This window comes from Numenius arquata, chromosome Z (assembly GCF_964106895.1).
Source record: "Numenius arquata chromosome Z, bNumArq3.hap1.1, whole genome shotgun sequence".
Classification (NCBI taxonomy): domain Eukaryota; kingdom Metazoa; phylum Chordata; class Aves; order Charadriiformes; family Scolopacidae; genus Numenius; species Numenius arquata.
The window spans coordinates 48,535,465-48,679,643 of record NC_133616.1 but is presented as its reverse complement, the minus strand read 5'-3'; the positions used below and the strand labels follow the sequence as shown (position 1 = coordinate 48,679,643).

Here is a 144,179-nt window from a genome sequence, read left to right as displayed (position 1 = left end):
TGCACCTGGGGAGGAACAACAACAGGCACCAGTACATGGTGGGAGCCAGCCAGCTGGTGAGTTTTGCAGCAAAGGACCTAGGAGCTTTGGTGGACATAAAAATGAACATGAGCCAGTAATGTGCCCTTGCAGCAGAGAAGGGTAATGATATCCTGGGTTGCATTAGAATGAGTGTTGCCAGCAGGTTGAAGGAGCTGATTCTTCCCCTCCATTCAGCACAAGTGAGGTCACTGCTGGAGTACGTTCTGAACTCCCTAGTATAAGAGAGAGATGGAGCTACTGGAGAGAGTCCAGTGAAGGGCCACAAAGATGATGAAGGGTCTGAAGCATCTCTCCTGTGAGGAAAGACTGAGAGAGCTGAGACTGTTCAGCTTAGAGTAGAGGAGGCTCAGAGGGGACCTTATCAGTGTATATTAAAACCTGAAGGCAATGTACAAAGAAGACAGAGCCAGGCTCTTTCCAGTGGTGTCCAGTGACAGGACCAGAGGCAATGGGCACAAACTGGAACATGGGGCGTTCCTCCTGAACATCAGGAAACACTTTTTTACAGTGAGCGTCATGGGGCACTGGCAAGAGATTGCTCAGAGAGCTGCTGGGGTCTCCATCCTTGGAGATCTTCCAAAGCCATCTAGACGTGGCCCTGGGCAATGGGCCCTAAGTGGTCATGCTTGAGTGGGGATGCCAGACCAGATGATCTCCAGAAGTCCCTTCCAACCTCAGCCATGCCGTGTGATACTGTGTGAAACAAGGCTGTTAAAACCTTTACTTCAGAATATTGTTACACATAGGATGCGATAGTCATACTGCAAAGAAGGGAGTAAACTCTTCTGTATCCAGTGTGGAGAGAACAAAAATGCTTAAACTTTGTCAAGGGAGCTTTGGGCTAGACCTTAGGAAACAATTCCTACCAGTACCTAATTTAGTTATCTAGAACATTTTAGTAAAAAGTACATCCTGCAGGAATGTTTTGGGTCCAGCTGATCCTGTCTCTGATCATTGATTTCTTTGAGGCCTGCTTTCTGTGGTGGTGTCTGTTTTTTAACTTTTGCCAGTATAGAGCTGTGCAACAAAAGTAATTTTTTTTTCCTCCAGGGTTCTAGAATTACCTTTTAATTTGAATTGTAATACATTTTCTGATTCAAAGTTGGTTTCTGGAATTACTTGGTGGATCCAGGTACTGACTGAAGCTTCTGAACCAAGTCAGAAGTGAATGAAATGACAAATATGTACATTTATTAAAAAGAAAAGCTGTTGACTAGCTCTACCATGCAGTCATGCATCAGCATGTTGAAGGCATGCGTCAAAGCAAATACAAAAGAAGTTTGCCATAGTACAGACTGAAAAGGATTCCACATAGCCTCAGGGGCATAGATCTTTTGGGAGAAACTGAGCTGCTCAGCTGGAAAGCATGCTTCTGCTCAAAGCCCTGTCTGATTAGTTTTTCTTGATGAAACACAAGATAAAATGGCTAAAGCATGAAGAGAATATTCTTGAGTTTCTTGAGTCTTCTGTTTCTGATATGCAGGCGCGTATAATTTTGAGCAGCAGTAATCTGCATTCCCTATGAGAACAGCATGACTGTAGTCAGATGAGCAGATTTAAATCCTCTGTGTAACCTGTTGCTTGTGACCGAGGTCATCCACAGACTTACGTGGGCTATGATAAATATTATGTTGTATTGATGGGCCCATGTGCATCTTACTATTGTATATGCAGAATTCAGGATGTTAAGTTATGGTGGATCAAAATATTTTCTTTGATTTTTGACAAAAGGGAAAGATGCAAAGTTTCCCATTTGTGGTGAGCATAGCAATTTCTGATTATAATTCTTTGCAGCATTTCGTGTTCAGTTCTGTGAGATATTTGAAAAGTTTAGGTTCCACGTACTTACTGCCGTTCTGTTTTCAAACATGTCCTCATAAAACATTAATGTTGGATACTTGAATGCATTTTCCTGAATAGAACAGCAAGGTCACAGTCAAGGAACCTTTTGTACTGTCTTCATGAGTCATAATTATATACATGGTAATTTGTGAATAATTTGAGTGTGAATCACATATTGATGAACTGTTATCCGTGCTTTTATATTTTTAATGTTCCCTATGGAAGCAAGGCTTAAAAAATTGTACTCCCTGTGAGTTCTGATCCTCAATTAGCTGTTGAACCTACTGGCTGGTTTGGTCAAACTTAACAGAGATGTTAATAAGTAAATTATTGCAAGTTTCATGATAATGGGTGGCCAGGTAGAGCAGAAGCACTCTGATGGGGATGACATTATAGTTAAACTCATACCTTACTAGACACCAAAGATTCTATATGAGAAAAAAAAGACTTTATATAAATGCCTCAGTGGCAAATACCCTTCAGCCTTTGATGTGCATGCCTTCTGAGACAGTAAAGCCAGTCACTCACAAACCATGAGTCAGTAGAAAATCAGTTTCACTTAGTTCTGCTATTCAGTGAAGTAACTTTTTATTTGACTGTGATTTTATTTTCTGGCTTTATAGGGTATTTGCCTAGTTTTTCACAATCCCAGTAATCCTCAAAGCATTGATCCTACAGACTCAATCAGGCTACTCATATGTGTAATATTAACAATATTTGTCTTTGCAGACTTGATATTAAAAGTTAGTTTACCTCAATTTAGATACGTATATTTAGATTTATTGCCTTACTTAATTTGAAAAACATTTTCAAAAGCATGGAGTTGTTTGTGTGCTATTTAACCTGCCCTCAGTTAATGAAGAAAATGGATTTTGTTTGTTTTGTTTTTCAGTTCATGCACAAATGTGAACCAGGTCTTGAAGAGACTAAAGAATGATGCTATGTTTTGGTGGTTTAGCTGCCTGTAAATAAGCTAATATAAGTGTTCAAAATAATCTGTCTGAATTACTGAGGATTTTCATCTGAGAGAGGATAAACTGCCTTGAGAAGAAGAGCCAATTACGATGCATGCTCCTTCCAGTACCTGTGCTGGTTCAAGAACTGCATTTTGAAGGCATTCTTGAGTAAATTACTCCCAAGTCATAGACAAGCCCAGTTTGCAGGGTGGGAGTAGAGATATATAATGCAATCCATTTAGATCCTTGCAGAGCTTGGAAGATAGTGTTGATCTGTGTTGTTTCACTGCGATTTAATTCTCGCTAACTTTCTATGGATTTGCCTGTGAAAGGAGTGGTAAAAACCTTGTCTAAAGACTACAGCTCAGATCTGAAAGGGAGCCATACTGAAGTATTCCCACGTTAAACAAAATCAATAATGTTGAATTTAGCAGATGATTTCCATAGCAACCAATGCTCATATAACAAATTCAGGATGATATGGTATAATGACTGGAGAATCAACCATATGAAGGTGCTGTCAAGTGAGGCACTATCTTGCTCAGATTTTTCTTGTAGGCTGTGCAATATGGCAGTATCTCAAAGTGGATCAATGGCAAAAAAATCTGCAGTGAAATCGCAGAGTTCTTCAGTTACTGGATATTTTTGACACAGTGATTAAATAGTTTGACTAAAGGTTTTGTTTAAGGTAAAGGTAATTGTTTAAAATTAATAACTTGTAAATTTTGTACATAGGAGGAAAAGCAAATGTGTGTGAGCTGAAAATACATCTGTTTGCAAGTATTATAGAGCCTTTTAATAGGATCCTATGAAATTTTGTTTGTAGTAGAAGATAATTAAAATGAAATTGAATGGAATCTGAAGAAAACTACATATATACATACAGGTTTTTTTACAGTTATTGTAACAATGTAAGGTTTAAAATAGCCACTGGAGGGCTCACTGATTTCATGTTAAGTGCCAAGCTGGTCTTTGAAAGCCAATACTTACAGTTTTTGGCTAAGCTAGTATTAATTGGTGCACTGACCATTTGAAGAAGACTGGATAATAACAGAATTTTTGGCAGATAATGGCCAGAAAACATTTATATTTTCATCTCAAAGAATAACACTTGTGATTAATACCTCTGTCATGGTGTGGGAACGTTTGCAAAGGTTTGGAAGGTAGGATGATCTAAATGTCACAGAATGAACATGAAGGACCAGAGTTCCCACCCCCTTACCATAAAAATGTAAAAAATTCATCCTGTCAGGTAGCAGGGTTTCCCCACTTTGAGGAGCCACCCACACATCTGACAGATTTTCACCTCCCTTTTCTGTTCTGCGGGTGACACCAAAGCCTTAGCGATGAGGTCAGGACTGTGGCCTTTTTGGACTACTTGGTAGAGCTGGAATCAAATGCAACACATTTAATTGGTGTCAGTTTCTCCTGGTATTTTGAATCAAGTCTTTCTTTGTTAACAGAATTAGTTAAACAGAATTTAGTTTTCAAAAACTTTGGGAACAATGAATTCTGCTTCCATATTCTGATCTTTTTGTCATGAATTTGTCCTTTGTCCTTGGTTTTTTTTTTTTTTTTAATCTTTCTTGGCTATGTAGATTATTGCCCTATCCCTGATACAATATATGCAGATAACTGTTATATTCAGCATTGCCATCTTGCTTGAGTTCACAAGCACTATTTACCACTCTTCTCTGGGATAAACTTGTGTTGAACAAAATACGCTGTTCCTGGAGTGATTTTGCCAGTGTCTATTATTCTTTCTGCTCCTGTGGGTATATATTATCCCAGAACTTCACTAAGTCTGTTGCCTTACTTCATGGAAACTCATCTGATTTGTTGTTCTTTAGTGTTCGTTTTCAGTTCTGCTTATTTCCAAATATTTCCCTTACACTGAGTAGCTATTTGAATTTTTTCTCATCATTTTTAATCCTGCATTTTGCAAGCTAATTCTGTTGTGGTTTTTTTTTAAATCCTTGCTTATATGGCTGAACTTTCATTGTTCCCAGTGACTCCCTTCTTTCTTTATTTTAGATACTAGAAAGGTCATCTCTTGCAGGGGAATACTTGAATCTTACATCATTACATACACGTATATACAGACATATCTTTTAAAAAAAATAAAAAGTTCAGCAAATTTATAGAAGAGAAACACAGGCAAATCGATTCAGCTGGCTTTACAGATATTAAAACTTAATGCTTTTTCTTGTTTTTAGCAGCACATCAGCAGTGTTGTCATGGATACGGAGCTAGGTCCTGTGTTGCCAGCTTGCAGATGTGCTAAAAATGAGATTTTCCATTCCCACCTGTTCACCATTCTTACGGACTTGATTGAGGATCCACTGAAATCAGTGAAGAGTCTTTGGCCATCTCAGCAGATTTTGAACCGGGGTGTAATTGAAAAGTAGAATGCCAGCAAATGTTCTGTTTCATAATAGTCGTTGAGTATATTTTATCTTATTCCACTGTTGAAAATTAGATGCATGTTACGAGCTTTTTCTTGCGCAGGAACACACCAAGCTTCTGCTGCCTTAGTCTGGTAGTGCAGCTCCTGCATTTTATTATTCCTTCCATGGTAAACATATTGTCACTGCAAGAGGGGCATGCAGGCTCAAACTACTGAGCTCAAAAGGCTCTCAGGGCTACCTTTTTGGAAAATCATTGTTTTAAGCTTTTATTTTGAGGCATAATCTTTGCATCAGAGGTCCAAAAAGTGAACTGACAGCAGGTTTGGAAATCATTCTCATATATTGTTGTATCTTCTGATACATTCAGCTCAGTACTAAGTGCCCTGGGAGCATGCTTCCCCTCTGGGTGGAGATGGCTGAGGGGACCAGGGCCAGCACTGAGCCAGTGCAGCTGATGGTGGCCTCTTCCCACTGGTGACAGTGATGGGAAGAGGTTCCCAAGCAGTGTGATGGGGAGGCTGTGCCAGGGTCGACCCCAGCCTGCAGGAGCTGCTTCCAGCTGGGTCCGTCCTGAGCTCCAGCACCCTCTGTATAATAGGCATACCTGTGCCTGGCCAGGAACCCTGGACCTACTGGCTGTGCTGTCACACTGGGCTCTCAGCGCCCCTTCCCTTAAGGAGCTATTGGTCCTTGCTTTCCCCCAGCACTAAAATTTCTCAGCTGTATCTTAAAACTGTCATGTCTGTAATACCTCTTTTTTTTGTCTTTTACTGTAAATTCAAACCCCACCAGTACTATGTGCCAGCTTACAGAGGCAGCTGATGAGATTTCAGTCTCTCCTCTCCTCTCCTCTCCTCTCCTCTCCTCTCCTCTCCTCTCCTCTCCTCTCCTCTCCTCTCCTCTCCTCTCCTCTCCTCTCCTCTCCTCTCCTCTCCTCTCCTCTCCTCTCCTCTCCTCTCCTCTCCTCTCCTCTCCTCTCCTCTCCTCTCCTCTCCTCTCCTCTCCTCTCCTCTCCTCTCCTCTCCTCTCCTCTCCTCTCCTCTCCTCTAAAGCCATTTTCCAGCTCACCCTCTCCTCTGTGATGCTGGAATCACTTGCCTTTGCAGCACAGCACTGCCACGTCTGACCCACTGGCCCTCATCATGCCTGCCGTACAGCACAGAGCTGGAGTCTGTGTGGTAACTCTCCCCACTCTCAAGCCTCAGGCCAGAGGTTGTATGACGCACTGTATCTCAAAATACTGCTGGTAGCTGAGACTTTATGAATTGTCTCTACGTTTTTTTAGGTGAAATTCCCTGAACTTACTCCTGGCCATGCTGAGTTTAATCTTGGATGAAATAGTAAAGGCTATGGAAAACACTAGGTTGATTCTTTGTGAAGACAGTAAATTATTGTTAATTCGTCTCTTTATGTGCATTCTGGAATGGGGTGTTTGGTAACATAACCATTGCAGTGCAAGTATTTGACAGGGGCAGATGTGAGGGTATGTAAGCTTAATTCACATTTTTAACTGAATCTGCACTATGGCACTGTACGTACATCTATGCCCATGGGATGTGCCAGCCAGAATGCATCTTGGGCTCTCCATTCCTCTACTGCACAGACCAAGGACTGGCCAAAATGTGCCACAACTTTTTTTCCTGTGAAAACTTCAGTGAGTGGTGGAGGTGGCTTGCAGCCACATCGTTACTGAACTGTAATTTGTGAGGCACAGTTGCTATACTTATCCAAACCTGGTTAGAGCTTCCCCTTTCAGCCTCCTCAGCTTAGATAACTTGCCTTACAAATTTGTATATTAAGACTATTGCTAGGTCTTTGGTATATATAGCTTTGAAATAGAGTATAACTTTAGTATAAATCCTACAGCTGTCTATAGAAAGAACTGGGATAAATGTTGTCACTGCTCTTGGTTTACAATTGCAGTATGGTAAAGATATAAATCTGGAACAGGAGTGTTTAAAAAAGCCATGAAATGCATAAAACTTTGAGAATGTACTTGGGTTTTAGATTTAAAAATCTGTTTTGGGAAGGTAGGAGAAACAAAACTGGGATTAAGGAGGATGTGTTTCAGGATACCAGGCAAACTAATTGTTGCCTGAGATTGAGTCACAGTTTTTTTTTTGTTCAGCATTACAAAAACTGCTTATAAAAGATAAGACTTGGCAGAAATACACAAGCACAGTATGGATCTAGATGTGTGTTTTTTCTTGTGAGATGAAAGGCTGCATATGGGATGAATGCTCTGGCATGATCGTGCTCTGTTTTCTCCTGCTTGATAGCAGCTACTAATCTGTGGTGCTGCAAGGGAGCCCTCAGTGAAGACAGGGCCAGTTTAAAGGGCACAGGAGCAGTCTAAACTTAGTATAACTGGTCACCTAGATCTTTTTAGTGACAGAGATGGACTTTCGTAAAGACAAAATTAATATGTGCTCTGAATTTTCCTGTAAAAGAATCTTCTGCTAACTAGAGATGAAGCCTAGGCAGATTAACCCGTTCTCCCTCAAAGCAAATCCTCATGCATATCACTTATCTTTTAATGATATTGATCATTGGCATCAGTAGTTGGGCAGTGAAGTTTGGACTTCAAAATTGCTAGTTCATACTTTGAGAGCACTTGAAGTGCATTTTAAACAGCAAGATGTGTTGCATCTGTGAAATACCAAATTGCTTTTCATTAAGGATAGACACATTTTCCCCTGACTGTGTATTGTATTTTTTTAATGTAAAAAATATATAAATAACAAATCTATGAAATCTCCTAAAATAGTATCTCTGGACTGTTTCCTTGACATTATTCTGCATTTTTCTATGTCATAGTTATGCCTGAGGAGTCTGAAAACTTTCTTCAATATGTCTTACAGCATAGCAAGCGTTACCATGGTACCTTGTAACATTTTTCCAATCAGCCGATAGAGCCACAAGAGGAAAAAAAGATTTGAGTGAAGAATTTTGGAGTGGAATAATGCTAAAATAAACTTGTTATAAAAATGTTCCATGTGATTGATGGTAAATTAAATCAAACCATCCTGTAATGTATCATCTGTTAGTTAAACATGCTCTCATTTATCTGATCTGTACATAACCAACCAAAGTCAATTACTGTAAATTAGCAACAGCTAATGACAGCCTTTACTTAACTTGAAGCCATATCCCCTTTTTAAGCCCTCACCTTAATATTTGAAAGGGTGGAAGATATTGACCAATATTTGAAATAGTGGAAAAAATTAACCATCAGGATGTTTAATACGAACTTTCTCAAAAGGTAAAATTAGAATAGAGCCATCGGACTGAATGTGGGAATCAGGAATGTGGTGATTTAGGATTTTCATAGAGTTGTTTTGTCAGGGCATTCAACTCCTTTCTGGTGGTGGGGTGGGATGTGAGAGGGAAAAGATCTTCCTGAAGGATATGAAGTGGTAGCAAGGCTCCTTTCCAATTCATTGAAGACTGATAGAGATGCTTAAAGAAATCCATGGTTTACACAAATTTTTCAAAGCACTTATTCCTAATGACTGCCAGAGTGCATCACTTTGCCCTGTTACAGAGCACCTCACCAAGTTTGGATTTCATGATGTTTCCAGGAGATGATCTAGGTAGTGAGGATTTAAATGTGTTGCTTTTTTAATATGGTCAATCATATGATTGAGCTTTCGTAACTATAACATGCTTCTTGAAGACATACTGCTTTATCGGTATGGAATACTTTGTGTGCTCTGGTTTCAACTTGTCACAGGATAAGGATGTGTTTTGCACCAACTGTTGTTCAAGATGACTTTTTTTTTCAGATGAGAGTATATAAATTGAACTACAGATCATACCATGCAGTAACCAAGTGCTGAACTTAATCTACTCTGGCACTTAAAAGACCAAGAGAAGTTAGGCAGTAAGAGGATCAAATTATTTTTGTCCTTTTGTTTGCTTCACTTTTATGGTGACCAAAATAAAGACATGAGTGAAGAGTCTGAAGCTCAGTCTAGAATCAGCAGTTCTTCAGCCTTGTATTTTGGCTCCATCAGAATTCTTCCTGCTGCATGAAGTAGATTAAAAAGAAGTAGCTGGGTATTTTGCAACACTACAAATGTAACTCACATTTTAACTTTGAGAAATGATAGCTTGCATCTTACTTTCCTTGGTGATTTGCCTTACAGTAGAGTGCCGTTGCATCGACTGTATCTCCGTATACTGTATCTTTTGTGAACGGACATAGAATTTCAGTATTCAGGGTGACGTCTTTGGAATTATTAAATGCGTATACAAGCACTTTTAAATGGCAGAATGTAATTTGAGCCATGAGTTTGACAGTAATTCCTACAAAATTACAATATTTTTCACTGTGCAGAAGGCAAAACTAAATTAAATGGATGTTGTTAGCATCTGGTAAGCATGATGACAGGTGTTTTTGAGGTGGTTGCATGTCATATTTGTGGCACTCTGAGTGAGATCTGTAGCTGTGACTGCTTATGCCTTACCATTCAATTGTTGCATCTCAATCTGCCCCATTTATAATTGGGCACGATGGAGGATGCCTCTTTCTGCAGTTACAAAATATGAGGGGGACGAAGTCAAGTTCCCTTTAGTTGTTCAACCAGGAGTGCTCCAGTGCAACCGTACATGCAACCACATGCTCAAGACAATCTATTAGTTAGGAAAGCAAGTGTCCAGTATTTTCCCAGTGCAAATAATTGCCAGGGACAGAATATATTCCTTGAATTCGATTCTCCTTCTCCATTTAAGATTAGGAAAAACAGCACTTTAGTTCTGTTCCTGCAGCTACTCTGGTCACCTTTTTGCTCCTGTTAATACCTTGTACTGAATATTAACTACTGACTTTGCTGCATCCATGACATAGTAGCACACGTTTCCTAGTGTTGAAAGAAGATTCATGATTTGAGGTGGCATAGGTGTAGGTTATTTGCATAAATTCCTTGCATTCTTCTAGTTCCCCATGAATTTCTATCAGTGGTGCACTAAAGAGGATGTACGCATCATAGGAGTGAATAAGAGTATGTTAATTTCTCAGTCTGTAGGCCAAAATGTGTATTTACTCACTACTTTCTATACATCACAGGTATCCTTTCAGGATGGTGTAGCTCTATGTGAAGCTCCCTGCTCTATGGGATTTTCTCGGGCTGCAAAATTTCTCTTTTTTTTTTTTTTTTTTTGTGTGTGTGTGCTTGCATGCAGTATCTTCTAGAATTGTGTTACGGTCCATGACATATAGTGAAGATTATGATAATTAGAAGGAAGATAATGGTAGCAGGGTCCCAGTTTGGTTTTAAATGAATCTAGAGATTCTGATTTACTGAGTTTAAAACAAGCCTTCTGAAGGAAATGAGAAAGATTCCTGTAATCTTGCATTATTTGTGCATCATTGTTAACTAACGGGCTTCACTGAACTTCACTGGCTCCTCAAAAATGCTATAAATTAGAGAAGCTTGTATTTGCTTACTACTGATCTTTGTCTTAGATATGCTACAAAGAAAATCCTACGCTAGTGAATAGTGACCGATAAACGATTTAATGGGAGAACTGAAATTTCCTTCCACTTTACACTTGCATGAAATGTATTTTTATTCATTAATTTATTCATTTATGTAGTACTTCACTTCTAAAAGGTTTCTTATCTTCTCACAATGTAAGTAAGAAAATATAGTACCTCTTCTGAAATGTTTATAGTGTAGTATCTGTATATATCTGCAATAAATTCCAATAAATGTTGTGGGGCTCTGCACAAGTAAAAAGGTCTGTTGTAAGACTTACTGAGGAGTTGCCTCTCAGATTCCCATAGCATATAATAAAGAAGGAGAAGCTGCATGACTACTTCTTTTTTTTTTTATACTAGTAAAGGCTAGTATATAGCATGTATGACAAATTCTGTAATACACAAAGTAAATACCTGGTGTCTTGTATGTATGGTGTTGGTAGAATGCAGAAACTGCTAACGAGGAAGGCTCTGTAGGTAGGTTTTCTGAGAAGCTATGATGGAATGTAGACCTGAAGCTGTAGGAATGTGGTTTTTGTCCAGGAGATAAGCTTTGTTTCTGAAGCAAATTTTTTAAATAAGTATGTACTGTAAATTAGCAATCAGAAGCTAATTCTGTCTAAAGATTTTTAAAATTCAACTAGGTTTGGATTTATTGGGATTTTTTCACATTTGCTTGCTATTTTTGCAGTTGCACTCCATGCTTTTGCCTTTATTTAGTCAACTATATCTGGCTCGGAAAATATACCGTTACATTATATACACTGACTAGGTAGCTTCCTGTATTCATATTTTTAAATTGTAGAAGGTTGAAAAGGAAAAGACAATAAATACCCTTAATTTTCACATTACCATTTTCTAAGACATGCTGTATCATCCCATAAAATTGTTTAACTGTAGCTGTCAACAAGTTCTTTGTCAGAGATTTTGCTTTTTGGAGTAAAATTGATAAATGATGATACCTTCCCAGGCTTCCTCTTACTAAATAGCATGTGGGACAGAGCAGAGCTTTCAACTGTGAGAATAGAAAGCCCTTCAACAACATTCAAAGTATTTGGGAGTTATGGGCATTTTTAAAGTATGCTAAGCCGTTAAGTGGACAAGCTGCTCACCCACCTGTAATTATCAGAAAAACCCAACTCTGTTGTGCTAGTCTCCTAGAAAATAGATTATTACTTATTTGCCACCTGAGGAAACAGGGAGAGAAAGGAGGAAGAATTATCTCTTTTAAAAGATACTAAATAGAGAAGGAGTAGTGATTAGAAGGGCACTGAGTTGTGTTTCACAGAAACAGCTAATGAGAAGATTGAATTAGGAGAGAGTAGTATGCAGCTCATTTAATGATTAGATGGAATTTGTTTGCTCTGAATGCTATTCAAACATTTGAACTGCTAGTATGCAGATAGCTTCAGCCTGAATTACCAAGCAGGCATTTACTGAGTATAATTCAGCTGTGGTAAAATCTAATCAGCCCTCTACCGCTGACTATCTCTTTCCATAGCCTGTAGAGATAGTTTAGGATTACTGGGTTTCTAATTTAAGCCCCTACACTAAGCACCTAAAATTCGGTGTGTGGAAAATGGACTTAAGGGACATGCCACTCAATGCCAAAACTAGCTTTGAACCTGGAAACTCCCACTTTCAATCTGTATATTAACTTATCAGAAATATGTGCTATGTGTGAATGTGATAAAAACAGTTTTGCTGTTTATAGTCACATTGCATTTCTGCTGAGATGCAATAATTATACTTGAGATGGCTTTCTGTGGCTGTTTTAAACACATTGAATTCTCATTGACAGATTTGAACTTTCCAAGCAAACACTCAGAGACCTTATTTATCACCTTTACTTGTTGCTCTCCAAAGACTTGTTTGTGTTGGTCAGCCTCTTACTCTCTAGGAATTAATTTTTCACAAATACCACAACTGGCAGTCATGAATAAAAGGTACCTGATCTTAGCCAGCTTTTAAAAATTGAAACTATTTATCTTCCTTTTCTTGTCTATGCTACTACATTGAGAGAATATCTTCTTTTCCATAAAATACATGGTCAAAAATCCGGCTTCCAGCAGTGTCAGCAGTGCCCTTTTTTGCAACCCAGTAACCTTTGGGCTAAGGCCTGAAATGAACTTATCATGGACATGACTAGCACTTTATGACCTGGCCATGATAAATGGAGAGTTAGTCTTGCGTTACTTTTCCATTCTAATTAATCATTTTGCAATTTTGGAACAGTAGAGGAAGGTTAATAGTATATTCTTTACTAACATTAGGAAAACTATTTTCTCCTGAGTAATGTCACACAGTTGTTAACGTCACAGAAGTTTGACCTTACCTAGGACCTCAGTAGTCTTGGATCCCAGGATTAATAATGTTTAATTATATAATATTATTTATTACTAATTTGATTAATTTCCTTCAAAATGTAAGGCAAATGTTTTACAACATTGGTAACCATTAGTACTACATCACTGGGACATAGGGCAATTTAATGTTATTTGATTAATTGTATCTCATGTTGTCTTATAGCAATATATTTTTGTACTAGGGATTCAGTGAAGAAGGTGACCAAAAACGAGCACAAAGGACAAACTCTGTCATTTTCCATTTGCTATTTCAAATTCTGTGCAGCACTCCACTTAGCTTTAGTGCAGGTGGAGGAGGAGTGACCTGTTATCCAAACTTTCATGCCGATTCCTAGTTCTGTATCTGATAATAGTGCTTTTGAAAAGACCATTCACGTCTATGAGAGCTTTTTTCACACTGAGTATAGTAGTAGGATATTTGCTTTGTTGCCTTTTATGATTTTTTCCAATAAATTGTTTAATGCTTTGTTGCAGTTTGCAAGCAGGGAACTATTCCTTTTTAAGCAACAAATATTAACGGGGAATATACTGCTTTTTTTTTTTTTTTTTGGCAAACAGTCATTGAGAATATTTTCAAGTCTATGTAAAGAAACTTAGGTGCCCTGTCCAGGGCAAAAAACCTGCTTTTCTTTGAGGACTTTAGTATTTTTAACTTTCCCAATTATTTCTAAATTAAACTTGTCCTATTATAACCATTAATGTATTTCCAAATTTCTGCAGAGTCTTTTGCTAAATTATTCTTTGAGTATGTCTGTAGTCTGGTCTTGGTTTTTTTTTTTCTTCTTGCTTCTGCTTTCATCTTCTTCTTGACTGCCTCTATATGTTTTTTCACTTTTCCTACTTTAATCTGTGTGTGAGCTGACACAGGTAGGATGTAGGGACAACCACAAAACTGTTGGTGAAATGCAAAGAGTAAATTTATTCTCAGTACCTCAAGAACTGGGGTATCTCCAAAGTAGCACCCGGGCAGAGGCACACAAGTGGGAACGCTGGCACCATGGAGCTCAGTCCTTCTTAGAGAGAGTTTTTGCTGGTGAGAGAGTCCTCGCTAGAGAGAGAGAGAGTCCGAACGTGCTGTTCTTGCCTGTATTTCAGGGACCTGTATTTCAGACCTGATTATACCAAGGAATGGTATGCAGAGAGGCCCTTATAATTGTTGCTAGAACAACCAAGGTCAGGTAACTTTGTTAGTTGTCCCACTGGAGGGTCAGAAGTGGAAAAGTGTAGAGGGGTTACACCTGTAGGGAGGAGCGGACTGGACAGGTGACCCAAAACTGACCAATAGGGTATTTCATCCCTTCTGCGTCACGCTCAGTATAAAAGCTGAGGGATCAAAGGGTCAACTTTTTTTCTTCAACTGCTGACGTCTGAGGAGGACACTGTCTGTTCATCTGCCTTTGATCCCGATCCGAGCATTCCTGACTCCAGATCCGGAATCCAGCTCCTGTATGTCACCGAGTCCAGCCTGGGACTTTCCCCTGTGCCTGCTGGTGACGTGATCGTCATCCTAGGAGCTTGATACAGCTTTGTGTATGCTCTATACTTTTTTTTCTTTTTAAAATTTTCTTACTTCATTATTTATTAATATTTTCATTAAAGTAGTGTAATTTTTTTCTGAACTCATAAATCTCTTTATCTCTTCCTCTCCTCTCTTTTTCTTAGAGGGGGGATGGAGGGGCCGTCTGTCGTTCTGATTGGTCAATCTGGTCAAAACCACGACATCTATCAAAGCACAGATGTTCTACTTGTCAAGCACACCGGACTGAACAATGACTAGTGTTATATGTGTCTTTGGACACATCAGCTGCAGGTCACGTGAGTATGTTTACAGTCCTCTTCACCAATCTTCCGTTACATTCCCACATCTGTAAGTGAGGACCTTCATTTTTTTTCTTATGTGCATCCATTTTGTCTTCAGATACAGCATTTTGATACTCTTCCAAGGAAGGATATTTGAATAACAAGATTTGTAGTTTTTCAGTCTCTTTTGGTTCTTTGTTTAGTTTCTTCTTTGGTTTGTGATAAGAAACTAATTAATTTCCCTTATTCCTGTATGCTTTATATCTGCGGATGCTGTTTTTGGATTACTTCTGTCTTTCATGGCAAAATAAAATAAGTTTTTGTTCTGATAACATTTCAAGCACCATTCAAGCCTTCCTACACGACCACTATTTTTCATGACAAATAAGAGTTAAAATCTTCATCAGTTGTGCATATGCTTGGATGTAAGATATCGAGCTGTAACATCTGCTACTAAGAATGATGTAACTGATCTGGTATTTAAAAATGCCAGAGTGAGTAGGTAGTTGTGGGAGATGATACGAACACTTGTAGCAGGTGCCTTACTTTCCAGTAACCATGGACCTTAATACTGGGTTATAGATATATGACTTTTTAGTGTTTATTGGTTGATCTTTTTCACTAGACTCTTGAGTTTCACCTTTTGTATGTGGTATACAAATATTCAAGCAAATAAACAATTACACGTAACAGAGTAGTTAGCAGGCATATGAGGTATCAAGGCAAAGAGAATTTGCAGTGAGTAAACATGGGACAGAAATAGGAATGTGAAGGCGAAGGAATCTATTTCAGAGCAGGGAGTTGTTCTTCTGCTTAAAAAACCCTCAGGAATATAGAACGGGTTTTTTGAGTTTCACAGCTAAGATTGCTTTGCTGTAGATTTAACAACTTTCAGTGTTCACTTTATTAAAATATTTTGTTTCAGAAGTTTTATACCACAGTGGGTGAGCTAGCATAGGCAGGATGCAGTAACAACCACAAAACCATGAATGAAATGCAAAGAGTAATTATTTTTGTTACCTTGCCAACTGGGGAATCCCTGAAGCAGTACCTAGGTAGAGGCACATAAGTGGGGACACAGGCACCATGGAGCTCAGTCCTTGCTGGAGGATTACTGAACCCGCTGTTTTTACCTGTAAATCCGGGATTCCTGCAGGAGTAGTTTACCACTGTACTTTGATCTTTTCCAAAGCAGGGCAAGAATCTCAAGCATGTTCAATAGGGTGCCTCTGGGTCTATCACAGGCCTGTGTTACCTAAACACAGATGTTCTACTTGTCAAGCACACAAGACTAAACAAGGATTAGTGTGATGTATGTGGTTTTTCTACACCCCAGCTGCAAGTCACCTGAGCATGTTTACAGTCCTTCTGTTATTTTCCCACACACAGATAGTAGAATGCATTGCATTTGTTTTGCTATGCAAATTAATGAATACTTTTATTTGTTGTTTGGTTGGTTTGGTTTTTTTCATCTGGAAGTGATCATTAACAACATATGTGGGAGATCTAAGCTGAAGAGAAAGTGAAAAAGTCATTTCACTTTAAGGCTAATATTTGCTATTTTTATTGCACCCAAAGAAAAAAATTCTACAAGAAACAGTATTTTTGTGTCCCTTCAGCATTAGTTATCAGCGCTATAGCATTAACCAAAGGCTGCATGCACACCTACAGTGTAGCATTTTGCTCTTGTGTGCTGATACCATTAGACTCCTCTTTGTACTGTGTTGAATGCAGTTCAGTTCAGCACTGGATGCTGCAGTCTTCTATTGTGGTGCAGGTCACGTAGCAGTGAATGAACAGGATTGCATGAATAATGTGCTTTTTATTCAGTGATTGGATAAAAATTAATGCCCTCAACACCTACATACATCCAATCCCCACCAGTTCCTGTGTGCGTATTCTTCCTGAAGCTTTAATTATTTATCCTTGGAGAGAATTTGATGGTTACAAGTAGTCACGACTCAGCAGGTTAACCCTACAAACACCAGAACCAATTTCTATATCAAGTACACTCAAACATCTCATGGAATTAAGTGTTGATTTTAAAGCAGTATGACTCCCAATTAACAGAAAAAAAATTGCTTTCCTAAATACTACATATTTTTAAATCTAACACTGTGTTTAATGAAATTAAAATTGGTCTAATATTCTTAGTAATTTCAACAGGTGGTCTTTGAAGAGTGTGATGTGTTCTAAATACTGACATTGGCATTCTGCAATGAAAATGCATTTTCAGGAGAGAGTGGTCAATTAATGGGGAAAGCAACATCGGTTAACAAGACAAAATGTGTGCATAGTTGCCCATCAAAAAGTACTGCACAGTGGTGAGAGAGAAAATGAATTATGTAAGATGTCTGCTCATTTTGCTACTTGTTCTTCATAAAATGTGTTCAAATTATAGCAAAACTCTATGCATAATAGGAGTCAGTATATCAATATACATTAAGAGAAAAAGAACCTTAGGAATAAGGTGCTGCTTTAGATTGTTTATAGAGAGAGAAAGGGAGGGAGAGCCTGTGTGTGTATCTGTATATATAGACATTTTGTCTACTTGATCTGAATGGAAGAAGATCATCCAAGAAACAGCAAAAGTATTTTTCATGTCACCATTTTGTTTATTAAAAATATTTGTTTTGTGGCTGCATTTTAGAAGCCACTGCTAGAAAGGACAGTATTGGACTACATTGCTGAAACTTGTTTTTGTTAAGGATGTTGTCTCCCCTGCCCTCCAGTCTCCCTGGCAATTGTGCCCTGCACAGGCTCAGAATTTTTTCATTCGTCTTTTAGGGAGGCCTTCAGTACTTCTGTATCAAAATTAGAAGTAACAGCAGTATATTGTTACTCCTGGGGTCCATAATCAGGATCCAGAATAGCACAGAGAAATTTGTTGCCGTTTTTACGTGTAGATTGTACCCTTGCTCTGTTGAATGATGTTACTGTATTATGTGAGTAGACTGCATGAATCATGGCAGGTAGGGGCAAATCTGCCTGTATCATTAGGCTGCATAATGTAGGAGGATCCCCAGCACTGGTAGATACTAATGGATTGATTTAAACCTTAACAGTTACCTGGAAAATCTACAGCTGCTACAGGCCTTATTTATCTCCCCATGCCAAGAACAGACTCGAAAGTGTAATGTGAGGTGGTTTTGTTTTGTGCTTTTGCTTACAAACAGTAGACATTGGGGTGACTGATTACACTAGCAATTTACCCAGAGTTGTGATAGTCTGTCTGAATTTTTAATCATAGAATCATAGAATGATTAGAGTTGGAACGGAGCTTAAATATCGTTGAGTTCCAACCCCCCAGCCATGGGCAGGGACACCTCCCACTAGACTGGGTTGCTCAAAGCACTAGGTGTTTTCCTTGAAAGTAATACAGTGGTCTAGTGAATAATTAATTCACAGAGATGTTCCCTGTGTTATGCAAAAGATTAGATATTAACAGTGGCTTCTTTTTACTTTTTGTTCTAGGAACTATTAACTGTAAATATTAGAGTTAAGCTTATTTCAAGCCCATTGGTAAATTGCAAATTGCATGGTGTCATATTTAGTGCTATTGAACTGAATGTGCAACTGAACAGCTGGACTAGTGATTGAGATTTGCCAAAATACTGAGGAATCCTAAGTTTTGTATTCTAATTAGCAATGGTAATCATGATTGCAATGAGATGGATCTTTGACAGATGAACTGAACTGGTTCTAGTTGCTTTAGTATATAGAACTTGGGAAACGCAGATTTTAAATTTTTGACTCTTGGCATAAGAGCTATTAACTGAGATAACCATAATAAACACAAGCGTACAGGAGTATAATGATGTGCCGAGGTACTGTCAAGTGATTCTTTTAAGTGTTTATCACAGGTTTATCTCAGCCTGCAGGAACAGAAGGCAAAAGATAGGTTGGCGTATTCTGTGAGACAGACTAAGAGCATATGAGTATCAAGATTTTGGAGAAAGGAGAATATGGTGTGAAGCTTCAAACTTAGGTCAGAAAAGCATTCTTACTCCTAAATGTAAACGCTACTCTGTGGCATAATACAAAGTCTTTTCGCTCCAATACAATGACAGCAAATCAACTTTTGCTAACCGTGTTGATTATATTGCCAATGTCTTTGACATTGTTTGTGAACTTTTGCAATACTGGTAATGTCTCCAATAATATTTAAAGCATGTTTATTAAAAGCATTAGATTTTAATACGGGCTAACAGTACGGTGCCTTCCTGTCTGGAAGCACAGGTAGAATTTCACCCTTTTCCCTGCCTGCTTACTCCATGAATATGTTGTTATTTAACATCTTTGAAACCTCCCCTTCTTTGTAGTTTTTGGCTGAATTTTGACAGTGGTTTCATTAACTGTTGATTGACCGATGATACACAGCTAGAGTTACAAATTTGCTGAGCAGTGACAGAGGTAACCAAGGAAGGGAAACCAGACTGAAGGGTCATGAATTTGATATGTTTATGAGTACAAGACACTTACATGGTAGTTTCCTAGCAACTAATTTTAATCTAGTTTGGCCAAAGTTCTATTTAAACACAAAAAATTAATAATGGTTTAGAAAATAAATAGCTTTCTCAAAAAGGCACTTACCAGCCTGTAAAGAATATTTTCGTATTGGTAAAGTTCCGGAAAATCTCTGGTGATGCCAAATCGATATTCTGCAGTGGTTCAACCAACTGCTTATTTATTAGTAAGATTCTGGGCATCTGGTGTATTGAGAAGTTTCAATTTTTTTTTATCTTGAGGTAAAAATTGATAAAAGGGAAAATTTGTTGTGGGGAATAGAAAAATGCCTCTTAATTTTTGACTGTTACTATCTATTTTGTGAAGAATTTACCTTTTTTTTTTAAGTCATCCATTTGATCTGTTTGCTAGGTCATTGCTACAAGAAAATTTTGTGGACATAATCAAAAATTATAGAAAGGTGAATGATATGATCCTCCCTACACGGCACACACCTCATACTTCTGCTTACTGTGCCTCACCTCTCCTGGCAATACATATCCATAGTTTTCCTTAATTTAAGTGGTAGAAATTTCATTTCTGCTGCAAAGAACCACCTCAAGGCTGAGGAAGATGGTTCATCTATTTGTGACATTTTATAGACTGCTTTGTTTCAAAAGCACGAAAGGCTGAAGCAGCAATTGAAATAGGGTTGTTTGTCCAAGCAGTATGCTTCTGAACAGATGAGACAGGCGGGCAGGACATTGCTGCTCTCTTAAACAGTATTAAACTGTGCTCTTGCTTTCTGATGGTGCACACTCACTTCTTGCTGCCATAACATGGCCTTCCAGGGACTTAGATACAAACTTTTTATTCTCCTTATTCCCTCTTTTAGGTGTGATTTGCAGGCTGGTAATTTCGGTGCCCGTAGATGCTAATGCTCTAGAGAGAGTTTCTAGAGAGAGGAAAAGCTCCTTTCGGCTTGTTTTGTATCTTGGACAGCAGAGGGCAGCTGTTTGTTTCGTGTGACTGCGAAGTTTGTTGTGTGGAATGGCTCTGTGTGTCTACATGATGAAAGTGTCTCCTTGCTAGAAAGAGTTATAAAGATGTAGTATAGAGCACTAAAATATAGCTTATGCGGTTTTGTGCATATAGGAAATTTTTTTAGCAGAGTATTCTTTTGGTTTTTCGTAAAAAAAAGTTTGTTGTGGCCAAAAATGTTAAAGCAATATTAAAATGATATTGGCAAGGTAAGGAAAGAATGTCGGTCCAGGAACATTACCATCTACCTACACATCACTGTACTTAAACCCTTTAATATCTGCCTTTTCTCTCATTTGACTGTCATCATGGTGGTCTGTGATATTTGAGTCACTGCACAGGAGACAGACGTATATTTATTCTGATGCAAAATTTTGTGCAGCAGGCTTATTTTGGCATTAACTTTTGAGACTTTAGTTTAATTGTACTTAAGGATTTTGAAGCCACGGGGCAATCCTAATGCTTGTATCTAAACAACAGATTTCTGCCAGTTTAGATATGCTGGTCAGGTATATGTTGGTCAGGTGCTGTGCAAAAGCAGACTCTAAGTATTTACACAATGTTATTTGCAAAATCATGCTTTTATTGGTATAGTTTCTAGCTATAGCTATTGGTATAGCACTTGGGTAGACTAGCGGCTTTAGCAGGATGAGGCAAAACTCTGCCATTGTTTTGGTAGTCCTAGAGAGAGAAAATGCTGCTAGTCATATTGAAATAAAATTTTAGTTTAAGTGTAATTTCAGTCATGGTGGTCAGTAGTAACAGGACACTAACAGGACACTGTTAGAGGAGAGGCTTCACAGGTTGCTTCAGTAGCACATAGTCATTTCATAACAGTATAGATCCTTACTCTTTCCTATACAGTCAAAGTGAATAGTAACAGCAGACAATCAACATTTGTATAATGCTAACATGTTGACTGTAATAATAGTGTTCAGTTAGTCTCGCAGATGTGCTGTCGCTTAAACTTGTTGAACTACCTGGAGATAGCAGCAACTCTGTTGCCAATAAGTAGTCAGGCTGACTGTTTTCAGTGCCACTTAGGATTTTTCCTTCTGCTTTACTTACTGCTATAACAGGCCTTCTCAGGCTGTGTAGTGGCTTTAACGGCCCTTTTCTCTTTCTCCTTTCTGGAACTGGGAGCTGGAGTCACTGTCTCTGCCAGTGGCATTTTTTCTCCACCTCTTCATTCTGGCACCAGTGCTTTGTTGAAGTCCAGGTCTCAGTGAGCACCATGCAACTCTGGAGTCAGGCTACTGATGCACACATTTCTCAACAGACCCTCATTGTTGACCATTTTCTCCCATTCTGGGATAGCTTCTGTCACCTGGATACCCATCAGATAGCTGTGCTTGGCCAGTGGGCTTCAGTTTCTGGTTGTCTGTTCAAGCTCTGGCCAAGTTTTTGGCTCCAGCCTCTCTGTTTTACGTCATTTATCTTTGTTGTTACCGAAATCTGGCCCAAAGTCCTTTGGAGAACTTCTGACTGTCAGAATACCAGTCACTTCCATCCTTTCTCAACCTTAATTGTACCAGAGCTTCTCAGGGTGTTGTCCTGCTTGAGCAAACAAAACAGATTTTCAGGGGGTAGCTGGAGAAAGTCACTATATACTTCTGTTACGGCAAAGAAATACACAAGTTGCTGTGGATGGCAGTAGAGCAGTACACATATCTTTGTCTCCATTACCCTGCCACTCTGAACAGTTTTTAATCTCGGAGTCCTTTTTAGAGTGAAGGTTGCTTGTCTCCTTTCTGGTCTGCTTCAATGCATGGAGTCTGAGAGAGTTTCTCAGTCTTCCCATCTGCAGCTATTTTACTTCTTGCCTTTCTTCACATTACAAGCGATGGAATTTGTAAACTTCAGTCCAGTTAAGCGATCATTTAAGCAGCTATTTAAATCCTGCCACCTACCCCTGCTTTGCTACCGGGTCTTTTGCAGGTTGGCCACCCTGTTTGCCATACCTTTTGTCATATCTAGTTTGTCCAACTGAAATGTAAGGCAGGCAGGCAACGTAGCCAAGAAGAGAATACATCCTTAGTACATGCATACACATGTGCATGCCTGCACGCGCACACACACATACACGTGTCTGCAGATGCCTCTTCTGCGTGACTGTACCCAGAAAGAAGTTAACAATCACTTCAGGTCAGGTAACAAGCAGCATTACCATAAAAAGGTACAGTGACTCACACCAGCAATTTGTACAAATTATGCAAAAGTACCCCATATTCTGAATTCACCGGGATGAGTACTGCTGTGAATAACCCTCCAGTTGCACTGTTATCCACTGCTGCAGAATTGCCAGAATTCTTTCACTACAAGCACTGATTGGTAATGGCTTTGCTATAAATACAGCATAGCATGTAACTCTTTGTTTGCCAAGAAAATGTGTATGGTTTTGTGGTATGAGCTAGTGGGTTCAGGGTGAAGTTGATGCAAGTGGGTATTTGTCCTGGCCTATACTGTTAATAAATTTCCTCTCCCTCCTCGCAGTCCATGACTGCTTATTCCTACACTTGCTTTGCCTTCAGTTGAATTTGTGTAATGAATCAGATTTGAGAATGGATCTGGTTGAAAAAACAAGCATTTTTTTTCTTTGTTATTCTTCATTTGGATGCTACAGCATGCATTTTATGGCAACACAGCGAAGGTGATACAGTGAGTGACACGAGGGCAAGAGCAGGCGGAACAGCCCTGTTGCTGCCACAAGATCTCTGCACATACTGCCAGAATCTTGGTCTGATGTGCAACATAAGACAAAAATGCCCATTTATACTCTTGGTTGTTTTCTGGTTCTTACTATTTTGAGTATACCCTTTTAATTAGGGGAGGGGTAACATAGGGATTTGGGAAAGTTCAGTATTTTTAATGGACTGCTGTCTGCTCAGACAAGGCACAATTAGCCTTGCCTGATACCAAAAGCTACAAAGGAGAGCATTGTGCATTTCTCCAAATCCAATAAAGAGTTGGTACTGGACTAAACATCTTCTCGTGGTGGTAAAACACATATTTGTATCTATACTGTATATGTAAGAAATAATTTAAAAATGTATTTAAAGGAAAATATCAATAAAACAATTTACAATGTCATAAAAATAAACATACTTTTTCAATGACAACCAATGAAATATTTATTTTAATAACCTATAGGTTTAATAAACCTATTTTAATAACCTAAAATACCTTATAGGTATTTTTTTACATTTTAATCACTTTACCAATGAATTTTTGTATAAAAATTCAGAAATAATTAAAATTCCCAGACTTGCATTAGGATTGGGAAACCTCCAATAAAATTCCACTCCTATTGAAATCAATAGGAAACTCATCAGAACTTCATATACAGTTTTTTTAAAGCAACTTTGCAACCTGTTCCTTGGAAAATAAGATAGATTAAAGAGAAAGTACACAAAAAAAACCCCAACACCAAAAACATCAGAACAGAAATAAACACCTTATTGCAAAGTAGAAAAGAGAACAACTGAATTATTAAAAGCATCTCATGAATGAGAACCAAAAAGACACTGGGTTAGCGAATAAGCAGTTTGCTGTCTCCCCATCAAAGGAAGACATCAAAAAGAGTTCTTGCATAATTTGTCAGTGAGGTAGGTTGCTATTTACTTTTTCCTCCAAATCTCCATTTTTTCTGATTGTTTAAAATAAAAACACTTGGAGACATTTGGACGTCAGTACATATATGCCCAGAAGAACTGTCATTTCCATCAGTATGAGTGCTTCGTAGGAGCAGAGAGGTGGTTATGGGCCTCTTATTACATTATTCTCAATACAGTAGTTTAACAACCACATGATAATGTGTGGACAGAGAACAATTTCTTTGGGAAGCAGATTCCCTGCCTAGGGTGATGCTCCAGCTGGAGTGTGGCTCCTGGTGCAGAGGGCTGTTGGTAGCTTGGGGCAGGGAGAAAGAGGAAGAGCGCCTACAAAGGGCTGTGGCAGGTGCAGGCAGTCACATAGACATGGCTGAGCTTTACATTGTAGGTGCAAAATACAGTCCTGTTACACTGCTGCTACTTCTCTTTCTCACCTCGGGCTGGCTTAGAGAAAGGAATAATTTACTGTATAAATCTGGGGTTTCATAGGAGCAGGTCCCATGTTACAAAGTTGATTTAGCAGTGGTTTGCAAATTGTCATGCACTCTTCTGTCTCATCCTGCCATGCAAAAGCTTAGTGTCATGTTTTGGATTCAGGTGTTATCTCAGACCCATCTTTACTCTGAACTTTGATAGTAAGTTGACTTTTAACGATAGGCCCCCTAGGAACCGCTAATGGAGCAGAAGGAGTTACAAGTTTAATTTTCTTCCAAATATTTCATATTATATTTCACAGGGTGAAAGTGTCTTAAGACAAAATTGTTTCTGTATTTTCAACTAGCAGAAAAAACATCTTCCTTTTTAAGGGTCAGCTTCTGGTTCAAACCCTAAGCATCTGCACAGAAATTTTGTAGGCCTTATATTTCAGACCTTAATTGTACATTCCACTCATATAAATTAAATTGTAAGTTGATCATTAATGATTAGTGATCACTGATTTTGAACTGTAATATTTTCAACAATATGGTTTTCCAGAGAAATAATGTGCAAAGCCTCAGATAATGCTTCCATTTAGTGGTGCAGCCCACTCTTAGCAATAAGGTTGCTATGGAAACAGCAAAACTCTGATTGGGTGAGAGAGAAGGGGTGAGAATGAGAGGAAGATAAGGGCAATTTATAGCAGTCTTTTTATTGAAATAAATCAAATGGAATTTGTTAAAATTTTGTTTAGGGGACAATCATAGCCTTTGCTTGCAGGCCTTGGGGATTTTTTTTGGTGGTGGTTGGGGTTTTTTTTGCATAGGACAGAAAGCTGATGTTTGACTCAAACACCCAGTATGGAAAAAAATCTAACTGTGAGCCCAGTCTATGGGGTTTTTTTCTGCAAAATGTTTTTAATTGGAGGTATATAGTCATGGCTCTTTCTAATGACATTGACAGAAACTTCAGTGCCTTTCAATATTTCTATCAAATGAGTCCCCCTTGAAATCACAGGAGCATGTAGCTGAGCTCTGTGTGCAGGTATATCAGAGAAACAGAGGAAGACAGAATGAGATGTATTAACTATGTACAAACAGAATAAATAAATCAAAATTATTTATAAATATTTTTTAATGAAAATAGCTACACACCTCTTTTTAGCTTGTCTTGATATTATCTTCCTTGTCCCTAAATACATCATCTGAGGTTGTCTCACATAAATGAAGCTAGATTAGACTGATTAATACATGGGTAAGAGATGTCTGGTATGTATCTAACTTGTGCAAAGAAAGCTGGTATTTTCCTTTCTCAATTAACTAATATGAGAAGGAATGTCCCCACAGGATATTAGAAAACTTTACTATTGAAGCACTATCTTTTTATGTGAGGAATAAACTGTTTGTGATATTAAAGATTCTGCAAGATGATTTACTAAGGCAGAGCATTAACACTTGTGTCCATCATATTACAGTGTGAGGAATGGCATACTATTTGCTGATGACTTAATGCTGCATCATAGTAACATTAATTAAAATAATTTTGGGGCTTTTTGTAGAAAGGAATCACAGAATCACAGAATCTTCTTGGTTGGAAGGGACCTTTGAGTTCCTCGAGTCCAACCACAAAAAAAACCCACAAACAAACAAACAAAAAACACCCAAACACCAAAAACAAAACCCACACAAAACAAACACCCACAACCACACACCACACCCACCCACAAACAGACACAAACCAACAATCTCGGGCACTAGAGCATGCCCTGAAGTGCCATGTCTACACGCCTCTTAAAATACCTCCAGGGATGGCGACTCAACCACCTCCCTGGGCAGCTGTTCCAGTGCCTGACCACTCTCTCAGTAAAGGAGTTCTTCCTAATATCTAATCTAAACCTCCCCTGCCGCAACTTTACACCATTTCTTCTGGTCCTGTCATTATTCCCTTGGGAGAAGAGGCCAACACCCACCTCTCTATACCCTCCTTTCAGGTGGTTGTAGAGGGCAATGAGGTCCCCCCTCAGCCTCCTCTTCTCTAAACTAAACATGCCCAATTCCCTCAGCCTCTCCTCATATGACTTGTTCTCTAGACCCCTCACCAGCTTGGTGGCTGTCCTCTGGACACGCTCCAGCAGCTCAATGTCCTTCCTGTAGTGAGTGGCCCAGAACTGAACACAGTACTCGAGGTGAGGCCTCACCAGGGCCGAGTACAGAAGCACGATCACTTCCCTGCTCCTGCTGGCCATACTATTCCTGATACAGGCCAGGATGCTGTTGGCCTTCTTGGCCACCTGGGCACACTGCTGGCTCATGTTAAGCCGGCTGTCCGCCAACACCCCCAGGTCCTTTTCTGCTGGGCAGCTTTCCAGCCACCCTGCCCCAAGCTTGTAGCGTTGCCTGGGGTTGTTGTGACTGAAATGCAGGACCCGGCACTTGGCCTTATTAGACCTCATCTCATTGTCCTTGGCCCATTGATCCAACCTGTCCAGGTCCCTCTGTAGATCCTGCTGACCCTCAAGCAGATCAACACTCCCACCTAGTTTGGTGTCATCTGCAAACTTACTGAGGGTGCACTCAATCCCCTTATCTAGATCATCAATAAAGATATTGAACAAGACTGGCTCCAAAGCTGAGCCCTGAGGGACACCACTGGGTGACCAGCCGCCAACTGGATCTTACCCCATTAATTACAACTCTCTGGGCACAGCCATCCAGCCAGTTTTTTACCCAGTAAAGAGTAGACTTGTCTATACCATGATTTGCCAGCTTCTCCAGGAGAACGCTGTGGGGGACGGTGTCAAAGGCCTTACCAAAGTCCAGGTAGACAACGTCCAGAGCCTTCCCCGCATCAAGAAGGCGGGTCACATGGTCATAGAAAGAGATCAAGTTGGTTAAGCAGGACCTCCCTTTCGTAAACCCATGCTGGCTGGCCCTGATCCCTCGGCTGCCCTGCACTTGCCATGAGAGCTCACTCAAGATGATCCTCTCCATGATCTTTCCTGGGACCGAGGTCAGACTGACTGAATGTCAACTACAATGGCCCTATGGCTACTTTTCGTGTGCTGTAATTAAAACTCATAGCACCATCTATATTTAAGTTTGTCTGACATATTCACTCTTTCTTATAACTTAGCTAGCCCAATTCAGTTTGGATTATTTTTTTTTTCCAAAGTTGGTGTCTTTCTCATGCTCGTTTTTTTTAAATTCAGTTTAGTCCATAAGCATTTTTACAGCCACTGGGCAGAAGCTGTTGAAATGCAAATGGTATTTCAGCAGAAATTCAGTAGTTTCTAACAGTTGTTTGTATAAAGTACATGTTTAACCACAGTGTGTTACTGGATCCAGATACTTTTGCTGATTCTGATTATATGATTAATAGTTCTCTAAATGTGGGTCACTGACAGTCACCTTTTTTCCATTAAGGAGAGTTTCTTACTACAGGTCATGGAACATAGCAATTGTTTTGCTTGCGCTTTCTCTTTGTGGTGATCACACCATCCTACCTGGTTTAGTTTGTGTACTGACAATACCTCCTACCTTTGCATCTGCAGCAATTTAAATGATTTTACACCTCATCCTAACAATGGAAAACAAAATGTAGTTTCTCCCCTTTCCGCCCTCTAATCTTCCCCACCAGTATGTTTTTTTCCCTACTCTTTGCTGTTAATAAAACTTACTTCCTTCTGAAATATAGGCTGTGGAGGTACTTAAGATACAGAAGGAAAAAAAGGTGACAGCTAAGGATGAACCTTTGAGAGCCACTTGAGGGAGAAAAGGAGGAACAGTGACATGAGATATGGACTGCATCAGGGTGAGAGAAGGATCCATGAGAAAACAGAACTGAAAAAACAGCAGAGAAAAAAGTCCAAAAAGATGAAATGATCAGAGATGCCAAAATTACCAGTAATTGATAAGAAGTGCTGTGCTTGGTCAGAGGCAGTGTACACTCCCCTCACTGTGTAGGTATTGCTAGGATTATGTATAATTTTGCATTTATCAACAATTAATTTCTACGTGCCATTTTGTTACTGAGTTAACAATGAACTCATTGTCTGACTCATATCCCTGCAAAAAGACAAGAAAAAGGCTCATTTTCTGCTTGCATCCACTTTACTAACTCACCTAGCATAGGCACAGATAGAGAAATTAGACAGAAATGGTGTTTTGAATGTTTTGGTGTCCATAGTGCTATGATAACAGTAGTAACAAGGTTTAAGTTTAAGGCTGGTTTAAGGCTAGCATGGTGTAGTATGCAAGCTACAGGCGTGTTGTTGGAAACGCCAAAGCTATTATAATATTCTGTCAATAGCTAGAATTAACTAGATCCTAATTTTAATTGTAGTTTATGCCTATTACAAGGTCTCCTAATTTCATTCAATATTTCCTAGAGTTGTATTTGAGCCTGCTGCCTGTAGGGCAAAATTATTACCTTTTCTAGTCCCAAGAACTATAAAAGGGAAGGTTTTAAAATGTTCACTTCTCCCAGTTTAGGGCCAGATTTGTAAAGGAGAGTGGTTCCCAATCAGACACTGAAATAAGTACCAGATTTCAAGTACTGGGTAATTCAGTGGCTTCTACTCCTTTGCAACATCTAATGTCAGAACTCAACATCCATAGGATGTCTTGGTAGCATTTCTGTGTCCAGTGAATCAGCGCCACAAATTAGTCCTTCTGCTAGTGCTCTGGGAAGCTTTTATCCCCTAGCTATCTCTCTGCCTCTCTTTCAGTGGAGTGATGATCATACTGGTTTTTAGTATCTGCCCTGCTAACAGAATCATAGAATCATAGAATGGTTAAGGTTGGAGGGGACCTTAAAGATCATCGAGTTCCAACCCCAACAGCATAAATAAGAATACGCGTTTTTTTTCAAACAGGGTTTTGGGTTTTTTTGTGTGTTTTGTTTTCTTTTTTGCGTCAGAGGTCTCTGAAGGCAAATCTGTAAAATCTGTGAATCTGCTGGCGCACACAGAGAGCAATCAAACATCAAAGGAAATGTGCACATTCATTTTCTCATCCTGAATGTAAATGAACCAGCTGAACGAACACGTCGGGGAGAAACGCAGATCTGACTCCCCAGTTTTCCTCACCTGCCATCCCTGTGGACAACCTATGCATTTCTCCAGAAACACACTCTCTTCTACAGGGGCTTTGCAACCCACCCTCGTCTGCTTAGGCGCTGGCTTCATTTTCTGGTGTTGCTGCAAAAAAGGTGCCGCCTGTGCTTGAAATGGGATCTTCCACTATTTAGCAAGGCTTTGCTGAATGAGTCATCAAAGCCGGCTGGTATTGGCTGGGCTGGTGAGCACCCAAGGGATTGCCTGGCAGAGGCTTCGAGGCCTCTCTTCATTCACAGAAATGTGGGGATGCTAGCCAGCCCTTTCATTCACACTCACAGAATCTCATTCACATTTTGCAGTTTCGCTAGCCGCTTCTAATGAAGAGAGCCTTTTGGGAGCAATAGGGTTTTCTGGGCAGTAGAGACATAAAAATAGGCTATGGTGTGTATATTTGCTGTTGCTATGCTAGGAGGATGAAGAGAGGAATGAATGCTGTGTGGATGCTGTAGCAGGTTCGCAGTGTGGTGATGAAAGGCTATTCCGCAGATCACTAGAAACCTGCTTTTACACTGACTAGGACATTGCCATTACTCATCATTGCTGGGATAAGAGGTGCTGACTTAATTTAATGTCATGAATATACTAATTAGATACCTGTATTTGAGCTGTCTGTTTCACTGTATTTGCACTTTGTATACTGCAGCCTTCAGTCATGGGAGAGGGAAGGAATTCCATAGGATTTTTCCTTTAAATTGTGCTGCAGTTAGTAATTTGTTTAAAAAAGAACTTTGTACTAGGCAACTTCTCAGGTTGGAATTTGTTTATAATGCAGTGTATTGTTCTTCATCCAAAAGATGTTTGGCAAATATCAATTAATGGAAAAGAACAATATGGCTTGTGATGGGCATTGTGTACCACAGTGCTGTACATATATTTTTTTTAAAAATGTAGAAGAAATGAAATATCTGTTTTCTGCATGTTTTGCTAGTTCTCAGATCAAGTGTTTGTGGCTGACATTTATGCTTAATAAGACCTGGTGCATTTCTTTTTTTTTCTCTGCAGGATGTCAGTTTTTTGGTACCTGGACTTTTGAATATTCTTTTAGATGTTTTTGGTTTTTCAGAATTAAGCCAAACATTGCAGTGAATTGAAGATTCTCTTAATGTTTTTCTCCTGAGTGATTATCAGTGGTGAAAGAAAAAAGAGCTGTTAAGCCTGTTGTCGGAAGTCAGAAAAATACTTTTCTTCACACATAGGTACTTTATGTAATTGCTGCATTAAGGTTGTTGTGCCGTAACAGTGGATAAGGATTTCTTTCTCAAGTGGATGTAACAGTTTCTGTGAGAGGCAGCCTTGACACAAAGGTACTTGTAAAGTCTGTTAGGCTGCTTTTGTCAAAGAAAATGTGTGTTCTTTAGTTCTATTGTCTATTTCTAAAATATTTGTGTCCTTAAAGGTATTCTGAAAACCTTTAAGGTGTCTGTGTTTTGCTGGGGCGGTGGGGAAGAAAGGGGAGTATATGTGTGTAAATATTATCCAGATATTTGCTATCTATTTTTGATTTGTTTATAGATTCACAAATATATGAGGTAGAAGAACATTTAAACAGAAAAAGTATGGTGTTTCATAAAGGCTGTTAATTCAGTTTTAAAGGTAAATTGCCTTTGGTACCAAAAGCGGGGGGAAGGGGGAGAGGAATTAAAGGTTAGAAGGAGATACCTGTTTGAGAAGATAGGAAAAGGAAATTTGAGAATTGATTGGTGCTAGTGTGCTGTAAGTGGGTGGATGGTGTTTTTTTTCTTTTTTCTTTTTTCTTTTTTTTTTTTTTTTGCTACAGGAAGTGATTTGCAGTGTTCACTGAGCCTTTTGTTGAAAAGGGTCCTTCTCATTTGTGTGAGTCATGCTTTTGCTGCGAGCGAGTTGGCAGCTCTAAGCAGGACTGGGATCTCTGTCATAGAAAACTATTACTTCACCCAACCTTCAGAGGGAACCATAAGAAATTTCTTAAAAATACATTTTTTTTTTTCTTCCTTATACTCTTTTTTACACCAAAATCTTGTTATCCATCCATCTTGTTATGAATCGCCTGCTATGTTAGCACAGGCATCTCCTGCACTGGCACCAGATTTGCCAGACCATATGCAGGAAACCAGATAGAAGGGCATGCTTCAACGTACCAAGTATAACCGCTTCAGGAATGATTCGGTGACATCAGTTGATGATCTTATTCACAATTTGTCCATGAACAGCAAGGTCTCATCAGTTGCTACGACTTCAACAGCACGTTCATATCTTGTCTCGCCAGAAGTTCTCCACAAAGACCAAGACGATGGACCCACCACCCTGTGTACCCTCATCCATAAAGTGTCCCACTTGAAACTCTCTCACACGAGCAGCCTTTTGGGCATCAAAAACGTCTCTTCTGCAGTAAAGGAACTTGCTGTCTCCAAGTTGCAGGGAAGCTCGAGTGCTTCTAGCTCAGCAGCAGGGGCTTCAGACAACACATGTAACATTGTCTCTGCCACTTCGTCTTCTCAGCAGAACATGAGCAGGATGAGTATGGGAAAAAAAACACGGTCAGAGGAAATGAACGCAGGAGGTGAAGACTGGAATCAAAGTAGCAGCTTTGTCAACAAACCCTCTCGAGGATGGCTGCACTCAAGTGAGAAGATCCTGGGACCTGGTGTGACGTACATTGTGAAGGTTGGTCTGATTTCCTCCATTCTCTGTTTTTATCAGTGAAAAATTCTCTGCTTGGTGACAGGCTAGATAGGTTGAAAGGATCTCTATTTGTATATTCCTTTTTTTTGTGCATAATGCATGGTATGTAAATGCAGGAAGGCATGGTTGGGAAGCTGTGTTAATTTGTTGAATTAGAGCCAACCTGCAAATAAGTTATTTGTCAGATAATGTTCTACAGCTGTGTGAAAATACTATTCCTAAACTAAAAGATGGTTTTCTTACTTTTTGGTTTGGGTTGTTTTTTTTTCATTCTTCTGAATTTAGGTTTTCAGTGTCATATAGCATACTGTATATATCTTGGATACATAGGCTTTCAGTATGTCTAGTGCAATATACAGGAGGAAAGAAAGACTCCTTGATGTGTGAAGAACTATTAATCTTGCGTGATATTTCAGTTTGAAAATACCTCTAAGGACATGTGTGTTTTTAAAGTGAAATTATATTTGAAATCTTAGAGCAGTAAGGCACTGAGTGCAATTCTTATGTTCCATAAATAGAAATACAGTTGTGAGTAGAGCAGGAAAATGCAGCTTGTTTTACATAATGAGAATTCAGCCACATTAAATATTATTGCTGTTTTCAGTTAATTGATACAGCATGTCAAGAGCAGAGAATCCTAAATCTACAGGACAATATTTCCATATGCTTTAAAGGTATTTTGAAATGACCTGTTAAATTAGAGCCTTTGAGAGAAGGATATGTGCAATGTTTTTGTGGTCAGGTAAGATTCTGGTTACACCTTCAAGCACAGTGGGCAGAAAATGTAAAAATAACATTATTGTCAAGAATTCGTTCTTCAGTCACTGTGTTTTATTTGCCAAGTGGCTTTTGTATCTTAAGTGTTAAACTGTTTTGTAACAGCCTATTAATAAGATTACAGGTCTATTTTTAACCTCATTTTATTTTAGGTATAAAAGTCACAGTGTGACTTCGTATCAGGATGCTTTAAAACTGAGTGACAGCCTTGTTGCTTAACTCTGGTTTTTCTCAAGTCTCGTTATCAAAAGCAGAGTGCATATTTAACAGTTGGAGCACTAGGAAGCAGTTTTCATTCCTTTCTGTTACTGGTGATAGTGGGTTTTGCAACTGATGGTAGTTTGAGTAAACTCACCGATTCAGAGGACTGCTGAAATTGTACTGTCTTTTTTACTACTATGAAATTTACTGGAACTACAAAAGAGTCAGTGCTACCTTTCAGAATGCAAACTGCTGCTCTTTTACTGTTTGAGAAGCATCTCAATAAAAATAACCCACTGGTGCTAGATACAGTGGTGTTGAGACCCCATCATTCTTTCTCAAGGACCAATTCTGCTGAACGGAAGGTCATTTACTGTTTTCCCATTAGCTCAGGGAACACAACTATTTTATTTTTTATTTTGCTTAGGATATCATGAGTAGGTAGGTAATGACTCTGAGAATTCACTGCTGCTGTTTGTTTTACCTGAAGTGATCATTACAAAGCAGAACAAACACAGTATTCATTTTCTTAATTTTTTCAGTGGTTGCCATTCTGTATGTTAGAGGAAGCTGATATCCTTGAACTGAAAAGAGAAATTAAGTTATATACAATTGGATTTACATTTAAAGTTAATAATTAACCCATATCTTACACTGATAGTAGAAAAAATATTTTAATTAGTGCAGCTGGTGTCAAATACATGAAAGTGTATTTATACACATTATGTATATTAGAATTTTAAAATTTTCAAAATAAATCATTAGCACCATACAACTTATGTTTTAGGTGTTTATTAATGTCGTTAAAATCTATGGAATTTAGATTATTGTTTTTATTAAAACAGGTAGTATCTTTAACTTCATGCTCTCTGGCATATAGAATCACAGAGCAGTGCTCTAAATTTAAAAAGAAAGGGAAAAATAAATATAAAAGTCAGTGGTTAATGAATGAATCAAAACAAACTGGTCTAGTTAGTTCATAATTTGCCCGTTCATTAAGTATCTCAGAATTTTCCTCAGCAACTGCAGCATTCATATAGATAAGAAAAGAGGTGCAGTTCCTACATCATTAAACATTGTTATTTCCCAGGGCTTTTATGCATTCAGACCATCAAATCAATACAAAGATAATGTACACTGAAGGGAAACATTCCTTGGCGATCTCATGGCTATATTTACTATCTGGGGACTTGTGCCATGTTTAATTAGCACCATATGCCTTGCAGAAAATTCCATATGGCATTAGTTAAATGAGATAAAAATTAGATTTGTTGTTAACTAGCAATGCTTTTATAATTTTTTGTATATATGTGTACTGAGTTAGTATTTTCTCATTAAACATGAAAATTATGTATGGCACAGGATAAATTCTAAGTACTGGGCAGTTTGATAACTCACATTGGAATCTTCTGAAGTAAGAGACACAAAGTTCCTATGTGCAATGTATGACAAATCTGTAACTTTACTGCTGTCTCCATGTTTTCACATATTACCAATTTTTCAAATGGGCAGTGTAACTCTAATGCTTAAAAATGGATGTAGGATTATGGTAAACAACCATATTTTTATCTTCATGGTCTACTGCAATGGAATTATTTTGAGCCATAAAAATACTGGCACTTTCTATATTTTTTTTCTCCCTGTGGATTGCATGTTGCATTTTTATATATTATTTTTTAATGGGAAAATTTGCACAAAAACAAAAAAAAATTTTTGTAACAATAAAGTGGTGAGGTACCAATATTTTAATTAACACTACTGCTGAACAGTTTATCAAATTATGGATTAATTTAAAAAGATTTAAAAAGAAAGAAAAAGAAAAAAAGAAATAGTTTGCTATATTGGAAGTCATTGAAGAGCTCGGTGTTTTCCCCATAGAGAGACTGATAACTATAGGGAGTGATTATAAATGTTCATGTTGTCAGAAAACCAAATACATATAATTAAAAAGTGGAATACTGTTTAATGTAACAGTAGTTAAATGTTTCAATGAAATCTCTTTGTTTCCAATGATAAATGTCTATTGATGAGTTTAGTTGGGTAATGGCATAGTCATTTTGGGTTTTGTTACATTTAACTAAGGGCACAATAACAGTCGAGAGGGAAATGTCTGTCTGTCTTTAGGTTTGTGTTTTGGTTTTATAGCAAGTGTTGATGAACTTAAAATGCAGTTTCTCACCTGTCAAAACTAAAGAAATGCAAAACACTATAGCATAATTTTATAATCCTATATACAGTGTACAGCTAAAAGAGCGAATGAACTGTAAAACCAAGACAGTGGTATAGAACAGACCTGGGTAAATCTAGTGTTAAAAAATACAAAGGTAGTATCTGAGAGATGGAAAGGAAAGAGGAGTTCATCTAAAAGAAGCACTGCAAGCCAGCCAAATAATATTTCAGTGAAAATCTTATTAAATTATTAATACTATAGCAAAGTATCTAAAGAGTATAATCCTAACTACTCTTATTTCTTTAACATTTTAACACTTTCATGTCTTGGCAGGGAATAACAGCAATTTACATCTGATTAGGAAAATAGACATCTTTTGTGAAGCTGTTTAAACACACCACCAAGTGAAGGCTTCGGTTCTGCAAACATTTCTGCATGACACTGTTTACGGGAATATTCTCACTGAAATAATTGAAGCTACTCCAATATGCTGCAAATTAAATATGTGATTAAGGATGAACTGAATTGCTGTGTTGCATGTTCTTATTGCATCCTTTTATTCTATACTATAGTATTCCCTTCAGCGTATATGCAGGGCAGCTGTGATTTTAGCAGATCTCTGCAAGTAGACACAGAATTCACAAAATTACTTTTCTCTTTAGCAGCTAACCCAGACTACGAGTAACAGCCTTAATGGAGCTAACATCATGAAAACTGCAACATATGTGGCTTTCGCCTAGAAGACTTCAGGGTTTCTTGGAAGAATGTTTTCCTTTTTTTCTTTCTATTCTAACCAGAATTCATTTGCTGTGGGTTTGAAGTAAGAGAAAGATACCAATGATTCATGGCTTTGTGGTGGTGCTCTTTGCCCACCTGTTTGAAAGGTATCCAGCGTAGCTAGACGTTTTAGTTTTAATTTTTGGTTGATTTATCTTCTTTCCATAGAGAAAAAAATGTGCAAGGGTTTTTTTTTGTTTGTTTGTTTGAAAAAAAAATTCAAATTTAAATTCTGCTTCAATCAGTCAAGCTAACAGTTTAAAGACTAAAAAAAGCCCTTTGAAATTAGACAGGAAAGACAAGCAAAAAGATAAAAGGTAAAAATAAACAGGGCATAGGGAGACACAGAGAAAACAATGTGAGGTAAACAGAAGAAGCTGTCTAGGCCTGTTTTCCACACCACCATCACATTATATTTGCTGATACAGGGATTTTTGTCTTTTTGTTATCTCAGAACACATACTGAAATTAGAGACAGAAGTTGACCAAATACTTTAAATAGTAAGGACAAGACTGAAAGAGAGATATTTTACCTTAAGATATTATCTTAACTTGTTCAGCACCATTTCAATCCTTCTGGATATGTTGTTGTACTCACATACCTTTATTCCCGTTTTTGGCTCTTACTAGCATAGGAATTATACAAGGGAATGTATTTCTCATTGGACACCATCATCCTCACAGACATTTGACACTGCAAACCTCTGATGAAGTAATTATCAGAAACAGGATTATTTCTTTTCTTATACACAAGCTGTTTTAATTAATCACAGGACATTTTAAAGGCACCCTTAGCTTCCTGAGAAATTAGAATGTTTCAGAAACACCGCCTTTGCCACCAAATGTAGGGGCCGTATTTTGTCACCACATGTTGAGTGCAGATGCTACAGTTTTACTTAATTTTTTTCTCAAGTCTGAGCAGGAATGAAAAGAAAAGGCCGGGTGGTTAGACTGTGCAAAGTCTCCTTTTGAAAGTAAATGATTAAGTGTGAAACTGCACTGCAAACAGCACAATAAACTGTTAAAAACATATCAGCCAAGTTTTTTGAATCTACGCAAAACTTTTTCTTGGGTCAGAGACAGAAACTACGAAGACAGGCCTCAGTATGGTCCTGTTCCTAGGTGACTATTATCCTTAACACCACTCAGGCCTGATAAAAATCTTCAGAATTAATGAGCTTTACAAGGTATGAAACCAAGCTGTGCTGACAGATTGCTGACAGCTTGCTGTGCTGTGCTGACATTGAACCTGTCTCCCTTACAGCACTTCAGCAGCATTAAGAACTCAGTGAAGTCTGACTCACTCTACCACAGGTTTAATAATAATAATGATAATGATAATAATAATAATGATGATGATACCATGTAGCTCTTATGGAACACTTACTGTTGATAGATCCTCATGGTCTACAAAGCAATGTTTGTTTACAAGCTTTAGTAAGTACTGTTTAATGCAAAGTATCCAGCTTTTGATTTTACTGGGGATAAAATAAAGATATAGAGGATTTAAGTCATTTGTTTGAGGGTGTCCCGGAAATTATTGACAGAGGTGAGACTTACCTCTGTCAATAATGAAAATGAAAACACCTAAGTGCAGTGCTCTTCCGCCAGACCCAGCTGCTCTGTAAAGTTGCTAGAGTGAACGTAAGAAGTCCCTAGCTGGGTAGGCAGAATAGGCAAATCAGAAAACATCTTTTCAGTTTGCAAACTGAGCACATTTATGACAGAAATTACACTAGAAATTTTGGAGAGGCAGAAGGAGCTTTGTCCAGGTCAGCAGACGCTACCTTTGAATCATGGTCTTTTGCGATGCACTTGTAACAGTTGCCAAAAATGTCACCCAGCACACAGTGTATGCCACAGCAGACAGAGAGAATAGAAGATTCCCTATGAAATGCATGCCTAAAAACGTTTTGTTAAAAAACAATAAATTGTTTATAAGCTCAAAGTTCATATGATCTATGGATGTTTTTCAGGATCAGAGTTGAGGAGAATACCCTGGATACCATGAGATACAAGACAGGTTTTGTTTATGTTAGAGACGTCGTCTGGTATATGTTGTAAGCATATATATATGTATACATATAACATATACATGTAACATATGTATATGTTGATGCGCAGCCTGTAGAGTTAGAGCAGCAGACTTTTCAAGTTGAAACAAGATTGACACTACTTAAAATACTGTTATTTATGTAGTGTAGATTACCCACGGATTTGGGACTCTCCTGTAACTATACACTTGTTACAGTAATAGTTACCTTGGATAAATAGCCTGTTCATGAAGCAGGTCCACTCTGGAAGAGAATACTTAAAATACTGATTGTTGAAGATGTATCTTTCTGTCATTTATGAACCTTTCATAATTAATTTTATAGTCCTAAAATAAGCAGAGAACTCTAAGTAAATAGAAGTATTATATGAATCCTCTCTTGCAACTTATTTATTTGTGCCAGGAGGTGGAAGAGTGGGGCTGCAGGGAAGCAGAAGCTGGGAGCTGCAGGTGCCCATCCTGACCTGATGCTGACCAGTGGACTTTTGGGCAAGGGTGGTGGTGGGAAGTCCCAGGGGAGGCTGGCTGGGGCCTTCAGGGCATGATGGTGCCCCCAGCTCCCCAGAGCTGCTCTGCTGGGATTCTTTGTGGGCTTTATGCTGCAAGAAGACCTTTTAGAGAATTTTTCATCCAAGCTTTAAATCCAACTTAAAAGACTTCGCTTGCCTTATTCGTCTGTTCTGGAAGTCATCTTTTGGGCTCTCTTACTGTGGACACAAGTAACAATAGTTTAAGCATAAGGAAGTTAAAGATTAATATTCAGGACAAAAGATGCGTTTTAATTGCTGGACTCTTGTGATGAAGACCAGAGGAACTTGCAGCATTGATATAAAATCTTCGCTCTCCCTCCCTGTGTGTTTTGGATTTTCAGTGTTAACAGTGACACTTATTAAATCCTAAGTCACACCTCCAAATGCACAATTTTGGAAGCATAGCCATATAGCATTTCAGATACTTAGCGTAGGTTTATATTTGATATAGAGGAAAAGCACTTGTTAGACCTTCCATCTTATGGGTCTACTTTAATAATACTCATCAGCCAGTTCTACTTAATGACTGAGGTAGTAGTTCTTTAATAACTAAATATATTTACAGTGTCCATATTTACAGTTTCAAATGTCTAATTATAATTTTCAGCTATTGGAGCATAATGTTGTGGCTGCAGAAGCTTTTGCATGTTTGTGTTAAAGGAATTCTGCTGCAGAACATAAGCTGCTAGAACTAATCTGCATGGTGCTTTCTAGGGAAATACAGTGGAAATTCAAGCTAGTGAGCAAAACAGTCTCAAAAGTGTTTACTGAACTAAAATATGCAACTATGAAAACAAAACAATTCATCTGTGATACTGCAGTGCGTACTCTTCAGTGGTTCACACTGATTAATATCACACTGCAATAATTGCATTCACACGATATTATATATTTTTTAAATTAAACCTGAAAAGTACAGAACTAAAGTTTTTTCCAAATGTAGCTGTTTTCAAACAAAACTTTTGGCACATGCAAAAAATTAAGGAATAATGCAGAATGTGTTTACTTTAAAATAACAGAATAAATTTTTGTCCAATGTGTGCACTTCTGATTTTAGCATTTCTGAGCTTTTGCATGCAAAAACATACAGCTGTAAAATAAGAACATAAGAAATATTGTACTTGCAAAACTGCCAACATGGGATTTCTGTGGAATCTTGTGAAAGCCCAGTCCATTTAACATCTCTACTGTGTAAATATTTTTGTGCATGATGTTGGCAATCTTATTTTTTCCACATACACGTAAAAAATAAGAAAAAGGTATTTTCTTTGAAGATGTGTTGTTTTCAGCCCCATTTGAGATAGAGAATAGAAAATTTTCAGAAGGAAATTTGCTTCCCAGTGATATCTTTCCCATTACTAACAAGGAATGAGACCTTAGACTTGACTTAAGAAATTGCTTTTCAAGAGAAGATAAAATATATTCTTATACCCCTAGCTGAATCCTTTGCCTTTTTTTTTAAAGGGGTTCTGAATCCATACCATATGATTTGACTGTGAGATGCTGCCAGAATGCTTAAACCCACTATTAATATCTAGTGAGAATTTATATACGTATCCCAAATAGAATGGATTCTTCTTTTCTTACAGAGGTTTATATGGGATATACTTTTTAATTATTTTCTTACTGGAGCAGATGCCCCATATTCTCATGTTGTGTGGAGATTTCTACAGCTACTCTGGTGTGCAACTCTGATACAGGAAAAGTAGCAAAAAATCCCGTTTATTCTAGTAAAATCAAGTGAAAATACATTCTGTCAACAGAGGGAAACTATACTCTGAAATACGATGAAATTGCATCAGCAATACGATGAAGTTGCGCAGCTTTTCTTCAGATATCTCCTTTCCCCAGCAACTGATTTAGTCATGTGAAATCTTCATCATACTTCAGAGATGTGTTAATAGACATGGAAAGTATTGCTTAGTATTGTTCTACCTTCTGTCCTTTGGTCCTGGTATCAATGGCATATGTTTTCTTTGGCAAATGCAGTTCTCTCTCTGCCTCATCATCAACAAGATTTGGAGGTATTCAACAAGTGTTCATATCTTCTCCAAGGCCTCTTTGTTTATATGAATCCCTAGCTACTGAAGAAGGACTTTATGGGTTATCTGATCTCTGTGGGAGAAAAAGGAATAACCTTTTTTCAGCATGTTGGCAAATCTTGATACGTTTTTATATGTAATCTTATTTGTCAGTTTATTAATAGATATATACAGCTGTCTGCTGAAACTTTAAAACAGTTATAAATATTTATATACTGTGTTTCAGAAATAATTAAAAAATTAGCAGGTTTTTTTAGATTTAAAGAGTCTTGATAAGCATTTTCAATAACAGTGGCACTGTGTATTTGTCCATGCTTGAAGTCAATATATAGGATTACAAGGTCTGTGTATATATAAAAAAATACATTCATGTTCATAATATATATAAAATATATATACTTTATATATAAATGAAAAATATTTTTTGTGTTAAGGTGAATTGATTCTTTTTTATCTTTTAAGCAACTCAGGCAAGAAAGGCATGTGAAATAGAACAATATAGATGCTTGCCTTTGTTTAGAAGCTGATTTTTCTACTGGCAGTGGGTTAGACTTCAGATGAATTTACTTAGATGGAAAAGTTTCACTGCCTTTCAGTATTAATTAGTCAATGCTAGGCATTTTGTTTTACAGTTGATCCCACAATCCCTCTGGAAGTAAGTCTTGCTTTACTTAGGAATGAAAGTCTTTATGAAAATCTTTAGGAAATTCACTGTAAAATGATTTACATGATTAAAGCTAGACATTGAGCAAATGTGCAGTGACTCACAGTCATGCAGTGAAAATTTTAAAACATGACCTCTCTTTTTATTATTTTGTTCTCTGGATGCTAAACAAACACTATTTCTTTTTGTTGCAGTGAATCAAAATATATCAAGGCATAGATATTCAGGGAAAGTCTTATTTTCCTGCAGTCTCTTATGAAGATGTTTTATAAATCTACTATGATAATTAAATCAAGAGCTTATGAAGGTTACCTCTTTTACCAAAATAGTTTAATAGCATAATTTTAGCAGCATTCCGGTTATTGACAATGCAAGCATTCAGCTCAAAGATTAAAATAGAGAAGCAATATATTGTAAACATCATAAGTTGCCAAAATAGCATTGAATGATACTAAAAATAATGTGTTAATTAATGAAACGAAGTATATAAATCATAGAAGTAATTTGTGGAAAGTACTGATCTCATGAACAAAATACACGTGTTTGCCTCCTAAATCCCTGTATTATTACAGTTGTGCACACCTGCGCCTTGTTTTCAAATAGGATAAGGCAGTTCATTGAAAGAGTAGGCTAACATTCACCAGTTAAGAATTGTTAAAGTCTGGATACACAGGGACATATAAAATATTATTACACTACATGTCATGGTTTGGGCTGGACTGGCCACCAAGATGAACAACAGATACTCTCCGCCAGACAGTTATTGTACAAGAGGAAATAGAAAAGAACTAGGTGTTGGCCAAACGTGGAGGTATTCTTGGGAGAACTGAGTTCTCCTCCCACCCATTACTGATGAAGCAAACCACCTATTTCCAAGAGACGTGCAATCAACCATCATATCCGTCATTGTTTCTATCAGTTCAGAAGCTCTGTTGGTTTACTTGTCTCATGGAGCAATTTATGGTGATAACTTTACAGCCAAAGGGGCAAGGGTTATTTGTAGCTGAACACCAAAGAAGACTTGTTATTAGATTTTCCATTCCATTTCCATTCAATCAGTCCTTACTTAGACTTTTCTGTCTGGATTAGGACATGCATTCTTTAATGAGAAAAAATCGTTTGGGGGAAATATTGATTCACTGTAAAGCTCTATACATGATTACTTACTGGTATAAGAGATGCCAACTGCAGAAGTATGAAAGCACAAAGAGTGGCTTTCTGATTTTCATGACACATTTGTGACACAGTTTTGGTGTTAGATTCTGACAAAGTCTACTATAGGGCCTTTTCCTCACTCAGAACAAGGCTGCCAGTGTTACTTTCATGCAGGACTACTGCTCCCCTAAGCAGGTGTGCCATTCTGCAGATACTGGGGAAGCACAGGGCAGAGCTACAGACTGGGTGCCTCAGCATACAGTGGTAGAGCAGAGTCATCAGGTATCCTCAGAGATCTGTGTCTTCAAGTAGTCCTGAAGATGTGTCTTGTCCCAAGGCAAGGGAAGGGCAGGAGACTATGGCATGGCTGGGAGAATAACACTCGTGTTAGGTAAGATCTCAGTATTGTGTTACTTGATAGCTAAGCAGACCATTTAAAGGCAAATATTTTTATCCCAAGCTACAAGAGAAACTGAAATCCCTAGCAGCTCACTTAAAACTCTGTGACTACTGCTCATACAAATTTATTTCTCTCTAAATAGCCAGTCTTGCTTCTGCCCGCAGCTTTTGCTAATAGTGTAACTCACCCTATTAGAAATGTCACAGAACTAATCTTTCATTCCGTCCTTCTGCTTAAAATATCTAGGTACACTGACATAAATCTGAATGGTTGTGTGATGCAAGACCTTCTTCCAGGCTGCCGCTTCTACCTGATGAGTGCTTTGCCTTATCAGCAAGGCCTGCAGCAAGAGGGTGTTCCACAGACTTCTGTGGTGCCAGAGTTTGGGTGGGATGTTTGCCACAGTGATGGCAGGACAACATACAACAGTTCTCCACCTACCAGGAAAAGGTTTGCCTGAGATTTGGATAAACACCCTCTTAGCACTGGGCAGCTGTTAAGGTTAAAAAAAAAACCAAAAGCAAACGAACAAAAGAAAGAAGTTTATTGCATGTTAGAGTGCAAGTCTTCAGAAAATGCTGACTTTTTGGTGATACGGAGAAGTACCTCCCTGTACTGCTACCTTTTGTTCTAGTTTGGCTTCAGAAGTACCCATGCTTCAGTGGGCAAGCTGACTGTTGAGTCTGGAAAGATTTACTGAGCTCCCACCAAGATCTGTGTCCCAGTCAGGTAGCTGAACCACATCCTTAGGTCAGTGACTAGCATCATATGTATAAAGTCCCTTTATATATACTCTTTTTCAGTATGAATGCTGTACCTCTATATTTAAAAGATTTCAAGTGTAAATTCAGCCTTAGGGGCTTCTGAGAGTCTTCAGTCCTCATAACTGCTCATCAGCTCATATCCTACCTCTTGTTTGCTGTACTGCTGGAATATGCATGACAGCTTCAGTCTTTGCTATGTAGAGATGCCTTCAGTGTACCCCTCCTTGTAAAGCAATCTTTTTATTCAATGTGGATTCAAAACATATGCTGTCTCCATATTTTGCCTGACTAAATGAACCATTTACCTGTTTTGGAAAGGTTTGAAAGTCATTCTGGTAACTGGAGAGAGGATCTATCCTTTTCAAGCTGCTGTACAAGCACATCATATTTTATATAATTACTATTGGAAACAAAATGTTATATAAACTTGTGTGAGTGCTTTAAATACTGGTCAGTATTACCTGTTGCTTAAGACTAAGTATTACTAGTGAGTTATTGCAGTTAAATATAAGTGCTTAAGAGGATAGCCCCTGAACAAGCTTTCTGGGTTTGTGGGTAACATGCAAAGCATGCCTGCTGTTATTTAGCACACTTTCCTTCTCCCCTTTCCTTCTTTCCTTCTCTTTTCACTTTGCTAATGGGAGAATCTAGGTGAAGAATTCAGACAGGTCAGTTTTCTATGTCTGGGCTACTTCTTGTGATCAGAATGAGAAGCTACTGTTTCATCCTAGAAAGAGGATTCCCACATATAACTGGGTGCAGAGCCATGCCTCCAGACCTTCTCTGCCTGCCACACAAATCTGATGAGCTAGCCTGTTACAGGGGTGTGCCTGCTATGTCAAATTCAAAGGGTGCAAAACTGTTGGTGCGGAGGCTTATACAGGCTCCTTGTATAGGCTGCATGGGTAAGGACAGAAGATTTATCTGCAAAAATGCCAAGCAGTTACCTTTCCTCCTGAACGTGTGGAAAGAAAGGTCCTCCTGCCATGTGCCAATATCTTTATAGCCTTCTGTGGAAGTGCTTTACCATAGGGTAAGGCATTTTGCTATGGGTAAGTGAAAGGTTAATTATGCATTTCAAATTCTAGGTATAACTCTGTACACAGTTTATCTTAAAAAGTAGCATGGACTGTATTGTTACTCTACTTCTTCAGACAGATTTTTGTCAATGACTTCTTACTGCCTCTGTTAGCAGATGGATACTATGAAGTATCTGGCAGACTGGCAAATACCAGTGAGAGGATTATTTTATGGATTGGCAAGGATTATGTATTGCCAGATGTGCCTGAAGTATTTCAGAAAAATGTATTTTTCTTACTTTTCCCCTCAACATTAAAGTTTAGTGTTTTCATGTTTTCATAATGCTTCTAAGATTCCACTGTGTCCCCAGATTTCTTAGATTTGCTGCTACAGGATACTATGTAGTTAAATACATATAACTACACCATGATCTGATGAAGTAAAGAAGCAAATGTATGTTGTCATAAACTGTCTTCTCTTTTTGTGATCTTTTCTTGCTGATTAGGTGAGTTAAGTAATTTGTGGTGCATGTCTCAGTCAAATTAGTAAGGTATTCGAGGTAACAAATGTTCATTTAAAGCACAATTTAAAAAATTAGGAAGTATTGTGGCACTTATTATTTTTCTTTTACTTATTTTTTTTTTATTGAAGGGAAGACCTTCTGATTACAGTTCCATGTTCATTCTTTTTTTTTTCCACTTCAGTGGTTTAGAGAGTGGGTGTTGTACATTCAGTTAAGCTGGGAAACTTGTTTAATACGATAGCAAAAGGATTCAGGTTTACTGTTTCATATTAATTTGCTAAAGAAAAAAACTCATTTTGTAAGATACTTGTAATTATCAATCCTGCAGTCTCTGGCTATGAGTTAGGTTGCTTTTGTGGTTTTTTTTTTTCTCCTTTTCATGCATCAATAAGGATATTAAAAATCCTGACTGAACCCCCAGTAACATGTGGACAAATCTACTATCTTGAAATCAGGCCCTGGGCTGTTACTATATTTATATTATGCTCTGCTTGTTCGGGTGTATCTAGGCTTGAATCATAAAATCATAGAATGGTTAGAGTTGGAAGGGACCTTAAAGATCATCAAGTTCCAACCCCCTGCCATGGGCAGGGACACCTCCACTAGAGCAGGTTGCTCAAAGACCCATCCAGCCTGGCCTTAAACACTTCCAGGGATGGGGCATCCACAACTTCCCTGGGCAACCTGTTCCAGTGCCTCATCACCCTCACAGTAAAGAATTTCTTTCTGGTATCCAATCTAAATCTCCCCTCTTCCAACTTAAAACCGTTACCCCTTATCCTGTCACTGCACTTCCTGACAAAGAGTCCCTCTCTAGCTCTCCTGTAGGCTCCCTTCAGATATTGGGAGGTGTTATGGTTTGGCCTCAGATTGCAACAAAGAACCACGCGGCAGACACTAGCTCAGACCGGAGCCCCCACTGCCACCACCGTCGTGACGGAAGAATCGGAAGAAAAAGGCGAAATTCGTGGGTTGAGACAAAGGTAATTTAACAGAACAGCAAAAGGAACAAGAAACAACAATAACACTGACAGCGGAATATACAACCACGATTACGATACCACCGCTTGCCGACCAGACGCGGGACCCCCCAGCCCGCTCTGCTCCCCCGTGGTGACTACCTGTCCCTCCCCTTCCCCGGCCAGCTCCGGCTACCCCCTGGGCATGGCTCACATGGGAGGGAATACCTGTGTCCCTGCTAGATTCTGGGGAGAATTAACCCTATCCCCGCCAGACCCAGGACAGAAGGCTGCTATAAGGTCTCCCCGGAGCCTTCTCTTCTCCAGGCTGCACAACCCCAGCTCTCTCAGCTTGTCTTCATAGGGGAGGTGCTCCATCCCTCTGATCATCTTCGTGGTCCTCCGCTGGACCCGTTCCAACAGGTCCATGTCCTTTCTATGTTGAGGACTCCAGAGCTGGACACAGTACTCCAGGTGGTGTCTCATGAGCGCAGAGTAGAGGGGTAGAATCACCTCCCGTGACCTGCTGGTCACACTTCTTTTGATGCAGCCCAGGATGCAGTTGGATTTCTGGGCTGCTATTGTGCACTGGCAGCTCATGTTGAGCTTCTCATCCACGAGCACTCCCAAGTTGTCCTCCTCAGGGCTGCTCTCCAGCCATTCTCCGCCCAACCTGTATTTGTGCCTGGGATTGCCACGTCCCAGGTGCAGGACCCTGGGAACTACCGACCTGTCAGCCTCACCTCCGTGCCTGGGAAGATCATGGAACAGATCCTTCTAGATGCCATGCTTGGGCACATGGAGGACACGGAGATAATTCAAGATAGCCAGCATGGCTTTACTAGGGGCAGGTCCTGTCTGACTAACATAGTGGCCTTCTATGATAGAGTGACTAGGTCAGTAGATAAGGGCCGACCTATGGACGTGATCTATCTGGACTTCAGTAAGGCCTTTGACACGGTCCCTCACAATATCCTGCTTGCCAAATTGGAGGGATACGGATTTGATGGGTGGACTGTTCAGTGGATAACGAATTGGCTGGATAGTCGCACCCAGAGGGTGGTACTCAATGGCTTGAAGTCCAAATGGAGAGCAGTGACAAGAGGTGTCCCTCAAGGGTCCGTGCTGGGACCGGTACTGTTTAACAGTTTTATCAACAACATAGACAGAGGGATTGAAATAACCATCAGCAAGTCTGCAAATGACACCAGGCTGTGTGGTGTTGTCGATACACCAGAGGGATGGGATGTCATTCAGAGGGACCTGGACAGGCTGGAGAGATGGGCCCAGATGAACCTCATGAGGTTCAACAAAAGCAAGTGCAGGGTTCTGCACCTGGGCCGAAACAATCCTCGGTATAAATACAGTCTGGAGGATGAGGTATTAGAAAGCAGCCCTGAGGAAAGGGACTTGGCGGTGCTGATGGACGAGAAGCTGGACATGAGCAGGCAATGTGCTCTCGCAGCCCAGAAGGCCAATCGCATCCTGGGCTGCATCAAAAGAAGTGTTGCCAGCAGATCCAGAGAGGTGATTCTGCCACTTTACTCTGCTCTGGTGAGACCTCACCTGGAGTACTGTGTGTAGGTCTGGAGCCCTCAATATAGAAAGGACATGGACCTGATGGAGTGGGTCCAGAGGAGGTCCACTAAAATGATCAGGGGGTTGGAGCACCTCTGCTATGATGACAAGCTGAGGGAGCTGGGGTTGTTCAGCCTGGAGAAGAGGAGGCTCCGGGGAGACCTTATAGCGGCCTTCCAGTACCTGAGGGGGGCCTACAGAAAGGCTGGGGAGAGTGTGTTTACAAAGGCCTGCAGTGACAGGACGAGGGGCAATGGTTTTAAGTTGGAGAAGGGAAGATTTACGTTGGATATTAGGAAAAAGTTCTTTACTGTGAGGGTGGTGGAACACTGGAACAGGTTTCCCAGGGAGGTGGTTGAGGCCACTTCCCTTGAGATATTCAAAGTGGAGCTCAACGAGGCCCTGGGCAAACTCGTCAAGTTGGGGGTGTCCCTGCTGACTGCAGGAAGGTCGGACTAGATGACCTTTGGAGGTCCCTTCTGGCCTGGACCAGTCTATGAATCTATGACCCTGCACTTGGCCTGGTTGAACTTCATGCAATTTGCACGAGCCTACCTCTCAAGCCTGTCCAGGTCCCTCTGGATGGCATCCCTTCCTTCCAGCGTGTCAACCGCACCACCAAGCTTGGTGTCATCGGCAAACTTGCTGAGAGTGCACTCTATCCCACTGTCCATGTCTCTGACAAAGATGTTGAACAGCACTGGTGCCAGTACCGACCCCTGAGGAACACCACTCGCCACTGGCTGCCACTTGGACATTGAACCATTGGCCACAACCCTTTGAATGCAGCCATCCAGCCAGTTCCTTATCCATCCACCCACCAAATCCATGAGTTTCCAATTTTGAGACCAGGATGTCGTGCGGGACAGCGTCAAACAATTTGCTTAAGTCCAGGTAGATGACGTCTGTTACTATGCCCTTGTCCACCAAGTCTGTGGCAGTATCATAAAAGGCCACCAAATTTATCAGGCACGATTTGCCCTTGGTGAAGCCATGCTGGCTGTCTCCACCTCCTTATTTTCCATGTGCCTTAGCAGAGATTCCAGGAGGATCTGCTCCATGATCTTGCCAGGCACAGAGGTGAGACTGACTGGCCTATAGTTGCCTGGATCTTCTTTTTTCCCTTTTTTGAATATCGGGGTTATGTTCCCCTTTTTCCAGTCAGTGGGAACTTTGCCAGATTGCCACGATTTCTCAAACATGATGGAAAGCGGCTTAGCAACTTCATCCGCCAGCTCCCTCAGGACCCGTGGATGGATCTCATCAGGTCCCATGGACTTATGCACCTTCAGGTTCCTTAAGTGGTCTCGAACCCGATCTTTTCCTATTGTGGGCAGTTCTTTATTCCCAGAGCCCCTGTTTTTGCCTTCTGTGACTTGGGCAGTGTGGTTAGAGCCCTTGCCGGTGAAGACTGAGGAAAAAAAGTCATTCAGTAGCTCAGCCTTACCCATACCCTGGGTGGCCAGGTCTCCCATTTCCTTCCGGAGAGGGCCCACAACTTCCCTAGTCTTGCCTTTATCCCTGACATATCTATAGAATTTTTTCGCATTGTCTTTGACGTCCCTGGCTTGATTTAGTTCTGCCTGGCTTTTGCTTGCCTGATCTGGTTCCTGGCCACTTGGACAGTTTCTCTATATTCCACCCAGCCTACCCGTCCTTGCTTCTGCGCTCTATAGGCCTCATTTTTGGTTTCGAGCTTGTCCAGCAGTTCCTTGTTCATCCACACAGGTCTGCTGGCTATTTTGCCTGACTTCTTTTTTGGGATGCACCTCTCCTGAGCTTGGAGGAGGCGATCCTTGAATATCAACCAGCTTTCTTGGGCCCCTCTCCCCTCCAGTTCTTTTTCCCATGCTACCCTGCCAATCAGATCTCTCAGGAGTCCAAAGTCTGCTCTCGTGAAGTCCAGGGTAGCGAGCTTGCTGCATACCCTCCTCGCCGCCCTAAGAATCTTGAATTCTACCATTTCATGATCGCTGCAGCTGAGGCTACCCTTGAACTTGACATTCCCCACCAGTCCGTCCTTGTTGGTAAGGACAAGGTCCAGCATGGCTCCTCTCCTCGTTGGCTCCTTGATCATTTGAAGAAGAAAGTTATCATCAACACATTCCAAGAACTTCCTGGGTTTCTTGTGCCCTGCTGTGTTGTCCTTCCAACAGATATTGGGGTGGTTGAAGTACCCCATGAGGACCAGGGTGTGCGAGCGTGATGCTGCTCCTATCTGTCAATAGAGGGCCTCATCCTCCCTGTCACTCTGATCTGGTGGTCTGTAGCAGACCCCTACTGTAACATCACCTGCCGCTGTACTCCCTTTAATCCTGACCCATAAGCTCTCTGTAGGGTCTTCATCCGTCCACAGGTGGAGCTCCACATGCTCCAGCTGGTCATTGGCATAGAGGGCAACACTCCCTCCCCGTCTTCCCAGCCTGTCCTTCCTGAAGAATGGTAACCCTCCATTCCAACACTCCAGTCATAAGAGCCATCCCACCATGTCGCAGTAATGCCAATAAGATCGTAGCCCTGAAGGCGTGCGTACATCTCTAATTCCTCTTGTTCTGCATGCTGCGTGCATTTGTGTAAAGGCACTTCAGCTGGGCACCCAATGGGGCTGACTTATTAGCTGGAATGGCTCCATTTCCTTCGTGTTGCTCTTCAGGTGGCCTTCCTTTGTGGTGCTTTATCTGTGATTCCTGGATTCCTTTTGCCTCAGGAGCCTCAAAGACAGGCCTGATGTTATCACCCGCCTCCCCCTTCACATCTAGTTTAAAGACCCAGCAATCAACCCGGCAATCTCTTGGGCCAGATCAGTCTTCCCCCTTTGAGAGAGGCATCTTCCATTTCCTGTCAACAAGTCCAGCGCTGTATAGGCCCACCCATTGTCAAAGTACCCAAAGTTATGGCGGTGGATCTTAGTAAGATTTAGGATAGATGGCAAACTTGAAACACATGTGGAACATTGTGGGACTCTTAGTGCTCATTGTGCAAGCCCTTTTTGCTGTTAAAGGTGATATCTTAAATTAGAAGGCACTGACATTTTGATGCATAAATAAATGCATGTTGCAATAGAAGAAACATAATCTGAATTTGAAACAAAAGCTCCTCAACTGGAATTAACTAGCACTAGTGAATTAATATTATCTACTCATTTACTTTCGTGGCATACTTTAATTCATGACTAGCTCTTTAACTAACAGGAATAAAATGCAAAACAAAACTCCTCACAAAAACAAACACACACACACACACTCCCCGCTCTCCCCCATCCCCTACCAAGAAAAAGGAATAATGAAAATGAAGGGATATGACTTGAGATACACATGAGAAACTGATGTGGCAAGTAAAAAGATCCTCACTTTTGCATACTTACCAAATGAAAGCACAACCTAAGCCTGTGAGTGAGAAACGTAAAGTGAATTGACTGGCTTATTACAAGGTATTTTATAATATGTTTCAGAGATTTCTGTTTTCAAAAAATAAATCTACATATGCCACCCAGCACCTTTGGAATCTGAATCTACTTTTTGAGCTCCCAGGCTATGCAATGTTACTGCAGATATCAGATATATCGATTAATTTTTGGCTAACAACGCAAGTGTGTGTCCATTTGCTGATGTTATCTCTTACATAACTTTCACAAGGCTCTGTGTGTTGCTGGTACAATCTGCAATGTTGTGAACCACTCAGATTTGATGATGGCTCTCTGGTTACACAGATTAAAACCAATCTATCTTAATGTACTAAGCATACGCATGCAGTTTTGGTGAGCTAATGATACTCCAGTAGTTCAGACTCAGCGATTAAGATTCCTTATTTTGTTTGAGAGCAGGTGATGGGCAGATATTCATGATACCGACGTTCTGGGCAGACACTCACCTCCTATTAGACATGTATATGCCATTCAAGTGTTCAAGGATTCAAGCATTTGTCACTCCTAAGTTGGACTGCTGTAGTGCTGTGTTCCTTGCTGTGTTTTTATAAAAATAAAATTATAATAAAAATATCTGCTGATGTTGTTATTACTAGCTTCTGAGTCAAACAATGGAAGATTTCTTCCAGTAAGATGCGGTTTTGAATGAGCTTGTTAGGAAACACTGAATAAGGTTGTTCATGTTCATGTTCATGGGATGAAAGGCATCTCTGACAGTAAGCACCCTCGTTTGCCTTTTCTCTTTGCTCCAAGCATGAATGCATTCAGCACTCATGTGTTGAAGTGTCTGTTTCTGAAAAATGTTGAGAGAACTCAGTGCTCTTTCTCACACAGGGTACAGTAAAAAATTTTAGTTGTTAAACAAGAATTTTCTGGCTGAGTCATAGAGAAGATAGGGATACTTTAGGGAATATTGAAAAAAACTTAACCTATGGGACAAACCAGAAACCTGGGATGTATGGCCTTCTCTTATGTTTACCTGGAAAAATTTGAACTAGTAAGGATGTTGGAACTTCATGCAATGAGAGAGCTATGGTCCCAGGAGTATGTGGCACTCTGCTTTTTGGTTTACATTAGCTTCCTGCAAGGTGCTGTTCAGCATACAAAGTACTAGTTATGAGTCTAAAGCCACTGAATGGGAAGGTATTCATTCATATAAAAGACTTTTTCTGCAGGACATAGTACCATTCAATGAAGGTGTATAAGCTGGAAACTCAGTCAAATATCAGAAAGTAGACAGAGGTAGAATGTTATATGAGAGAGCTTGGAACTGGTAGTTGCAAATCTTCCTGCTTCAAGGTAGGCTGCATCTCTGTGTATTTGTTTGCCGAGCAGTGAGAGGGAGCATGCTAGTGGGAACTTACAAATGTCACAGCGCACAGTAGCCGATTGGTTGGAATATACATTAAGAGCTGGGGAAAAAGGAGCTTATTTAGTAGTAGACTGTTTTATAATCGTATTTTAAATGTATCATGGGATGCCTAAAGCAAAAAATAGCATCTATTTTTAATCAGGATATTTATTTGTTGAAATAAATGAATAATTTTTTTACTTGCTATCTTGGTTGTATGTCTCCTTTCTGTGGATCGTTGTCAGGATGTACTTCAAATGGATAATGTTAGAGAGCAATGTTGGTCTTGGGGAATAATTGAAGCATAGCAGTAGGTGAGTTACATGTAGTTGGCCTTTGGACCTTTTGAATGTCAGTTTTTATAGTAATTTTGTTACTTGAAAACATGCCATGGTGATAAAGTGTTCACATCTTTTATCCCAGAAAACTAGTTACCATCTTTGCCTTGATCAGTCAGGAATACTGCAAGCCTTACTATGTTGTGTTCAGCTGTCTCCATGCTATACATAAAACAAACACAGGGTAATTTTTCCATCTGACCTTCCTTCAGTCTGGTTTTGTCTCTACTTTTTGTTAATGCAGATCAGGTAGTATAGGAGTCTAAGTGCATGCCTTCTAAGTATGTTTATGGATATTTGTCTATTTTTGTTTTTATTTTGATAGTGACTTGTGTGCACGTGTGTTTGTGTATTTACTTGCATGCCTGCATGTATTTGTCAAACTGCCTTCCAGAGTTTACTTCTAAAATGGTGGACCTGGTTCTCAAAATTGTACAATTACTTTGCTTGAAAATACTTGTGGCAAATAGATAAAAATGAAACAAGTGCAGTCCAATAGTGTTTTAGTATAGAGTGATCTAAATAAACAGGTTGATGAAATAATAAAAACCAGGTATCTTACAAGTCACCAGGATACATTTGAATTATATATATAAATACATACGAATTACAACATATTTAATTATAGAAGTATCTCATATGGAGTAAGTATTTGGGAAAATTTATCTGTAAAAGCATTCTAGAACTAAAGCAAAATGACACAAAAAGAGTACAGGAAAACATCTTTCATTGCTGTATATTGTCATAAGTTAACCGACTTCAACTAATTATCTCAATTGCCATTTAACAAACTTCATCTCCAAGGAAATCAAATCACCCTCTGAGATACTTAAAAATAGAGTTAATGGCTTAACTTCATGCATCAGAGCAGGAAAATGTTGTTCTGGATACTCAGGCAGAAGTAGATGTAAGAAAGGAGTCTCCTTTTAATAAGGTACCAGGGTTACCTAATTTTGCACTGATAGAGGAGTGATGATAATCTAAACAGTTTGAGAGTATGACCCTTAGTTTGAAAGCTCCATGTGCCAGGATATCTTATAGACAAGACATTTTCCATGAGGATTTTCCAAGCTTGTCAAAAATGTAAGATGAGATTGCAGGAGAATTCTAAAAAAATCAAGGAAATGGATCTTGAAACAACCCTTCCCAGAAACTGTGGACTATCATAATCCAAGTTTGATTATTATTTAGTCAGTAAGAGTCACTTGATATTCTAGTTTATTTTATTCAGGGTTGTAATGACTTCATAACTTTTTCTAGCAATAAATTAAATAATAACGGACATATGAAAACAAACTAGATACTCCATTGACTTGTAAACAGTTTGTGACATACATGTTTCTATAGAAAAAGCATTGCTGAAATTCTAGATAGTATAGTTACTGATGTAGTAGTTCTCTAATTTAAAGATAATTTTTTCGGTATAAATAAAATTTCCAAACAGACACAAAATGGTGGCCTCACTTCATGTTTTGCACCAGTTTCATACCCAAATAGATTGCATTACTCTGTGAATAGGTACAAAAACTGATATAAAACTGATATAAAAGCTGATATGAGACCACAACACTAGAATAGCATTATCAAGCTTATTATGTAAAGTCTCATCCTTGTTTACCCTGACTTTCAAATGTCAGGTGTGTGGCTGAGTACTTGACCTACATGCAAAGATACTGCCATGGGATATGTTAGTCATGAGTTGGTTTGTACGAAGCCACTATCCAAATGTCTGACAAGAGCTGTAGCTGCATGTAGGCTTTAGCACATGCAAATTATGCCCACTTTTGGAAGCAAGTCTAGAAGATTCACCTGACTTTTTCTCAGTCCTGTGATAGATAATGATATATTTTAACATATTTTCTAATGGTACTCCCTCTTCTTCATAGAGATGCAGGGCAGAAATCTGGGTCACTGGTCTTTTGCTGATATTAGCTAACCTTCACGTCATTCTTCTCTTGAATGACCCTGAAGCCATCTCCCAGCATGGATTATTAGTATATTTTGTTAGCATTTTCCTGTATCTTTATACTAGTGTCATTAGTGAAAATATTAAATCTCATCTATCCCCAAGCTGGTTATTAAGGAATCCTCTTTGGATTACTGGTGCTCTTTTTGGCTTTCCCTACTATATTTTACCTTTTTTGTACTAATGAGGCTTAGTTCTCTCCCTCTTAAATTAGATTTTCCTACTAACCAGTGCTAGATGAATTTGCTTTACTACACTTCCTTTTTCATTAATATTACTTTTTACTTTAGTTATCTTTAGATCTAAAATAGAAGAATTAAGAAAATTAAAAAGTACTTCAACACATTATGAAGTAGGCACAGTACAGTAATTAAAGTTATAAATATATGTTGAACCAAACTTGAGACTTAAATGAAATAAAATGTTTATGGAACATACAAGAACATAATCATAAAAACCTACCTGACACATAGGATAAATAAAATGTAAAAATAAGAGTTGTAAATGTCTTTTTATGATTCACTGCATTTCCTCCCAGAACTCAAGAATAATTTTATGTTTTCCAACTGTTTATTTTTCCTTACAGTACTTGGGGTGTATAGAAGTCTTACGTTCAATGAGATCTCTTGACTTCAATACTAGAACACAGATTGCAAGGTAAGCCTTTGTACAAGTACATTTCTTAAAACTTCTGAATTGTGTCCCCAAAGTGGAAAGTCCAGGAAGATGGTAAGACATGTAGTAAATAATTTTTGGATACCATAAGTCCACTTTTTAATTTTGCTTTTACAGGTAAATCTCTCACCTGGCATTAACATAGCTCCAACAGGGCTTTAGGGATATTTTCTTTGTGGTCTTTTGATGTGCCAGGAACTGCTTTAGAAAATTTTGGCCTGTTTGTTATGCTGTATAAGACACTTACCTGGGTACCAATTTCATGACATTTAAGCCAATGAGAATTAGAATACACTTAAAATCTTCAATGCATTTGTCAAAATTAGTCTAGAGAGCTGTTTTGGAAACACATGTTTCTAGGTCTTTATAGTAATTTCTTATGAAAATATGTCAGATTACAAACTGGCTGTACAAAGGATATAAATTAATACACATCACCACAATGATACCAGAGACATGAAAGAATGTTGTCTTTTCCAGTGTATGTAAGAAACAATGAACTGCAATTCTTTTAAACTTGCCATGGTATTTTTGTAAGAGCAGTACATCAATACAGCACTGTCTTAAGTGTCGATGAATCCTTTTTTTCCCTAGGACACTATTTCTGAGAACTATAGGAAATAGTGTTTTGCAGGCATTTTCACTTGAAAAGCTGAGCTTATTGATTTCAGAGAGCTGTAGTACCGATGTCGTCTAGCAACTGGAGGCCACACTTTCAAATTCTGGCATTGAAATAAGGAAGTAATCCTTTCCAAAGGAACACATATAAAGTGAAATGACTGGATGCAGTGCTTGAATTTCACCGCTTTGAGGCGTCTTGCAGTTGCAGATAATCTATCATAAACGATTTGTTATTCCATAGACAGCTAGATATTCCTTTTATTAAATGAGAAAAATTACTTATTTTTAGGCTTGGATGCTGATTGTATGGCATTGACTTTGAGTTACAATTGCATACAGCACCTTTGAATTGGACCCCATGACTGCTTGCAAAATCTTAATCATTAATTTGTGAAACTACTGCATTGATGAGGGGCATAAAAGCACGAGGACAGGTAAATGACAGAATTCTGGTTTCAGGCAATCTAGACTATGGAGACATTTGAGAATTTTACTACTGTAGTTTTTTAAACTCATCACGTACATTTCTGGGGTATTTGCAGCAGTGATCTTTTGAAATTATTTCATGTCTAAGCAGACTCGTAGTTCCAATGCAGGTGGCACACTTTTATTTACCACTTGAAAATTAAATTATACTGATCTATGAAACAGTTGTGATCGTTACTGTATTTGTATTCTGTATCTAAAGGTGAACCAAATTTGGCTTTATTTTTCTGTACAGCATATTTCAATATATGTTTTCATTGGAATAGTATTGCACTTCTCTTTTTATCTAGCTTAAAGGCACAGCTCTCCCATTAATGCTTAAGCATATTTGCTGATCTAGAGCAATATGGTCTGCACAAAGCATCTTTATCTTATAGTTCTTTCAATACAAAAGTGATTCTTGGCTTTTACTGTGAAACAGACTTGGAATTATGTTTTTTTTTTGTTGAAGTTATAGCATATTTGACTACACGGTGGGCATTTTCTTGGCTCATCTTCCTCTGACCATATCTTCCTGTTATTTCGCATTTGCAATTTTCTGTTTATCCTAAAACAATGAAGACTCATTAACTCATCATTCTGATTATGTAGTTTCTGATCTAAAACTTTATTGAAAGTAGGAGTTTTTAGGTGACCTTTGAATCAAGATCTAGCATCTCAATCTGCATTTCATTAATTCATCTGGCTCTAGAAATCCCCATGGCATGTCTTAAGTTTTAAGTACCCATAGGAAACAGTCTGTGCCATGCTTTCTCGTGTCACATTTCACATACAAGCCTATTCTTTATTAATAAAATATTATTAAGGAATTATTAAAATTCACATTTGCTGATTAACTTCCTCGTGTGCGTTAAGAAACATAACATAGGCCTCAAGGTATGTAGTGAATTAATAAGGCTGATGTTCTGATATTACAGGCACCAATTCCCTCTTAAGAAAACACCTGGCACCAAATGGTCTGTGAAACCCTTTGATTCCAAATAAAATAAAAGTACTTAAAGTTACATTTATGTCTACTTGTGTCATACATTTATACTTACGTATGTCCATTGCTGATTTCTCTGCAACCTGGCACTAGTAAGAAAACTTGTCTTGTAACCTGACAGCTCATCATGGAGTGGGGCTGAGGCTTGGGTCTGTAGATCTAGTAATGTTATCCGTGAGTGCTCCAGCTGAGGAACCTAGATGCAGTAAAACCTTTTCTGTGTATGGGGCACCTTAAACTTCTCTGTACTGTTTCCCATAACTGGAGAAACAGATGTCAAGGCAGCTCTGATCCCTTTCTGACCCATAACTTACGTGATCCTACTGCATGTGTTACACCTGTTTAATCTGTTATTTTTTGCAAGATCTTGCAAAACACATCATAGAAGAAAATGATCTGTCTTGGGCCCATATGGCTTCTGGTATTATGCAGTATTTAGTAAGCAAAATTAAAAAAAAACAGTTAGAAAAGATGAGGCAAATTGCCTGATTCAGTGTGGAAGTCTGGATGCACGTCTTCCTAATAAGCACACATCGTGCTTGACACATATATTACTCCCTTTCTAGCATTGCATCACATCCCTGTCCCTGCCTGCTTTCTTACCCTTGCTTTTCCTCCGTTTGGAGACCTCAAACATAGGAAGTTTGCTTTTTTTCTGTCTTTGGGTTATTGCATATGTCACTTTATATCGCTGCTAGCATTGATAAGGAACGAAGCCCCAAAGTAAGATGCATCATCAATTCCTAGAAGCAAAAATATTCTGTGGCTCAGTCATGGGAGGGTGAGATGTGTAGTCTCTGGCTCTGCTGCAAACATTGGGTGTTATTTTGGAGAAACCATTAGTCCCAGTCACAGACAACTGTGTAATTAAATGAATTAGTGCTTGCAGAGGGCACTTAAAGCATCATGTGAGCATTTAGAAATAACTTAAAAATTGGGATAAAATTTCCAGTTATCTAGAGAATTAGGCACCCATTCTAAATAAAAAGGTAATGGGGAAAGGTCATCCACATGTTTTGAATGGCTTTGAAAATGCCAGTTGTCATAATTAATACATTAGGAAATTATATACATCAGTACGTATACATGGACCAGTCTGACAAATGAAGAACTGTGACTTCAACTCCAGGAACTGTCTTGAAGCCCCTGTGTACATGGTTTGGTCAGCAATCTTTCCTGCCTTGTCACAATCATGGGAAAATCAACCCATGCCATCTGATGCTGTCGTACCTGGCCTGTGACTTGGTTTTGGTTTGCTTTTTCCCTTTTTGTAAATTAAAATGTAAAAACTTACAGAAATACATTTATCTTAAAGCAGTGATCAATTCCAGCTGGAATGTATGGAGCTTCACCTGGGAATGGATGAAGACAAGACAGAGAGCTTATGGGTCAGGATTAAAGGGAGCAAGGGGGCAGGTGATGTTACAGTAGGAGTCTGCTACAGGCCACCAGATCAAAGTGACAGCGAGGATGTGGCCCTCTACAAACAGATAGGGGCAGCATCGCGCTCACACGCTCTGGTCCTCATGGGGGACTTCAACCACCCCGACATCTGTTGGAAGGACAACACAGCAGAGCACAGGAAATCCAGGAAGTTCTTGGAATGTGTCAACGACAACTTTCTTCTACAAATAATAGAGGAACCAACGAGGAAAGGAGCAGTGCTGGACCTTGTCCTCACCAACAAGGAGGGGCTGGTCGGGAATGTCAAATTCAAGCGTAGCCTCGACTGCAGTGACCATGAGATGATAGAATTCAAGATTCATAAGGCAGCAAGGAGGGTGCGCAGCAAGCTGGCTACCCTGGACTTCAAAAGAGCAGACTTTGATCTCCTGAGAGATCTGATTGGTAAGGTAGCGTGGGAAAAAGAACTGGAAGGGAGAGGGGCCCAAAAAAGCTGGGTGGTATTTAAGGATTGCCTCCTCCAAGCTCAGGAGAGGTGCATCCCAAAAAAGAAGAAATCGGGCAAAATAGCCAGTAGGCCGGCGTGGATGAACAAGGAACTGCTGGACAAACTCAGGACCAAAAAGGAGGCCTATAGAGGGTGGAAGCAGGGAAAGGTAGACTGGGAAGAATACAGAGAAGCTGTCCGAGTCACCAGAAACCTGATCAGGCAAGCGAAAGCCCAGGCAGAACTAAATCTAGCCAGGGATGTGAAAAATAACAAGAAGAACTTCTATAGATATATCAGGGATAAAAATAAGACGAGGGAAGCTGTGGGTCCCCTCCGGAAGGAAACGGGAGACCTGGTCACCCAGGATATGGATAAGGCTGAGCTACTGAATGACTTCTTTGCCTCAGTCTTCACTGGCAAGGGCCCTAACCACACTGCCCAAGTCACGGAGGGCAAGAACAGGGGCTCTGGGAATGAAGAACCACCCACAGTACAAGAAGACGAGGTTCGAGACCTCTTAAAGAACCTGAAGGTGCATAAATCCATGGGACCTGATGAAATCCATCCACAGGTCCTGAGAGAACTGGCGGACGAAGTTGCTAAGCCCCTCTCCATCATATTTGAGAAATCGTGGCAGTCTGGTGAAGTTCCCACTGACTGGAAAAAAGGGAACATAACTCCAATATTCAAAAAAGGAAACAAAGAAGACCCGGGAAACTACAGGCCGGTCAGTCTCACCTCTGTGCCTGGCAAGATCATGGAGCAGATCCTCCTGAAATCCTTGCTAAGGCACATGGAGAATAAAGAAGTGATTGGAAACAGCCAACATGGCTTCACCAAGGGCAAATCGTGCCTGACAAATTTGTGGCCTTTTACAATACTGCCACAGACTTGGTAGACAAGGGCAGAGCGACTGACGTCATTTACCTGGACTTATGCAAAACATTTGACACTGTCCCGTACGACATCCTGGTCTCAAAATTGGAAACTCATGGATTCGATGGATGGACCACTCGGTGGATAAGGAACTGGCTGGATGGCCGCATCCAAAGGGTTACAATCAATGGCTCAATGTCCAGGTGGCGGCCAGTAACGAGTGGTGTTCCGCAGGGGTCGGTACTGGGACCAGTACTATTTAACATCTTTGTCGGTGATATGGACAGTGGGATAGAGTGCACCCTCAGCAAGTTTGCTGATGACACCAAGCTCGGTGGCGCAGTTGACACGCTGGAGGGAAGGGATGCCATCCAGAGGGACCTAGACAGGCTGGAGAGGTGGGCTTGTGCAAATTGCATGAAGTTCAACCAAGCCAAGTGCAGGGTCCTGCACCTGGGACGTGGCAACCCCAGGCACAAATACAAGTTGGGTGGAGAATGGCTGGAGAGCAGCCCCGAGGAGAAGGACTTGGGAGTGCTTATGGATGAGAAGCTCAACATGAGCCGGCAATGTGCACTGGCAGCCCAGAGAGCCAACCGTGTCCTGGGCTGCATCAGGAGAAGTGTGGCCAGCAGGTCTCGCGAGGTGATTCTGCCCCTCTACTCTGCGCTCGTGAGACCCCTCCTGGAGTACTGTGTCCAGCTTTGGAGTCCTCAACACAGAAAGGACATGGACCTGTTGGAACGGGTCCAGCGGAGGGCCACGAGGATGATCAGAGGGATGGAGCACCTCTCCTATGAAGACAGACTGAGAGAGCTGGGGTTGTTCAGCCTGGAGAAGAGAAGGCTCCGGGGAGACCTTATAACAGCCTATCAATACCTGAAGGGAGCCTACAGAAGAGCTGAAGAGGGACTCTTTGTCAGGAAGAGTGGTGACAGGACAAGGGGCAATGGTTTTAAATTGGAAGAGAAGAGATTTAGATTAGATATAAGGAAGAAATTCTTTACAGTGAGGGTGGTGAGGCACTGGAACAGGTTGCCCAGGGAAGTTGTGGATGCCCCATCCCTGGAAGTGTTCAAGGCCAGGCTGGATGGGGCTTTGAGCAACCTGCTCTAGTGAGAGGTGTCCCTGCCCATGGCAGGGGGGTTGGAACTAGATGATCTTTAAGGTCCTTTCCAACTCTAGCCATTCTGTGATTCTATGATTCTATGATCAAGCACTTTCACTTGTCATACTCTTCATTGGATCTTAGCAACCTTGCTGGTGCCTGACACAAGGTATTGTTATCCTCATTTTGGATCTGATTTGAGGAAAAATGAACAGCAATGTACAATTTATGATGGATTTTTCCCTTTATCATTACACATTTGAAGTTTCAATATTCTTTCACAACAGGAGAAAAAGGAGAACTAGAGTAGTGTTAATCAGTTGTATTGTATTTATTCTTTTGTGTAATGAATGTAATGTCATGTAAATTCTTAAGCAAATAAATGGATGCAGAAGTTAAGGGCCAGCAATTATGCATAGTGATAAATAAAAGCCAGCTGAATCCACATGTTGCATCATTAATTATCTGGTAATAATTCTTGTAACACATGTGAAGTTGACATGACTTTCTTGGGCAGCAAGATGAACAGAAGCATTTAATTTTCAACATAGCAGAGGAACAGGAGGACTAGCAGGCAAGTCTACTGAGCTAACTGCAGGTGGCAAGTGGTCCTAAGTTCATCTGAAACCTACCATCATCGTTACAGAAAGCGGCCACCCACCCTTAAGCTTGTGTGGCCAGGCCCTTTGTGCCCTCAGGCTGTTTATTAAAAATAAAAAATAAAAATCAGGTAAAATTCTTTTATAACGTGCAGTGTTTGCAGTTCGTAGAATATGTTTGTACGCTTATTGTTAAATCTGTTATGGTGTAATGAGTCTTCACTACTGTGTTGTATGCATGAGTGTAGTTATGCACTATATTGAATTAGAATAATATTGCATGCACTGTTTGTTGTACAAGTGTCTGGACTAGTAGGCTGCATGTTCATTGGTATCTAATTGAATGCAATCAGTTTACTGCATGCAGCTTCAGAAAGTCACACCTCCCCAGGCTAAGTAAAACATTATATTGCATGCTGTGTTAATAGCAAGTAGGTCAGAGAACCAGAATACTTCATATCAGCAGTGGACCTGAATCCGAACTCCGATCCCAACACTCTCCATGAACTCTGTTGGGCTGAACAATTTGTAAGAGATTCGTCTCCTGATTTTGGGTCTGATCTTTATTAATTGTGAAAACCAAACCCATTTATGTCTATATACCAAGCTCCTGGATGGGAGATGATGGAAATCCAGATTTTAGAGCTGGGTTCGAGTCCAGTGCTAAACAGTATGAATGAAGTTCACCTGATGTAGTCTCTCAGCCATATCTGTATTCTTTGCAGAAATTTACTGTCACCAAACATCAATGAAAAAAGGATGGAAGACATTGGAAAGGAAGTGTTACCTCCATGATTTTTAAAGGCGGCTAGGTAATGTGTTATCTGCAGTGAATTCTGTATTCAGTCTGCTCCTTAACATGCTCTCTTGCTTGGAAGGTGAGTGTGGTTCACCCTTGCTTTCTGCTATGTGGACTCTGGACAGGTGGTAGGGTTTAGGGGATGGTGCTTAGGGAATGGCAGAACATGAATAGCCGCACCACAGTCTAGGTACACAGCTGTATGTGAATGAGTATCCTCTTTCCTTGTGCACATCTGCTTCAGGACCAAAGCTCAGGGAGGCATGGGGTCCTGACTAGTGTTCTGTTCACCAGGAAGCCGGGTTCCCAAAAGTGGGTGGGGACATCCTTATAATTCATACAGCACACTTCTAAATGGGGCAATGACAGCTATTGTGCCTGATACTGTCAGGGCATAATTTACATTTGCTAGTTTAGGTGTCATTAGCACAGAAATGTGTTAGAATAAATAGGATTTTGTATGTTTAACATTTAATTGTTTCATTTTCAATGTAATATTAGTGGGGAAAATTTTAGCTAATATTTGGATTAATCTGAGTAATATATGGTACTGCAAAGTCCGAGTGAGAATAATTAATTGAGTTCCACCATTCACTTGCCTTTGTGAGAAAGCAAAGAGCCTGTCAAGGAATGGGGAAAGTGGAGAGTTGAAAGCCAAATGGTGAGGGAAGCAGTAATGGCTACAGCTGTACACTGGGTTTTCAGAAAGCTAGTGACTCCACTTCCTCCTGCAGAAGCAGGAGGATTGAGGCAGAGTGGTCTTAAGATATTTTAAATGCAAATCACAATGCAAATTTAACAACTGCCTAGCACCTTGGAAACAGACACTTTCAAGTTCTTCTGCTAATAACACCCAGCAGTTTGATTACACAGAGAATCAAAAACATAAGGTATTTGAGGGTCATTTATATGACATGTCCAGTCACACCAGACAGTTTGTCACAACTGGACAGTCTTTTTGGCAAATACGGCTTCTATATTTATAAGATGTCATATAACTTATGGGGTTATTTGAAAGGGCAGTGTCAGAACTTCAGTCCTCTAATAAAAAAGAGGTTTTGGAAGATCTCTATCTCCAAAGTCTGGCTTTGGACATGAAGCCAATTAGAGGTTAGTGAAAAGTATTTGTTAGACTAAATTTTTTCATTTTACTTTTGTAAGGTTTCCTATGCCTTCCTTTGAAATACCTGCTATGGGCTACTTTTTAGAGAAAAGATAATATAGTAAATGACCTGAGGCTGGACCCAGTTTGGAGGTTACTATGATCCTGATTTAGCAACAGAAGACAGTTTTAATTTCTCTCTCTCCATCTCCCTGATCACTGCTAGATTAAACAGACCAGGCTGAGTGTAAAAAAGCCTGAAGGTTAAAAAAGATGTTAAAGGATTGGAGCTACCTAACAGATGTAAAACTCCAAGTACATTTTTCTCTAGTTTTTTTGCTATCATTGACTTTGCTCTTGATAGATGGAGGGTTGTGCAGAAGGAAGGCTTTTGTAGGTAAGCATTCAACATCAAGGTTTTGTACACCCCCACTTTATGTTCATAAAAGCTGCAACCAGTATTTTAAGAGGTTTCCTCTTTCAAAGGTACCCCAAATTTTGGACCAAGATTGTCAGAGTCTAAATAATGGTTAATTGCAGACATATATGATTGTGTTCTCAGCAGTGGAGGAGCAGCTGTATGCCTCTTTGGCGTCTCCTGTTGGCGGTGTACATTTGTCATAGCTATAAGGAAAAATGAATGTTTCTTCCAGTTTTGTATGTGCATGCAGACTGAAGAGATATATCTAAAATAGTTGTGTTACTGGATAAACAGTTTCACTCTACACATCTAAAACTAAACCCATTGTTCAGAACTGCTCTATTAGAAGAAGGCATCAAGATCAGATAGATTTCTTTGTTACTGATTAATGAAACAGAATTTCTGAAACTTACTTGCATGTTACAAAAGAAGGTACAGATTGTACTGAAGTTGCCTCAAGTATTCCTTGAAGTTAGATCATCTATAAATACTGAGAACAGAGCTGTCGTAGAGCATAGCAATGGATAAGAAGATTGTTGGCAGTAAAAGCAAGAGTCCTCTCAAATGCATGGACTTCTGTTATCAGATTGATCGAAGTCTCACACTGAAGATGAAGGAGTGTAAGAATAACAACCATTGGGTAGCTTGCATACTACATACTTAATAGCATGTGGTACTCTATGTCTAACAGTTGCCATAGCCAACTGTTTTACTATGTAAAGTTTATTCAATAAACCAAAAATGAAGTTGGCCAGCTTCCTTTCATTTTCTGCTTGTAGATTTTCTACATGTGAAAAAACTCCATTTCAAGAAACAAAATGAGGAGCTGAGGGGAAGAAAAGGAGTCGTCATCTCCTTGCTCTGCGAGTGACAACAGCTTGCATGACATATCTGCCAATGTTGCCTTATTCCACAAACCTTTTCTTCCAGGCTTTCTGTCACGTATGTGGTCAGAACAGGCTTCACTTCAGTCGGACTGCTGTGGCAAATGGTCTCTGTGCTGCTTTCTAGGGGGGTTCCCCTGCAGGGGTACTCCTGGCATGGTACTCTGAATTCGTGGCAGTAGGCGCATCCGCTCCACACAATTGGCCTCCCCTTCCTATCCATATTCTCTGTTCCATTTTCCTTAGCTACTTCTCCAGCCTTATATCTTCCAGACATGGTCAATTTGCCAGTTGGCATTTAAAGTTCTGTAAACGAGTAATATCCTGGTTTAGTCTTCAGAGCTTGTGAATGTCCTCTGTGCTTCTTCAGACAGCACGTGCTCATTTTGCTTGTTTTCCAAATGAACAAATAATATTTCAATTATTAAACTGATTTCTAAAAAAGTATTTTTGGTCTCTGTTTTTTTCTTTTTCAGAAGCAAATTATTTTTACATTTGGTATAGACTTTATTTCTCCTCAGCAAATACTGGTACAACATGCGGCAATGATTTATGAATTATAAAAAACATTGGCAGGAATATAATACTGTTAAAAAAATAACTGGGAGCCTTCTGCACAGTTCTTCTAGACATGTCATGCTTTCATTTAAAAAATCCACCATTTGATGTTTGCTTTTTTAACCTGTGAAGCCCTACACTTTGCAGGTGGCAAAGATAAACTTGGAAACTGTAGGATACTAGAAGATATTGACAAGAGAATATTGGTAGTTTTCAAGCCTCATCATACAAAACATTTCACACTAAAAAACGAGTCACAGTTTCTTGTGTCAATATTTGAGATGGCTATACTTTTTCCAAATGCGTTGAGAAAATCTGTGCAATTTCTGTGTGTGCCTATCATTTCCCTGAAATATGAGTTCCAGAATTCTGGTTTTTAGTCAATTAAATTGTATTAATTAAACCAGCAACAACAAAACATAGCATCACAGCCAAAAAACCCACATTGAAAGCACAAGAAGGGAGGGTATTTTCATGGGATGGTGTTTCATAGAGGAACAGATTTGAGCTTCCTGAGTGGGCTACTTTATATAACAGTCAGAGTAAAATATGACTAAAGCTATAAAAAATATCAGGGCATTAACCTTTTTAATGGCAACGTAAAATGTCTTTTTTCTGTCTCAGAGAGATGTCAAGTCACTTTAAAGCAGAATAGGTCAGCCTCAGAAAATGCATATTTGTAATTTTTCACTGGATAAATTTGCATGCTGAAATTATATTCAAATTACACAACATGTATTGTGCCAAGAAAATGACTCCACAGTATGACCATCTGCAAAGCAGAAAATACTCTTGGACAGATTTGGAACTCAGCATGTAGACAGTACGGTACCGAATTTTACAAGAGATCAAGATAACTCTACACTGGTATTTATCTGAGCCTGGCTAATGAAACAGCATGTGGCTTAGAAAGGTGTAATGTGTGTCTACGTTGGATAACTTTGGTTTTGGTAAGGAAGCGAATAAAGTCACATCCAGGTTTTCCAAACTCTGTGCAACTGTTTAGCCATGCAGATATGTCCAGAATGTCTGCTTTTGCCTTCCTTAGACAAGTGTTTCCATGCATAAGTCAGGTAATGGCATTCTCAACCTAGCAGCAATATCTATTTCTGGGCTTGACTTGTGGCTAAGACGTTCATACTGCAGAGGCATTTGCAAATTTGATTTGCTGCAAAAAAAGCTTATGTCTGCCCTGTGCTGCCGAGCCAAAAAGAAGTCTTTAGGATGTCTTTTCCACATCACCAGGCTATCTGTATAAAGATCTCGCCCCTAAATGATCTAGAATATTCTGAACAGAGAGATGAAGGAACCTTCCCCTGGAAAAAGTGGAAGATATTTGGCCGTCCTTTTTCATCCTGTTTTCATCAGATACTTCTTTAACACTTCTTAACTCACAGGTAGGAAAAGTACTGATCTTCTGTTGCAGGTACACAAAGAGTTGCTGCCAGGCTGCTCCGACCTTGTCTAGGCAGAATTGATCTATGAATATCTTTTCTGAAGTTCCCAGCATTTTCACCAAAAACATTGTTAAGTTAAACCCTGCAGTTGTTTGGGTACATTTAATATTCACAGAGTTTCAAAAACTAAAGCTAAAAAATTGTCAAATTCATGTTCAGATGTCTTTCCTCATCTCACATGTATCTCAACAAGTTGTCATCTTTCTCATGTCCTTCCCCACACTTCCAGTCTTCCTGCAGACTTTGGGAACACCAAGTTCAGTAAAACTGAGATATTTCACTAAAAGGAAGGCAGGTAGTTGGAAGATCTACAGCACTTAGTTACTGAGTGAGAGGATGTATATCCTAGCTTTTCAGCCACTTAGTGCTTTTACCGGTCTGCTGAGGCAGGGTGTACAAGCAGTAACCAAGGCTGTCTTGCCAACCCTCAGTCCTGGGCTTCAGCCTCTTCAGCTGGTGCATTTCCTCACCTACACTCAAGTGGCAGTTTTGATCAACAAGGTCCTTGAGTCAGATGGGTCTATTGTGTAACATGCTTTATATCTGATTATCAGGAGCTCGCAGGCAGAAGAGGTAGTAGCAAGACCACTACAAATCCCAGCCCTGTACCAGAAAAATAACAAGCTTGTAAGCATTTGTGTCAGGTGCAATGACCTGAAAATTCCCTTTTTTTCCTACCTGCTCCATGTTGCCATTAGGGAAAGAAGATGGTGGAAGCAAATAGGAAGAGAGAGGAAGTTACAGGCAAATGTAGCCCTCAAGCACAGTTCATATCTCTGAAATACAAATCCTTTTTGTGAGACACAAAACTTGTGAGGGATTGGAGTGCGCTAATCAGACCACTGGAGGAGACAAAGAAGATGACAAAAAGGCAGCTCAGACACACCTGGAGAAGCAAAATGCACAGGTCTGAAAGACAGCAGTAGGCTGGTGACTGCCACAGGCCTGGGCTTCCCACCCCATGGTCTGCAAAGGATTTGGATCGGTGCAAGAAACCACCAGTTGTGGGAAACCACAACTTTTAGCTCAGTAGCAAGGCTGAGGGGATGGCTCTGTATAACATAATGTCTATTTGCTTTTCCTCAGTCAAAGAAAAGCACTTTTGGTGGCAAAGAAGAATATTTCTTTTTCCTGATTACATTTTCAGGAGTGTCCTGTGTCTCAGTATCATGATGATCAGTGTGTGTGTGCTTGCTGTGCTGTATTTCTAAGATGCATCAGGGCTGCTCTGATTTTTACTTGCTTTGTAAGAAAAGTTAGTAGCTATTTTAAGTAAAACACTTGTTTGGAGACAAAGAAGCATTGTGCTAAATGTGGGAACTAAATAGAAGCGTTGAGCTGTGAGATGGAGTGCAGTTGTAGCTGTGATGGTCTGAGAGCATATGGAAGGCAGGGTTTGTAGCGAGAGGCAGTTTTATTAGATCAGCAGAGGTAGTTGGGGTTAAAAAAAAAAAAGAAAAAGACCAGTTGTGGAACAAAAAAGATCTCCTCTAGACCTGAAGATAGGATTGTGTGCCTGAAACCCTTTGTGACTCTCTCACTATAAATCTCACACTTTTTCAGAATGACAGGACTTTAAACCTGCTGCAAGGCCTGTTCCACCCCCACAACCACCACCCCAAAAAATTAATAAATTCATGCAATTCTTTCAGGTGATTCAAACTTTGAATTGGGCCCTAGGTAAAAGCGCCCAAGGTGTAGCAATTACTGATGGCAACCAGATGCATCTTTTACGTTTGCTGAGCCATTATATGTTGAATGCTGATACATATATGACATTTCTCTCCTGACTCACTTGTTGATCCTGTGCATTCACATAATGCGTAGTTGAAATATCCTGCACAAGGAATAAAATTAAAATAATTTATGTTTTTGTCAAGGTTGTGTTTCAAGATTTGGATTCTTTTGACTGTTCTTCGGCTTGTAGTTCGTCTCCCATTTTTTTTCTTTTTTTTCTTTCATAAAATATTTGCATGTTTTTAGGTCTAAATGTAATATAATTAGTTTCAGTCCATGTTCAAAGCACTTAAACAAGTTTAGAATTCACCTTTACTTGTCTCTGTGCAACCATTCTGTCTTACAGTATCAATGGGACGAGTCTGTTACAGCTTTGTAGCTAATGGTCACAGGAAGGTTTCTCAGTGCAGGGGAACAAATTCCAAATTCTGACCAGGTTGACTATTCAGTTAATAAGTCGTCAAATACTGAACGGATCTATAAGATTTGTTTGTAGCACTGTGATTTCAAGAGTTTTTGTATTACACTGTTACTCTTCTATGAGAGAGTGTGGATTCAAATTCATTTTCCACATGCATTTCTTTCACTCAGCCTGACTGCAATGGGAAGAATGAAGCCATATTAGAGAACTAAAGCAAAATGTTAGAATGGCATTAATTTTGCTTACAATGTAAAAATAGAGCCACAAATAAAATATTCAGATCACATTGAACAGATATCAATTAAAATTTTGTACACCACATGTATTGTATACAAAATGCATATTACCAGGAGTATTTTAGGGTTCTGATATTATCTAAAGCCAAATGGTTTTGCTCTGATTGGAAAAATGCATAGTATAGTAGTGAGAAAAATGATCGTTACTAACCCTTACATTACAAGAAAGCTTAAAAAAAAAAGAGTAAAGTGATGTTGATTACAGACATGTCTTTTGATCAGATTCCTTGTGGCTTAATAAGGTGCAAAGGTGAGACTTGGAAGATCGTATCAAGACAAATGCTCTAATTTAGGGTGAGAAAATGTCTTTTTTGCATTGCAAGAAAACATTTTTATCCTTTGTAGTTATCAAGATATTCTTCCTTACAGTAACTTCCTAACAGTAAGACTATTTACTGTCTTCTGCTTCACACTGAAGGAACCTAAATTTATATGGCACCTGTTTTAGCCTTGAGAGGAGAGTAACTGAGCTGATAACTATTCTCACTTGTGAGCAGAAATACAGTCTGAAGCTGTTCTCTCCCAGTGCATTTCAAGTATAATGAAGAAACCTACACATTCGTTTGCCATAAAGCTTTTTTCTGTCTCTTCAGGGAAGCAATCGGTCATGTTTGTGAAGCTGTGCCTGGTGCCAAAGGAGCCTTCAAGAAACGAAAGGTATTATTCTTTTCTTGTAGTGTGGTTGACTGTATTTTCTTAGTTCAACACAGAGGAGACGAGGCATAGCAGGCAGGTGACTTTAAAGCAACTTTGAGAATTGCAGATCATTAGTCATTTAAAATATTGGCTGTTTTCATCCACTGTATGTTGCCTCTTACCCTTTGGTCAGGATCTACTTTTATAGGCATCTAGAAGTATGAGTACATCTAAGGAAAAAGATTGTGGCTTGCCTTTATGTTTCTACAGTTGAAACCCCCTCCTTTTCCTTTTTTTTCTTTCATAGATTGCAGGCTTAAAACAAACAAAAAGGGATGCCTTTCCATACAATGCATGAGTAAGTTGTGGAAATATGTACTAGAAGCTACTGCAGAGCCCAAAAATATACATAGTTTTGAAAGTGATTAGATCTGTTCTTGGAGCTTAGCTCTACTGGTGACAATCATCTTGGAAATCATTGATTTCTGGAAATGGAGAGAACATACCAAATGACCCTTTGTTCCCTATGCTCTTTCCAAAAACATCTGTGGCCAATGCTTAGTGGCCAGCATTGACAGCAGGTCCAGTGGGCATTAGCCTGACGCACTTACTACTGTGTTTTTGTTCTTATTTGTGTGGTGGGAGTTAGGATCTGCGGGCAAGGAGTAGAGGAGGCCTCGAATTGGCTCCTGCAAGTGGCTCTGAACAGTCTTGCAGTGCCTGCTCTTCCAGGGGGCTGCTAACAAAGCTGGGATTTAATGCTAACTCTAAGGAAGGAGCATAGAAAGCAATTAATTATAGACCTTGTGTGTAGTGTTGGGCACAGGAGAACAGGCAGGTGAAGGAAAAGTTCTGTCTGCTTCCCCAGCTGCTCCATCATCTAGGCAGAATCCCAGCAGAAAGGGATAGGATGAAATCCCGCTTGTTTGCAATGGAGAATCTTCCCCTGGTAGTTAGGCATATGAGACAACATATGTCACAGCAAAATTGGTAAAATTTTCTCAGAAATTAAAATTGTTGCTCTTCCCCCTACCACCAAATTTATCTCATTGGAGTTTCTAGGTTCTCTGGCTTTTGTTTTTAAACCTGAAAGTAAAGAGGAAAATATCTTTTTCCTTGGAAAGCAAAATGACACAAAATGTCATTGGAAAAGTAGGTTGAACAGAGTCCCAAGTGCCTAGTGTGACACCTTGCTGTATTACTGGTTTTAGAAGCAATGTTGCTTATTAGTTATTGGAAAGAAATAGTGTTTTTAAAGTAAGTCTACAGGCTGAGAATAAAATTTGCCCAGCAACAGAATTTCAGATAAATTTTCCTAGTCTGTACTTTCCTCATGGTTTTGCCAGTAGCGTACAGAGGTTTTAGCCTATGGCTGGGCTTTTACCTACTGCTAAGAAGTCTACCAGCAAAAAGACACTGTGTACCACTTTCTGTGAGCACTCCATGAGTATTACGGGAGTCTGATTTTCCATGTGGGAAGGGCATAGAGCAATCAGTAGACACAGAGCAAACAACAGATTTCTTTTCAGGAGTTGAAGTTGTTTTTACAGAATAAGAACATGCCATTTTGAGATACTGACTTAAGGCATTCATCTTAGTCTGCTCACTTGGTCCCTTGATGAAGATGAGACTTTTCTATCTCACAAAACCCCCACTTTGTTAGGTCAAGGGTGGATGAATACTGGTCTAGCTATCATCATCATCATCATCATCATCAATAGTACTAGTAGTAATATAAATAAGAAATTATGTCCAGAGGAAAACAGCTGTTGCAATGAAATGATCTTTGAAAAGTCTGCAACTTTTTAGAAACCTTTAAAATTACAGCTAACCCTGCATATAATGAAGGTAATCCTAAATACACAGAGAACAAAAATGTGCTTTTTCCCCCTTCCCTCTCACAGCCACCAAGCAAAGTTCTTTCTAGCATCTTGGGAAAAAGCAATCTTCAGTTTGCAGGAATGAGCATAATGCTAAATATCTCCACCACCAGCTTAAACCTGATGACTCCTGATACAAAACAGGTAAGTGTAACTCTCATATTCATTTGTGAGGCTTTTGATGAACATCCTACTGCACAATTATTTGCTGTCTGCCAAAATACTCAGTTGCTCAAAGCTTTATTATTCCACAATAACATCTATAAAATGAATGAAAACAGCATATTAAGCATAGTAGGAGTCATGGTTTATTCTGGTAGTCAACACAGCTGTGATGAATTATTTTCTTCTTGCCATGTTTCGGATAGCTCAGTTTTGCTCTTAAAAGACCTATGACTTGAAATGGTATTTTCTGGTCCTGGGAGTTCTTGTTGGGTACAGTTACAAACTTTCCAAGTGTTAAAAGGGATGCATTTGCAATAAGTGATTAAAGGATTGAATGCACATCCCCGATTTTGTTGTCATTCTTCCCATTTACAGCCTTAAAGGGCAATCTCTTCCTGAGGCCTGCTAAAAATACAGCCTCGGGGGTTTTTGCAGGGCAGTGAAATGCCAGTGTTTAGAGAGACAAGGCAGCTTTTTTCAAGCAGCCCATTTCTTCCTCTTCATTGTGATGAAGGTACAGACAGACTTTGGGAAATCACTGCAGTGGATTGTGAATGATGTATGAGATGAGAAAAACCCTTGCTCAGGTTATATATAAAGTGAAAGCAGACAGACATGCGCAGTAACTCCTGTGCTATTTGCTGTGAGACACATACTGCGTTAGGGCATGCAACTTTCTGCCCAGATACAGCTAGAGAGGGAAAAAAAAAACCATTGCAGCTGTCCTTAGGAGCCTCAGGATTAAAGAGTATGAAAGAATGCATACAATGTCTATTAAAAAACTTGCTGTTTATTATGTTTTCATTAATTTATCTTCATTATTATCCTTATTTAGAAAGCATCATAATCTTCTGCAGTGAGCACTGAGACTGTGGGAGATATATTATGGTTGATTGCAGTAATTTGGAGCCTTATTATAGAATACAGACATCAGTGCTTTTCATAAGGACAGTTTGCCCCTGATCATTAGCATAGGAACCTGATTCTTAATTAGATCTACCACAAAAGTTCCAAACCTTGAAAGTCACCTTGTCTTCAGCTAATGTCAGGGTAGAAATGGAGTTAAACTGATTTATCCCAGGGAAGAATCCTTCCCCAGATGTCTTGACTTTTCTCTGAGTTGTCAAAACTGTTTATCTTTCTCTCACATCATTCTTTTTGAGATAGACTTGGTCTGGGTGCTGCAGGCCTGGGAAACATCTGATTTCTCAAAGATTCCCAGTCTGACTGTGGTCTCCCTTGTTTCTTGTTTGTGCCAAGCATTTGATTTTAAAATAGGCATGGCCCAGCTTCTTTACCCTTTGAGACCCCACACCCAAAAGGATGGATGTGAAACTCTGTGGTAGCCTCTTTTTCCCAGACGAGCTGGAAGGCAAGAAAGGACAAGACAGTGGTTTTGGCCCTTGGGGTATGAGGAAAGCAATTGCACAGTTTTGTGAACATGTTAAGCAGGGATGAGTGGAAATTGAATTTTTGTTTTATATTGTTTATTTGTTTAAAATGCAGATTGGATAGACTCAAATGTTTCTACACTATGTGCCAACATTAGGAATTGTTTCATTTTAAACAATGCAAAGTGTTGGTAATTTCCTATGCCTTGTTTCCCTTTTGGTATTGGAGGGGGGAAAATACCCCTGCCTCAACCTAGACTAAACTGTTTAGCTGTGGAATTAAAAAAAAAAAGTGTCTGAATTGAACTGATGGTTTCAAGCACTCTTCAGTTTTCTTAAAATCTGGAAAAATAAGTTTTGAGGTAATTTGAAATAATTTTTGGTTTTTACATGCTGAACTAAAAGATCGGGTTATCTGCACAATTCAAGCTAGTGACAATATTAAATGTGTAACAAATCTTCACTAGTTCATCCCTATTGTAAGGATCACTTCTTTATGGGAAAAAGAAAAGGAAGTCCTCACTGACAAATAAGGGAATGATGGTTCACCACTGAACACTTAAAAATTAACCACATTTTCAGAGGCTGCTGTGGGACAAGCAGGAAAATTGAAAATGAAGCATTCTTTAGATGAAAGAAGAACTACATCACTCTAACTTGGTGAAGCAGCAAGATCCAGAGAAACTCATGTCAGGCTTTTTTCTTTGCAAGGAAGATAGTTCCTAGTTCAGGTCTGTAAGATGCAGGATGGGAGAATAGTCAAGAGAATATCTTTTTAGCCTCATTTTTTTCCAAAATGGTTTTCTAAAGTATGTGGTACCCTCTCCAAAGTGAGCAATTAAGATCCAAATTGCTATTATCACATGCTCTGAGGCACTAGATAAGGCGCCTGTCCTATACCAGATTAATTCCTTGGGATGGTGTCTATGACTCAATGATCGAGTGAAATTTTCTTTCAAATAACCTTTTCTTTCCTGGTTGTTACATGATTTCAGTACTAAAAGATTTCCTAAGTTAAATCTCACAATAGCAATGGAGCAGAGCTGTTCTTGTATTAGAGGTTCATGGCAATTTGTCTCTTCCCAGAGAAATATCATATTAATTCAAATAGCACGTAAGCAAATTGAATTTCATATGACCTGGAGTATGCCTGAGATTTTGTCCACAATGCTACATTGCAGCTAGATTCAAAATTCTGTTTGCATATTGCAAACATGTTGGTGTTTGAGACATAAAATGACACAGTAGGTAGTGGAAGCAATGTTAGAATCCGTAGCTGGTGTGCAGATTGACATGATTTCATTGATTTCGCCAGAGTGTTTGATGAATAGGACCCCTTGCTCCATTCATCACAATCTGTAATAAAGAAAGTGAACTTCAGCAGATTAAAATTTCTCCAAAGGTACTGTATGACAGATCTATATGATTTACTGGAGTTTTGAGCACATTTAGCAATTTTGCCATGTCCTGCTAGGTTTTAAAGAACACCAGAATAGATATGTTCATCCTTAAATTTGTTTCTATTATCATGCTGCTATTTGCACTCCTGGTAGGTGAAATGCAGAGGTCATTTTGATCTTGGTTTTGGATTTTCACCCCATACAAACCAAAAAAGGAATCAAAAAGCTAATCTGTAAGAAAACCTACTGACTCACACTTACTCTTTTTGATCCATACAGATCATAGCAAATCACCATATGCAATCTATTTCCTTTGCGTCTGGAGGTGATCCGGTAAGCATTTGTTTAAAGCCTTCCCTGACGTAGATATTTCTTTATGAGGACTTTGTGACAAAATTTATTGCATAGCTTACTGAAAGAAAAATATAACCACAATAGCTCCTGTTTCTTGTTTCATAAATTATTCTTGATTGTTGCCATCAAACTCTTTTTGAGGGAAACAACTGAGAAGTAGTCATAAATCCTCCTCTTTGAATGACTAAAATGAAAAGTATCAAAGGGCTGTGAGCATTCATATAATAACTGATAAGCAGGTCTCTGTTTTTCAGAGTAATGTAGTATAGTCATATGGGTATCACATGAATTTTTGTCCTGACTGTTTTTTATTTTGTACTTTTTACAGTAATAGACTGTCTTGCAATTATATTTATAGCAATATATGCATTTATTTTTTTTCTTCTCATCTTTAAGTGGACATTGAGAAAACTGTCCTAAATACTGCCTTCAGGTATATTCACTACACTCATGCAGCTTGAAGACGGGCTTTCAGAAAAAGCCCAGATTTTTCTTGTTTTGCAGAACTTTCAGATATACCTATATATTTGGTTCATTTGGATCAAAGGGCGGACTCTTGCTTGTTGCGCTTTTACCTGTTTTTATAAGCAGTCCTTCCAAAAGCACATTAAATGTGCTTAAAAAGTATTTGTCACCCAGGAAGCAATGGGAGAATTATAAAACAGAGACATTGCTCACCTCTTACCTTAGAGGTTTGAAAGCTTTTAAACCTGGATTAATTGAATGAGTGTGCCTCTTCCTCCATCGTATGATTATCTGTCATTTATCAGTCACGTACTATAGGTAAGGCAATTTCTAGCCTTTGTGAGTTAATTCTCTCAGGTCAACTCTGTTAAGTTGAAGATCCTTGACATTTTCTCTGTTCATTTCACTATCCTCAGAAAACAGAAGAGCAAACGTCATTCTTAGTATAGCTCGGATGAGTTCAGTTCAGTTCCAAAAGGGAAAAGGACACCATATCATAATAATTTGGGGGTCAAAAAATGGATCAACAGCAGCTTTGAAATACAACAGGTTGCAATGGATGCTGCAAATGAACAATTCCTGAAGTGGACAGAGGAGTGATTAGCACAGTTCCCTGCCTCCATAAGAAGATATTTTGCTCACCATCTGCCATCTGAAATGCTAAGTCCTGGAAACACCATTGCAAACTGCCCACTGATAGAGTGATTTATCAGGAAAGAGAAGAGAAGCAGGAGTAGAGATTGGATTTGGAGTAAACAAGCTCTTCCAAATGTTTTAGAGAGATAAAAATCATTCTACTGAATCAGTGAGCTACCAGAGTAGTCAAATTGCATTCTGTAAGGGAGCCTACAAGAGACAGTGAAATTGTAAAGTTGTGTTCCCAATAAGATCACTGAATGGTGATCTCATTCTGGTGGTGAAGAGGGTAGGTATGAGTATCTAATGATGTTCTGAAGGCTTGTCTCAGTGGACTAGTATCTGGCACAACTTTAAATCAAGAGCTTGTTCATAAAGCAGTTTGTTCCTTTGTCCTGTGTGCACATGGAAAAAGACAAGATGCAAGGATGTGATTTAAGCCACAGCTTTATTAAAACATCTGAGGCTCCTCCAGACAGAATTTTCATCAGCCCTTAATGATTTCCACTTGGTGGAGTGCTACAACCAAACGGTATCTCTCAAACACAGTTGAGCTCCAGCCCATAAGCTCATCTTCTCATATGAGATTTAAAATGGATGGAGAAAGGCCATACTAAACTAAGAACGCAGACCTGTGCCCATGTTGCTTCAGGAAATACTTCCTTTATTTTGAATTTTGAAGTTTGTTTTATTTAGAAGCAAGGCTGCCCCCACTCCTCACCCCATCCACTTTTCTGCTCTGGGTATGTGCCATGCATTCGTGCCAGCAATTAGCTGTGCAACTTTTCTCCTACTCCCTAAGCATTCAGTCATTCAAAATATACCCACTGGAGAAGTGTTCCACAGTCTTGGAGAACAGCTTGAGTACCATATATATATATGCAATATTCCCCTTTGTAATGAGTCAGATAGTTTCTGGCTGTGTCAGTACATGGGAGCTTAAAAATCTTTCCTCAAAATCCTTTTACGCATCACTTCACAATCATTTTTAACTCACTTCCAAGACTGTGTTCTGGATCTGCTTTAGCTCTCTTTGGCCCCTGCTTATGATACACTAAGTATTTTTCATCCATAGTCATTTCAGGTGGCTGTTTCCAGGTGGCTAGACAAGATACCTGTTTTTGGAGATGCCTGCTGAAATTTTGGAGAGGTAGATCTCATAAGATCTAATAAGTCAGGTCTCTCAGAGGTCCCTGAAGGCAGTAGTTTTTCAATTTCAGCCCTTCCTCCAAATTTTAACACTGCAATGCAATTTCTTTGAGGTAAAAATTATAGCTCATTCATACTTGTCTTCAGTCCTTGAATGTCAGGGACCACTTTGTTGCATCAACCCAGCCCTGTATAGCCATTTGATGGGAGTATTCCAATTTAACCATTGTGAAATGTGCCTAGCTTAGCTTGGTTTGTCATAATCAGCTTGAATTTGAGAGCTTTAGATGAAAGAAAGAGTAGGTGGTTCTAGTTTCTCACACCCATGCTAGCTATGAGCTAGATCTATGATTTACTCAGGCATAAATGTATCCATTAGCTATGTCTGTACTAGTAAATAAATGATCTGTGGCCTGTTTTCTGGCCCCAAAACTAAACATCACAGTGCAATTTACATCCACACATTCACTCTCTTCTCTCACAGTATTCTCTTGGGATCAATGCTCTGGTCCCTCAGAGAATTTCGGAGCATGGTGCTGGAAACCAGCACAGCTGGGCAAGGGAGACTAGCAACAATTAAACAGTATGGACAACTGTGGGACAACTCTCAGTCTTTACCTTAGCTAGTTTTATTTGCTACTATAGACATAGCTAATTTTCTCAACTGGTTACTTGTTGATATGCATAGTTACTTTCATTCAAGTCATTGCCCAGCCACTATGTCACTAGGTGCTTTAGAAATTTCTGGACTAAATGCTAGGGCTATTCTTCTCTGCTTTTTTTTTTTTTACAGTCCAACCTCATCACTGCTGTGTCCGACTGCCTTCCAATAGCACATTAAATGATATGGCTGCCTTAGGAAGGAAGTTCTATATACATGCAGCACAGTGATTTATTTTGGGGTAGGGGTGTGTGTGCATGCTTGGGTTAGAGAAAGCTAAGCTAAAGAAGTCTATTTTTAACATAATGTTATGACATTAGATCTTGACATTGGATCTTGACATAATTGTCAATGGTCTTGGAGCAGTCCCCTGAAAAGGCCATGGGTACATTTATGCAGCCTGCTGTAGTGTATCCTATATATTCCTCAGTAAGGTTTAGCTATACCTGACTAGCCAGGGGTGTCAGGAAATACTGGATCTAATCAGGACTTCCTGATTGCATCAAGGATATATGTAATTTTCTGGATGTGCCAGCACTGGTCTTTCTGTTTCATCTGCACAATGATAAAAATCTGTGCTGTTTGTGCACAGGAGTGTGAGGGTGGCAGGAAAGCAAACAAAAATCCCCAAAGAAGATGTCAGCCTGCTCATGCCAGAAAATCTGCCTCACATGTGGCAGCAGGGATGGCTGGAAGCAGCCCAGAGGGTGGAGGAGAGTGTCCTGGGAGTCTGCCACAGAGGTGGCAGAGCACCTCTGTGCCATATGGCGCAGTAGTCAGTAAAGTAAACACACTTGCTTGTCATACATAAATAAATGCTACTGCTCAGTACTTCTGGGGAGCAGGACTGTTACTCCCACTCTTCCTGACACAGAACCAGTTGAATATTCGTGTTCTGACCCAAACTCTCTGGGTAGTTGAAGATGAGGACTTGTAATTTCACTCACTTCTAAATGAGGCCTGATCCAAATTCTACAAATTTTGTTTAATTGATTTTCAAAGACCTTGGAAGAGATTTTTAAGTTCTGCTGGAATAGATCACTCTCTGGAGAAAGCAAAGTGGTGGCATCAGTACCAAAACCTATAAACATTTTTATGGGGGTTAAATAATATACAACTGTAGAGCAAAACATGACGTTTGAGGGTCTACCCGCAGGAATAAACACACTCTGGACTGTGATCTTTGGCTATGATCAGTGCAAAGATTTTTTGCATTCATTATAGATATCTTAATTTTTTGACAGGATACAACTGACTATGTTGCATATGTAGCTAAGGATCCCGTTAATCGGAGAGGTAAGTTAGAAATATCTATTTGGCATCTTTTTTCCCTCAAGAAATATGAATTATTCATGGTATAATTCAGTCGATCTTTTTTTCTTCTCCAGAAAAAAATAAATGCAGCCCAATAAAAGGATTGTCTTTGACAGAGTCATGGAAAGATTGTGTAACAAGGAACAGTCATGCGCAAGTTGGTTCTCAAAATTGGAACAGATCTTGCCTGCAGTTCATCTTCAAATATCACTTGGATTCTCTTCATCTCTTAAATCAAACGCTTGCCTTACTTGGCTGTGTGAGCTTTTAGGCAACACCTAACTCTTACCTACACCCAATCACTATGCAAGAACTGGGCAGTCCTCTGATTAAGTCTTCTGATGAGGTGGCTCAATTTGTTAGGTCTTCTCAGTACTTTCCTAATTCTTCCTGGCAGAATCAGATTCTTTACCAAATAGAGAGCTTTTGAGCCAGCTTGCTGGAGGCTGTAATCCTCTTTCTCAGAGAAGTTTTATTCAAGGTTATATTGCTTTATGAGCAATTGGTCAGGAAGAGGGAACCTCTTGTTGATTGTCTTCAACGACTAAGATCCAGTTCAAATCCTCAAAAATACGTGTAAATTACATTCTGAAATAATAAGTACAGAAAACATTCCTACTTGTAATGCAGAAAGCATTACTAGGTCTTAATGCTAGATACAAAGTATTGTAAAATGTACCTGGGAATCTATTTAATATTCATAGATTCATAGAGAAAAAAAGACTAGCTCAGAAAAAAGACTCATTCACTTCCAATTGGATTTCTGCAGAATTCAGACACTTTAACTCCAAAATGTCAAACCTGCAAGCCCTTGCCATGGGCACAACTAATTCAATAGCTTCCATATTTTGTGACCTTTAATGATTTTGCATACCTCAACAATCTATTGTGTCCATATGCAGAAATGTCCAGACTTGAGAGCACTAGGTCATAAATAATACTTGCACTAAGCACACTAATATGCTGAATATTAGTGAAACACCTAGAAATCTTATGCGGAGTGGGACGTAGGGACATAGTCTAGTTCTTTACCATGCTTTATGTTCCAACATGATGTGTCCCCCACTAGAAAGGCTCTGGCATCAGACTGCAGGCTGCATGATGCAGAGTTTCTCTCAACCCCACCTGCTTCAGCAGTACCCTTCTGCTAAACTGGAGACTGATCTAGTTGTACTGAGAGATCTCAGTAGCAATGCAGTGGACCAGCATTGTAGATTGGACATTTGGACTGTAGGATTTGGAAGAGCCCTGTGCTCTGTTTTCTGTTCCTGTGTGAGAGGATTTTATATAAAAACTGTCTCATGGACTATGTTCCTTAATATCTAAATGTTTAGCCTTAGCTTTCTGTCACTGTTGCTTGTTGACCTAGTCTATCCTAGATAGAGGAGTCATCTAAGCACCTGGTATTGTCTTCCTATGATGTATTTAGTTCAAGTAATTTCTCAGTTTTCTTAAGGAAAGGATTGACAGAGTGAAGTCTGTAGGTCACCAGTTGCAGTGCACATCCTCCATCCTTCAGAAAACTTCTGTTCCTCTTCCTTTCATTTTCCTGCATTGTTTTAAAAAGATGGATGATGCCAGTTATTGTTTGGAGTAATCTAGCTCTCACTTGCATCTTAAATTAATTTCTGCCCAAGGATGGAAAAGGTCTCTTGATGCTTTGTATTCTGGATCTAGCAATCTAAAGGCTGACTGTCTTCCGCTGTAACATTCAGAAGACATCATCTCTATGTGAGCCAAACTCTCTCATTCTTTTACAAGAAGCGCATCTCCTACCTACTGAAAGTCCATTCACATATCCAAGGAAACAGGTTGCTCATTATGTCTCCTACCAAAACTACTTAATGACTCATGTTTCATTTCAGCTCCAGACAGGTTTAGCAGTGAGCAATATAACCCCTTTAAATCTCCACTCTAGTTATACAGTGCAAAAATTATAGCTTTGGTTGGCTAACTACTTTCAGTCCACATTCGTGGAGATAAGTCTGTACCTTCTCTGGGGGCTGATTGTTCACTGCCTGTAGCAGTGGTGCAGAGCGGGTAAACAGCAAATATCCTGCTGCTAGACCAGGGTTGTCCTCCTCTGTCTTTGAACACATGGAGGTCCTGGTTTTGGCTGCTGAATCCACTTTCAACATGCCGCTAAGGATATTTCTCCCGAATCAGGCATTGCCTCAGCCTGCTGGTTGGCACACCAGATGCTATAAGGTGAAAAGACAGCATCACTGGATCTGTTTAGCAGGGCAGCACTGTGACTGTTGCTGTCTCATACTGCGTTAGGTGCTGCTGCTGCTGAGGGAGAGATAGCATGATGCCCTTGCCAATCTGTACCTGCATAACTGCAAGCTTCTTGGCCCTTTATTCTGGTCTCTTCTGAAGTCTGTCCAGCAGATCAGCCTCTGAGAAGTCATTGTTAAACCTCCTCAGTCTCCCTGTATTGCTTTAACTAAAATTGTGTCATACAAATGCTGCAACCAATCCTTATTTGTAGGATATTGGCATCCAAAGCACTTGAATCCACTAAGCTGGACACCGGGCATATACTAAAATACAGTTTTTCAGCTGAAGAATTTATATTCAGGTTATTAAAGCAGTCGGGGGGGGATAGAAATTAGTAACTTTGAACAAGATCCTACCGTACTATGGGAGGTCTTAGAAAAGAACCAGAGTTTCAAATCCAATCCAGGCTCTAGCCAATAAACCATGTGCTTGTCCAGCTCTAAATATGAAAAATGAACTTGCCTGGACTTTTCTGAATATCACCAAGATATCGTTCATTTAGATCTTTAGCTTCCAGGTCTTAACACCCATCTATATTCCTGTTAGGTGAAAGCTTCATGAGTTCGCCTGTTTATGTTGTCACAAAAGATGATACCTCTGAGCCACTCTTTGATTTAAAACCAGGATGGATTTGGCTGCTCAGATAAAGCTGATAAAGCTAATAAAGATTTCTCAGTCTCCCATAGTAAGAGAGCTTTTACTGCCAGCCTCCCTCCTTACTGCCTCTCTCAACAGTGGGTTCAGAGAGGTAGCACATGGGGGAGTGCTGGAGTTAACCGGTGTCCTGGCTGTGTTCCCCAGTGATCCTGCAGTGATCCCATACAGAGAAGCAGGAAAAGGTACCAGCCACTGTATTACTGGAATCAGATCAGGCCCTGGGATCTAGGAAGGATCCTAGTTACTGCTCCTCCCTCAGCCTGAAATTTGGGAAATTCTGGAAACTCAAAGGAAGCGAACAGCTTTCAAACTTGGGGTGATTAGACATAAAACTGAAGTGGCAATAAAGTTGAGGAAAGCAAGAAAGCTTTTTTTTGGTTGATACATCTACTAATATTTTTATAATTTCAACTTAAAGCTTAGAATTCTTATATATTCTATTGCATTCAGGTAATAACAAGTGAAATTTTATGATATTTCTTGTCTTCATGGACTTGTTAAGGTTGTGGAACTGATTTGTGGTTTTGTCTATTGCAGCTACACACCAGAGCAATTTCACTTAACTTTTAAAGACACCACATTGCCTGGACTGACTGTGCCAGATTTGGGTTTTATTGAAATGTACACACTATGAATAGGGCAACTATGCCTGAGGTGTGGGTGTTTTGTCATGTATTGGTGCATAAACAATAATTTGCATAACATAACAAAACAATAATTTCTAATAATATTGTTATAATAATAACAATAACATGACATAAACAATAATTTGCAGGTGCATGTGTCAAATCTTTTTCATTTAGCTTGTCATGTACTGGAATGCTGTGATGGCCTGGCTCAGGATGTCATCAGCACCATAGGACAGGCGTTTGAGCTTCGATTCAAGCAATACTTGCGATGCCCCTCTAAGATACCTACTTTCCATGATAGGTGAGTATGATTGCAGAAGACTGCTAAAGGATCTTCGTTAGCTTCATATTTACTTAATAAAATGTGCTGTGGACAAAGTTGCCAGAGATAGACAAGATTTAAATACTTTAAAAGGAGATTTCTCCTGAATTAGCAAAGCAGGGCTTGTCTAATGAATATGAAAGGTGCACAGTCATTTTAAAAGAATGTGCTAAATATGGATTTCACAGTGAACTTATTGAAATGATAATGCAGTTCTACTACTGTAGTTAGAAGGCAGAGTTGGATGGCCAAGAATGGATGTAATTTGTGGTATTTCCTCATTGTTGTTACTCTCATAGCAGCTCTGACAATTTAGATGAAGTAAGCTAGAGTTGCTAGGCTTCCAAAATGACTAGTGACGTTTCACTATTTCTGATATTAGCAAGGGTGAAGATTTTAGAAATATGATATATTGTACAGAGGCTTTGACTGCATTGTTCTCTGGAGGATACAAAATCTGTTTGCTTGTGTATGTTTAAAAGGCTGGGACAGAGCATTCTGGTGAGCTGTGTTTTTAAGATTAATTCCTATATGCTTGCTAACTTTAGTATACATCCCAGTGAGCTCGTACCCCAGTATAATCTCTTATATCAGAGTAAAATGTGTGTATGGTAAATATAAAATGCACTATTCTAATCTGCAAGCATTCTGTACTCACTTTAGACTTGTGTAAATGACTGTTAAATCACAGAATCATGGAATCATGGAATTGTCAGAGTTGGAAGTGACCTCTAGAGATCATCTAGTCCAACTCCCCTGCTAAAGCAGGATTGCCTAGAGCTCTTTACTCAGGACTGCATCCAGGCGGGTCTTGAAGATCTCCAGAGAAGGGGGCTCCACAACCTCCCTGGGCAGCCTGTTCCAGGGCTCTGTCACCCTCACCATAAAGAAGTTTTTCCTCATATTTGAGTGGAACTTCCTATGTTCCAGCTTGTGCCCATTGACCCTTGTCCTGTCTCTGGGAACCACTGAAAAGAGTCCGGCTCCATCCTTCTTCAGCCCACCCTTTAGATACTTATAAACATAGATAAGGTCTCCCCTCAGCCTTCTCTTCTCCAGGTTAAAGAGTCCCAGCTCTCTCAGCCTTTCCTTATAAGGGAGATGCTCTAAACCCTCAATCATCTTGGTTGCCCCACATTGGACTTTCTCCAGTAGTTCCCTGTCTCTCTTGAATTGGGGAGCCCAGAACTGGATGCAGTATTCCAGTTGTGGCCTCACCAGTGCAGAGTAGAGGAGGTGAATGATCTCCCTCGACCTACTGGCCACACTCTTCCCTGTGCAGCCCAGGACTCCATTGGCCCTCTTGGCGACAAGGCCACATTGCTGGCTCATGGATAGTTTACTATCTACCAGGACCTCCAGATCCTTCTTCTCAGAAGTGCTTTCCAGCAGATCCACCCCTAACCTATATTGGTATCTGGTATTCTTCCTCCCCAGATGCTGGACCCTACACTTGCCTTTATTGAACCTCATTATGTTCTTCTCTGCCCAGCTCTCCAGCCTGTCCAGGTCACGCTGGATGGCAGCACAGTCCTCTGGAGTGTCAGCCAGCCCTCCCAGTTTGGTATCATCAGCAAAGTTGCTGAGGATATACTGTGTCCCCTCATCTAGGTCATTGATGAATATGTTGAACAAGACTGGACCAAGTATTGACCCCTGGGGGACAGCACTGGTTACAGGCCTCCAACTTGACCCTGCTCCATTAATTACAACCCTCTGATTGCCCTCTGAGCCTCTGAGCCAGTTCTCAATTCACCTCACTGCCCTCTCATCTAGCCCACACTTCCTTAATTTCCTAATGAGGATGTTATGGGAGACAGTGTCAAAAGCCTTGCTGAAGTCAAGGTAGGTGACATCTGCTGCTCTCCCCTCATCCAGACATCCAGTTATAATATCACAGAAAGCAATCAGATTGGTCAAACATGATTTACCCTTGGTAAATCTGTGTTGACCACTTCCAATAACTTCCTGTTCTTTAATACGTTTGAAGATGACATCCAGAACGAGTCACTGCATTACCTTCCCAGGGACAGAGGTGAGACTAATCAGCCTGTAGTTCTTTGAGTCCTCCTTCTTGCTCTTTTTGTAGACTGGAGTGATATGTGCCTTTCTCCAGTCCTCAGGCACCTCTCCTGTTTTCCATGACCTTTCAAAGATGATGGAGAGTGGCTCAGCAACAACATCTGCCACTTCTCTCAGCACTTGCAGGTGCATCCCATCAGGGCCCATGGACTTATGGATGTCTAGTTTGGTCAAGTGGTCTCTAACCCAGTCCTCCTCTGCTGAGGGAAATTATTCCTCTCTCCAGACCTTCCCCCTTGTCTCCGTGGTCTGGGATTCATGAGGGACAGTTTTAGCAGTGAAGTCTGAAGCAAAGAAGGCATTCAGTAACTCCGCCTTCTCCGTGTCTTCCACCACTGAGGCACCCACCTCATTTATCAGTGGACCTACATTTTCCCTAGTCTTCCTTTTTCTATCAATATAATGAAAGAACCTCTTCTTGTTACCTTTAACCATAGTGGCCAACTTAAGTTCTGCTTGAGCTTTGGCCCTTCTAATTTTCCCCCTGCATAGCTTCACTACATCTTGGTATTGCTCATAAGTTACCAACCCCCTTTTCCAGAGATCATAAACTTTCCTTTTATTCCTGGGGTCCAGCCAAAGCTCTCTATTTAGCCAGGCTGGTCTTCTTCTCCATTGGCTCGTTTTTCAGGACCTGGGGATGGCCTTCTCCTGTGCTTTTAAGAGTTCCTCCTTGAATATGACCAGCCTTCCTGGGCACCTATGCCCTTCAGGACTGTCTCCCAAGGGACACTCTCAACCGTGCTCCTAAGCCACAGATCTCATCTCTTGACTTTGTGAAGCTCTTCCAGATTTATACTGGTGATAGAACAACAAAAGTTTTAGGGCTTAGTCAATCAATCAAGTAATAATATTATAAATGCTACTGTAAGGTAAAATAAAATTGTTTGTTAATGCAGCTTACAGTGGTCTTTGAAGCTAAGTAAAAACATCCTTTACTCAGCATAAAGGATTTAATTCATTGCAGAGGAGGTTTAGATCAAGTTTGTCTAAACAGAGAGGGTCTGTTACATGAACCATCATTGCTTCCTGACTTATGATGGTAGCTGAATTGTCAAAATAACATATGACAGTGATCCCCTGACAGGTAGTCTAAACATGCTGTAAATACATGTAATTGCTTTGCAAGCAAGGGGGAAAATAAAGCACTCACTTTCTTATAGGGTGCAGAGTTTTGATGAGCCATGGATGGAGGAAGATAACGAGGCAACAGAACATCCCTATTACAACAACATCCCAAATAAAATGCCCCCCCCCGGTGGCTTCATTGATGCTAGGCTCAAAACAAGACTTCCTACTGCTGCAGATGCAGCTCAGGTCAGTGCAATTGCATCTCAGCCCTCCTGCTGATGGATCCACAATTTTTTTAAAATGTGTATTTCAAAACGGATATTGGGACTATAGCTGGCCCTTCATGTATGGCCAGCTTCCTTTTGAATGGGCACTGAAGATCTAGGAGGCAATAAATTAGACAGGTTCAGAACAAACAAAAGGAGGTGAGCTCCTCATGGTGTTAAAAGATTACACGGGTTCAAGGAAGAGAAAACAACTGATCATTACTACATTCGTAGAAACCATGTCTACTTCAGAGAGTATCAAATAATGCACACTAGCTGAGGAAGATCTGATGCAGAAGAATCTAGCACTGTTGTCACTAACTTGTTCATTATGTTAATAACTTAGCAGCCATCACTATTCAGCCAGGTTTCTAGGTATGTTTTCCACCTCATGTTGAACTGAGGTCAGCTTGCGTATTTCTACAGCGTTGCTGCAGGAAGTTTGGCTGCAGTGTCAACATAGCCACCTAAGAGGATTTTTTAGAGCAAGCACAACTCTGCTTAAATCCAGAGGGGCCTTGTCTGGGGACCGCATCCTCCCTTCGGTACCCAAGTGCATTCCCTGGTATCAATGTGAGTCTATCAGCTGAGACTTTGGAGGGTGCTGGGAGTGTCTGGAATGCTTTTCCCAGGCACAGTTTGCCAAAGCTCATTATGTGAAGACAAATGTACTGGAGGACATGATGTGTCATCTGGGATTGTGGGGGTTAATAAAAGCAGGAAGCAGAGAAGTTTACATGAAGGTCACTAGTAATGTCTTACTCCTACACAAATGCATTTGTGAGATATATATTCTGACACCATGACGAATCAGAAATGAAGAGTGGGAGTACACCGAATGCAGCCGAGGAAATTGTCAGAGCCACTCATAATATATATGAGCATTTTAAAGGTAATTGAAAATTTCTTTGCACATGTGTCCATTCTAGTCTGCAGCAGGAGTGGGAGAAGAGCAAATCTATTATCAGAGTCGTCACTTAGGAGACAAATTCAGTAAAGATTTGCATCATGGGCCTGTTAAGCAAGGTGAGTTTTGCTAGTTTTTAGCTGTAATATTGCAGGAAGTCTTGGGTCGCCAAAGCATGTGAAAGTCTGATGATTCAAAGTCTTAGGGCAATGAACTGCACTTTGTTGATAGGTTCCCTTTGTCTGAATTTTAGCATTGATGTCAGTGAAAAGCATTTGGTAATTACCTCTGGATAAATTATTAAATGCACACCTTCATAAAATTTTATCTTTTGCAGAGAAATTCACACATAGAGTTGCCCCAAACTTTCAACTGTCTAGCTCACCATGTCTTAAAACCCCATGGTATTTAAAGGCAGGCTTCATGGTCTGTTCTGAAAATCTGACACACTAGGGTAGGCAAGATGGGAGTTTCCAAAGGAAGAGCCTAAAGTCAGAAGCTTTTTTAAAATGTAGAAAGATGCATGAGTTTGCACATGATCTCTGTTCCACAAATAGCAAATAATGCATAGTGTTCTTTTTGTTGTTGTCGATGAATTTTAAGCAAATCACATCAAAACATGTGTGTGAAATTTCACCCCTTCCACACTTACATGACAACTTTACTGTGTTTCTGGGGACACTTTCGTTTCAAATACCGTAATATGTTATCTGTTGTTAAACTGCACAGATTTGAGGATTTTATTCCATTTTCTTCTCTCATGACTTCCCAACAGTTTTGGAACTGACAATATTTATTTACAAAATTTTCCTTTCCTCCTGAATTGTAGCACACTCGCACCCCCTCATTGAAACACAGTTCTGAATCCATTCATAAATATTTCTTGCTACTAAATCCTGCAGTTTTTGACTTTACATCTCCCATTCCAGGGAATTTGAAATCAGTGGTAATGGAGTGTGATATTATTTGGTCATTATAACAACCCTGTTCTGTCAAATACAAAAAAGAAATAAAAAAGGCTTGAATTTTCTAGGATCTGTGGATATATGTAGTATGCCAGAAGGGAAATCACAAGTAACCGCAACAGCAGAGATGCCAACATACGTGAACACCCAGCATATAAATATAGAGGCTCTATTGGCACTTCAGGCAGATGCTGAAAGTACCATCAGTGGAACAGCACATGATATCAAAGAGAGCAGCCCAGGAAAAGATCTGTTTGACATGAGTGAGTTCCCTTCCTATTCACTCCCTTTCTAACAAGCGACCCAGTATGTTTATGTATTAGTTCTGTATAAAAAGAATTTTAAAATTCTCAAAATTTTAGTATTCCTGGTGGAGTCATGGTGAATTGTAGTGTTTTCCTATGGTGGTTTCATATCTGACCAAGTTAAAATAAGAGTGGCCAGAGATTTGAACCTAGTTTGTATTACATCTGAGTTGAGCTGAGTTGCAGTCTATGTTGTCCTTAGCATTACAGGCAGATATCAGAAGGAAAATACATCAGGAGGCTTGTCATGCAGGAAAGTGAAGGAGTGAATGGCTGGAGGATTAGCTCCAGTATGTCCTGTGAATGAGTTACTATGAAGACAGCATATACCACGAAAGCTTTGTGCAACAAGGATGCTGAGAGGGAAGTGTTAGGCTGTGTTATGCCTTGCTCCAGATAGGCCTACTATCCTATCTAATTATCTGTTCCAACTTTGAAGCCAGCTTTTCCAAAATCAGAGTCATAGCCATAGAACGATAGTTTAATCATGAGTCATAATTTGATTTTGCTGCTACCAATACACATTATTCTCAGCCTTGAAGAGATACTTAATAGGAAATTAGGGAAAGCAGTTTTTCTATTCTTTGTTTTTCTATTCTTGCTACCTCTAATCAATTGCTGACACATGATCTATTTAATTCAATTAACGTGATTGAAAGGCAGTGAGACAAAGCAGTTGGTGCCCAAATGTCATTTTTAAAATATCATATCTGTATTTCTGTTATCTCACTATACATAAAACTGTCTTCCTGTGATGTTTTTGCTCAGATATGGCTCTATTTCCACAGCTTAGTGAGACTTTGGATTGAAAGAAAGGGTGAGGGAATAGGGTGATCTGTGAATATAGATCTGAAATAAGAAAATTCTGCTGTCCAAAATTGGGCGTGCTAGCCTTGATTTCTAGCATGCACATGCTTACCTGTATTTTATACACATTCTTTTCCTAAAAATTGGGAAAAATAATTTCTCATCTTCCATCTTCCATCCTTCATTAATCTTTATTAACTATTGGATCATCGGGGAAAAGTAGTATTAAAAAATGTGTCAACTAGTCCTGAATGGTTTGTCAAGCTAAATATGTGTTGGGCTTTGTGTAGACTGCAATGTAGTGAAGACATACATAAGCTGGTTTTGAGAATTAGCTGAATATCAACAAGCTGTATTTACCCTGTTTCTCTGAGCTAAATTAACCTCTCTGTGGCCCCATGCAAACATGGCTTGGTACTCCTCATATCTGAGCAGCCTGTTTACAGCTAGTGAATTGCTTCATGGAATTGCTCTGCAGATGTCATTTAATAAGTCTAGCAGGCACAGAACAGTATCTCTTTTTAATATGTGCTAGTTGACCAGATGCACATCTTGCAAAGGAAAATAGCTTCCAATAGGTCTGTACAGCATATAATGAAGCATGCACTGACCTATTTACTATTTCTGTAAAACTGTTGAGACCTGTAATGATACATTTTTTCATTCCACTCTACAGAAAGTAACACTGAGTTCAGGATTTAGCTCAGGATTAAAGGATGCTTCCCCAAGGCTGATTTCAGCTAGCTAAATCAAGATAAAGGTGTTAGACTGTGTATATGTTGTAAAGTCCCCTTCCTTGGTGGAGGCCAGGGGCAGGCTGAGTGATAAGGGCAGCTGATCCCTTCTAGACATGCTGGGCTGAAGAGTTGGTAATGGATAATTTTTAAATGAATATGTTGCTTGAAGAGAGACCAGATATAAGTATAATGACATTGGGTGCCCATATTATGCAATTTATTTTAAATGAAAGTGTCTGGCATATGTGGCAAGACAAAAGGAGAGCTCTGCCCATTACCAGGACATATATATGGAAGTGTTGAGAGTAGCCATTACTGAAATAAAATCCCAATCTTTCAAAAGCTCCTACCAACGTTTCCTCTGATTTTTATCAGCGGCTTTCTGTGGATAACATACATGTTTAAAATATTAGACTCCTCAGTCTTAATATAATCGATAAATCAGTAGGCCTAGCAGTATATCTTCCCTCATTTTTTTCATAAAGATAAAGGGAAGTGGCTGTAACACAAAATAAATCCTGTTAAAAATGACTGGAATATCACCATTTTGTAACATGATTTACCTCTGAATGATCTTGTCTTTGTTCCTATTTCCACAACCAGAACCATTTGAAGATGCCCTCAAGAACCAAACGTCTGATGCTGTGTTGAGTAAATCCATCTCTACTGGATGCACTAGTCCTCTTTTATCCAGAGCATCTGACTGGACTGTAGCAAAAGAGCTGAGTACAGAGCCTTGGTATCAAGGAGAAATGAGCAGGAAAGAAGCAGAACAGCTGTTAAAGAAATGTGGAGACTTCCTTGTGAGGAAGAGTACCACGAATCCTGGCTCCTATGTGCTGACAGGCATGCACAATGGACAAGCCAAGCATCTTCTTTTGGTGGACCCGGAAGGAACTGTAAGTGCTGATTCCTCAGTAACACAGGAGGTTTCTGACATTACACATTTTCTCTAAATGTGTTTAATCTTGTTTACAACTTATTCATATCTCTAGTATGCCATCACATCTCTAATTCTCTCCCTGATGCATAGCAGAAAACCCACTGCATGATTTCTGCATGTTGCAGGGTGCCTTAGGGACCTAATTCCCAGCAAGGTCAAGGTTTGGCCACTGCTGTACAGTCTTAGTCAAAAGTGCAGCTAAGCCACTTCTTTAGCCTTCCTGATGAGAAGCTGCTGGTGGCTCCACAAGTTCAGCAAGCCTTCATGCCATAAATTTCCACATGACATCTCTGTCAGCCAAGATACGGACCAGGCCCTCTGTGTTTTCCTGCACCTAAGACCAGGAGACAACTGAGGTAAATCTGCTCCATCTCTTTGGTGCACACAGACTCCATTAGCCAACAAGGGGACCCTCCAGCAGCAGGATGGAGAAGGCAAGGGAGCTCCAGTTTTCTGCAGCTGGCCTGTTCTGTCTTGCTTCTGGGGAGGCTTAGTCTCATCTGAGAGAATGAAAGCATTGCCATGCGTTTTATTCTTGGCTCCTGGTAGCTGAGTGGGCAATTCCTCTTCCTCTGTGAAAGACAACTCTAGATGACAAGCCCAAAGAAAATGAGAAACTCCTGTAAAGGAGTCGGCATTTGTTCCTTCTGAGAAGCCTGCGACAGTCAGCTGAATTATGCCAGTCCTGCAGAGTCTGTAATGCTGCGATGTGGAATACCCATTGTACTTGTTGTAATTACGTTTGCCACATGAGGGCATAAACCCACAAATAGCTGTTACGGGCTACTGCAAGGAAAATGCTGCTGTGTGACACAGCAAGTACAGGGATGCTATGTCCCACCGGCAGCTCTGCTGCTCCGCTGACTGGCATGGAGTACTTGGGCCCTGTGATGACTCCTAGGACATCTTCCTCCTGTAGGCAAAGGACAGAGGCCCCCCATCTTTTCTGTACTGCCTTTTGGAGAGGAACAAATTTGCTGACCTCCTTGAAGGAACCTGCTTGTTCTCTGCACGTACCCCCTCCCCTAGCCTACTTGTGATCTGCCATCATGGCCCAAATGATTCTGAAGGTCCTCGCTCAGGAGGCACCGCTTGATAACAACAGCTTTTCTGTGGCTGTATTTAGGTTAACTGTGCTGTCTATATGATTTGTGGGATCATTACACAGCACCTGAGCAGCCGTACTTGTGACTTGTCAGAGTGGAGAATAGTCAATAAAATGCCACTGTGTGGCCAGCCACAGCGGCATGCCAGCAGCTTGCATTTCTTCTGCATGGCCTCAGCATGATGATTTGTAAAAAACGATTCACACAAAGGCTGCCTGAAAATTCATTTCACTCACAAATTACCCAGTGACACTTTACAGCTTGTAAGGGTGTGTATTTAGAGCAGAATTAACTGTCCAGTTGCTTCTGCTCTTATCCCACTGACAAAAATTAAAAGATCTCTGGCTCAGGTAAGGGATGCTTAAAATGGAGGACTGCAGGATTTCTGCTGTATTTAGAATTAGGGCTTGAACTCTGGTGATGGCAGAACATATTGCCTATAGTGAGAAAACTTTCAGCTGAGTTGAATGGACTGAAAATGTGTTAATCTAGTTATAGATAAGGAAAGTTACTGCTGTTTTAAAGATGTCTTTCCATTTTGAAAATGTAGCTTTCAATAATTACAGAAAGTTATGTTTTAAAACAGTATGTTTCAGAAATTGGGAGAGCCTGTTCATTTTCTTCAGTGACACAGCTACATGCGGACTGAGCATCACCTACCATTCAAGTTGTTTGGTTCTTTTCTTACCCTGTGCTAAGTTTCTAGCAGTTTCACCAGAACTTAATGATGAAGACTGAAATATTTCAAGCGAGGTGCCCACCACAGCATAAGCTGGCTGTGGGAAGTTTTAACAAAAGTTGTTTGCTTTCCGAGAAAAGTTCAAGGAAAACAGATGACATGCCTCACTTCAGAGCAGTGCTCACAGGCTTTTCCTTGAGGCAGTGTTGAGCCATCCCAATACAAATCTTTACTGCAGCATGACATTAGCTTGAGAGGACCTCTGCTCTGCCTATGGAAGCTGTATGGCTAACTTGTTTTAAACATAGGAAGGAAATGTTTCGTGAAGGTGTGGTTAAATAATTAAAGATTATTTTGTAATATAGATTAGGTTTTGGTCTGTCCTGATTTTTGACCATTTTACCTTGTGAAATCAGTTTCCTCTTATCATGGGTGTAATAATTTACTTAGCAGGATGCTGGTGCAGAGACCTGGAAAATGGGCTAGACAAATGACATCCCCTGCCCTGAAGTGTTCCAGTTTCAAAGGCATGGGGGTTTATCATGTACCAAGCCAAGCACATGTGGTGGCTGGATTGCTTTTAGGGAAGGGCATTTTCCAGCACCTGAGGAACAAGGTCTTTGTTAAGGAAGGCACAAAGATGCTGAAGCACACAGAGAAGAGTTGGGTTCTGGCATCTCTGGAGGACCAGCTCTTTCTAATGAAAAAGGTGAAAACACTTAAAAGAAGCAGGTGGTCTCTTGAAGAAGAAAATTTGGTCTAAAAATCTGATTTACAGTCTGACTTAAACAAAGTTTTCAAGCAGACCTGTTCAGAAAGTGTAATAGTAGACTGGCCCATAGGTAGCATGCAAAGTATCTGCTTGGAGAGAAGGAATAAGAGACAAAACAGAAACAAAACTCCAGAAATGCCAAATTGCCACTGATTTTGATGGAAGAGAGATCAGTCTCTAAGACATGATTCATTGTTGCATTTTATTCTTAGAGAATTTTAGTGCAAAGTTAAGAGAAAAAGTATTTTTTTATCTATCTTCTTGCATCCTTTTTTCGAAGGTTCGTACAAAAGATCGTGTCTTTGACAGTATAAGTCATCTCATCAATCATCATCTGAAGAATAATTTGCCAATAGTTTCTTCTGGGAGTGAACTCTGCCTGCAGCAGCCTGCTGAGAGGAAACACTGACTCCAGATAACTATTTTAGTTTTTATAATTGGCAAGCTACAAGTGAAATTGCAGATCTGAAAAAACATGTATATTAAAAGAAATAGCATATTCACATATTCACCAGTATGTTTTCTTTCAGTTTAAGAGGGCCCATTTCACACAGTACACTTGAAAATTCTCAATGCTTTATGTAGACATGAAGTCACAGCAGAAGGCTTTCTTAAAAACTAATTTCAATATAATTGTCCAGATTCTCTAATGTGAATATTGATAGTGTATATATACACATTAATATATAAAAAGTCTATATTTGTATTTTTCAGGTCAGTCTGTTGACAGTGTGTGTCTATGCCATGTGATTTTACCAGAAGAAAAATGTCAATTGTGACTGTTTAGATAAAAATAGAATTCAACAGTCTCAATTTCTTGAGAAAGTGAATGTTAGGAATCTTATTTCCAATTTTACCTAAGAAGCACAACTACTGGTGGATTATGCTGGTTAACCATGGAAGGCATCTGAGTTCAGCAACTAGTATTCCAACTCAGAAATTAAGCATAAAATGATTTTTAAAAGCGTTATTCAGTGTCACTGATATCAAAAGCATTTTATCTTTCTGATGTCAAGTTTGAATTCTTACATGATGCTACTCAAAACATTTGTATCTTGCTTTAACAATGTTTTGGTGTCATCTCTCTGTGTATGAGGTGTGTGCATTTGTTTTTTCTAATTATATATAACAATATTCTATAACTTTAATTCATTAATTTGAGTGCTATGTTATTTATAAGTAGTTCTCTCCTTATGGTGAAGATCTAGATGTCCTTAATTACCAGTCTCCCAGGAAATGTTACATACCTATTAGAGAAGTTTAAATAACTTGTGTTTAATAAGTTTAATGCAAGATGTACATGGTTGGTCAAAGACATATCTGAAAAATCTTTTCTTCTTAGAAATAGTAGAAACTATCATGACTCTGGTGTCAGTTTTGCAAATGACATCATTTACATTTACCAACCAAGGCGTAACTTGACTTTGGCATTCAACAAGTGACAGGTATTGCAAATATACTGCTTTTCTCTAACTATCAAGTTGAAAAATACACATATACTAAATATGCATTTCTGGCATAAATGTACTTGGCTTTAGGTACTGTGAAATGTTTTAAGAAAGGTTTGAGTGGGAGCTGAGAGCAAAGAAAAGAAATTAAATGCTATATTGCAATCCAAATTAGTATAGCACTGAGGTTAGTGCAATTCTTAAAATTTGGGTTGTCCTCGTATCAGGTTGGAAGTTGCAAAGGAAGATGAGGAGTTCTTATACTCCAAAGCAGGAGTTCTTATACCCCAAATCAAAATTATTTCATTTAAGAGTAGTCATGTCTCACCATGTTCCATTTTGAAGTATCTTGGTTGCCACGTTTTTTGTCATATATAACTTTTGTCATTCCATTCTTCCACCTCCTTACAGCCATGTCCTGGAAAGTTTTTAGTGTGATATCACTAACTACAAGAAAAGGCCTCTTTTGTACTTTAAATGTCGTGTATCACTTTGGTAAGAGCCAGCTGCCTAACTCCCTTAGGCGCCTTTAAAAATCCCACCTGCTCCCTGTATCTGTTTTAGATTCCTAAACATGCTGTCAGTGTATGCCTGGGAAAATGTGACAAGATATGGGGATATGAATGAAAGCACTAAACATATACTGAAATAAACATCTAAAAATTTTTACCATTGTCCTAGCTGTAGCTTTAATGACAGCAGCCACCTAGCTGCATGTTTTGGAAATTGAAGCAGGTGGCAAGGAGACACAAAGTGAAACAGCTTGACAGAAATATTAAATCCCCCAGACTACATTTCACAAACTCTGCCTCCAGGAAAACATGGCTATTTTAAACTGCCCTGTCAGCCCAGCCCATTTTCCCAGCTTAGCATGCCCATTGATGATGCAAAGGTTACACATAGCTTGATCAGATGCAGTTTGGTTCTAGGTAGCACCTTTGGGCTGCGACAGTGCCCTGTTGCCACAGTGGGCCCAGAGATCCTGTCTGGCCAGGTGCAATGATCCAGAGGCTTTTCTAAATCACTGGGAACCAAATGGTCTCAAAGCTGTCCAGAAGGGAAGGTATGTGGCCAATCAATTCTCCCTTTGTTGATCCTGCCATTACTTTTTGTCACTGTCACTTCGGTAATTTGGCTTCCCCCATATGAAACTGTATAGCCAGTTCCAAACTGTTGTTGTTAAAGTCAAAGAGCTCAACATTGAGCTCAAGAAGAACGAAGTGAACCTACTAGAGAGGCAGGGCTCATTTCTGTGAGGAGCCAACACTGCCAGCAATTTAAGAGATGTAGAAGTTATGAGGTGGGCTCAAATGATGCACAATTGGCTGAAAACCAGACAGCTGACAGCATAATTTGAGCCTTTTAATGTTTGCCTTTAGTTTTGAGTCCCCTCACCTTCTGTTTTTATTCTCTTTTATGCAATCTCAAGGGCTAGACACTTGCTCATGATAATTCAATATTAAGACTTCAAGAACTTGAGAATTTACTGAAAGAACAAATTTACTAGAATCAATACAAATCACTGAGATTAGACAATATTATGGTATTCTTTGATATTGTCCCAGGGTATAGGTGAGAAGTCAGAACTGAAACTCTCAATATCCTGCAAGGCTGTCTACATTGATTTTGAGTACTATCTGATTCTCAGTTTGATTCCAGTTGTGTTGCAACTATGAGAACTATGGGCAATGAAAATGCATTTGATTCCTTTAAACAAAGAACTTTCAAAAGTGAACCAAATCCTTCTGACTCATTTTATTGCAGATCTAGAGTAATTATTAGGTTAATAAAATTTTCCAGTGATGCTGGCAGCAATAGACTGGACATTGAGGTACAGTCTTGTTCCTGAACTTTCAGTTATTTCAGATGTTTCAGAAGCAATGAAACCTCAAAGGTAGAAAATGTGATTTGGAAACTGAATTACCTTCTGACTTCTATGGGAGTTTGCTCAGTGTGAGGACGCCCAGGTTCCTTTCCCTAAAGCAAGAACACGTTCAAACTGGCCATGCCTGGGTGGAGACCATAGGAGGAGATGCAATTTCTATGGCTTACTGCCTATCTCCCGGCCCAGGGCTTTCCACATAGGGTGAGGGCAGATGGTTATACAGTAGCTCTCCTCCACTTCACATCCTACAGGATTCACAATGGGAGATAATGATGGTTCTGCCAGAAACCTTTCTGCCACACATGTTCGATAGAAACTACGTAGTCCTGGGACCAGGTTTTGTGTACAAAATGTGTGCTATGACTGGAAGAAAATATTTACTAACAGTCTAGTAATGTCACCTGCCAGCACTGAATTTTCTGTATTCTGGGTTCACTCTTTTTCTCCTCTGTGGAATAATATGCTCACATTTCTTATCATCACGGTCCCCAGGCATCATGCTGTGCAGTAAGATGAGAAGAATTTATAAAATTTATACCACGGTGCAATTGCTGCTGGCACATCAAGTGCCAGATGCCAGCTACAATATATTCATAATAGAATTGATGCATATGTAGATATTTGTAAGTAGCAAATGCTCAATTTGAAAACTAACAGAGTTTTGCAGCCTCCAGGTAATGCACAGCTCTAAAGGGGAACTTTGGAACTTGTGAATGTTCTGGCAACAGGTTACAAATTCTGCTCTGCTCTCAAGTCTTAGTCTATCTTAGTCAGTGTCTATCTGGAGTACATCTATTTGAACCAAGAATCTGTGTAAAGTAATTGTGCATAAAAAAAGTCTAAGCTGAAGTAACAGACAGAATTCCCTTTTTATCTTCCAGATATTTTTAACATATGTCTGTATAAAATCCAAATTCAGATTTACCTTAGTGTACCATCAAAAATATGTTGATTTGCATGGTCTTTTTGCCCAAACCTAGGGTTGCACTCTCCACAAATCTATGCTTGCTCAAAGCTATCAGGATATGGGCAAATTCCCACTAAATGCTTTGTGCTTAGCTGTACTTACTCACTCACACAGTGTCTTTAGACCTTGCTCACATCTGCACTGGGTGCAGCTGGAATGAAGGCAGGCCTGTGGAAAAGAACATCGACATACAATTTGCCTGCAGTTAACCAGAGGCTTGGATAGGGAGTGAAAAGCTGTCTTGGAAGAGAAAACACCAGGGATAAGAAATGTGAAGCCTGGAAACATGAGTCAATAGGCATATAAATCACTAATGAGAATAGAGAGCTCTTGCCAAATTATACACGTGCTATCTGGTTGATAGAGTTAAAGGAGAACATCTGGGGAGGGGAACTGCAAAATATGTAGGCAATGTCTACCAATCATCTCTTTTTGAGACATTTTTGTTCATAAGTGCTGATCTGTTCCCCTGCATCTTCCAACATAAGCATCTTGTATACTTTCACTGAGAAAAAGCAGGGCTTTTTTTTTTTTTTTTTTGTCTCAGTAAGGGGGATAAGATTTCAGAGATACACATTTCTAGCAAAAGCACTATATAGGGGAAAAGCTAAATAAAGAATGTTTAAACAGGCCATGGAAACCAAAGAAAGAAAGAAGCTAAGGCTGGGTGACTCATTCTGCTACCCCACATTGTGGGAGACAGCACAGATGACTCAGAAAAGGAAGGTAGCCTCAGATTTGGGGATTAAGATGCAGATTTACATTTTATGTAGATACCATGAAGGTCAAATAATATACAGGTCAAATGACAGTTTTTTATAGCAGTCCTCCTTTTTCTTCCTTGAGGCAAAACCAACCAAACACACCCAGGCAAATATTCATTCAAAGTAAGTGTCATTTTTTATTAATGAAGAATGTAAAGATTATAATTGACTTCTATCTATGCCCTTTGTGTCTGGATTGGTGTGATAACTGCTTCTCTGTAAAGTCCTGCAGAGTTAAACCTTGAAAGAAGCCAGGTTTCTTATTTTGAGGTAAATGTTTTCCTTTGCATTGTTTAGACAGCAACAACAAAACAACAAAGGTACAACAAACAGGAGTTTGACTCTACATTTGTTACTTATTATTATTTATTACTTTTAGAAACATTTTTAACTGAGAATTGCAGGAGAAATAATGTATGTGGAAATATTGTGATCATTTATATTCCTGACTTTTGTAAATGTCAAGTTTCTCCCTGTCTGCTGACTGTGGTATTCTGATTATAGAAGCCAATTTTGTCTCTGAGGAAGTCCTTGAGCAACAGAATTTGGAATATAAGTGTCACGCAACTGTTTTCCGATTATTCAGTTTGTATATGATTAACCAAAGTAATAAAATAATGAGCACTACTATCAAATCGAAATGCATGTAAAGTGGGCTTGAATCTTTCTCCTATGCCTGTGTTACCTAATGGCCTGATTTATTTTGGGGGAATTTTTTTATTTACCTGAAGGGATGCCCATTTTGTAGCAGAACAAATTAAATTCTACAGGATATTGGATTACCTGGATATTGAATATTAATAAGTCAATGAACTACCCATCTCAGTAGAAACAGGAATGAAAAATATCAGAGGACCAAACGGCATGTGAGGATTTTGTCTTTAGATACACTGACTTTACACCAGAGGAGCTCCACTTAGTTTGACAGAGGCAACACTGATTTTCACAAGTTCATTTTTGACAAATACCATTTTCAAATCACTTGTACAGGCCCTCTTTCTGGGCCAGATGATGACCTCTCCTGAAGAGGCAAGCTTTCCTGCTTTGCATACTGCATAGGTGAGGGTAGCCAAGGATAGACAACTCCATGGTCTCTCAGTGAAGAGTGACTGCAAGGACAAGGCCCATGCAAGAGCTGCTACTCAGTGTACTGTGGAGTGGAGAAAGGCTCCACATCAGAAGGAAGCTTAGCTTGGTTGATGTTCCCCAAATCCTTGTCCTCCACTGCCTGAGTCTCGTCTCTCCTTGCAAAGGCCCTTCCCTCTTACACACTTGGAGAAAAGCTGAGCCTGGGGACTCTCTGGGAGTTTACGTTGCTCTTGGGAAGAAGAAATGCAGCTCTGAAGGCAGCACGGGCACCAGCACACCTCTGCATGCCTCTGCATGGTGCCTCCATACCACTTCAGATGCCAGGAGGCCTCAAGGCTGTGGCAAGCCTCATGGCTCAGCGGTGACCAAGCAGAAACTCCTGATCACTGCTGCCATGCCTGTACCCCATGAGTGTTGCCATGAAAAGGAAGCGTCCCCAGGCCTGGGGTGGCCATGGGGGTCCACAGCTCCCAGCAAAGTCAAGGGGCTCAGCTGTGCCCTTCGTTGTATTGGTGGCACTACCTGGGTCAGACGTCGACACAGCTCTGCTCATCAGGGGCAGACCAGCTGCTCTCAGGACCCCAGCTTTTTGGCACTTTATGCCAATGTGTGTTTTCCATTTCCATACTCAAGCAGTTGGAAAGGAAAAACCTTGCAGGCAGCGTGACATCCTAATTAATGTTGCTTCTTGTAAAATGTGCCTTCCCAAGGTGGCAGCTGCACACAGTGTGGCCAGAGCAGATGGCCTTCTGAGCAGGAGAGCCAACAGACCAAGTCTGCTTCCAGTAAAGCTGGGGCAAAGCCTTCCTCCAGCTGTGGGGGCAGTGGAGGCAGAGTCTGCTGACTTCGGCAGCACATTGTTCCCACAGGTACTGCTTTCAGGCACAAGTTTAAATGCATGTTTTCCATAGAAAGACAAAACCCACTTTACAGTTCTTTGAAAAATGACTGCTATGCAACAACTTTGGTTTAAAGGTTTGCGATTTAATTAAAAGTTTTCCAAATGTTTATGGTACTTAATGAGTTGAAAATACTCTGTAAGACTGTTGGCAATAAAAGATTCCTGGAAAGCATCTTGTGAAAGTTTTTTTTCTTCTTAGGTGATTTGATTTACATTTACTTTGTAATCCAGAACCATAATAAATATTCCAATTTATGAAATAATATTAATGACATGTTAGTCTCCTTTGTAGCTTTTGTTCACGTAAAACCAATTGGGAAAGGGAGACATGATTCAGTTTGTTATATGCTCAAATCAGCCTACATAATAAGAAGCTTGGATTCTGGGATGTATTTTAAGGAATTTTCTAATATTTTAGGGTGAGAGAAGCTATTCTCCATCTTTTTCCAGCTTCAAGGATAGGACATCTTCCTGGTTGTTTATGGTCCACTTCTCTTAAGTCGTAGGCTTGTCCTACTTTAAAATTCTGCTCTGAAATCTTCCAGAATCTGTGCTTTACCTAATATGTCCCAGTGGGATGTACTCACTGAAGACTGTATTGACAAGTTTTTTTCCTCTTCAGTCATAAGTACATTGTAAATTATATCATCAGTGTTACATGTGAACCTATGATTACCCTGCTTCAAGTACAGCTGGGTAATGAACTAACAAAATATCCCCACAGCTCCAAAATAAGAGAAGGAAATCAAAGTATAGTGAAAGGTTTTTGTACTGACATGCAATCACATGGCCTCCAGCAGTGAAGTTGCTTGTGTTACGTGTACCTTGCACCAACTCTGTCAATTAGCTACAGCTAGAATCCAGATGTTAAAACTCACTTTAATGTTTGTGTTCTGGGACTTTGGCTACTAAATATACTCATTTTTTTCAACCAAATAGTGAGAATCATGTAACATCCTTGACATGAGAGCTGGTGTGGGGTCAGCCACAATGTTTTCTCCAACCATTGTGCTGCTAAGGCCTTTCTGCTTCACAATAGGAACGAATGTGCCACCACTTCATGAACAAACATTTAGAAGTATACAAATATTTTAGCTCATAGTTTTCAAAGACACAACTTCAGGGGAGAACTTCCACACTGAAAATACAGCCAAATAGCACTGTAAGATCTGAAAATGTAAGCAAGCTATGGCAATACGATGTTACTAGTTCTAATTCTCACAAAGCTACAGAGCTGCTGACCCAGCCTGTATCTGCACTTCATGTAGTTATATCATGCTTAGCTTGGTTTAGCTTTTTATTCTTCCCTAAGTGCACCACTTATCAATATTTTTGGTAGAAATTATTTCATATTTACTACTCTCTTTCACAGTTATTTCATTCAAATACAGTTTTTCTTTGTTCTTACACATTTCTAAGAGCATAAAATGTTTACAAGCAGACTGTTAACTTGTAAAACACAACCACAATGCAAACCTCTACATTTTAAAAGCTTTTGCTACACACATTACACAACTTACAAACTATACATACTTGGGAAGAGTCTAATGCCGCTGCTTTGATTAAGACCAGAGTAAAGCTAAGGATGAGCTCTTCCAGGCTGTGTATTAAAAAAGCCCCAACTAATTCTAATTGTGCATAAGGCAGGGTGTGGTTTGAGATATCAAACACAAATCTCTGAAAGAGCTCAATAAATCGCATGCTTACATTCTTACTGAAAGATAATGGGAACTCATCTCAGAATTTCCCATCAACCTCCACTGAAGCCTCCAGCCATGAAGTACTACTGAAGCACCACGGGCCACTTCCATGGGGACTTGAAAACAGGTGTTTATGAAGTCTTAATTGCTCTAGGTCTCAGGGAATCCCTTTGATGCTGAACACCATCCTGTACTAAGACTGGTAAGGCAGTGATGATCCATAAAATTTTTTTCATACAGGTTTCTCCGGAACAGCCTCTCAAAAGAGTAAGTCTGGGGCTCCAGGGAAGTTGGAAGGTCTTCCAAACTGAATAGGCTTTTATTCCAGATCCAAGGCAGGGTCAGGTATAAATGAAGATATGCTCTTCAGCAGGATCCTGTTGCACTGCATCTTCCTTCTTGTATCTGCAAAAGTGCCCAGAAACAGAAGGAGCATAGGATCCCATTGCCAGAAAATGGGATCTCGTCCCACTGGCTGGACTTCTTTCCAGGGAGAATTTCTAACACAATCCCATGCTGTGGGAGTGCCTGGAGAGAAAAGAAGGAACTCCACAGGGACCTGTTTGTGGTTCATTGGTTTCTGAAATGGTATGTCTCTCTTTCAGAACTGAAGAATCCCATCTTAGGTAGTGCATTCACAACATACACAGATTTACATAGATTCGACATATGTTTTTAAATACATTGGAAACAGTAAGTAATAATATATGCATTGAGACAGTGCATACACTTGATACACATGTACTGTTGGGTCACCTTTTAACTACTTTATTTAAATAGAGAACATATATAGCCTCTCTCAATAGTTATTTACCATTGTTTAAAATAAGTTGTGAAATGTCACAGTGACAATTGTCATGCTATCTTTCACTAAACATAAAAAGTTTGAGTAATAGTGGAAAAAATAAAAATACTGGATTGATATGACATGTTAAAGTTCCTGTCAGTTAAAATTACTACTTCATATATTTTCAAATATCCCCATTGAAACACATCTGTCTATTTGTGTAATTTGTCACCTTACACTGTATACTGCAACACAATGTTTAGCATATTGTAAACTTCTACCAAACAATGACTTTTTAATAAGGAATTGTACAAATATACAGCTATATATACCACATACAGATAAGGCCATTAACATAACAGCAAGATACCACAAATCACCACCATATGTAATGAGCTTTTCTTCCAGTCAGCAATAATCAGGCTCATTTTCCAATCATCAGCAGTGTATAGTGAATGCTGAAGTTTGTAACAGGTTTTATTGATGTCTTGCAAGATCAGGCAGCACCAAATACAGCCTCATCATGCAATGCCACTGTGGTGCACATTGTCATTAGATGTGCATGGACTCTGTATTGGCTCTTGGTTAGCATGAAAGGTTTTTTCTGAATCAGGTGTGTAACTGAATGAACACCAAAATCAAATGACTGGTGAAAAATCAGTCTTCAAAGTTAAATAAGCAGTTAGTGTTTTCCCCTGTGACTTAAGAGCATAAATACTTAAACTACACTTGTAGTTTAAACCTAAAAGCCACAGAAAGGTACTTGACTTGAGCAGTCCTTTACTTACGGAAGTTTCCGTTGTGAAATGAAGATTCATTTTTCTCAGCAGTACACGAGGGAACATTCATCTGTGAGAAATCTTCCTTTGGCTTCTGGGTATTGCTGCTACTGGATTTACTTCGACTGTGATCTGGTGTGGGCTGAATAGGCAAAGATCTGGCCACCTTGGATCTCACCAGGCAGCCACAAACAAGGCGAAAGAAAGCCCGACGCATTTCTTTACTGGCCAGAGTGTAGATGATGGGGTTCATTGCAGAATTGATGACTGCCAGAGCAATAAACCAGTTGGCTTTGTACAAGATATAGCACTCCTTGACTCTGCAGGCCACATCAATGAGGAAAAGAATGAACAGTGGAGACCAACAGGCAATGAAGACACTAACAACAATCACGACAGTCCTAAGGAGAGCCATGGACCGCTCTGTGTTACTGTGGTTAGTGACATTACGACTGCTGGACTTTACCAGGATGTAGATACGGGCATAAAGGATAACAATGGCAACCAAAATGGCTATGAAGATACTAATGCAGAATACAACATACTTCTTGGAGTATAGTGGCAAAATTGTTGAGCAATCAGGTAAGTTGCTTATACAGTTCCAGCCGAGGATGGGTAAGGCACCCAAGGAAACTGAAATAAGCCAGCAGGTACCAATGAGAAGGAACACTCTGTATTTTTTATTTGCATCATAAGGCCTCATTTTAATCATGGTCAAATGCCGCTCAATAGCTATTGCTAGTAAGCTGAAAGTGGAGGCTCCCAGGGCTACAAACATGCTGCCTTCCCTAATGAACCAGATTGTGGAGGATAGGCTCAGAGTTTTCTTCCCAGACATAAGAATGTTTACTTTGTAAACAATCCCAGCTAAAAGATCACAGAGAGCTAGATTGCCAATAAAAAAGTACATGCGGTTGTGAAATTTATTGTTTTTCCATATGGCAATCAACACCATCAAGTTTTCCAGGACTATGAAACTACATAGGATCAGAAATGCAATAGTGTTATCAGTTGCCTTTTCCCTTAAACTAAGTTTTCCTGTGTAATTATAATGCAGTACAATCAGAGAGTCCATCTCTTCATTTACTTGAGGGCCAATAAGAGCATCAGGTGGCGTGGTAACTGCTGCCATCATTTGTTTGCTGATGCTGGACTTCTCTTCTTTTGTATCACAAGAATTTAGTTCCAATAATTTTCCACAAGAGGGAGATCAAGCCACGTTCCTCCAAGTACTCGTCTGGGCAGGCAGTGGGTATCCCTAGCTCCAGCAAGCCTCGCATATTAATTCAGCCGAGTGGCTTGCAAACCAGGCTCTGAAAATAAAAACAACAAATGCAACATAAATCTCACTGTTCCCATGTCACCCACAGCCTACATGGGTGCTCAAGCCATAACACAAAACTAGGATCCAAGAGGGACGCTGACTACAGCAGTGCACCAAGGTCTAGCGTTGCTGCACCCTTATCAAGGTAGTTGTGGGTAAGCCATTGGTCACGCTCTGCACAGATGCAGCTTTGCTGTGGAAATATGAAGTCAATGTGGAGAACTGCTCATAACTGTTTGTCCTTACAAGATTTCCAGGCTGAAAAAAAATGCAGAGGAGCAGTAAGAAGGATTAGCAAACGGTCCCAGCAAGTCCCAGAGTGCACAGCAACCAGCTCACTCTTTCTCAAAAAGACCTAAGTGTACATGGTGCTTCCAAAACACCACCTTGCCATTGCTGCCTAAGCAGCAGCAGGGAAAACACACTGTTTTCTAAGCCTGTCCCTGTTCTGCATGCAGACTTAAGGTAGCAACGAGCCTGAGAAAGTTGGTGTCAAGTCTTGATGTCAGTGTGCATGTTTCCAATGCCTAAAATAACTTCCCACCCTTAACAGTTAAAAAATATGCTATTTACAACTAAGGAAGTCAGTCATCATAAACCCAATCCTACTTCCTATTAAAATTAGTTGGATTTCTGCTACCCTTTGAAAAATAGACATAGCAAGTCACATCTTTCTAAGTAACATTTTTCTTTATGGTTGACTTTATTTTTTCCTTTTCCATGTGTATACAAGATATACATTTACTGTTGTTGCATTGGTTTTTTTTTAAATAAAAAATATTTATACCAACTTTAATTGTCCTGCTCAATTTACTTCTGCTTTTCTTTAAGTTATGGTTTGGATTAACTGCAACATTTTCCCACAGACTTTGATACATTGCATTTTTGCAGCAGATCTCCTAGCTGTCTTTTTTCCATCGCTATATATAAATATTGGAAAAGATATGCACAGCTTTGTAAAAATATCAGAAGATGTCAGAAGCACTTAGTGTTTTACTGGAAATGTTACAGTTTAGTCACTGCATACTCCAATGAGAATCAGTGCTTGTGCCCCAAATATATGTTTTGAGACTGAACAGATAATAAATTTTTCAGCTTGCTAACCATAGCAGGATGGGGATGAGCAGAGAAATGGTTCCATCTGAACCAAATTTGTAAAGTTTGGTTTGTTTGTTGTTTTTTTTTTTCACGGAAAGGTAAGAAAAGAAAAAGTCATGCTGGATGGGAGGACACTTTCCATTGGCCCAAAATGAAATAGCTTAGTTTAGGGAACTCTTTAAGAGCTAGAGCTCCTGATGTTACCATTTATGTACTCAAGGGCTACAAGCATTTCCCAAACACGTGAAAGACACTTTCAAAGGATGGGTATCAAGGGAAGAAATTGAGATCTCAACCTCTGCTAGAGACCAGCACACCGATGGTTTTCAACCTGCAGCTTGTACATCCCAAGGAATATCTGATTACTCTGGGTAATAGAGTAGGCTTACCATCAAAAGGCTTATGTTTAATACAGAAGTGTCTTTCATTGGAAAGCACTTTCATTGGAAAACAGCAGCCTTCCAGTACTTATATGGGGCCCACAGGAAAGATGGGGAGGGAATCTTCGTCAGGAAGTGTAGTGATAGGATGAGGGGGACCAGTTTTAAACTGAAAGAGGGAAGATTTAGATTAGATATTAGGAAGAGAATTAGGAAGAAATTCTTTACTGTGGGAGTGGTGAGACCCTGGACCAGGCTGCCCAGAGAAGTTGTGGATGCCCCATCCCTGGGAGTGTTCAAGGCCAGGCTGGATGGGGCTTTGAGTAACCTGATCCAGGAGAGGTGGAACTAGATGATCTTTAAGGTCCCTTTCAGCCCAAATTCCGTAATTCTATGTACAGGCTTCTGAAGATCACAAAAACATATGAGCCACTACTGTTCCAGCACTCTGTTTTGGGCACTTGAAAAGTGGGAGATGCATTTTCAAGTGCCTTCTGGAAGAGGGAAGGAGCAAACCACAGTCCAGATGAATGTAAAGGGATTTAAAAGATGCTTCACACCCTTTTTTCCCATCCTCCCTTTTCTTGGATCCCATCCTTCAAAAAATAAGTAATGTGACAAAAGCCTACAGTGAATTGACTTGAATTCTTTAGTACATTCAGGGTGTTTAAAAATTATTTTCCAAGAAAATAATTTACTATTTACCCATTATTATTATTATTTTTTTTCCCAATTCTAGTTCTTAGGTCCAAACTACTGTGGTGAAAAGATCTGCTGGGAGATACATATTACCCAAGAAACACAGTAGCTGCTTGGTGTCCTTGGTCTTATTTACTCTGAAGATGACAGTGAGTGTCTCATTCATCTTCCAGGAGCAGAGTTGGGCCCTCAAGTTGTTGAGCTCTTTTCTGAAGCATTGTAACAGTGAAGCTCTTCAACACAACAACTTCACCTCAGCTAAGGTTGAATCTAATTGGAAGTCAGTTACAATCTGTACAATGTTAACACAGAAACTATCACAGTCTTTCATTATATCGGCTTATAACAAAATGCCACTGTGTCCATATGAATTGCATGTGCTTTCCACTGTAAAATAAACAATTACGTTTAACTAGAAAAGTATTTGTTAATGATAACTAAACTAGCAACACTCACCAGATGGGCTGATGGCTGCTTGAGAGAATTCTATCATTTAAGAGCACCACATGCAACAAAATAAATGTTTCTGTAAGTCTTTTGCAAACTGTGTTACTGGTCTATCAAAAGACAAATATATTTCTGTAAAGAAAATGGTATGCCAGACTTAGGACTTTATCAGTCACAACTCAGCAGCTGTAAACTGCCATGATTCTGCTAAAAGCAATGGCGCTATACCAGTTCCCCTAGCTGAAGGCATGGACAATGCACTCAATATGATGAGAAATCATACAAGGTCTCTTCCACTGTTCATAATTACTTCTCTTAAAATTATTACAGCAAACTTAGTGTCACAAAAGTAAATCTTTGCCACTACAATCTCTGACAGGCTACTGGCAAGGCAGTGGAAGTGGTAACATTACTATGTGCCAGGATTCTCAGGGAATGAATATCACTCACAAGCCACTTGAAAGTCAATATAAATAATAAAGTAACAAACTAAAATTTATTGTCTTCTGGCAGGAACATTTCCAGATAATATCTTTCAGCCATACTACTTTTTTGTTTCCTCCTTTGTAGCCAGTAACTCAGAAAGCACATTCATTTTTTAACAGCTAGAAAAATTGAAGTTCTTTGTATATGGTAATAACAAGACAGCAGCAGCCAACTCCAGGATATCTCTGTCACTGCCTCCTGGCAGCTCTACAACTCACTCCTCAATATATCTTTGTCCCAGACACATACAGAGGACTAGCCACTAGCTGCAAAGCATGGACTCAGCTCAAACTATTAAAAAAAAAGGACCTGAAGAGTCTGTCTGTGGCATGTTTTGTGTTGATCATTGCTTTGTTAGGTACGTCAATACCTCAGGCTCTGGATACCACTGGAAATCAGTTTTATTCCCTCTAAAGCAAACCAGAAAATCCCACCTCTACCACTGCACCACCAGGTGCCGCTAGAAAGACCGGCACTGCAGCGGCAGCCTGGCAACAGCCAAAACAGCATTTGCTAAATTAGTCTAATATACGAAGTGATACAATGTTAGCAACCACGATCATGTGCAGGACAATTCAGTAGCCTGCTTCAGCTATTTGGCTGTTCTTTGTCCTCCCTGCTCCAAGGATGGAGAGAGCAGTTTGGGGTCAGCAGTGAGCACCATCATGTGCCCCTACCCGCTGCCATACTTTGGGGTTTCCACAGTGGTTAGTGCAGTCTCCTGCAGAGGTCAAGGATCTTAGCAAGGTCAAGGACCCTTCCAAGTTGGAGCAGGGGCTCTCCACCATGGCTCACATTCCTAGGGTCTACCAGAGTCTGTATGGTCCCTGTGCCACATATGCCATGAAAAGGGCAATGCTGTGTGGTAGGCCAAGACCCCTTGATCTGCCCTATGGCAAGGCACATCTCCACTGCTCCCTCCAGCCCCACCACACAGTGGTACAGGCAGAAACTCAGGGCTGTACCTATCACCATCTCCCCACAGATAATGCCCTGGGTAAGGCAGTTGGAGTCAACCTGCAATTTTCCTCTGGGAATGAGCATTTCCCGGTGCTTGGAGGCAATGAGGAACTGGAGATAATGGGGATGCCAAAGTCCTTCAGCAACCACCCTCAGTACATCTCCACTCTCTGCTCCCAGCAGGCACTCTGGTAAGAGTCCCATGGGGAGCTGAGGGCTTTTACCGTCTCATGAGTCACTGGGTACTTTACAGCTGGAAGGATAAGATATTTCCTTTTTCAAAATAGTGAGCCTAACTGCTCTCAATTTTCATGATATCCTGAAGTCAAAGCAAGAAGTGGTAATAAAGCACCAGCAAGAACAGGACTTAACTTCCTACTTTTGACTACACAAGAACATGCAATGCTATGTGTTTAGTACATTCACTGTGATTCAGCTGGAAATCATATTTTTCTGCCTTTTAAACATCCACGAACAGATTTGACCAAAGAGACTGGACGCTCTTTCACCACCACCACACACATTGCGGTTCTCCCTTTTCTTCTGCACACAGCCATATGCTTTGGTCATCAATGACAATTTTAAGAAAGGCAAAGGGAAAGTCAAGAATGCATATCTGAAGGCAAGTTTTTGTATATTTTGTTTATTTTTAAAGACTTTCTAGATTAAAAGTAAACACATGTAATTTATCAGGCACATCCTCGTAGTGCTAAATTTAAGAACAGAAAAGGCATTTGAAAATAGCAGCACATTTCAATATGCATTTCCACTCTGAAATTGAGCTTTACTAGTTGCAAATAAAGTTAAGACAACAAACATCTGCTGCAGAACAATTCTTGGGCAACTCAAATAAACTTTAAAAGATTTTTTTTTTTTTTAAGTGAATGTCCTGGCATCTTAGAGCCTCGGAAAAGCCTTTGACAAATGGTTATTTTTCTTGGATTCTCGATTTTAGCTATCAGAGTGTATTTTGTAATTCCGAGTAGCACATATGCATATCGCACAGAAGAGCTCTCGGCTGGTTTAATTCTTGCACGTTAAAGGACGGCACATTGACTTCTTCCCCCTCATCGGCTCCCAGCGCTCCCGACCTAATTCCCCCCCCTTCACACTCCGCTATTCCGTTCGCAAATTTGCATTACTGCAGCAACCTGAACTTTCTGGAGTGACAAACATCATGTCTCGGCTACTCAAGATCATCCCCGACGTGCCCGCGTCGTGACCGTCCCACAGGGGAAACACTACCCTACTCACAGTGTCGCGCTCTCCTCACCCCGCCGCCGCTCCCTGCCTCTACGTGACCTCCCGAAGGAATCGCCAGCACGGTGACTTTCCCGCTTCCACGACAACTGGCAATCCAGGCGGGGCGCCGCCACTCCCCCAGCACCGCAGGCAGGGGACACTTCGCCCGCCACACGCCGAAGGGGGACAGCACGGCCGCGCCGACGGCCCCGACGGGCGGGCAGACACCGGCAGGGCGCAGCCCGCTGCCCAGGCAGCGGTGAGGGGGGGCAATGGGACAGGCAGGGTGCAGGAAAGGCTGTCCCGGAGGAGAGAAGTACCTGCTGCGTCCCCCGCCGCGTCCCCCACGCCGCTCTGCGGCCGCCGCATCCGACCTCGCCAGCTGCACAGCGCCACACGGCCCCTTGGGTTGCGCTGGGCCGGGTCCTGCCCCGCCGGCCACTCCCCGCAGCTACCCGCTCCCCGCCGCCGCCGCTGACCGGAGCCACCCGGCTCGGGTATCACCGCCCGACCTCGCCTCCGGACTCTTCTCTGCCCCCACCCTCGCCGCGTGCCCGTCCCCCGCCTCCTGCTTCCACCACCGCCACCGTCCCCGGTCAGGCTTCGTTCCCCGCTCCGGCCGGAATTACCGGACCCTGGCCCACCCCGCTTTCCCCCGCCCCTTCGCCCCTCGCCACCCACTCACTCGTGGCCGTGGGGGGGTACCCCCCTGGGGCTAGCTGCTGCCGTCGGGGTGCGGCTGCTGGCGAAACACTGGGCGTTACGAGCAACGAGGGGTGAAATGTGAGAGGAGAGAGCCCGCCGCCGAGTTATTTGTAACGTCCATAAAAGCGCGAGAGGGAGGGAGGAAATTCTGGGTAGTCCTTACTCAGCTCAGGCCATTAGCGTGCTGAAGTGAGGTTTACCTCTTCTGCATCTGCCCCACTGTTTTACAGTGTCTAATAATGAGATCTTCAGAGGGCTTGAGAGGGGTGATGCAGGGTGAAGCATTCAGAAACTCTGAGTAAAAATACATCTCGTTTGACCCTGAGCTGCCAAATTACAGCATTCTTTTAGTAAGGTGCCTCTTGACAGAGTTATTGACTGAATAATAGCAACGCAAGGATAGTGATAGGCATGCAGATTGCTTCAGTGATGGGAGCTGCACTTTGGGAAAGAAGTTGCAACCTGGATCCTACAATCGTCTAACTTAAACATACTTGTAAGATGCCTGTAGGTATAGCAAAGCTTTCTGTCAGAAACAGATATAAAGACCTGTCAAACAGGAGCACTACAATAGCCTTGCTAAGTGCAGGCAGGCATGTAGGGTTGCCTAGTCATCTTGCTGCAGTCAGTGTTTTTCTTGGGAGCCTCCTGTCTGGAGTTGAGCATTGTCACCCTGGGACTCATGCCGCAGGCTCGCTTGTTGTGTTTGCCTGCATTGCTACTCGGTAGTCTTGAAAGAAAGCAGAACTAGGCTTTTTTTAGCCAGAAGCTTAAGCTGATGTAGCAGAACAGTTTGTTTCTGTGATAGCTTTTTATCTGTTGAAGGTGAATAATAAAAGTCTTCTGGTTTAGAACCTTGATAGGAAATAAGGACTGGTAAATTCAGTAAAATGATAAAATGGTAAATGGTAAAATGCTGGTAAATTCGCTTGAAAGCTGACAGGCAGACACAATGGATAAGGCCTGACTTATCGATAGGGCTATACTGCAACATGTGGTGGTGCTGGCCTTTTCTCCTTGTCCTCCAATCACACGTGCTATGTGAAAGCTGCTGTCTTCTGTGGAGGGGAAAAGGAGTGGAAAATTTCCACACCACATAGAAGCACACACCTTTATTTGGCAAAGGGGAGCCCAGTTCTGTGAATCGGTGCTCTTCCATTGCACAGGAAAGCCTTGTCCAATAGTTTCCCTGAAAATAGCCCCAGGAAGCTCTGTAGTCCTCCTGGCAGCCACTTACCACTTGTCATCATGGCCCAGTTCTTGCAGAGCAGATGTCTTGGGAAGCAGACTCTGGCCTTGCTCTGTGGCCTGCTGTTGTTCTTTTCCCTACATCCTTGTTTTTTCTTTACTACCTTTTGGCTACTTGGAGAGGAAAGCCAGTAGAAATAGTCATTATAGTAGGTGAGCGGACAAGATACTGCCACCAGAAAGATTTTTTGGCAATCATGCCAGAAGGTGACAAACTGTGCCCTGCTGCCTGTGATGGATTTGATTCGATTCCTCAGTTGGGCTTGCCACTACTCCATAACAGCAGCCCCCAACAAGGTGCCACTGTAGTACAAGGAAATTACTCTCCTCTGCAGAGGAGTATGCATGGGAAGCGGTGTATTGATGGTGCAGACCAGATGTTATCTCTGACTGAGCCATTTGATGGTGGTGTCTGACATGGTGGTGTCTGAAAGCCCTTCTTTTGCAGCAAAGCACCTTGGACAATGCAGTCCCACCAGTGAGTGTGCAGATCTCATGCCCTGGCTCTCCTCTCCACCATGGGAAACAGACCTCAGCCATGGATGTGCCAGAGGGGGGTCCAGCTCGTCAGCAGGCAGCACTCTCTTGCAGCTGCCTTGGTGCCTTTGGTTGCAATGGCTGCTGGTAGCATCGGAGGAGACATAAGGCAGCATACTGCAGTGCAAACTGGAGAAGCCACCCAGGAGCAAAGTGTGGTAGAGAGCTCCTGCACAGAGACTTCCAGGGCTGGCATCTCAGGCCAAAGCAGCTGTTGGCAATAACCATTGGGGAGCTCAGCCTGTTCTGCAGCAGCTGATACAAGCCACTGGTTCATTTACGAACACCATGCTACACCCTGTGAGACATTCATTACCGTACTCAGCTTTCCATGAAGCTCTCAATCTTGTAGTAAAGGAAATCATATTTTTGTGGGGTGAAAAGATTAATAACCAAGTAAGAGATAGAAAGGAAAGGACAAGAAAAATGGACAATTTTCATAGCAACCAGGAGATTAATAGATTAATTTCCTGGGATGAGGAGTCTGTTCTGTTCTGGAAATTCATGAGTGAGTGGGCAAATGGAATGAATAACGGGAAAGCAGCATTTTCTGATGTTATTGGAGGTAATTGACAGTGAAACTAAAACTAAGGATAAGAAGTTGCTGAGACCTGAAGGTCCTGAGTGATCTGCTGATAAAATGGTGTATTATTTCCATGCTGCTAAGCGAAACACAGGAAAAACAGTTCTAATGATACACACACAACTATGTGCAGAGTGTTATCACTCAGAAGAGAGGATAGTCTTGTGGATATTTCTTCAAAAACATCCCACATTCATTATCTGTCAAAGTGAAAATGAATGCTAGGAATGCTTAAGAAAGGAATGAAGAACAACATGGAAAACATGGTTACGGTCTTCTGTGAGCACTGCACCTTGAGTACTACGGGTGCTTCTGGTTGCTTCATCTCCTCCTGAATGCAATAAAACACAAAAAGGCACAAAAGGCAACAGAATGCTTGTAAGAGTTGTCCCTGCAGGGAAATCACAAGTTGGCTAGGTCTGATCAATGGTCTGAGGAAAGGCAAAAACCACAGTGAACCAAGACAGAATAGTTTAAAACAAAAGGAAACAAATTTCCGTCAGTGTACCATTGAATTATGGAACACGTTGCTGCAGGAGAGAAAGGAAAAAAGTGGTTAAAAAAACCACATGGAGAAAAGACCTGTCAATGACTGTTAAATACAATGAAAAGGCAAGGGCATGTCACAAAGTCTGGGGGACTCAAGCAGGGGCAGTAAATGCCCTGCACACTTCCAGCTCCAAAATTACCATCAGCCAAATCCTGTCTGAGGTCTTTTCTCCTGTGTTGCAAGAAGGCAATGGTCTTGGCTAAGAGGACAAGCTGTGGCACAGGTAACAGTATCACTATTGCCCACTTCTGCAGGTATTGAAAAAAGAAGAGGTTTCTGGGGGGGATTTAAGCTGGGTATGGCAGAAGAAGAGTCAGCAGAGTGATTTGGAGAGAGGTGGCTCAGCTAAAGCAACGGACTTGGAAAATGACCTAGTGAAGTTGTCTGAATGGTCCTGGGCCTCACAGTGAACTACAACAGCCCATGACTTCAGTTTTCTGTTGTGGGTATTACATGGAGAATAACTGATTAAAAAAAGGTTTCATAGTGGTTTCTTCTTTTCTAAAAAAAGGTTTCTTCCATATGTGGCATCTGATCCAATGAATGCAGTGAAAGATGGGTGCCATTGATATAAATGGTTTTTCAGCACATGCTTAAAAGTTTAAAAAGTGATTAAAGTTATTTCTATTCAAAGATAGATAAAATATATAAATACACGATAAAAGCTGCTGTTACCCTCAGATGAAAGTTATTCTGGTTTCTGTACAGACAAAACAGATCATGTTTCAAGATTAATGTTATCCTTCCCACATAGTAGTTACGACTAAGTCCTTGAAGAATCTCCTTTTTCTGTTAACTATTTAGGGCATGATAAAATTTTGGTAATTTCTGTCTATCAAGATTTAAAAAATCATTCATACAATGTTTTATTAATGCTTTAGTTATAATTTCCTCATACTGAAATTCATCCAGTGCTTTACAGGCCGGTCAGTGATTTACTTTCCTGGCGTTCCTGAAGGAATGCTCCATCATTTGGAAAATCGGTGATTTTTCTTTGACAGTCTTGGTATATAAACAAAACAGCAGCAGGGCAGTTTTAAAATTACAATTAAAACTAGCATGTTATTTATCTGATTGTATTTTATTTTCTACTGCTGCTGAGCTATCTTTTTATATTAACAAGATGTATTATGCATTGTTATGCCTAAGTGACAAAGTGCTGCAACATATTTTTTAAACACTATTTCTGTGCTTATTTCTGTGCTTCCAACTCAGTTTTAAGCCAATGTTGAATGCAATATTGTTCAATTTAGAAATTATTAAAAGAGAAAAAATAAATGTAATTAATATTTTGATTTAATATAAAATAAAATAATAATTAAAAAGATAACATTTTGTTGGAATGCTGTTGAACCATAATCTGCAGTGATCAAAATAAATTTGGTTACTACATCAAAGAAGTCATTTGTCAATCACTGTTAAGTATAAGCAGAGAAGATTTTGGAAACTTCAAAAATTATAACTTTTTTACACCTTCATGCACTTGTGTGTCATAGCTATGTATTTGCTGAACTCTTCTGATTTTGTCCATTTTTTTAAAGGTAAGTGTTCTCCTTTCTTTAGCAGCAGTAAAGCTAACACACTAACTCTATAAAACACTAACTCTATATAAATCCACCACAGGAATGATTGAGGCCAAGATCTTGAAAATCCTGTTATCTCAACATTTCTGATATTTTATGAGTGTTGTTTGAATCACAACATCTCATATTGTATTTGAATTCATATATTCAAATCTTGTATTTTTGGAAAATAATACTCTGATTCAAAATGCCTTAAAATATTGACATTGCTTTAATACACCATTTTGGAATTTGCCTTAGAAACGATCACTGACCACAGTATTCAAACACATACACTTCTTATTTCTGCTCCCTCTGATCATTATTTGGGATGATGAAAATGGAAGGAATTTGACATTTCACAAGCTGAATACAAGCTCATATGAAGGCTGTAGCTTTGGACATCCTTTTTTCTTCATCCTCTTTTCTATAACTGTAATGGCATTTTTGAGAGGTACAGTCTTGTATGTATCATGTATGCCCATAGGTCATATTTCAGCTTTGTGCTGTATATTAACTGCTGGGATCACATGCTTAGCTAAGCTGAACTCTTTCTGCTTCTGCAAGTGACACCTTCCTCTAGGGATAACGGGTCAGATGCTCAGAGCATGGCCAGATATTTTATCATTGGCATTACATTGAGACAGACTCAGCTCAACATACAGCACAGTGCAGATTGCACATGTTAAAAGAAAGATAGTTATTATCACAGCACTTCCAGCCAGACATGATGTAAAAAGTGAAATGCAGAGAAAGGAGAAGGGGAAATGAGTTCAGCGAAACAGCTCCTTGGGTTTCCCCGTCTGCATCCTGTGGCTCAACACTCCAGACATGAAGACTGTATACTCACATCTCTGTTGCAAGGCTTGTCCCTACTTTCTTTTCTGCGCATTGCTCCCACCCTTCCCCAGTAGCAGTGGTCCCCTTCTGTGCAGTGAGCCTCAGGGTACAGGGGGGGGACACCCTCCAAGGTGACCTGGTTAACTTCCATGAATGCCACTGCCACAGCATCACCTGTCACCCAGTTCCTGCAGAGCTCCTGCTCCCCAGGCTGCCTCCATGGCACCCTAGCCCAGCCACAGACATCTCTGCCCCCCAGAAAAAGGGAGCAGAGCATGGCTGAGGCAAATACATGAGCATACACACACCATCCCTGGAGGAGTGCTATGCCTCCCTAATGCAGCTTTACATGATGGGAGCAGACTACCCCATTTTGTCTGTCTTTTAGTGCAAACTAACTCAACTCTCAGCAAAGGTGACAAAAAGTAGGGATTATTTTGTTTGAAGAGAAAAATAACTAACACTGTTGGTGATTTGTTTGAATTCCATCTAAACTAGCTAAGGACTATCATATGGTTAAAAATTAAAATAATTTGAGGTTTCTTAAATGGATTGTGCAGTAAAAAATGAGATTTTAATTAATAGGGAATGTAAGCAAGCAGAGGCTAAGCAGATGTTATCCAATGAAAATGGAAATGAACACATGGATAGTTTCACTGCTGAGCAAGGATGTTGGTTCAAGTAGCAGTCACATTTGCAAATAAAAATGGCACATCCACAGAACACAGGATTAACACATTCAAACTTTTTGAGTAACTTCAGTATTCAGAACAGCAGAGTAACAAAGTGCCATTTTGAAGCAGCAGGAGGTGGGTTTTTCTCATTGTTTTTGCAAGAATTTTAGCCAGTGGAAAAGAAGTTTGTTCTATCTGAGATCTGGTCAAGGACTGAGCCAAAGCAGCAAACCTGAATCTCTGCATTTCAAATCGAAAGCTTTCAAAAAATGCTAACAAAGTGTCTGCCAAGACCCTGATACGGGCAGTAAAAAAGTCGTCAGAGTAAATGGTGCAGTTTTAATTTCAGAGACAGTTAGGTCCCCCCCATGATTCGGTGCATTTAAAGCACAGTTCAAGAAAGTTTTCTTCTACTGAAGCAAGATGCAGAGCGAGTTCCCCGGCTGCCATCTGCCATCACGTACCATGAAAGGCTTTATTCTCTGAAGCTACACTGCTTTGCATCAGGGAAGGATGCAGCTGTTTAGATTAGGAGTCTTGAAGGCCTGGGGCAAGGAAAAAAAAAAAAGAAAAAACAAATTTGGCAAAGGTTGGGTTCTTGAGATGTATTGCTGAAAATGGACTTTTGGACAGCAAAGAAACACAAAGCAAGAAGCTAAAGTTTTCCCCTGAGTTAGTACTGATATGATGTTAATAATACTTTTGCAATGCTGGAAGAATGGACTTTGTTTCCCTGTGATGCTTGATGTGCAATATTTAACTGGGGGCACCAACTTTCTACACCTGCTGAATTAAGCTGAAGGTATTGCTGCCCACAGTTGTTTTATCACCAATTTTCCTGGACATGGTTACCTCCTCCATAAAGACAGTCTAAAAGCAACAGATGGTCTGTTGATTTAAACCATCAGTGACCATGTTGTACCCTGGGCTGCAGAGTGCTGTGGGTTAAGATGAGTTTAGCATCAACCCTGCTGTCTCCTTTACAAGAAGCTGCAAAAGTTGTTCAAGCACCTATCTTCAAGCTGTGATTATAACATTGTTAATGTCTTGGAGCCTGCAAAGGAGCTACCCTGCAGTAGCTGATGGCCCACCCAACCAGGCTGTGACCCAGGGGTCTGGGCAGGGGACAAAGCAGGGGCTGGTCACTGGACCACAGCCACCCTGTGCATGGCCAAGGGACAGCAGGAGATGGGGCTGGAAATAAGCCTCTGTAATGATTAGTTCCCTCAGGTGCTTGTCATTCAATCACCTCTCTGATGAGGGATTGTGAGTCAGAGCTCTGTGGTATGCTTTAAAATGACGTGGTTGTGTCCCACATCAAGTTGATTCAGTTAATAAGTGACCTTCCTGCTAATTCAGACCTCTAATTGTCTCCAAAGGCTCTCAAAGCTTATTCTGGAAAATGCAATCCAAGTTGTATTTTGAGGCTCACTAGCAGTGTACAGAGACTGTATGGCCAGTTACATCTCTGTTACCACCAGTTGGGACAAGTTATTGCTGATGAGGCATGTCAGAAGCTAAGAACGAAATTTGTACCAGGACACCTGGAACTCAGCTGTGGAAACCTAACACCTACTGCTTTAACAGCACAAATAAATAGACACCTTGGCTAGACCTAAGCTATCCATGTAACAGTGGGTTGGAAAGGAAGAGGCTATTAAGGTTCTCCATGTCTGCAGAACATTTGTAGCATACCTGCAAGTGCAGGCAGCCTGGATTAAGGCTAGCTACATCCCCCTTCCCGCTTGGGAAGACCAGGACCTCCTAAGAAACACATGTTCCTGCATAAACCTTTTTGGCTGTTCCACAGTGGCCATGGGACATGGCCACAGGGGGAAAGCACTTCAAACAGAGGCCACTATTTGTATTAGTAGCATGCTAGGCTAAAATCTGTACAAAGGCTTACATCTAAACAGGCTGGTGTGTAAGGTCAGTACAGGTACTGAAGCACTAGCTGTCTCTGCCATGAGAAATTCATATGCTGACAAAGATTATAAGGAAGGAAAATAGAAGTGGAAGAGGGAAGGAAAAAAAAACCCTGTATTTTAAAAGAGATAATGCACCTGGTTTTCAAAGCCATTGAGAAATGGGGGGAGAGAGTGCTAAGAAATGTTAAATGTCAGACATATGTATTGACTTTATATGACTCAACATTTTGATCTAGAAAAGTATGAAACAAATAATGTTCAGAAAAGAACCCTTGACCCCTCACAGCAGCCACTTAATGATCTCATGTTCTGCTCCCTTCAACATCTGTTTCCCTTTATACAGGAGAAAAATTCCTCCCATACCACATAGCATTCTTAAGAACTGTTATTACTTGCTGAAACAAGAAGTTCCCCAGAAGCACTATGTGCCTCTTCTGTGAATAAGACTTTAAGAGCTTCTTAGGAGCTAATGGATGGCAAGTTTGTTGCTGTTTCACAGAACATGACGGTTGAAATGTCACAGTAAGGGTCTGTGTAAAGGCCCAGCTTACTATATGACCTGCAGGCCAGTCTGAAGATCACTTTTCCCAAATGGCATCACTGGATGGAGTGGGATTGCTGGTGGAAGGAGACCTAAAGGTAAGTGAGGCTTCCCAATGCCTTTACACATATCCACATGATGTCATAACTGCACATAAAGTAGTGGGAAGTTGTTTTGATTGTGTTTTCACTGTTCCTCTTGGATCTGTCTGTGCAGTGTGAGGCAGTGCTGTGTGGTAACACCCACACTGGCTTGGTCAGATAATGTCAGCCGTATTGCTGCTCTGGCATGGGACGCTCCTAAGCGACTAGCTCTGTTAAGCAATGCCTATTCTTAGTGACATCCTACCACCTTTTCTGTCCACTCTGTCACATTTTGAGGGTTGTAACTCAAGGTCATGTCCTTTCTGCATGATATACACTTAAGTTATTTTTTTACGTGAAGCCATTTTCTGGAGCTGTTGTATCAGTTGACCTACACTAGCAATCGCCACATGCCATAAGAATTTTCCATCCTTTTGGCCATTTATTAATTTTGGAATTAATAAATTCACTGGCTGGACTCTGTTAGCAGCGGTCTTTGTCACTAACCTGTGGTTAGGACTGTTGGCCACCTCATTTTCTTTCATATATCACCTACCAATTAATGCAAATAGGGTGAAATATTGGCCTTTTTTTTAGCCAACAGTACGGTCCCCATTGATATTAATGGTCCTTGAATTATTTCTATTTCTTAAGGCTTCTCTTTATCCACAGCTTCTCCTTTCTGTTCTCTCTTACACTTCAGTTTACACTGCATCCTTACCTTTCTCAGAAACTCAAGCTCTCCAGCTACCAAATCTTCTTTTCCTATTCTATTTCCTATGTTAATTATTCCCATATTTATACATATTCCTATAACTGTTTTCTTTTCTTAGACTTGAAACCTCTGACATGGATCTTCTTTTGTCAGTGTTCAGGCTTTCCACACCTTCTGCCTACTCCTTTCATTTCTCTTAGCTGTTCATTGCTACTCTTTAAAAAGTCGTCTAAGAATCACTGGGACAGAACCTTTAAAGCACCAGTGTTACCAAAAGTTAATATCTTGTCGGTTTTAGTGCTACAGCTCATAAGGTCCCAGGTGTCTGCTGGAGCAGGAACAACTTGCCTAGTTGTGGTGGTGTCTATCAGACCTTGTCTCCTGGGTCTCTGGCAGCAGTGAAGATAAAAGGATACAGAACTAGATGCAGCCCATTCAGATCATGTGTAAGGTGGTGGATACATATCACTTGAGGAGAATCATTACTCATAACAATTTCTCCCACCTCCAGAGGAAAGTAGGAATGTATGTCTCTGGGGCACATTATTTTCTGGGATGCTTTTGGAATAGTGTTATTTATGCCCCACCCGTTGGCAAGCCTGGGAATAAAAGGTATAATCAAAGTCTTATTTAGTTTAAATACAGAGCTCTGTGGTTTTGGAAGAATAAATCCTTCATTTGCATCTCAGCTGATGGTCATGTAGAGGGTGTGGGCACAGAGTCATTACCAGTGGCGTCCTTCCAGTCTTTACTGGGTAATTGGGTAATTTACTGGGTAAACCCACTGAGGCGGGTTGTGAAAAGGGGAGGTAAACATCGCCACTGGCACTAGAATGATCATTTCTATTACACTGTAAGTTGCTGTAATCAATTAGTGTAAAAGATACAAGTATACGTCTCAGTATTGATGAATTTCTGCTCCATGCAATTTCAGATCTCTTCTGAGTCTAAACACCCTCTCCACCCACGCTGCTGGCATAGGAAAAGGGATGAGCCCCCAGGCAGAAGAGCCCTCGCTGAGTGTACCTCTTATATTTACACCTCAGCCCCAAGTAGCTGAAAATCCAGAAAGCAGAATCCGTAGCTCAGCATGAGATTCAGTTTAAAATCTGCCATATTTGTCTGTATTTTCTTCAATGCTCTTTCAACTTTTGCTGGAGTAGTGTAAAGGCTGGTGAATCTTGCTGATGCTGGCATTTCACAGAATCACAAAACCACAGAATCACAGCTTGGTAGGGGTTGGAAGGAACCTTCAGAGATCATCTAGTCCAACCTCCCTGACAAAGCAGGTTCACCTAGAGCAGGTTGGACAGGAACAAATTCAGGCGGATTTTGAATATCTCCAGAGAAGGAGACTCCACAACATTTCCTCCAAAGGAAAGTCTCCTAAAGAAAAGCACTTAAGTTACATGTAGGAGAACATTTTACGTGATGTGATAAAGATGTAATAATTTGTTTTCATCTCAATCTGAGAGCTGTTTGATGTTTGTGGTATTTATGTTTTGTGAAGTCCAGACGTGCTTTTACAAGCATCTGTCATTGTTCTATTTCACTGACAAAAATGTTACTGCATTAATATTTTTACTACTATATCACTTTTCTGTGTACCTTTATAATTTGGTATTTATTTTCAGTGGCTAAGGGATAAGCTGCCATTACAAAATATGGAGGAGTTTGATGTTATAGTAGTCCCCAGAGCTGTGGTACCAGGACCAGAACAAGGTAGTAGTCAAAGACCAGTGTGTCTAGGAGTGGATGTCAACACATCCAGATGGCATTGAGATTGTGCACATATCAAAAATTTTGCACTGCTAATCAGGGGAACTCCATCATGATATTTTGTCAAACAGCGACATAGTTTTTCAGGCTACAAAGGCACAGATTACCTGTACCTGACACAAAGCGAAAGAGTAGCAAAGTCAATAATTGTATTCTGTTCCCAGTTAAAGCACCTCGCCACTATTAGTTTTGATAGAAACTGTATGTGCATGCATACTCTCACAGTGGGTATAGGGGACACTGGCCATGCGGCTAACCCTTGTATAGCTGCTTCTATACCAGTCACTCTTTCTCTGTAATTGCTGAGCATTTTCTTATAGGTCATTATCTCGTGCTGCTTGCAGACACAGTTGTCCTTGTTCTGGAAGACAAGGATTAACACACGATAGTTGCTGTGGTGGAAAATAATTTATAGTGTTTCTTTTTATTTGCAGACTTTGCAGATTTGTTTAAGAAATGAGTCCGGTCAGTTTTGCACATTTAAATCAATGTGCAATTTTCACTTAATTTCCTCAATCAATTTCTAGAAACAGAAAATGAAGTGTTCTTATTCTCAACTGTTAGTTTGATTATGAAACCCAGAAATGGTGGGCCGTGCAGTCCTACTCTGAAGTGATTTACGGCTAGTGAAAACTTCAACTTGAACACACTGAAACTGATAACGTTTTCATGTCTACTGGTATCTACATTCCCCAGCTTTAGCACCTAACTCTTTCAAGCCTACTTAAGTATAAAAAAAAAAATCTTGTTAGTGGGATCACCCTGCATATCCTGTGAATCATGAGTTTGGAAAGGCAGGACAATATAGGAAAGACTGAAATAAAGGTCTGATGGTCTATGTAACACCTTCCTTCAATACACAGTGGATTTCCAAGGACTCTGGGCAAGAAGAAATCCTGTTGAAAGAGTGTTTCCTCCTAAGAAATATCATCCATAATGTATGCATGCAACAGTTTATAGGTGAGCTTTGGAAACAAAATCTGTGTTATTTTGAATGCTGTTTGGTGATTTCAAAATCTGCTTTGTAGCCATATTTTTACAAATGTTGAATTTGTAGTCTCAGTGAAAATAGCCACATTACTGAATTTGTGTGTGTGCAGCTCATACCTTTTGCATTCTTCTCTTAGTTTGCATTCCTTGTGGTTACTCAGTGGATTGTCTTCAGAAGAGTCTGAAAACACCAACTGTTGTGTCACTAAAAAGTAGTCTGTGTGTCACCTAAGATTAGTTTCTTAAGATCTCCATAAGCAGTAGCTTTTTATACATTTTTTTTTTAGTTCCAGACAAAGCTTCAGCTGGATTTCTGCAAATATTTGTTCACTTGAAATTATTTACATAATTTTTTCCCCAGCCATTTAAAGAGAATATAGGAAAAAGTATACTGCTTGTTTTGGAGTTCAACCTGATAGACCTTGTGCCTCTTGCTCTCAGAAGTTCAGCATATACTTGTAGTCCTCAAGAGATGCGCGTATGATAAGAAGGTGGACTACAATAACAGATACCAGAAGCGTATGAGATGAGGCAGCTACCTACGACTGTAAGTTCTGAAGACCCTCATGATTTTATTTTGTAGGATTTCTGTGATCCACGTTCGCTATTCTGCACTAACTAATGGTCATGCTGGCAGTGCTTGATATTTTTATAGGCTTGTTTGGTGAGTTTTCTGCTGAACCTTGTTTCAACAGAACCTTGGTTCTTGTCCTATCAGTTAACATCCTCTAATGTATGGCTAGCTTAAAATAGTCTGCTTGATATGAATTCTTCCTGCTACATGAGTGGACAATCAGGCATGATTCCCTAGCACAGAAGGAGAAGAAATGACACAGTGTCTTAAAAGTTGTTGTTGAATGTGGCATGATTCCAGGTATAACTATGTGGCCACTGGTCAGAGATAACGGAGTTGAGAAGCTTTCCCCACCGGATACTGTGCTGTGGGTCATGTGAGGATGCAAAGATAAAGCATCTGCCTATACTTCTTGTACAAGCCTCTGTTCTTTCTCTCTCTGCTCCTCAGGAGAGCTGGAGAAATGTGCCTCGCTAATTTTATTTCACCAGGTACAGTAGTTTCAGCAATATCTTCTGCAACATCTCCTTGTAGCAGTGAAGAGGTTCCCGCCCAGAAAACAAGGACCAGAGTATTTGGGTAGATTAGATCTCTTTCAAAGAGAGGGAAGGGATGTGCTGACCCACTCAGTAGTGTATTTATAGCTCTCATGAATAATCACAGGATGCAGGGGAAGGCATATCTCAAGAAATCACCCATAGAAAGAGTAAAATAATAACAAAAGTGCTATAAATATACAGAGGGTGAATGACGGGCGAGAGTGACTGCTTTAATGGATGAACTGTGGCAGAATTGCAGGAGGGAGATGTGTGTGTGAGTGCGTGTGTAGCAAAGCAACAGTTTTCATGAGCATATTGTCTCTCTATTAGAGACAAAGCTAGAAGAATTTGTCAATAGGAAAGGTCTCTTGAAGGGTGTTGGATTTTTCTTCCCTTTTTCTGTGGCATACACTATTAACTCTTGTGTTCTGCTCTTCCCTGACATTTGTTTTGCTCATCTTTTCCACTGTTTGTGGAGTATCTTCTTCACCACAGTCATTCATTAGTCCTTCATGTCTTTCATTAAGAAACCAGTGCAAAGACAAATGGATCATTATACATATGGATACTTCAGGACCAGCATGATATGAGTGACATGGAAGAGGAGCTTGAAACCAAAGGGAAAATTCTCCCAGATCTTTGCTGGAGCAGCTGCACTTTCTGAAGAAGTGCCTATGTACTTGGCCTACTATGAATGCTGCTTGCTATAGTTCAGAAAACTTTTTCAAAAGGAAGGGAACTGTGTGACAGGAAGATGGACTGGCTGACTGGCTGCTGAGCAATTCTATCAATCACATGGAAAATGCTGTAACAGCTTCTGCAAACTGAGACCTTCCTCCTATAATGAGGACTCCTAGGAACAAGGTAGATACTTCTCTGACAGGCTTTGGTGGTAATTACTCTCATGCCATGTCTTGTGGAAGAACACAACATTATTTGGTTTTTTTGGTGAGGATTTCAGTATATTACATGTGCGTTTTTTATGTACAGCATGGGCAAAATTAGCTTGTGATATTTTACAAACTGACGTTTTATTCACTCAAAGTATTTTGTAAATTGTGTTGAATAGTTGAAAGGTGCCACAGTGTTTCTATTTGTGAAATATTTTATTTTCTCTTTGTGATTTCCCATATGACCACTAGGTTCTATTGTGTCTGAAATAAAAGCACAGGCAGTTCCACTCAGCCTTTTTAGTTTTATTTTTTAAAAAATGAGCAATGTATTAGCCTGCAAGTTGGCTGAGGTAGTATGACAGAAGGTTTTGTTAGGATGTGATGCAAAAAGTTGATTTACCTTAGCTCTCATAACACAGATTTTGAACAAACAATATCAAACTACCACAATCAAAGGTAAACATCTAATGCACCTTTGACAGTCACAAGAAGTGCTGTAAAAATAACTAGAATTAAGTGTAACCCAATTACTGGTTGTAATGCAGAGATGCAAATCACATGCAGGGAGCGCTGCACACTGCCACACGAGAGGGAAGATTTTTGCTTCTTGGTCCATTGCTTCCCACTGGGACTGTGGAGGGGAAGTGCTAAAGGGTAACCTCGAGGTTTTTGGGGTGGAATAACATAGTGGCAGCATAGCCAGGGCACCTTCCCTGGTCACCCTGTGAGGAGATACCTAGGGCTGGCTCCAAAGGGCCTGCCAGCCCAGCCCTCCATGCCTTGTTAAGCAGGGAGAGCCAGAGGTGTCTTCAGACACAGTCCAACAGGTATCAAATCTGACAGCATGACAGTGCGTAAAGGGTGTGATAGGAAAATAGCAATCAGTCAAGCATATCTGTGTTAAGGCTGGATTTCAAGGTGTCTTCTTTCTATTAATCTCTCTTTAATTCTGCATACAGCTAGCACACACCAAAGACAGTGGGGAGGCCTGTGTGGGCATGCAATGATACCACTTCGCTCATCACTGTGATCCTTGGCACAGGAAGAAATCTTGTCTGAGAAAGAGTAAATCTTCATTTTTTTTGTTATTTTGTTTTTTGTTGTTTTTTGTTAACAGCTTAAAGCATAAAAAGAGGTAACAATCAGCAGCCATAGGGCTGTGAGGGGATGGTACAATGGATTTCCTGAAGTTTATCTGACATACAAGTTTTTGTGTTGTGAAATACCTTTGGTTTTTTTCTGAAAAATGAGCTTTGCTCTTGCAATGAGTGTGAGGAATATGATTTGAATATGCTCTGGACTTGGGCATTAAAAAGGCAATGTGAAGTGCCAACAGACAATAAATTTCAGGCAGAATGCAATTACATCCGAGTCTCTTGCTTCCTGGGAATGTGCCTGAAGTAAATATTTAAGGAATTTGATTTTGGAATTAACTACAGATGTTACAGGTTCACCCTTTATGCTAGAGCCAGGTCTGGACACAGCCAGTTTGGACTAACTCTCAAAATGTCTTCAAGTGACAGAGGATTGCAGAACGAGTAGGGAGAAGGCATACAAAAGCTTGATGTTACATAAATACTGACTGGAGTGTGCTTCACAGCTAGTAAGCAAATATTTAACAGGAAACCCCAATGACTCCTTCCATGGTGTCCCAGTAAAAAGAATTTCCTGTCATATTTTTGTAAGCTGACCTGGCTCACGCAGAAGTGAAGCTCCTGGGAGACTTCCTTTCTTCTGTTTTGGGATTTCCACTAGGAAAAATTGCAATTACGATAACCTAAAACAGCTACACACGTGACTGCAGCCTCCCAGCCCTGGGACCATGGTGGAGATGTGGTGTCTGGGCACTGTTAGCTCTGGGACACATCTTGCAGTAATGCAAGGCCATGCAGTTCCCAAGTCACTCCTATCTCATCTAATGGATCCAGACGCCATTGCCAGGATGCGTCTTATATTCATGTTTCACTGGCCAAGGGCCACATGGATCGGTTAGCGTGACAAGCTTCAACTAATCAATCCTGCACAGGAGTCCCCATTGGCAGCTTTTTTTCTTTCAAAATTTTCTTTATTCCTTTATTTTCCCTTTTCAGGATTAAGATCTATGTTTTGATGAAGTGTCATGTGGACTTTTGAATTTGTGGTGGCCTGATGAGATGCCCGTGAGCACAAGAACACTAGAGTTGGGGTCAGAGTCAAGGCAGCCTGTGGCTGCAATGCACTCTGAAATTAACCCTGCTGATGTCTCTTCTTCTGTTGTACCTCACATACCATGCAAACACCAGGCACTGGATTCACTCTCCAAATGAGCTACATCAATTATTTCAGCACAAAATATTGAGTACAATTCCTGTCCAACACACTGTTCTTCTCTCCTGTGTATGACTTTTTTCCACCATCTTTTGGGATTCAGAAACGATAACTGTCCGCAGTTGGCATTTTGTTTGTTGCTCCTGAAATGAAAATGGTCAAACAATATGTTTCAAATGGAAGCTGGGTCCTGGGCAGCATCATGGAGTAAATGTGTATGTAATACACTTTCTGGTTTTGATGCACTGCCCTTTAATTTCTGTGCCAAACCATGCCCCAAAGCTTTCACATGCTATTTTGTATTAATGTACATATTATATTATAAATTGATAAATGAAGAGCAATATGGTAGATGAAAGGAATCATAACTTTTAAATTTTGAGTCTATGCTCAAAACTGGGGAATTTGGAAAGAAAGGACAGTATTTTCAAAGCACTGATGTTCAAGAGGAGCTTGTGTCTTAGAATTCACCAAATGTCCAAATGGTAATGGAAAGTGTCAGTCTCTTTATCCAGCATACAGCGACACTAGGGCAAATATGTTCCCGGCAAATATGTTCCCAACAAATATGTCTCAGTTAAGTGCCTGAAGCTAGGTGGGAAGACTCTGGGCTTTAGGACATACTTGTATATCAGAGTGATGTAAATACTGGACCTAACATCAGTCCAAGTTTGAATATTTACATTGGATGGATACTACCTTGTTCTGAAAAACTGTATCTGTTTTGCTAAGCTAATCAGGCTCACCAAGCCACAACGCTGATGTGGTTACCTTACTTTCTGTTTCAGATCAGTCTGAACTTAAACATTTCTGTTATGCAAAATAATAAACCACTTGCTCTTATATGGTTGTGCTTTTGAGCCTTTGGAAGGTTTAAGACATACTGCTCTTGCACAAAGGAAAAAAAAAAAGACACAAAAATGAAATGAGTAGCATTGGATATCTATTATTCTCCTGCTTACTTTGTAGAAAGTACAAGAGGGTGGTATTTTATGAATCTATAACAGATAGGTAATAAAATAGTTGTTATTTTATTGCATAACAACTGCCTATTACCACTTGACATGGAAGTAATACATCCCTTGATGCAGCAGAGTTATCTAGCTTATGCTAGCAGTATCTGGCTAAAGCAAAAAGTTTTAGAAGCATTCTACTGTACCTAGTCTAGCTCCTTCTTCTACCTGCAGTAATTTGGATAACTGGTTGGGCACAGCATCCAGCCACCTCCAAGTCTCCTTGAGCAACCTTGTGTTAGATTCTTTCCATGCTTATGGGGAACAACACAGACAGATGCATCCTAATGATCAGATTTTGACTGCTGATTTTGGAAAGAATCAAATCCTGTACTTCCGGCCATGATTGCACAGGTTGGGCCAGGATGCCTGACTGGAGAAACAATGCTTGTCTTTCATCACACTGCAGTTTGCTAAGAGCAAAACTGAAGTAAGTGGTTTGGTCACTTACAATATACCTACCTCACCTACCTCATTTGGGCAAATTCTCCTCTTAAGACTCATTAACCTCATGCCATTTGCAAACATACATCAGGGTTGTGAAAGTTCATTTGGTATAAAAAGAGATCCTAGCTTTTAAGTCTTGTAGATAAATAAATATGGAGATGTAAATCATGTCTCATCCTTCTGCAGACTCTTAGTGGCTACCAAGTATTTAAATATAAAGCCAATACTTCTCTACATGTAATTCATAGACCTGTTGTGGCAGGAAAACCACTGATATCTCACTGCCGAGTTTGTCCCCTACTACTGTAAGCACTTAGTTGAGGTGATTGGTTTGTGAGGGCGGTCATTTAGTTAGAGGGACTCAGAAAAACATACATGTGCATTCACACACACACGTGCCAAAAGCTGGTCAACAAGCCGCGCTATAGGGCTCCTCTCTCTACCTACTGTAGTGGGACTATCTTAGGTGATGATACATCTATCTTAGGTACCTCAGTCAGCTGTCCAAAAATTAGCTGGGTAATAATGCCAGTTTGTTCCTTCAGTCTGAAAAATGCAAAATGTGTTTCTCCAAGGTACTGAAAGCCCTAACCTAAATTATAGAAAATGCAAAGTATAATTTAGATGCTGAGCAATGACTTCCTCTCCTGCCTCTCACTAATGATCACTTCATCTGGCAGTAGAGCAGAAGATTTTTAAAAATAGTCTGGTTGCAGAACAAATACAGTTAGAGGGATACAACTACCCTCTTGAGATTTACAAACATCCAGCAGTCTGTATCTCTGTACTCTTGGCATATACGCTCATTCAGTTTTCAAAGACAAATGATGTTAAAATTCTGTCAAGCTGGAGAGTGTATACACACATAATTTCAGGTAAAGTATATTATGGGAATGTTGTAGTTGTCAAAAAATAATGCTTTGGAAGTTTTCAGCTAATATTAAGTTTAATTGGAATCCAAAAAACCTTAATCCTTTCTTGTTATGTTAAGGTATGCTCAATAGCATTCATGCAATAATGCTTAATTACTGATTTTAATGGCTTTTCCTCTTTATACATGCAGCATGACTCACATTGGAAGTGAGAAAAGAATGCTAGGTTGCTCCAAAATCTCCTGAAATAAATATAGGGTGTATCTCTCAGTCATTAGCAACTAGTTTTTTCCTTGAGTAATTCAACATCTCCTAAACAACTGTGGCTGTATAAACCACTGCTCTGAAAATGGTCCCTCTGGAGTGACCTTCCATCATAGATGGACTTCTTTTCCTAAAGAAGGTAACAGACTGGATGGATGCCAGGATTATTTACAAACAGTCTAATCTCCCTTACAACTCTCCCAAAACATTCGTCTGGTTCAGAATATGAAGGATACTCAATTATTCAATGAAAAGGTTAAGTCTGCGGTAAATATGCATAGTCAGTAATGAAATGTACTTCCCCTGGGTATTTTTTCAAAAGGATGCAGACTGACAGATGTTTACCACATCCTTTCTGGATATTTTTTCTGAGGTTTTAGTTTGCTACACTGCTTATGCTTATTTTCAAAATGCAGTTCTTTGGATTCATTGCTTTACTGAAGTTGTAACAGGGTGACAGTGAAGTAAATCAACCGTAAATATCCATGTGCATCCAAGTCAAAGCAACACTTCCAATAACATCTCTGTATGAGTCTCTTGCTGCATAAGGGTCAGGGAATAGCACATCAAACTCTGCTGTCCCCAGGCTTGCATCCATCCTTAAATCCATCAATCTCTTTGCTTTCATTATCACAGTTTTTCTGCTAAGTATTTTGCACATAATTGTCAATATACATTATGATACATATATAGGAGGTTGTAACTGTACTGCTGTTGACATATTTGGCTCTGGTGCTTGGATGGGAGCTGGTTTTTGTCTTCAGTAATGGCTGCAGGCTTGTTCTGTTAGTAAGAACGTTTGCTGAAACAGTGGGACTTTAAATTGACAAATTACTTTGCTAAAGATAGCCCCTACATTTAAGTAAAACTATTTCCAGCAACAACTTTCCTTGAGTGTCAATATTTTTGACGAATACATGCAAATCCTTTACACCATGTCAGTGGAGAGGCCACACACAGGTTTCACTGCAGGACTGAGTTTCAAACACAGCATCAATGGTGTTGGGGTCTCTGCTGGGGAAGAGTGCAATGTCCCAGTGCCTTCATAGCACAGAGCAGGAGACATGCAGAAACTAGCTCAGAGTGGCAGAGCACTGCTGTGGGCTCTTAGCCGAGAGCTAACAGTGATTTACAAATCCTGCTCCTTTTGCTATGCCTATGGAGTGTATGGGGACCTGTGGGAGCAGTGACATTTCAAGCATTTGCATGCAGAGGCCACATGTCCGTGGATTTTTCTCCAGGCTGCAGGGCTAGATCGAGCAGCTCTTGCTTGCTGGTCCTTGCCTGCTCCCTCCCTCCACAGCATGGCCCAGCAGGCACGCTAGTGCACACATTTGAGTGGTCAGGGGGTTAACACCAGTGTGGAAATCATTTAGGTAAAAAAGAAGGTGAAAAAAAAGGAGTTGTTTTTAATGCAATCACTGGGAACCGAATTGCATTTTGCCACTTGTTCCTGGGGTATTTGAGTAAACTTCACAGATAGAGAGAGGTGAGGGGTGTTTAGCCAGAAGCAAAAGGTTAACACCTTGACTGAATTATGTTTGTCTAGATTGTTCAGGGGTAGGAAGGACAGATTTAAAGAGGAATTCAACATCAGGGAAGTTTGCATAATAGTTAAATATTCCCTGTATCTTATTTGTCTCTATTGGCTCAAAGAACATGAGTGTGCATAAGAAAAGCACTAAGTTCAGGTAAATGCCCTGAGAGGCATGGGGATGAAGTCTTTTGGAGCTGATTTAAAGCATAGATAGATATAATTATGGTTTTATTTCTTTTTACTGACCTTTAAAGCTTTTGGAACTGTTGTTTGTATTTTGATTCGGTAAGTATATTTATTATTTTTTTACTGTGATTGAAGTTTGTGTTAATGTTAATTTGAAGGCAATAAATATAATTATCAATCCATCCCCATGTTTTAAAACAACCTGCTTCCCAGTGCTCATATATGATTCTTAAGCATAAAAAGAAACACAGCATACCTGCACTGACCTGCATGGGAGCTGGTAATGAAGAGATCTGTACACTACAAGTGTCTTTGGGTGACTAGTGTTAACTAGGAGCACCTTGGCCTACAGCAGGACACTGGGAAGGGTGACCAAAGCCCAAAGGCTCCCACGGCTCTGCAAATTAGATGCTGCTCTTCCTGTCATGTCTCCTGAGCTCTCATGGACTGAGAACAAATCTACAATATTGTGTTTGATTGCCTCTGTACACAGGGCCAAGCAGGGTCTGGAGTTGGTGGGAATGGATGTCAGACCCCTCGTCTTCCCAGAAATCCGTCACAAGAAAGTAAAGAGAAATAAGGGAGAAGTTTATCATTAATTCAAGCTAATCCTCAGTCCATGGGTTTGGAAAGTTGAGTGGTCTAGGGAGACTTTTAAGAGTGCCTTTATTTAAGTAACACTTCATTTTCTGCCTTAACACTTGCAAATATTTTCTCTAAGGGCTGGTCACCAAGGTCTTTAGTTTCATCTGTTGCACACTAACAAACTGAAATGCTTTTAATACTCATTATATTCCCATACAAAGAGAAACAGTTCAATTAGACAATCATGTCAAAATATTGATGATTTTTCTTATTTCCTGTGGAATCTTTTGGTGGGAAAATGCTTTTCTCACAACATTTCAAGGATATTAACTGCCTTTGTTGTATACTTATTACACGTAGTTGTTTTATAATTATCTTGCTGTATTCTTATCATTACTTTATGTTGCAGTAATGCCCAAAGACTCGAGGAAAATTGAGGATATCGCTGCGCTAGGAAAAAAAGGGCCCCAGCCTTCAACCTGAAAGGCTGCTGAACCAGTTTTTGTTTGCTTTTTTCCATCTTATAGAAAAATAGGTATTTGAGCTTCAATGTTGCTGATAAATGCAAGCAGTCTGGACAGCTTGTAGGCACAGGCCTGCCAGTTACAATGAACTACATTATAGATTGCTCCTTACTGTGGGATAGTCCAGAAAGACCTAAAATACTTGTGTAACTAGAATTTCCTATAGATCTAGAGCTAGTATAAATGCCTAGATATTGTAACAAGCACGTAATGACCTAGAAGCAGAGATAAACTGGCAGAGGTGTTTAAATGTGTGTTATTTGCCTTTTTTTTTTTTTCCAGTGAAAACTATGCAACACAAAATTGAACTCCATTTTACACTAAGGTTGAGGTCAGAAGAATTACACTGTTGCAAAAGAGCCAGACATGGTTCACAGGCAAAAGGAAAAATCTATGGAAATACAGATAATATTACATAAGAGAGAGGAACAAAGTTGGATGGGCCGTATGTCTGAAATTTACCATGATCTTACTCTCTTTTTAGTGGGTGCCGTGCCATGCCATCAAAGTTTTCTCATTTCTTGGGGGAACATACGGACGGACATTTACACAAAAGCAGTGCTCCTGCATGAGAGGTTAACATAGCCTTGCAACTGCAGCAATTGGGAGGCACCATCATAATCCATCAAATTAAAGATAAGACAAAATTGTCCTCTGAGCAGACCCTGACCAAAATGAGAAGTTGCAAGCTGAGCAACCTTGCAAGAAGTTGCAAGTGAGCAAAACTCACAGCACATCAGAAAGCAGCAGAACTCCCTTAAATAGATATTATATGCTGGCAGTGGAAGACTTACAGAACTGGAAGCTTTACCTAAATCAGCAAGAAAAAGATATGAGGGGAAAAAACCCAGGTCACTAATGTGTTTTCTACTGTGGGGAAAGTTTCTTGAAGTACTGGAGTGCTGCATCACCACATAATGCAAAGTATACAAATGGAGAACAACGGGCTAACCAAGCAGTGCTCAGCTGGAAAACTCTGTTCTCAGGTCACAGACACTAGCTGCATCTTCACAGACATGATAGCCCTGTGTCCTGACTTGACTGCCATGTTTCCAACGGCTGGGATCAAATTTGAGGGATCACTAAAAAAAGACTATTTAAAGCTCTCACCCAGACATTCAGGAAAATTAAACTGCTGGAAAATTAAACTAAACAACTTGCTGCCTAGTTAGTTAATTTTCCCCATTTACAAAGAAGAATCAATTGCCTTCCCAAAAGTATTTTACTAATAATTATGAGGCCAAAGCAGTGGGAAGATAAAGGAGTGAATATAGCAACACTGGATTATTCCTCACCCAAAGAACAGCTGTAGCTGTTCCTAGCCCTGCTCTCATCTCCAGTTCTTGATGAGGCATCGGCCTGGCTGCATCCAGAGAAGCAGCTCCTGCACCCCACACAGTGCCAGAGGCCAGGACACAAGGCTGTGCCCAACACACCTCCCCAGAGACCACCGCACATGCCACCAGTCTCTCTCTGCTCAGCTGTCCCACTCAGGTGCTTTAGTTTTTCTTTGTTTGTCCAACTATTTCAGCTCGTCCACAAAACTCCCCATAGCACTGAGTCACTTTCTCTGTTCAGCCCTGTGAAGATTCCAAAATGGGTTTTCTTTTCGTTTATTTGTTTTTTTCCTCTATGTTTTAGCCTGTGGGCCTCAAGGCAAGGAGCTCTTCCCCAGAGAGGGGAACCACTAACATGAGGCACACCTGCTCATCCACTGATGGCCCAGGTTTCTGATTGTAGCTGCTGTCAACTTTCCACCACTCTGTTATGTATCTCCCAGCTTTTTCTTTGCTAGAAGTGCCTCCTGACCTCAGCTCAACAGCTTCTGTAAAATAAACAAGCTTTGGGTCTGGCTATTGGTTCCTTTCAGCCATGTCTCTCTCTCTCTGCCAGATGTGGATGGAGAGGTTCTCTCCTCCAGGGTAAGCTGGCGGGGAGAGGAGGAGGAGGGAGTGAGAGAACAAGTTCTTTTCTCTTTTAGGCCCACATAAGCTTTTTTTTTTTTCCTAAAGATTTACAGACTCTGAAATGTTTAAAAAGTTTGAAAAACAATTAAACATTTCTTCTTCTTTTGATTATTCTTCTTCTTTTGAATATCACATCGATTCAGAATAGAAAGTCACATGAACTGGGATTTGCAAACAAAGATAAGGAGACCTCATACAAAGCATCTGTGCACAACCCAAAGAAGCAGAAACTTCCAACCAGTCACTTTGCCTCAGATTAAATCTATACAAAACAAACTTTACAAACTTGCATGCAGCACACCATTACTACCAGTTTGGCTACAAATGTCTTCTGTTCCTGGGAGTATTAGCAGAGGAGGTTTCCCTGGGATCAACAGCTGAGCTAGCCGGAACTACAAAGTAAGTACAGGGAAAGCATAGGTGGTAAGGGGGAAAATACAGCAACATGTTCCAGCTTTCAAAAGAAAACAAAGACTGAGGACCACCGGGTTTGCTGCTCTTCACAGGGCCTGGGAGGGTTGGACTTTGTTTAAATACAAAAACATGGGAAATTTAGAAAGGGAGTGGTTTGGCTAGAGTGGTTAAACCCAAAACCCTGTTACTCTGAACCGCAAATGGCTGGGACGCCAGGTTTTTATGGCTGCCCTAGGCAAATCAGCTGCTGTATCTCATTTTGCTGTAGTGGTGCCACAATGCTTCAAAGGTTGTCCAAGTTTTCCTTGTGTTCAGATTTCACCAGTGGAGCAGCAGCTTAGTAAATATATGGATATTTATTTAAGTCTCAGCTTTCTCAGACAGGCTTAGCTATAGTACTGACAAAAACCAAGCAGTTGAAGCCATGAGTTATAAGCATGTGGCTTATTTATGCCACTTAAATTCTCACTAGACTTAGGACAGGGAGGTTAAGAAGTCCTGGCTGGTGTTTCCTAAAAAGTCAGGAACAGAGGAACACCTAGCCCTATTTTAAGATAAAGGGGTAAAGGCTGTCTGGAGAAGAAAGGTTGTTTTCAAATTGTTGATGTATTAGAAGCTGCTGTGCTGCAGGCAGATAACTGTAGCGTAGTAACATCTCCATGGATATTTACCTTGACACCTAGTCAGAGAGGCTGTTCCTGTCATAGTGTCCATTAAGGGTGAGCTTGGGGGCATTTCAATGTCACCAGCCTTTGCAATTGTACTAAAGTTCCCACTGTTAATAGTGATTTTTTGGTGAAAGTCTTAGCCCTGTCACTCAGGTTATTATAGGTTCTTTCCAGATCTAGCTTTTCAAAAATCACAGTTTAAACCCGTATGGTTACTTGGTAACCAGTTAAAATGCATGTGAAATATTAAAGAATGGCAGGAAAATAAAAGCAGCACAACATTCATTATGCTTTTAAAAAACCACAAATTTTAAAGTTAATCTCTGGGTTACTCTGGGCATGACTCATGATTTCTGTACATCTGGGGTTAGCTAGAGCACATCCTGATTTATGGGTTTCTATGAATCTGTGTATCAGCACTAGGCTACATCTAGGCCAGCTGGCTAATGTTATGGTGGGAACAGCACCCACGACTGTATTTTGTGGGCATATGCTGTGCTCCTCGCTTTGCTCCCTGAACTGTATAAGCTCTGCATTTTGCGTGGGTGTCCAGATCAGCTCACAGGGGCCAAAGTGAAAATAAGAAAGAAGGATACTTCCCACTAATGTACCCTCTTGCAGTGAGCATCTGGGATAGAGTGGATTTGTGCATCCCTGATTGTATCTGTGCAACTCAGGAGCCATTTATTTAAAACCTCCATGGTGCCAGGGAGACCCTCATTTTCTCACCTGACAGTATTCTTCCCTGGTCTGTACCAGCCCAGGATCAACAGCTTCCCCAGGGCAAGAGCTGTGTCTGTCTGTTTGGTGGCTCTCTCCTCCCCTCCACTCTACCTCAAGTAGCAGGTAAGCTTAGCCCACCTCTGGGCCTCTGGAATTTCTGTAAAAAAGCAGTCCCTTCTTCTGGGAGAGCTCCACCAGGAGGGTGGCTGGAGACAGGAATCAGGCACTAATTGCGTCCTACCTCCACATTGTTATGCTGTTAGCCTGCTCTCCTTTTATTTAGAGTGTGAAGCACTCCAACTTTCCCTAGGTAAAAAGTCACTGCTTACACATTAGCTATGGTCCCTTAAACTGTTTCTGCCAAGAAAATTTTCTTCCATAAACACTAGCATCTGCCGGTCCCAGGACTCAGCCCATCCTTAGAGCAGATACTGCTCACAGTCCCCAGAGGAGAGGGGCAAGCATCCCACAGTGCATGGGTGTGAGGAGCACTCTGGCCTGGGGTCAGGGTCTTGCACTGAAATGCCTGAAGTTTGGTCACCAAAGATGAAGCGAGCCAGAAAAAAAGCTTCATGTTGTGTTTCATGCTTCACGCAGCAGTCTGCCTTGCTGCTGCTCGTACCAGCTGTAAGCATGTGCTGCAGGCATGGCCTGGAGCTGCATATCAATGTAATAATCAGGACAACTAGTTGACCTTGTGTCCTTTGTGTGACACCAGAATTGTGTTTAGAAGCTGCAGCAATTCAAAATGTCTGATCAGTTTTGAGACTATAGAAAAGAATAGTGTAGGACTGTGAAAGGCATTTTTCCAGCAGCAACCAAGCTGTAATATAGACGTGTCAATGAAGTATTGAAAGGCTGGGTTCAGCTCTCACTAATTAGTTAGACCAAAAAGTTTCTGTTGATGATTAAATACCTTAACAGGTAGTCGTATGCTTGGGGCATCCTGGGCATGGTTCCTAAAATGAGTGTAATTTCACAAGACAGGCAGTGAAGAGAGGCAGAGACCTCTGCAGTCCTCTACTGTGTGTTGACACCAAGAAGAGATATGAAGAGCTGATATCGCCTTGGGATGTAGTCCAGGTGAGGAGAGAGTGGGTCCTCTGGTACCTACAGCAGCAGACCCTGAGTATGCCCAACAAAAAGTTGGTGGCAGAGCCTCAATCTCTTCAGCACCCAGTATTTTCTGCTTCGACCAGGTTATTAGCTGAATCAGCTGAACAAGATATGCTTCAGCTACCTCCTACAAAGATACTGGCATTCTCTTTTGCATAAAACTAGAAATCAAAGGGCTAGCATAATGGACCTTATTTTCCGTGGGATTTGAGTAAAGGTGCTGGGGAATTTCTCAGTGAAAGAATCTGAGCTGAGCTGAGTTGTCTGTTCTCAGTGTCACCACTGGTGCTGCTTGAACTGCTTACAAAACTGAACTGCAAATGGCACGTTTGTAATGGAAATCATCTCTGCCCTGATGCAGAATTATGGCAGTAGTTTGGACATAGCGAGGTGCATGAAGTGGGTGCCATGGCAAACACAACCACCCTCTGTCCTCTGCTGGTGACTGCCTTGAGTTAAGATGGCTTCTGCAACCTTAGGTGTGTGAATCCTACAGCACTGAGCTGTGACTGGGGACAGTTTCAGCCAAGAAGGTCACAAGAAGACACCTCAAATGTGGCTGGAAATTCAGCTTCAGGAAGTCTTCTTGTGGTTGACTCTTGAGTTCAAGACAAGTGCTCACTTGCTAGTCTTTAGGACTCCCCATCAGCACTTCTCTCCACTCTTTTCTCCTACAGACTGAATTTGGTTTTGCTATTAGTTTTCCTTTATAAAGCCCTTGTGAAAGCTCAATATGCCCTCCCTTCTACAGCAAGTGAGGAACAATATTTCCAGTCAAGGGAAGTTTTTCCATGGTGCTAACACAGAGGCAGAAAATCCATATAACTACTAGCCTTGCATACTTCAGAAGTTTCTTCATAGTCTTGCAGTATGTTTTACTTTATGCTGTCAAATACCCTGTAACATCATCTGCCTCCTTTGTTTGTGTTAGCAAACATCCAGAGTTTCTTCAGCCTTCAGGACTACCAGATGCCTCAAGATTTATAGGGCAATTAATAGCCTTGAAGAAATACATGGCAAAATATTGAATTTTACTGAAACCCAATAAAACCTTTATTCCTAAGGAAATGATCAAGAAATATATAATTGACCAAACACAGTTGGTCAGATGCTATTTTTCTGTCCTTCAGAAAGAGTTATTCTCCAGCCTTTCAGACCCTAAGTACAGCTTGTGACCTGATTTTTTTTCTCTGATTTATTGTTCCTTATGATTCCTGCTGAGTAATATTTTTGCTTTGGGGGCACATAGTTGTGTATTGGAAAGCCCAATTCTCCCAAGGAAATATGTAGGAGAAGAGAACAGCCACCTGGCATCAATGGAAACATTAAGAACAAGAGTAAGTAAGATGTGTCTTGGGACTCGTGAGAGCTGGAGAGAGACCAGCTGTGGACAGAGGGACTGTGTGAACTTGAACATCAACCCATGTTCTTTCTTTTTTTTTCCTTTCTTTTTTTTTTTTTTTCTTTTGATTGCATTTAAGGGAATGTGGGCTAAGGTTTGGAAAGACAAGAGAAATTGTACTTTGGTCTGAAGTAGAAGGGTCTTGAGAATGACAGAATAAGTTGAATCTACTTGGAAGTTCTAGGTTTCATTTTATGTACTGCATTTCAGAGAGCTGTAGGAAAGGAAAAAAAAAAGTAATTCCAACAAAAATAAGTGGTGAATATGAAGATGTTCACAAATTCAGATGGTCTGGGCAGAAGAGATATGACAAGACATTTTGAAGAAGGGAGAAGGATATAAGTAAGAAAGGCACAAAATTTCAAAGACAGAGAAAAATTTTTAAATCTTCTGGAAAATACCAGTTTGGCACTAAATAAAGGCTTGACAAAGGACATTTGGGTCAGATTTCTCTTAAGGAGGCAGGAAGCCATCAGCTGGAAAGCTGTTCCTGGACATTGAGTCCCCTGTGTGCCCTGGAGAGCATGGATTTGTTTATTCTTGTAAATAAAGGAGGGGCGTGTGTCCAAAAATCCTATGTCCTTTCACCAATTTTTCTTTCTAACTCAAATAAGTTCCAAACCTCCAAATACTGACCTAGTCAGGGAACTTAAAAGAAGTAGCATTAATGTTTCACAGCTACTGTACTGCAGCTAAGAGGGGGAAAAAAGAGTAATGAATATATGACTGTAAGGAGGGAAAGCATGTATAGGGAACTGATGTGTTGGACACCTCCTCTCCACATGTAAATACCATCTAGGGCACAGATCCTGCCTCCAGCCATGGCTCAAGCCAAGGCCTGCCAGCTGTGCTGTGGCAAGGCAAGACTAACTAATTTAGACATGCCATGCAATGAGGGTATTTTGGCTGAGGGTTACTGACAAGGGAGGCTGTCGCTGGTTAAACCTGCTTGCTTTTTCTCCTGGTTCTCCTGAAGGATTTGAAAAGAAGTTAACTGAAACCTTAGAGTTCAGCTGTACTGTTTTCCGAAGCAGGGTTTATCTGTGCTTGCCTGGCTGGTTGCTGGATATGGCTTGACTCAATCTATGCTGACAGATCGTTTCAGCCTTGGGTCAGTCACTTCAGTTCACAACTGCATTGAAAAAGTAATATTACATAGTGTTCTCCAGACCTTAGTATCCTTGTTAGCCCTTATCTATCTAAGGGTTGTGTGCTGTCTACAGAAACGGAAACATCAACAGTCTAACACTTTAAGAAAGACCTTGGTTTCAATAATTCCAGTTAAAATTCAGGATCACTTTGGCACCTGGTACTGTTTCTTGATGACAGCTTTTCTCCCATTTAGGGAAGAAAAATGACGTAAAAAATCTCTACTTCCATGTAAAGAACAATACAATAACTTGGCCTGTCCTGATAAACTTTTTTTACTGTTCCAAAAATTCTTTTCTACTTCTTTCATTTCCAAATACCACCACATTATTCTGTCTTCATTTGCTATTTCCATTACTCAGTTTAACCCTTTGCTGTCATGCAGCTGCATTTGGAAGGTTTTCTTGTGCAAGACCAGTGTGATGCAGGTAGGAAATTCCTGTGCAGGTGCCATTAATAGATGTTTTAAAATGTTGTCCATCTGATGCATGAAACACTGCATTTAGTTTTCATGACAGCTAAAAAAGGAAAAAATACCATGAGGCAGAACAATGGTAGGTGCACTGACTCGTGGTAGAGGTAAGACGGTAGGCACTATATGTACGCCATATATAACCTGTTTGACATTGCTGCTTTTTAATGCTTGGATCTGTATGTTAGTCTCTGTAGGAAAGATGAGTAGAGGCCAAATGGCTACACTTTAATGACTTTGAAACAATCACAAACTCTTTCCAAAAAGGTATGACAAAATTTTTTTCAACTTTGTGAAATTCCATGTTGTACTTTTTATTTCATGAAAGCAAGCATGAGGAGATTTTTTACAACATGATGACAGGTACCATTTTCTACTTAAACTGGTATCATTTTAAAAGAAACCAAACAAAACAGAATGAACCCTTTTTTAAAGAGGCTGAATAAAATGTTTCATGCCGCAAAGTCTGTGAGGTTTTCACATGCTGGAAGCATTCTTTGTAAGCATTTCTCATTTGTAGCCATTTGACTGAGAGTTTAATGCGGAAAACTACTTGGTCCTGCAGTACCAACAATAAAAACCCAGTACGGATCTGATGAAGGAAAATGAACGTTGTTAGCAACAAAGGGTTTGACTCTCCAGTTCTCTTCATTTTATTCAGTTTTTCAGATTACTGTAAAAATGATCCAAACCATTATTCTTGCTGGCACTATTGTATGCAAAATCAGCGCTGGTGACTTAACACACAGTCATCCAGAATAACACCAGAAGAGTAGGCAGGTATTTGCTAGTTTGTAAACAGGGCTAGTAGTTTAGTTTTTCACCTGGTGTCTAGACAGTGGCAATTAGCAGTAATTAGTAAGGGCATCTGCTGTCTGCCGAGTCCATGGCAGCTCATGTGTTGTGGAAGTAAGGAATCAAAGGGTTTTACTTCAACATTGATACTCCATAAAATAGAGTCCCATAGATTCCCATATGTTGAGTGCTTGCTTTGCTCTGATGTTCTGGTTTGGAGTTTTTGAGGTGCTTGTTCCCCTGCTTAGGAGCTAGCCTGCCAAATAAAAGTGATGGATTAACAGTAAGCAATTTAATGTCAAAGAAGTCCTAAGCTGGGTTCCTGGAATGTAAATAAAATGCCACTTCTAATTAAGACAAAATTCAGTAGGTCTGAGCTTCACAAAACATGCTTCAAGGCATTACTTCATGCCTCTGTTAGGTACCTGCAATCTGCCTTTACTGGACTTGACCTGGCAGAAGGCAGCCTTTATCATGCCATCGTGCCACCATGTAGGTACTAACTGCACCCCTGCCTTGTCTTAGGGCAGAATGGAGGTGGAAATCAGTTGCCATATGCTCTGTGTCAGAAACAGCACAATTAAACAGGACTCTCTATTGTCGCTATTACAGCTTCCCTGTTATCGGAGAACAGCCCTATGTGTGACCCTCTGAGTGGAAGCCACTACTATACAGTCGTGGAAAATGCTGTTGTCTGTTCATGCAAAGAGAGGAAGAATGTAAAAAAGAAACTTGTTGTTGGTTGGGTTGAGTTTTTCCCCAGTTTGTTCTCAAATGCCTATATATATGTCCACACACACTCATGGGCATTGCTGCTAGTGGCTCACATACTTCTAATAGTATCTACTTGTAATACAGTTGCTGCCAAACATACCAGGTAGCTGCAGCTTTAAACCAGCTTTAGCCACAAAGCCTGACAGCTGTGCGACATGCAACTATGTGGCATCCCAGTGGTGGAAGACGGGTTGCCAAGAGGCTTAGAAACTTGGATTTTTCCTTGACACAGACACCTACCTCTGCAATTCTCTTCCCTAAGCCAGGAGTTTATGCTTCCAGGAGCTTCTTTAACACCTGAATATTGTCAGCCCTATCAAGTAACATTTCTGCCGTGTATGAGAGGCAGAAGACCCGAATGTGTTTAAAACCAAACTATTTTATGTTCAGTAGTCATGGTCATTCACAAACATCCAGGACTTCTTTACTCAGGGAAAGTATCCAGCACACTAGACTGCATAACAATTTTTTTTTTCTCTCTTCTTGTTTCTCTGACTTCATTAATAAATCTTACATCAGGAAAAGAAGAGTGTGGTTGTCCCAGAATTGCCCCAAGGCTGGTGCTTTGTACATGCTCCAGGATGAAGAGTAGTACCTGCCACACTACAGGTTTTGTCTCTTTGTGTTCCTGGCACACTGCAGCTGTTTGGTGAGTGTTCGGTGGGATTTTAGTGTGATGGTGTGCTCCCCCTCCCCAGGCACCAACCTGACCTTTACCTGTCATAACTCTGCCCAAGCGATAACCACCCGTGGTGGTCACACTGAGTGCATGTAGTCATGATGGCTGCACTGGGCTCTACTGTGTTTTCGGGGAGACAGATAACAACACAATAGCCAAGGGCTATCTTGAGCAATACTGGTATTTTGGTCAATATGACTATAGGTCAAT

At 40.3% G+C, this 144,179-nt stretch overlaps 2 protein-coding genes across 2 annotated transcripts; one reads left to right on the top strand and one right to left on the bottom strand.

Annotated features, from left to right (window-relative positions):
• The first annotated feature begins 31,630 nt into the window (after positions 1 to 31,630).
• SHC3 (SHC adaptor protein 3) lies at positions 31,631 to 94,787 on the top strand. The gene is made up of 12 exons (XM_074165922.1): positions 31,631 to 32,170; positions 55,467 to 55,537; positions 70,393 to 70,456; positions 72,340 to 72,459; positions 75,551 to 75,604; positions 79,781 to 79,832; positions 83,591 to 83,717; positions 86,984 to 87,137; positions 88,087 to 88,183; positions 89,098 to 89,292; positions 91,482 to 91,777; positions 94,659 to 94,787. The coding sequence occupies exons 1-12, from the start codon at positions 31,631 to 31,633 to the stop codon at positions 94,785 to 94,787; spliced, it is 1,899 nt and encodes a 632-aa protein (XP_074022023.1).
• An 8,664-nt stretch (positions 94,788 to 103,451) lies between these two features.
• Positions 103,452 to 105,833, bottom strand: S1PR3 (sphingosine-1-phosphate receptor 3). The gene is made up of 2 exons (XM_074166388.1): positions 104,708 to 105,833; positions 103,452 to 103,660 (listed from the first exon to the last, which is right to left on the bottom strand). Exons 1-2 carry the CDS (start codon positions 105,831 to 105,833, stop codon positions 103,452 to 103,454), a joined length of 1,335 nt encoding a protein of 444 aa, XP_074022489.1.
• Positions 105,834 to 144,179: the final 38,346 nt, after the last annotated feature.

Coding starts and splice junctions, on each gene's coding strand:
- SHC3 (XM_074165922.1), top strand. CDS start 31,631: ATGCTTCAACGTACCAAGTATAACCGCTTCAGGAATGATTCGGTGACA. Junction 70,457..72,339: donor GAGCCTTCAAGAAACGAAAG/GTATTATTCTTT, acceptor TCCCTCTCACAG/CCACCAAGCAAAGTTCTTTC. Junction 87,138..88,086: donor CTGCTGCAGATGCAGCTCAG/GTCAGTGCAATT, acceptor TGTCCATTCTAG/TCTGCAGCAGGAGTGGGAGA.
- S1PR3 (XM_074166388.1), bottom strand. CDS start 105,833: ATGATGGCAGCAGTTACCACGCCACCTGATGCTCTTATTGGCCCTCAA. Junction 103,661..104,707: donor ATTTCACAACGGAAACTTCC/GTAAGTAAAGGA, acceptor TTTTCTCTCCAG/GCACTCCCACAGCATGGGAT.